General features: G+C 43.3%; 1 protein-coding gene across 3 annotated transcripts; it reads right to left on the reverse strand.

Annotated features, from left to right (window-relative positions):
* Window positions 1-8,381: 8,381 nt before the first annotated feature.
* On the reverse strand, window positions 8,382-85,668 carry CadN2 (Cadherin-N2). 3 transcript variants are annotated; one of them, XM_043213687.2, is made up of 14 exons: window positions 85,653-85,668; window positions 74,959-75,680; window positions 33,254-33,397; window positions 28,800-28,915; window positions 26,999-27,163; window positions 24,301-24,438; window positions 21,640-22,060; window positions 20,465-21,373; window positions 16,501-18,826; window positions 16,154-16,324; window positions 14,360-14,601; window positions 10,318-10,539; window positions 10,082-10,255; window positions 8,382-9,935 (listed from the first exon to the last, which is right to left on the reverse strand). In XM_043213687.2, the coding sequence occupies exons 2-14, from the start codon at window positions 75,011-75,013 to the stop codon at window positions 9,625-9,627; spliced, it is 5,394 nt and encodes a 1,797-aa protein (XP_043069622.1). In that variant the 5' UTR covers window positions 75,014-75,680; window positions 85,653-85,668; the 3' UTR covers window positions 8,382-9,624. The 3 variants fall into 3 exon arrangements, with proteins under 3 accessions (XP_043069622.1, XP_070133520.1, XP_017107112.2); XM_070277419.1 differs by lacking the exon at window positions 33,254-33,397; XM_017251623.3 differs by lacking the exons at window positions 74,959-75,680; window positions 85,653-85,668 and adding an exon at window positions 39,771-40,415.
* Between the last annotated feature and the right edge of the window lie 58,511 nt (window positions 85,669-144,179).

Below are 144,179 nucleotides of genomic sequence, written 5' to 3' on the forward strand. Positions count from 1 at the left end.
AAATATATTGGCTTTTATATAGGGATGAGCTTATGGGCGATGTTTAAAGATCTACTTTCAGAGCATGCCAACGAGAAAACAGAAACAACTCATAAAGCCACGAAATGCAGCACGTGGTAAACGCTTTTAACAGGTAACACTCATTTGGGTCCATGATGATAAGGTCCACGAAGAGAAAAAAATGAGGGGCATTTCATTAAAGTGTAGTTGCCCCAAATACAATTACAAGAGAGGGGAACAAGGCCAATGCCGATGATAAAACCATCTACATGAGAGGGTAAGCACTGCTGAGTGATTAATATTTCAGATAAAAGTAATAAAGTATTTCCTTCAGATTCAGTAACAACATCGCAGACAGCAGTACAAACATTTAAAACCGCAAACACCAACCAACTTGGCAGCAACATAGGAGACCGCAGCAACAATGCCACGCTTCGCAAAGTGCTCCCAAGTTGCCGCTGCCACTTCCACGCCGCCTCTTGCCGTCGTGCCTTCGAAATCCCATACTTAATGTGAATGAGAGCCGTTTAGAATCGCGGTTATGAGGAGCCTCCGATGGCGTCGGGGAGTGGAGCTTGAGGGACAGTTAATAAACTTCTGGCAGGGCCCGAAACTTGGTCTAAAACCAAGGCGAGAAAGTTGAGAAGCGCAGAGAAATTAGTTGGCAAGACGTGCGTAAGGTGTGTTACGGACAGTTCCGCTTCAGACCGTAAACCAGAGGGATCCAATGTGGTTCGGTCCCGGGAATCTTGTCAGTCAGTCACTTGGACCGTTTTGGGGCCATGCACAGAGAGAAACTTATATGAATTAGCTTATATATATTGTTTGATTTATTTATTTATAGTCCATTAATGTATTTTATTGTAGATTATTTTTGGTTCTCTGATACGGATTCACATGAGAGGACACTTTCCAGTGCTGTTCTGTTCGCCATTCATTAAAACGGACGCTTCCTCTTCCAAACAAAACTTTTGTCACAAAACAGCCAACAAAAAATGTATGAAGGGAAAAACTGAAAGAAAAGCCAAACTCGGGCCAAGCCGAGGCTTACATGCCCTAGATTTCGATGAAGGTTTCTACTGGTTCAGTGTTAGCTAGATATAGCTAGAAGATTCTTAAAAATAGACAATGAATCAGGGTTTCAATCTCTTCCGATCTTAATTAAAATATGGGCAACAAAAAATAAATAATATTTTTGGAATAAAACATGATATTTGAAACATAAACCCTTTGAAAAATTGCGAAAAATAGGTCAAATTTAGAGGGGACGGGTTTTGATTAAGAAAAAAGTTACTCAAAACTCCAAGTTCGGGAAGGTATGTATAACATTCATTGAGTGAGTTAAATGAATTATATTAGCTGAGTGAAACACATTTTACTTTTGAATGAAAAAAAAGGGAATAATTTTAACATCTATTTTGATTTGCTAGAATGAATCTCAGATTCACGTTTTAGAAAATATATTAACTTATTTACTCCACTATAATTAAGCAAATACCATTTATGAATCAGGGCTTCAATGTCTGTGTCTTTTTAAAGCCCCTTGTCTTCGAGTTGACTTGGCCAATTGCATTAAAAGTATATTAGAAAATCTGACGATGCACACTTTTGGGAAAAACAAAAAAACCCGTTGCAAGGGTATACAATTTTAAATGGTTTTGCCTGCATTTTGGCCACGAGCACGATAAAAGTGTCAGTTGCAAAAGTTTTTGGCCAACGCAGGAGCATCTGGCCAACAACAGCAAGAATTAAAAGGGTATTTGGTAGTGGCGAGGAGAGGTAGAAGAAGGCAGGTCCCGGGTATCCTTCATTTCCGAGACAAATGGCCAAAAGTAGAAAGAGGTCAACCAAGGAGGTTTGATTGGCTAAAAGTTGGAAAAACTAGGTGAAAATATTGAACAGTATCCACTTAGTTTGTCGTATGAGCTGGGAAGATAGAAATGTTATTCCTAGAATTTTCCTGAAAATGTTGGTAGCTCAAAGGGCTATAATTGAAGACTTTAAAACGCCGTCCATTGAAAATATTAAATGGCGGCTTGGCTCAAAGCACAAACGTCAAGCGAAAACGGCAACTGGCAACCAGCGTGGCGGTCATTTGCCAAAGGTCAACGACAAGCAGAAATGGCTAAAACACTTTATCCAGAACGAAGCCCGGCCAAAACCGTGGCGAACGGCCCCACCACAGCCTCCGCTTTGCGGCAGTTCATTATTGATTTTTGGGCCTAGACGGGCATGAAGCTGAAAAAATGTGTTGAAATTTATTAAAATTAACTGCAAACATCATTTTTTTGCCTCCTGCTTGTTAGTGCTGTCTATTTTAATAACTAAAAAATTGTGCGTTGATGAAAAACATCATTAATTAAATATGTATCGCGACATATGCCCGTTGGCAGTAAATTCTCATTCTCGTTTTTTGGCCTGAAACTAACGCAGTTTTTCATTTTTCATTAAAATCGAAATCAACAGTTTTAAGCAGGAAAGGGAAGAGTTTATTAAAAACAAGAAAGGAATGCTAACTTCGGGCGGAGCCGAAGTTTATATACCCTTGCAGTTAAAACCGGATATATATCGCAAACATCGGATATAGTTGGCCGATCCTTATGGGAATAGGAATATATAATCCAATTTATTACAATACAAAATCTAAAAAAAGTCCAAACTTCTATCTTCGAAAATAAGAAAGTTGATATTTCTACCAAGTACCATTTCCGATCGTTCAGTTATATGGCAGCTATAGGATATAGTCGGCCGATCCTAATGAAATTTGGTAGGTTGGATCAACTGGCCAAAAATAGAATCTGTATTAAGTTTCAGCTTTTTATCTTCAAAAACACGAAAGTTGGGTCATTTCCGATCGTTCAGTTATATGGCAGCTATAAGATATAGTCGGCCGATCCTAATGAAATTTGGCATGTCGTATTATTTTGCCAAAAATAGCTCTCATGTCAAATTTGAACTATCTAACTCTAAAAACACCAAAGTTATACCATTTCCGATCAATCAGTTATATGGCAGCTATATGATATAGTCGGCCGATCCGGGCCGTTCCGACTTATTTACTGCGTGCAAAGGAAAGAAGGGTGTGTGCAAAGTTTCAAGTCGATAGCTTTAAAACTGAGAGACTAGTTTGCGTAGAAACAGACAGACGGACAGACAGACGGACAGACGGACATGCTTATATCAACTCAGGAGGTGATCCTGATCAAGAATATATATACTTTATAGGGTCGGAGATGTCTCCTTCACTGCGTTGCACACTTTTGACCAAAATTATAATACCCTCTGCAAGGGTATAAAAATCTGTAACGTTATTATAATTAAGAACTATACAGCATTTAAATAATAATAGGTTTTATTAAAAAACAAGAAAGGAAAGCTAACTTCGGGCGGAGCCGAAGTTTATATACCCTTGCAGTTAAAACCGGATATATATCGCAAACATCGGATATAGTTGGCCGATCCTTATGGAAATAGGAAAATATAATCCAATTTATTACAATACAAAATCTAAAAAGAGTCCCAAACTTCTATCTTCAAAAATACGAAAGTTGATATTTCTACCAAATACCATTTCCGATCGTTCAGTTATATGGCAGCTATGGGATATAGTCGGCCGATCCTAATGAAATTTGGTAGGTTGGGTCAACTGACCAAAAATAGAATCTGTATTAAATTCCAGCTTTCTATCTTCAAAAACACGAAAGTTGGGTCATTTCCGATCGTTCAGTTATATGGCAGCTATAGGATATAGTCGTCCGATCCTTATGAAATTTGGCATGTCGTAATGTTTTGCTAAAAATAGCTCTCGTGTTAAATTTGAACTCTCTAACTCTAAAAACACCAAAGTTATACCATTTCCGATCAATCAGTTATATGGCAGCTATAGGATATAGTCGGCCGATCCCGGTCGTTCCGACTTATATACTGCGTGCAAAGGAAAGAAGGGTGTGTGCAAAGTTTCAAGTCGATAGCTTTAAAACTGAGAGACTAGTTTGCGTAGAAACAGACAGACGGACAGACGGACAGACGGACAGACGGACATGCTCATATCAACTCAGGAGGTGATCCTGATCAAGAATATATATACTTTATAGGGTCGGAGATGTCTCCTTCACTGCGTTGCACACTTTTGGACAAAATTATAATACCCTCTGCAAGGGTATAAAAACCAGGAAAGTGTAAATCTTGTTCGGATATCCTAATATTTTTAGCCATGATAGTTTTAAAAATTCCTGCTGTCAACGCTAGTGACATTAACTAATTTAAATTGATTTATTCATCTGGAAATACAGCAATAATGAGCTAACAACATCTCGCTGTCAATCTGGTTCGTCTTCTTCTCACTCAGCAGTTGGCCAAAACTCTCTGGGCCAAGCTAATTAAATTTAATTTCCCATTGATTAAACGTATTTATTTCGATGTTTTCGGGTTTTCTGGTAGTTTGGACAGCTCCGCCAGGCATTTCTTACGTCTCCTACCTGGCACGTTGAATTATTAATTGTATGATTGATTGTTGTGCCCACCGTGTGGTCCATCTCCGGTCCCCTCCTGCTCCCAAGCGCCCCCGCCAGCCGCTCTTCGTTTGTTTCGCATTAGCAGCTAGTGGCTTGGAGGGCAGCTCCACGGGGAGCTAACTACTCGATCCGAATCCGGAGCTTTTTATTTGTCGGCCTGTTGGGGCGTGAGAATGGCTTTTTTCTCGCATTTTTCTCGCTTCTTTAACAATTGTTTTGTTGAATGAAGTGGCTTGATTAGCATTTGGCGGCTGGTGTGTCAAAGTTAATGTAATATGTCGATTTTTTAAAAATGTGGGTCAGCATTGGAAATATAAGCTTTTTTCTTATCGTTTCAAAATAAATTCATACTAACTTTTAATTATTTATATTAATTTTTGTAAATTCTAAAACTGCCTCTTTTATACAAAATAACGATACATTTAAAACTAAAGTTTTTTCAGGGGTGTGTACACACTTCCTGGCACGTAAGTTCCTTACATGTTATGTAGATGGCGCATTTTGAATATAGCACCACTAATAGATGGCGCCACAAACGTTTTGCGCCATCTAGTGATGTTGCCTGAAGAATGTATAAAATATTAAATGTTAAATTATACACTTTATATACAAATTATTACACTTTATATATTTATTTTTAAAAACTTATTAAATTTTGGCAGAATTGTGTATCCTTTCCCACAGTATTGGCGACCTTTTACCTTTGTAATAGAAACATCCAAACACGTAATTGAGCTTGATGGTAATGCGATAATTTATTCAAAATTTCGGCCAATTTAGTCCGGGAGGTTAATTATAATGTTTTTCTCGTTTTTGCCTGTCATTTTCGCTGGTCATTTGCCTTTAGTGCATTTTCTCAAACTCCAAACACCCGAAAATGGACTTAAAAACAATAGCACATCCCTGCTAATACCGCTTATTTGCGCTAAGTAATGGTCTCCGAATGGAAATTAAAATTTCAGAGCCATGTAACGCGAATCCGACGGTGCGTGGAACCCAACGCAAAGCTAATCCATAAACATTAGGCTAAAAATACAGCGAAACAAATTGCGGGCAAAATAATTAAACAAATTGCATGACTTTTAATAATTTATCTCGCAGGACAAAGCAGGTTGTGTGGAGAAAAGCGGGCTGGGCCACCAAATCGGGTGAGAATCAATGTAATTAGCATAAAATCTGGATGGTCTGCCCTGAACGGAATGCGAGCGGTCTCCAAATATTGCATCTGCATTTCCGTCTCGTTACGCTATGCCAATATTTGCATATTTATGGAAAACATTGAATTAATTCATGGATGCCATGAGATTTAAAAAACAGATACTGTAATTTCGGCCACTTTATGGAAATTTATTTATTGCAACCCGGTTATTAATCTAATGTGGGTTTATTAATTTACTTTCTGGACCGACTTGGGAGGGCTTTTGTGCTTGACTCGGCTTGCCCTGAAGCCATAATATTACCCATACGCCTCGTTGCCTATAATTTGTGTTTACATCTAAGCCAACTTGTATTTATGTCTGGAAACTGGATGGGTTGCCTCCCGGTGCTCTGGGCAACTTTGAGAATCTCCGTGTTAATGCCACTAATTAGCTACTTGGCAGGTTGTTGGCTTGTCTTGCAAACTATTCAATACTGATTGGGGTTTCGAGGAAAGCTGGTAAACTATTGATTCCAGCGAAGTGCAATATTTTAATTATGTTTGGGATTGAACAGAGTTTCTGAAGCTGTAGGAATTTACACGACTTTCAACTTACCTACGAGTGTACTCACTCCTTCTCTAAAATAAAACCATAAATTCCGCGTCCCGAGAAGCTGGGAGGATAAATTGATGGCTGGTGACTATCGGTAGCTCAAAGCAGTCTGGTTTATTATGCGCGGGAGAAAAAGACAGGAGTGGGGGCTAAACAACCTAAACCGAAAAATTTCAAAGGTCACTGCTCAGGATTTTTCACGGCCTAGAAAAAACGTGGCCACCAATCGCCCATCTACAGTGCCGACAGATTCTGGCTTGCGTAAGAGGCAATGCATGTTGGCCTGTCAAACGCTCCGTTGAATTCCAGGCTGCCTGGCTGCCTGACTGCCAGGCTGTTAGCTGCCAGGACGCTCCGTTTCACCACTAACCATACAGCATATAGACAACCCATTTCATACAACGAAAATGGACGCGAAAATTTCTTGCTACAGGCCCCAGCAGGCCCCAGAGCGGATTTCTTACGCTCTCTTACGCTCATCGTTCGTTCATCTTACGCTCATTCTCGCATTAAATGTTTTCTGTTTCTCAGTCTCTAAACGGAGCGCGATGAAGAAGGTTGGCCTGCGCTTCGGTTGATCTTTGTATGTATGCGTGTCACACATTCACATACATGGGTGTATGTGTGCGTGCGATTTCGTTTCGAAGCCAGCGCACAAAATTTTGATTTTTCTTACTTTTAAGGCTTGCTACCCTAACAAAATTCGGGTATTCGTTATTTGATGAAATGACGAAAGAAATTATATTATTTTGTATATTATATTTTTTTATTATTTCAGCATACATTTTTAATTTATTTAGGAATAAGATTAAGTGTTAGTAGTAAAATGTTTTCTGTATATATATTTTTACGAATCATTAAAAATCAATATACTGAGAAAGTGTCAGAGTATATTTCGGTCGGAGTCACTTAAAGCGCCGTTTGCTTTTAAGTTTTTGTTGTTCTGCAAGAGGCTTGTGCATGCCTACTCTAACGATGGAATGATTTTTAGGGGAGGGTGAAGACGGGTGAAGAATTAAATTACTTTTTAAAGTTATTATATATAAGGAAATATATATAAGGAAATTATTAAATTAACGACAATAATTTAATTAAATCTCACAATAACCCAAAATATAATAACAAGTGCCTGAAAAATTGTAAACAAAAAAGGTAAACAAGTCCATCAGCTGTTTTCGTGTCTTCACCCTCCCCTAAAAATCATTCCATCGTTAGAGTAGGCATGCACAAGCCTCTTGCAGAACAACAAAAACTTAAAAGCAATCGGCGCTTTAAGTGACTCCGACCGAAATATACTCTGACACTTTCTCAGTATATTGATTTTTAATGATTCGTAAAAATATATATACAGAAAACATTTTACTACTAACACTTAATCTTATTCCTAAATAAATTAAAAATGTATGCTGAAATAATAAAAAAAAATAAAATAAAAAATAATATAATTTCTTTCGTCATTTCATCAAATAACGAATACCCGAATTTTGTTAGGGTAGCAAGCCTTAAAAGTAAGAAAAATCAAAATTTTGTGCGCTGGCTTCGAAACGAAATCGCACGCACACATACACCCATGTATGTGAATGTGTGACACGCATACATACAAAGATCAACCGAAGCGCAGGCCAACCTTCTTCATCGCGCTCCGTTTAGAGACTGAGAAACAGAAAACATTTATTGCGAGAATGAGCGTAAGATGAACGAACGATGAGCGTAAGAGAGCGTAAGAAATCCGCTCTGGGGCCTGCTGGGGCCTGTCGCAAGAAATTTTCGCGTCCATTTTCGTTGTATGAAATGGGTTGTCTATATGCTGTATGGTTAGTGGTTTCACTTAGCAGGAGGCGCTCAAAGTGGCCTCCCTGCTGCGGCTGCCACTCGGACACCTTTGTCGGGTCTTAACGGCGCGTTTACGGCTCCAAACGCCGGAGTGTCTGGCCGGAAGGTGGTCGGGGGCAATGGGAGCGGAGCAAGGATCATTAGGCAGTGTCAACAAGCGGATTGCCGGATTGGCAGCCACCCAGAAATCGTAAAAAATATGCTATGCGGGTATTTGCATGGAAATGCGTTTCTCCCAAAAACCGCTTTAGTTTTTGTTTTTTTTTTTTTTTGTATGGGCTTTATTGATTTTTAAAAAAGTATGCTTAGACGCTAACTACTAACAAATTGTCCTTTAACTAACGTAAATGTAATAACCCTTCGTGTATGACTCATAATACAGTTTTAATATTAATATTTCATTTTCTGTACTGGTTGTGTAGTTGCTAGTAAATGCAGAAATATGAATTTGGTTTGATCAACACTCGTATTTGGTTTCGATTTCGTTTTCATTATCGGTTTCGGTATAGGTTTAGATTTACGCAATTAGTCTATTAGTTGGTTTCAATGGTTTTTTTCTTTTTTTCGGTTTCGGTTTGGCTTCACTTTAATGGTGAAGAGCAATCATTAAATTACAGAATTTATTATTTACAAAATTATGTTACAGTTGAGTTTGCCGTTTCCGCCGTTCCATTCCGCTCCGTCCGTTTAGTTTTAAATTTCACCAAAGTTAGTTATGATTTTTTCCTCTTATTAAATTTCTACTTTGCTCTGCAAACTTTTGCGGCAGCGTGGCAGCGGGTTCGGTGGCAGCTCTCAGCCTCGGTTTCTAGGTGCCACCTGGTCGGTGGCAATCGGACACGGACACGTTCCCCTGTCGGTGCCGCCGTACAAAAGTTGCAACGTTCAACATTTTCGGTCCCCGCGTTTTCGAGGAGCGGTGACTGGGGTCTGGGGTTTGGGGAAAATTTCGGTTTAGTTGCGTAGAACTTACGTGCTAGAGAGTTAATGCCGTATTTATACAGGGTCTTTAACTAGTATGTAGCAAGTTTTATAAACTCTTTTTCCATTTTGGAATGCCTAATGTAATTTATAATATATCTATTCTTTATTCAAAGATTTATTTATTGATTTCTCAGTTGGTTCAGTTTAATATTCAATAATTTCCAAAGATAGGGAAGGGCTTAAAGAAAAGTTTTAGTTAGAAGTCTGGGAAACTATATTTTTTAACATTTTATATTAATTTTTTGATAATTTTTTTTTGAAAAGAAACTGAAATGGTACAGAATTAGTGTCCTTTAACAGGAAGCTGTGGATTATTACTTCGAGAACCCATTCGTATTTGAAACACTCCAATATCTTATATGTGAGAGAACACCTAAAACCTTAAACATTAAGTCTTAAATTCCACAGATAGCCACATGTACACACAATTAACCCTAACCAGACACACGCCGCTTCGGGCGTGGGGGCGTCTGAAAATTCGGCATGTGCCATCGAGCTTACAGCTGAAACATCATTTTTAACTACATCTTAACTATTTATTTTTATAATACAACTTTTCCGACATCAGGCGGCGACATTATCCCACTGACACCGCCACCGCCAGGACCTGCCCCACTGCCGGTGGCCACAACCGCCAGGACACTGCCACTGCCGTCCACCGAATTCACTCCTCCGGCACCTCCGACTCCGACTCCTCCGAGAGGCGGCGACGATGATGATGTTCCAGCTCCTCCGCCGTCCGATGGGAGCTGCTTTGCTTTCGCCTTATCGTGCACGTACATGGCGGCCAGGGCATTGAAACGTGGACCCCAGTTCTGTAGATAGTTAAAGTCTTGATTCTCATCATCAGTGCCTGGAATGAAAAGGAAAGAATACGATTAGATGATTATCCGAGTAGAGAATAAGTATTGATACTTCTATAGATAACTGTGTAATAAGAATAATACATTTTTCTATAAAAATTAAAACATTTTTTTGTAATTTAATTGAAACACCCACCGGATGCCAGCGAACTAAGCGACTCGGCGATGCTGCCACTGCCCTCGAAGGTGAAGTTGCGCAGGTCGTCGAAGGGCGGGGCGTTGGGATCCTTGTCGATGCGCTGCTTGCGCTCCTCCATCAGGTAGGCCACGTTCAGCTCCTGGCCAGGTGGCAGCAGCGTCATCACGGGATCTGGGGGCAAACAGGCGCCAATTACTTGGCCAAGCTCTGGCACTCGCCGGTTGTTTACTCACAGATTATGGGCATCTTGCAGGCGGCGATGTCCGGAGGTCCTCCCTGGGCGCTGATTGGTATTTGCAGTGGCGTAATGTCAAAGGCCGTCATATCGTCCTCTCCGCCGCCCTCGTCCTCGTAGCTGATGACCGTCTCGCGGACATCCTTTTCGGGTCCGGAGCGCTTCTTCTTTTTGGTTGTCTTGCGTTTCCGGCTGTATAGCACAAAAATCAGGGCTAGTACTGAAAGAGTCACAATCAGACATTAAATTAGTTGGCTTTTTAATGGGGTTATGTTTGTTTAAATTCTTTCCAGCCAGGACTCATTATCCTGGTGTACTTTTTCTACTGAAAAGAGGGCAGAAATTCCGAAACAAATTTGCAGTAAAGCGGCAATGGAGTGTCTTGTCTGTTAACTGTCAAAGCCATAACAACAACTCCATTTACGTTTAATGAAGGTAATTAAATGTAGGAAAAATGTTTTTCTCTTCCTACTTCCAGTTTCCACTCTCTTCTTGTACGAAGGAAAAAAGCGCCAATACTGACACAGTGGAAAATGGAATACATTTTTTTGAAAAATAAAGTTGAAATATTGAAAATCCAACCCAGAGAAATCGTTCAAATACCATGTCCCATTACATACTTTCACTTAGAAGCTAAAAAACGGGTTTGTAAATCTGGTGGATTCTTTATAAATGACCTTTTTTCGTTGTCCTTGGGAGAGCCAGTTGGCAGTTATTGCAACTAATGAATCCGCTTAGCCCAGAAGAAGTGCTGCTGCATTAAAAACCAACCAGAGAAGTGGCTGGAAGTCCCGAAGAAACATTCTTGGCGGGCTTGTCATTTTGGAAAAGCCAAGACAGAGTTTTAATTATTTTTACTTAGCTGTTTGCTTAACCCCACAGTCCCGAGCCAAGTTAATATTCCTGTCAACTGGAGCGCAGATGATAAAATGCAAGTCTGCGCCCAAGTCCTACTCGAGTAGTCCTGCGAGTAGTTTTCCGTTTTGTTTTTTCTGGACGGAGGGGTCATGTTTACACGACAAACAGAACCGAAGAATTTGCCCAGAATATGTTGCAAGTGGCTGAGTGGAGAGAAACTTATTAATAACTTTATGCTACTTAAGCAAACTAAAGTAAAATGGCAAACGCAGAAACGCAGAAGGAGACGGAGCTTAACAAGTCCTCGTGGCAGGACGACTTGGAGACAGTTGAAATGTGCATTTGGGATGCGAATGTTTTTGGCCTGCTCGTAATCCGCTTAGTTCCCAAATGACTATGACTCTCAATGTTGAAAGCGCACTATCCGGCCTGCACTCGGAAAAAATCCAAGCCTGGACTGGCAAGAATTCGGCTTTTTAAACTTTTGTTGTCTTTTCAGGGCAGATGCTTTTCCCAGTGAAGCTTGCAGTTGGTCTTCGCTCGGGAGCTACAAAGTTTAATGCAACAATTACAGCATAAAGTTGCAACAGAAGACACAAACCCAAAACCCGCAACCGAACCGAAAATAGTTCATTGCCAGCTCCTGGCGATGGCAAGAACTGCATTAAATTTGTCTCTCTCCGCAGAAAGGAGCTCCAAAGTTTCTAAATTATCTTGCCGCACAAGTTTTCCTATTAATGGACAATCCCCACCCAGGTCCAGAGCCGCCCAACAGCAATCTCCGATAATTCGCCTAAAAAGCCAAATCTGTTTCCCAACTTTTATCAGTAATAAAGTATAGAAAAAATTATGAAATAGTTTTAATCCCAGAGTTTGCAGAACTAAAAGGATAAATAATTTGCCCTTAATTACATTTGTTCCTAAAATTAAGACAATTTAATTTTAAAGTTAAAGTCGGCTATTCGAAGCCAAAAATTTAGTTAGCCGAGACGTGACTTAAAAACGAAAATAAAAATCACCAGTCTGGGAAAAGTTATTGCAAACAATTTTTGGCTTTACGTGCCCAAAAGTCCAGCCAACCACAAAGCTAGTTATTGGCTTAAAAAATCAGAAATTTGTTGTAATTTGCATTTAAAATGCTCAGATTGCCAGAGCTCTGCCGGGCAGATAGATGTTAAAGGCTTACTTACGTCAGGGATAAACTGAACAATATTTTGCCAAGCCGGTCAGGGCCATCTGTTCATTCATCAACCTTTAATCAACATTACCTCCGCCTAGGAAAATAAACCAAGCCCAAGTCCAAGTCCAAAAACAGAAAAACAGGGGAGAGGCTGGGGCAAAATCTAGTAACCTACATAAAAACTTGCTAAAACAAAGGCAAAAATATCCTGTAAGATGGACAAAAGCTGAACCGAAAGCTCTTTAACGGCCTTTGTTTGCACTTAACTATACAGGCAAGGACCCGAGCAATATCTTGTTGCCGGCCAGGACCTGCTGACCAGGTCAGCTCATCAAGGGGTGCAGCTAGAGGAGGCAGTGGAGGTCCTCTTTAGTTGCTCCACTTGAAACTTTATGCTAAAGTACAGTTCAGCGATTCACAGATTACACAGGACGAGCACCAGGACCAAGACAAGACATGAAAAAGCGTCGACTGTAAATAATGTTAGATAATTATTTAGTTTTTGTTGCCATTGCCGTTGTCGTTGTAGTGGTCGTTGTCCTTGCTGCCACTTTAAGGCAAATCAACACGAAAGGAAAACAAGCCGTCGGGAATCTGGCTGGCGTTGTCAGATTTTATGTTTCGGTTCCTGTAGATATTTTCACATCATAAAAAAGGACGACAATGATGAAAGTACTCTTGTGCGCGGCAGCTCGCCGTTTATTTATTGCGCCTATTTTGCGGTTTAGCGGTTTTATGGCCACTTCCAGGCGCTGTTCCTCGGCGTGTCCGCCCCGCGGCCAACTGCGTAATTATCTGCCTCAGCAGCGACTAATTAGCTCAAGGATCCTTTAGAACAACAGAGGCCTCTGTTCTCCCCAGACTCAAGGACTCGTTAAAGTCGCCCCCGAAACCAAAATTCAAAGGCTGGATAAATCAGCGTCACTTTTAAATATGGCCTAAAATAAATTGGCGATTGAAAGGAGCGGCTGGGGCAGTCGAGGGCAATCTGCCAAAGCCCAGGAATGTATGTAAAATAAATCTGAACAGAAGCGAAAATGTTACGCTAATTGAAAATCCTTTCAAATCCCAGACGAGCCCGGCGAATCGAAAATAGATTGTCGCGCACAGTGCGTGAGAGTGAAAACGCATTTGCATCGGTTGGCTGGGAGGACGGTTGATGGGAAGGCTAAATAACCAAATGGCCAAAGCCACTTAACACTCGTAACGAAAATCCATTAAGTGCCCAGAATTTTGCCCAAATTTTATTCCATTTTCAACGATTTTTTTCCAAAGCCATAAAAGTGGCCCAAATTGGCTTAGGCATCGAATTAAAATGCCTTTCGTTTAAAACAGGCTGCAAATATGTGAGTATTTCAGAGGAGAGTTTATTAATTGAAAAACGTTTTTAATTTACTCAACCGATGTCCTATTTTTATTTACCAAAACTTTCAGGGCTGCAAGTAATCCTTTTTAAACTTTTTCTTCAAAGGTCAGATTTAACATAAAATTGTAACGAAGCTGCAATATGTTTCCAAAATAAACTAGGATTTGAGTCTCCCACGCTAAGGAAATTTATTCATTTTTTCCCCCCACTCTCCTAGTTTAATTAGCCTCAATGTAAATGTTGTTTTCCCACTTTTTTGTCCGGATAATCCAACAAATTGCCCCTGACTGGGCACAAAAAAGTGTTGTAAAAAAACGACGAATACAAGATTTGTTGCCGCTTTATGTTGCTGAAAATGCACGGGTCTCCCACGTTGACCCTTCGTTCCGGCTTGTTTTATTTTTTTCGCAGCCCCACACACTCGCTACTGTCCAAACAGATGTCAGGGGCGTCGTTTTCGAGGGGCTGCTCCTCCCAGAAAATTGCATTAATGTGGAAAAACAGAGTCCGGGCAAAAACTTCGGGCGGAATGGAAAGGGAAGCATGTTGCCGCTTAAGCCGCTTAATTGTCACACATGAATGGGGCATTCTTTGGGGCAGCTTAGAGGGGCCGGCCGCGTGGCATTCGGTACTTACTCAGTATGATAATCAGGCAGACGAATATGGCGCCCAGAGCGCCCATGCTCAGCTTGAGGCGTTGCCCCTCCTGGACCAGCTCGCAGTTCTCGCCCCAATAGCCCTCCGGGCAGATGCACCGATACCGGAGCCTCGGCTCCAGATTGATGCAGGTGGCCCCGTTCAGGCAGGGCAGGTCCAAGCACTCGTTCCGGTCCACACAGCCCTTCGTGTCCGAGGACATGATCCGACCCTCGCTGCAACTGCAATGAAATTAGAAATTCAGAGGCGATTATGTCAGGACCAAAAATGTGTATTCTGCCAAAAATATTTTGTGGTTACGCTTGAAAGAATACCAAAAAATTCGAAACAGAAAAATATAAACGTTTTCATATATTTTGCATTTTAAGAATTATGAGCTTTAGACCGTGATTAAAATGCTTTAAAAATAATAACAAAGATCCTAAAACAACACCATCATAATGTTCTGTTTAAACTTTTTATTAAAAGGGAATTTTAATTTGAAAATGCATTCTATGATAAGTGTAGTTATGTTTCCTGGCAAAGCCATAAACTTTTTTTTTTCTACTTCTAGAAAGTTTTATAAACAAGGGATAGGATAGGGATAATTCCCCCATGAATCTCCCCCAAGCTGCGAGGGCGTGAAGTTGCGGCGAGATGGATCTATATCCCTGGATACCCGAACGGTGTGAAAATTAAAGCTTTAACTTGGAGCACGGGGGAGCTCGTCTTCGCCACAAGTTACACATTTAAATTGAAGTCATTTCGTATTCCAATTGAGGACAGCTCCTCCTCCGCGTGCAGGATCTTAGTGTCCTGGCTGAGTGACACAAATTCTACACGCGGCCGGCACACTGCGTTAACTGCTGCCCACAACTGGCAGCGAAATTGAGGCTAAAGTAAGCATAATTTATGACACGTCGCCACCTGAAGGCGAAACGTGTGCCACTATTTAAATTTATTTAAAGAGCCGGAAGAAGAAAGCCGGGCCGAGAGCAAAGAGACCGCAAGGAGGCCAGCCAGGCGAACACGTGTTAGAAAGCAGCAGGCCCAGATGTTTCTGTTCCCGAAAGCAAATGGAGCGAGAAGCTCACAGCTGGGGGTGCTTAGTTTTCCTGCGAGTTCCTAGGACGAGATGGGGGAAATGCGAGAAAAAGTAGACATGATGCAGTGCCGGATTGGGTGTCCTTGCTGGCTGTTGGGTGCTGGGTGGCTGTCGTCGCTTCTCCGAATGGAGTCACTCCGCAAAAACTAATGATGTGGAAAATGTGCTCTGCTCTCGGGCGATGGAACGGCAACCCATCATCGATGAGGTGTTGCAGAAGCTCTAGGATCAGGAGTCGTGCCCCAGATTCTGGGCTATGCAAATGTATATGTTACTACATAGAGGCACTGACAGAAAAGGTCATCCTCCATCCGAAGGGAACACTCGATTGGGAGGGATACTGGTTCTAGAGTTTCTCCGAGTGCAGTGTCTGGTTTTGCATGAGCGAGGGGAGACAGGCCATGACAATTGATATTATTTGTTTTGCATTCGGAGTCAATTTGCTGTTTGGCTTTGTCTGTGTGCTTGCATCTGGAAAATGTCAGGGGAGTATTTCGCAGAAAAATGTGTGTCAAACCACGCTCGTTGGCTTCTGTCCTAATGGCACTGGCGCTGAAAGGATACCGGAACTCGATATGGCAAAATTTCAACCACCTTTCACATGCAAATTTAATATTTCTTGCATGAGGCCTTTACCGGCAAACAAGTAATTAGTTAGAAATGAAAAAGGCACTTTTTGGATTACTTACGTGCACTCGTACTCGTTCCACAAGTCGACGCAGTCAAAGGGATCCGGGCAGATGACGTTCGAACAGGGCCTGTTCGAGGGGCAGTTGCGCTCCAGGTTGCGGGCCATCGTGGCCTGGCCCCACTGGGTTCCGTTCATCGAGGGGGGCAGCGGGAGGTGCTTGCCATCGAGCCTGCAACCGGAAAAGGGAAAATCAGGAATTATGCATGACTGTCAACAATCGAAGAGCTAGCAAAGAGGTGTCCTTAGGAGGGAATATATGGGTAAGGATGGCAGAGTGTAGAGTCCTCTTTGCTAGTGAATAAAATGACACTTTTCAAGCCACCCTTGAAGGAGAAAACACCTCACCTGATATCGTCCAAGCAGCTCCGCTGGAAGTCGGACTGCACCTCAAAGGTCTTGACGCCCGTATATTCGGCCTTGCCGCCAGCATACACGCCCTCCTGCTTGTCGATGCTCAGCCACTGGTGGCCGGTGTAGTGGAAGGACTCGTTGTACCGCCTGGACTCCCCGCCGTCGAGCTCCATGAGGGCGGCCGAGCCGTAGCGGCTGATGCGAATCACATGCCACTGGCCGTCGTTCACGGCTACGGCGGTCAGGCCCAGGACCTGCTCCTCGTTACGCAGCGAGTTCAGATTGTAGCGGAACTGGAGATGGCCTCGACGCAGCTCCAGGATGGCGTACTCCCGGTGGTGCTGATCGCTGACCCGGAACAGCTCCCCGCCCTGCTCCCGGGTGCGGAATCTCAGCTGCAGTTGGGTGGAGAAGCGGTCAGGCTCGAAGCTGAGGGCGAACTTTACGTAGCTCTGGGCCTTGAAGGTGGTGGGAATGGTGGGCAGGTTGCACCCGGGGCCCATCCAGCCCGGCTGGCAGTGGCACTTGGCCTGCACCAGGCTGGCCACGCAGTTCCCGTGCTCCCAGCACCGGGCCGTGTGCTCTGTTTTCAGGCACACCTCGTCCGTTTGTGGGCAGGCTGGGAAACTGTTCCGGGCCAGGGCCGGAAAGGCTAGGTCGTAATGCTCGGAGTTGTGGATCACATTGCGAATGCAGCCGTCAAAGCCCTTGGAGCTGAAAGCGTACTGCCAGTTGTAGAGGGTTTGGTCGAAGTGCTGTCGGTAGAGGCCTCCCAGTTGGAGCGGCTGGTTCAGATTCAGGGACTCGGCGAAGGGCGGGATCTGCCCGCGAGCCTGGCAGGCGTTGTCATCGAACTCTGGCGGAGTTCCGTCCTCCAATTCGGAAACCACGGCAGTGCGACAGAAGTCCACCACCATCCGCACGTTCTCCGAGTCCCAGAATATGTCCAGCCTGTGCCACACGCCGTCGTCCAGGGTCTTCTTGGTCTTCACCCGCAGCTCCAGCGTTCCAGATCCGAAATCTATCAGGAGTCTCGGGTATCCCTGTTCCATTTCGAGGGCTATGAAGTCACTAATTACCGTCTCTCCTGGTTTTGGTGGCACAATCGGGCCGTTGTAAAGGATCAGGCCATCTGCCTCTCGAGTAATGAACTCCAGACTGAGATGGGACTCCTGGCAGAGCTGCAGGGGAGGGTACCAGGCCCAGCCGTTGCCGCGGAAGCTACGAGTGGATTGCTGGCAGCGGGGTCCGTTGTAGCCCACCGGACAGGCCACACACTTGGGACCGTTTCGGGTCTCCACGCACCGGCCGCCATTGTAGCAGAGGTGGGTCCTGCAGTTGTGGTCCTGGCCGGTGAAGTTTCTGGCCCGGCACATGCACTCAGCGCTTATCTCCAGCCGAACGCCCACCAGGGCTGTCCTATTCACACTGACTGTGTACGGCTTCTTGCCCAGCTCCACCCGCGATGTGCAGGATCCAGCGCCGCACTTTCCGCGGCCCTCGATCAGACACTCGTTGATGTTCACCATGGTGATGTTGAGGCCCACCTCCTGTTCGATCTCCTCGCGGTGCATCTGCACCACGCCGTTCAGCCGGACGGCCTTGAAGTAGGGCTGCTGGGTGGCGGATCGCGCCGCGAAGTGGACATCCGTGAGGGGATAGGGAGAGTCCGCGCGTAGCTGGACGCTAAAGACGTCTACGTTGTCTCGGTCCGTGTATAGCAGCTCAGCCAGCTTGTTTCGGAATCGCTCCAGCTTGGATGGCTCCACCTGGTTCTTGACCGGGTTCCAGGTCCTCACAAAGTCTTCGTCGGTGATGTGGGCCAGCCGCATGGAGCCGGCCTGCTGGACCGCCTCCGCCGTTATGTCGCGCACTGTCACGCTCAGGTTTGAGGGAATATCCTCCTGGCCATGCTCTCGATCGTAAACCTTGAACTTGAGTGAGTAGCGTCCTCGCCTAGTTCCCGCTTTCATTGTCAGCATTCCCGTGTCTGTGTCCAGCTTGAACCTCTGATGCTCCTGCACCTCCCAGTAGTACTTCTTGTCCGGCACGTCCCAGTCGTCCGGGTCGTTGACGTAGACCCTGCCAATCGGTGTGTCCTGCGACTGGCCCTGGTAGTTGTAGACCAGCATGGACTTGCTGCCCGGCTGCATCTTGTTGTCGTTCACGTCGCCAATGGTCACTGTGAGAGTGCTGGTTCCCGTCATGGCCGGAGCTCCGTTGTCCTTGATCTCGATGGGAATGGCATAGGACTTCTTTACTTCGCGATCAAAGGGGCGCAGAGAGGAAACTATAGCCACTCCATTGCCATTGTCGCCTCCTGGAATTGAAGTTATAACGTGTGAGTATAAAAGGAATATTCTTAGAAATACACTGAATAAAGCCAGAAATTAAATGCCAATGTCCATTCGATTGGCAGGCTTCAAATTCAAAATTGATTAACTTTTCCATTTTAAAAGGGCTGCACTCCGTATGGAAATTGTGGGAAAGGAAAAGCCTTCCATTAGCCGAAAATTCCCTCAACTGCATTTGCACATCTAAACAGAAATCGCTGAAATCAAACAATTCGAAAACCGAAACCGAAGTTTCGCCCGGATCTGCTTCACTCCGACCAATTTAGTTCGTTCGTTCAAGGCAATCGCCACACAATCAAAGTCGAAATCAAACGCTAAACCAAACTCTGTTTGCATAGTAATGGTGATTGAATTATGTTTCAGACAATCAGCATCATCAGCATTGTTTGTGCCACAGTGCCACAAAGTTGGCAACCGACACAAAAAAGTGTAGTGTAAAACCAACTGTGGGTGGCAGAGATAGAGAAACTGGCCAGTGGAGGCCATGAATGGCGGAGAATCTGATGCCTGGAGGCATCATCGCAGTTGATGGAGTTGACCATGTCTGGACGTCTTTTGTTTTCTTTGCGATTTGGTGTTTTCCTTTAATGGTTTCCCTCGAGGACTCGAAACAGCACTCGAAAAAACCCAGACCCTTTCTTTTTTATGAAATGAAACTTTAGCTACTTTGCCCCATTGAATATCTCTCAGTGCACAATTCTGCGTCCTCTGCTTGGAAAATGGAAATTTTTGTGAAGCCCTTGTTGGGAGTTATTTGAAACAAAAACCCCGAACAAAAAGATAAAAAAGTTTGGAGAGCAACCCAATAAAATCGATCAAATGAAAGAAAATTTGAGGTGACACTTGAATGCTGTTGCTGACATTGACAGCGAGTTTTTTCAATTTTCTCGACCAGCTCCTCTGTTTTTCTGCTTTTCCAGTTTGCCAGTTTGAATTTCAGGGCAATTTTTCCCGATTCTCGTTTGTACTTGGGCATCCCTCTGTCTCTGTTTAGGGTCCAACCGACCTCATTGATGTGCTTTTATCAATGCCTCCCCCGCTCCCTTTTTTCCTTGCAATCGCTTTGCTGACCTGGCACGTGTTTAAGTGTCAGGTGTCTGGAATCTGGATGAATCGTACCATCGGCATTTGGCTCCCAAAATAAATAATTGATTTTGAAACGCCGAATTAATTATTCGGCTGTAAACAATTGTTGAGTCCGTATGCCTAAATAAATAAAGAATTAAGTCGGCTATTCGCATACTATTAATTTGCATAATTACTTAAATGAGATGCGTAATTAGTATAAATTGGTGTCCCATATCTCATTGAATGCATTTTTAATCAAACTAATGCATTAAAAATGCTTCATTGCGAATGGTCCCAAAGAGTTGCCGATTACTCCTCATTAGCCATTTTTTATGCCCAGCCTCCATGACAGATGTTCGGGTTAACTAAGCGTTTACTATTTTTCCATAATTAATTATGCAAAGCGATTTGCTCTAACCTTGCACGCAGCTTTTAATATTTAATATGCATTTTTTGCGGTTAGAAGCCTAGCATCAATATTTAATAGGCTTTACTTTTTTCTGGCACCTGTTTAGTTTTAAATTTTAAACACTTACTGCGATCGTATTCCACCTTGAACCCGGCTCTGATTTCGTCACTGGCCAATGGATCCAGGCGGAAGGTGAAAGGACCACCGTTGCCCCTCAGCCGGTCGTCCGCGTCCTTGGCGGTTATCTCCACAATTTTCCTGCCAGACACATTTTCCGGCAGCACGGGCCTGTAGTCCTGGGCAAACTCCGGGGCATTGTCGTTCACGTCCTTCACAATTACCATCAGCGTGGCAGTAGCAGTGCGGGCAGGAGTCCCGTCGTCGACGGCCAGGACCTGGATGTGATGCCTGTCGGCGGTCTCCCTGTCCAGGGGCCTCTGGATGCTGACCGCCCCCTTGTCGCTAATCGCGAACTGGCGGCGGCGGTTGGTGGCGCGGACTATTTTGTAGGTGACCCTGGAGTGGCCCCCCTGATCGGCGTCCGTGGCCCGAAACTGCTCCAGGACGGTGCCCACCTTGGTGTCCTCGTAGATGGAGACCTCGATGTGCTCCCGATCGAACTTGGGCACGTTGTCGTTGATGTCTCGCAGCTTCACCACCACCCAGGAGTAAGCCACATGGTACTTGTCGCTGCCGGTGGCCACGTCCTCGCCCTTGTCGTTCACCTGGATGCGAAACCGGAAGCCGCTGCTCTGCAGAGGGTCCTCGTAGTCCAGTGGCTGGATGATTTTCAGGGATCCTGTCCCGTCCGCGTTCCGCACCATGGCAAACTTATCCGCGCCGAAGCCACTGTTCGGCACCACCTTGTATTGAAACGTGTTGGTCTCGTCCTCGTCCTGCACTGTCACGGTGAGGATGGGGGTCTCTGGGATGTAGGTGCCGTTCGTTTCGTCCACCTCGGTGAACCATTCGTCCTTGGTGAACTGCGGCGGCATGTCGTTAAGGTCCTTGACGCGAATCGAGGCGGTGCCGGTTCCTGTGATAAACAAAACGGCGTCAATTACAGACAGATACAGTGAGAGAAACGGGGGACATTATAAATATTTGCCAAGCCCCTAACCCATGATTTTGCAATGAAATGAATAACAAGCCACAACAGGGCCGACAATCTGACAGCCCCGAAGAAAAGCGATTGCCATGGCGCCTCATATTTCTTGGAAAACTCCCTCGAGGGTCAAAGGTTGACAAACAATCTGCCTGATTGAATCGCAGCCCTGACTGGACCGGTTCGGTTTCACTCACCCTTGAGGCCTCCGCCGTCCATGGCCACCACCTGGATGGAGTAGTCGGGGGTGCGCTCCCTGTCCAGACAGCAGACGGCCGTTTTGATGAGACCCGTCTCCGGCTCGATTTCGAAGATGGGCGCCCCCGTCTCCTCCTCGATGACATTCTTCTCAATCGAGTAGATTAGCTTGGCGTTAGTGCTCTCGTTGGGATCGTCGTAGTCCACGGCGGACATGGTCATCACGGGGCTGCCGGCGGTGCCGTTCTCGGTGACGTTGCCGAAGTAGATGCCCTGTGGGAATTGCGGCGCATTGTCGTTGATGTCCTTCAGGTTCACCTGGATGTCGGCATAGCCCACCAGGCCCTCGCCGCCCTCGTCCTGGGCGAACACAGTGAAGCGCCATTGTGGCCGACCATTGGGCTGATCTCGATCCAGGGGCTGTAAATGAAAGGGTTATTAATCTCTGCTCTTGTCAGTGTATTTATCTATTATCTTTGTGGTAAATGGCTTACAGACCACTGTTTTATTAGATTTCTCATTAAACGAGTTATCCAAACAAAATTGCGTTGCCAAATCAGAAACAAAGACCACCTATTGAATTGAAATGTCCTGCCAGTTACACATGTTTGTCTACCTTGCTTTTGGTCCTGGGCGTCTTTCTATTCAAATTGTCTTGGACACTGCTTGCTCAGCTAATACGAAGGGACTACACCTAAACGAAATATATTCAGTGTGTTTGTGGTTGATTCTGGCCTGAAGTATAATTTGCTTTTACGATGAATTAATTCCGTAGTCTTATTGAAGTAAACGAAGGCTTTACTCCGAAATGGCCCAAGAATTGGCCCAAGATTTATTTTATCTAACAGAATACTTGAGTGTTTGCAAAAGAGGCTAGCCTTTTGAATGTGTCTGGCTTTAAGAACCATCTCTGTAAATGTATAAACTTTTAATAGTTTACCTCCACAAGATAAACTCATTCTGTCCAATTGGATGAATTCTAACCAGGCTACCATCTAAAATCACTCACTTGTTGGCAAATAAACTTTGAAGTCCCGGTTCGCTCAATTAAAGTCGGGAAAAAATTGGATTGCCGGCCACGTGACACGCGATGCAATTACAAATTAAATTCGTTCGACAACCGACATCCTTCTGCCGATCCCGACCTAAAAAAAACACTCTTAGCTCTCAACTATTTTTATTTTTTTTTTTTCATTTTCCACACATTACCCGGTAGGTTTTCCATTCCCGACTTTCCCGATTTTACACTCAATTTTATGCGAGCAACCGCGCACCAATAACGAACGACGAACGTCATTTACATGCGGTCGGTTGTAGAGCGTCAAAACCACAAATGCCACATGCTGTCCCAGCCACGCCCCCTTGGGTACCACCATTCCAGGCCAAGCCGCAGCTCCAGCCACTTTTATCCCTATCGCATCAGCGACATCAACGAAAATGCCCTATCCGGCAACAATAAAACAAATAAAGCAAACCGCCAGGAGCAACATTTGAACATTTCATGCAGAACCCAGATCGGATTGGGGGACTTTTGAGGTTGGTAGTTTGTTAGTATGGGGACCAACTATTCATTAGAGCTGGCAAATGATTTTCAAAAATATTTACGATGTTCCTATTTTTATTTTGTACATTTTTTTCATCATAACAATATCAGAACCATATGTTAAAATATTTATTGGCTTGAAAAACTGTCTTTTAAGAATTAAATTGTAGTTTTCATTAACTAATGGTGCATATTTTTTATCAGTACGTTTTTACAATATTTGATATCCTATATTTTTGCCAGCACTAGCCCTCATTCACTCCGTTCCGCCACTTTGAGTCATTTGTTTTTATGGACTTTGTCTGAAATTAATTGTAGTCTATGTATCTGACAACCGACGGTGGCACTTTTTTGCATCTAAATGTCATTGTTTTTTTCGGTGAGTGGCCATAAGCGAGTGGGCATGGGTGTTTGTGTACGGGCTGTGTGATTGTGCGGTTTGACACAGTTTTAAATTAATCATACGCCACCGAACCGCGTGGAAAGCTCTACAATTTGCAGAAGTCGCGATGGTGCTGCCGACAAAAAGTGTTAAATATTGAACATGTTTCCGAGTACTCCCGTTTAAAAAAGTGTGAACCTTGTTAAGGTAGACTGGCACTTAATTAGGCATAACAGGCTTTTTTTCATCAATAATTTGTTTTATTAGGATTTATGGCCTTGTCCTTGGAGCATGAAATATATTCAAGTACCCGAGACTCGCATAAATCCAGGGTAGACCCCCAAGAGTCCCGCGTTTTTGCTTTTTCGACTTTTCACTAGTCACACAATATAAACTGCGCCATTGTGCGTACATAAACGGTGGCTCAATTGCAGCGGCCAAAGCCGAATTCCCCTCAAACGGACCCCTGGGGCTTATGGAGAGTACCCCCGGTTGAAACTCAAACGAAAAGTTATTTTCCTGTTTTTGCTATTTCTTTTTTTTAGCCATTGCACGCCATTTGCACGCTTTGCTGTCGGAAAATTCCAGAGGGGCGGCATTCTGTCACTGTGGCCCGAACATTTTTAACTGGCTTTCATTACTAGGGGACTCTTTTTACGAGGGGACTCGGTCGCGCAGCGGAATTGGAACCTGTTTAAGCGTTCCAAAGGTTGAAAGGTGGACGCGAGCACTTACCTTCAGCACGAAAATGTCGCCCGTGGTGCGATTTATATCGAATTTACTATTCGCTGGATTATCCGGGTCGATGCCCTGGCCAGTCAGGAAATATACAATATTTATTGGTCTATCTACATCGCCATCGGTGGCTGTGACCTGTAAAGAAACGAAAGGAGAGGAGAGTCAAATGCGGTTGCTAACAAAAAGTGCATTATACTGCTAAGGACTCGCAATCAGATCCTGATTCAGAGTCAGGTGGGGCGTGGGTCGTGGGATAGGGGGAAAAATAAACGGGAGGAGGTTAAGCGATTTTTGTGGCCCGCGTTGGACGCTGCTTACAATATTGGAGACGATAAATCAAATATGCAAATGAGCCAAATGCTTTAAATGTCCAATAAAGGGCAACGTGGACGCTGAAATGGGAAAAATAATGCAGGGCCTGGCAGCGGGGGGATGGACTGAAAAATCTGGACAGGGGGCGTGGCTGGTCTTTGCCTGCCAGATTGCTTGTAAATTTATGCTTCGATTTTTTGCCCGACTATTTTTTTGCACATTTTATTTTGTTTCGCCTCGAATGCCACAAAATATTGTTAGGCGGTTGGCCGCAAAAAATGGATTCCAGAGGAATGCTAATATTACAGAGATTTATGTAATTATTCAATCGGATTAGGGCTTTCCTTTTGTCTTACTGTTTTATTTTTATTTCTTTGTTGTGGGGCCAGTGGACAGTAAATAAAATCAGCATTTAGAAGCTTTCCTTGGAATATTTGATCACAGAAAATTGTTATCGGGTTCGATTGGGCCAAATGAGAGTCTGGGCAATTGAATAAAATCAAATAAATTGGAGAAAATTGAGCAGATTTGTTTAATCCGAGGCAACTTAGAGGCAAATTGGGCAGAGAAGTAAGTTTTGGGAAGTTCTTGAGAAAATATTTGAATATTTTTAATGCATTTAGATGGATTCCTTGAGCTATAGTTGTTCTATAAATTACACGGAAATGGACTTGTAGGTGATTAGCACTTGTAAACGACTTTCAACAACATGAACAACATCAGACTTGGCTAAAAAACAGGGCCATCAAAGCAGTTGTCCTGCCAATTAAAAGCAATAAGTGTCTGGTTCTATGTCGTTTTCTCTCCACTCTTCAGGGAGAAGTATCCTTCTTTGTATCCTTTCTGCTTGTTACAAAGTTGGATATGCAAAACAATACACGCATAATTCCTACATGCGTGTCTAAGCATTGTGAGGTATTGAAAAAATGGGGTATGCTGCCGACAATTGCAGGCAAACTTGTAGCAATATCCTTTGGGTCCTTTGTCCATTAAATCATCGTCACGTGTTAAGTGCCTGCCATCCCACAGCCCCCTTTCACGCCGCTCCTTCCGCCTCCCCGCCACGTCTTCACATGCACAATGCGACAATTTACGTTAAATGTTGATATGACAAAAGAGTTGTCTACGTGCCGGCGCTGTCCCCATTATTACTGCCCGCCCACTCCGAGGCGGAAGCCCGCTCCCTCCCAGCCATTGTGTCATCGGCTCCTGGGGAATAATTTAAATGCCTCCGCCGCCCACACTCGCCCCAGTACTCTTTCGCAAGTGCAACGTTTCGTTGCAATATTTGCATTTAATTTTCCAAGCTCCGAAATCAATTTGCGACCAAAAGGTATTGGCGACAGCAGACGCATTCCGCTTGACTTGTATCTCCGTGAATGCGATACAAAAAATATCGTTAATTATGGCGGAGCGCCATTAAAAGGGCTTCTCCAGAGGCACCCTGCCCCGCCATAAATGTGTAATTAAAAATTTGCTTTAACCATTTTGTGTTTTTTCGGTTATTGGTTGGGGCTGCCAGGTCTCCATTTTAATTTTTATTTAATGATCGGGGAAAAAAGTTACAGCCATATACTCTATGGGTTATACAGAAAAAAGAGTAATATTCGTCAATCTACGCAATAAGCTTATCTCAGAGCCTGGCAAAAACTGAAATTGATTTCCGGAAAATAGAATTTTTATACTGATTATGAAACCATTTTATTTTATACTAGTTCATCGTTCCATCTGAATAAATGGCATTTTCCTTAATGCATCTACTAAAGAGTATTCAAATTTTTATGCGCCCGTAAAGTTCTCAGAGCTGGTAAATTATGACTTAAATAAAAGTCGCTTGTACCGAGATACGAGCGTACACATTCAACGGGGCGTATGCGTGTTCTTTCTTTTTGTACATGTATGCGCATTTCAGTATGCGAACTCATAAAGCTGATGAATGTATTTATGTGTGTGTGTGCGCTTACCACCATTGCGCAACTATCACGTTATTATTAATGAATGAGTATTTATTTGTGTTTACGGCTGAATCGGTCCACGCGAGCGGATAACTTTCTCGGCCTCATCACCATTCTCTTCCTCATATTTTCCGATTTCCCACTTCCCAGCCCCATTCTGGATGCTATCCACTTGCCACTTGAGTTGCCCAGCCTGCTGTTTGCTTTCGGCCTCCCGTTCAGTTTTTATTGTTCAGTTTTTGGCTTTTTATGCAAATTACGGGTAGGCCATTGTGTGTATTGTTCTCCGCCCATGTTTCTTATTTTTTATTTGCCCGGCTGTTGTTCATGTCGCTGTTGATGTCAATATTTAAATTGTGTGGAGCCAATAAGGCGATAAAGTGCTGCCCACAAAAGTAGGCAACGCTTTCGATCCGAAAAAAACATACCTGCAGGATGCGCTTGGGCAAGTTGCGATCGTCTTCCTCAGTGATTTGTGTGCGATATGTTTGACGATCGAACACCGGTGGATTATCGTTGACATCGCGAACGTTGATCACAACCGTGGTGTAGTTGTTCTTGCGATTTCGTGTCGCCTCCAAGCGAAGTTCATACTGCAAAGAAAAGAGTAAATAAATGTATTCCAATTTTTTTACTATTAATGGCCAAGTCATTCAAGAAAAATTGGGAATGTATAAGATATGTTCCACCATGATGTCTATATCTCATCCAACTTCCATCCGATTCCTATTTATTTCCTATTTATCTGCATCGAAACCTCAAAAGTAAAATAAATTTTTAGATTTTTTAGATTGAAAAATAGAAAATGTGTAGAAGGGCCTAGAGCGGTGATTATATCTTTCCCAATTCTCATCCGATTCTAAAGCGGAGTACCTTAAACGATTTCTGGATTGATTTCCGACCATTATGCATCAAAATCCTGAGACAAAATATTTTGTAGATATTTTGTCCATTTTTCTTGATGGGATCCCTTGAAATGGGGTTTTCCCCTATATGGCCCACAGTGTTGGCTATATCTTTTCCAATTCTTACCCGATTCTCAAGCGGAGTACCTTAAACGATTTCTGGATCGATTCTCCATCATTCTGCATCAAAATTCTGAGATAAAATATTTGTTAGATTTTGTGTCCATTTTTCGTGATGGGAAAAGGGAAAACCTTATTTTCAAGGGATAAATAAGGTTTTCCCTTATAGGGTCCACTGTAATGGCTATATCTTCCCCCATCCTGATCCGATTCTTAAGCGGGGTACCTTAAACGATTTCTGGATTGATTCGCCACCATTCTACATCAAAATCCTGAGACAAAATATTTTGTAGATTTTTTGTCCATTTTTCCTAACAATCTGCGTTGATATTTTTTCCAAAGGTTTTTCGTACTTTTTTTCTGATGGGTCTCTCTAGAAACAAGAAGTTTGGAATAGTTTTTTCCACTACTAATGTGGGCTCGAACAATTTTTTCGTTTAAATGGATTGTTTTGAACACTCTGCTGCAAAAGTATAAAAACAATAGAAAAGAAAAAGCGAACACCAAATACGAAATTGGCAACACATGTTCGAGGGGCTGCGGCTTGTTGTTTTGCTGCCGCTGGTTGTGGCACGGCATGGCTTGTTGCATGGCTGGGTATTGACAGCTACACGGATTTCCAGTCCTGTGGGGGTGCCAAAACAAGTTGCGTATAGGTGATGACGACGGCGAGCTACGCAGGATACAACAGGACGCGACAGGACGCTGGCAGGCGAACTCGTATGTCTACGCTGGATTGGTGCGTCGGCAATCACGTTAAAAATGCGCATTGGGAAATGTAACGACAGCTGTAGCTGTCTGTCCCCCGATCCCACTACTTTCCTGCTCTGAGAATGCTTTCAGCGTGTAAGCGAGTTTTCCCTTTTTTTGGGATTAATTTTTTTTCATACGCCTCGCCTCGCCATGTCAAAAGTTTGGCTTCTCCCTCCGAAAGTTTGCATAGTTTTGCATATTTTTTTTTTATTTTTTCTTAACGAAATCACAAAAATATATAAATTATGCATGCAACAGAAAGTTAGGCCCCAGACGAGAAAATAGGACAAAGAAAAATGTGCATCAATTTCGAGACTAGGACTAGCACTGAGAGAATAACTTAAAGGAAAGGTAACTTCATATTCATCAGACTAACTATATCATTTTTAAAATGATCCATATTGAATACCCATTTTTTTAAAGATCCCACTAGACGTGTGGAAGTACTTACCCTTGGCCTCGTTTCGTAGTCGAGTGGACTTGCCACATAAATGACGCCGGTGGTGTTTTGCACGGCAAAGGCATTGCCTATGTTACCGCCTGTGATCTGGTATCGAATATTCGTCGCTGTAAAAAAAAGGAAAAACTCCAGGTCATTAAAAAGATTTATTTTAATACGTCATCCAGATGGGATAATTAAATTGCGCGTCACCCTCTGTGTACACGCAATAAAAATTAAATTAAAGTCAAAATAATCCAAACAGAGGCTTTAATTCCGAGGGAGATACCACGACTCATTATTTAATAAAAATGCCAAAAGTTTCGGGATACTTTGCGCCATTAAATTTGAAAAAGAACCCACTCACATATCCGAATATGTTCTCGTTTTTCCGCCCAAAGAAACTCCTCTGAAGATCAAAAAGAAAGGACGAAAGTCAAGTATGAGAACGGAGGTAGGAAGCTGAAATAATTAAGTTCATTAAAAAACATTTTGCACCCACGGGAGCGAGAGGGAGCGGCGAAGGACATGTTGGCAGGGCCCTAATGTTTTAACAGGAGGCCTGCAACAACATGATGCCATATAATTTACTTATTTTGTGTTTAAACAGCCCGCGAAGTGCTGTCTTCTCCGGCAAAATATGGAAATGCTCTCACATGTGACAACCAGCCAGCCAGCCAGGCAGCCTGAACACGTGATGGAAAGCTGGAAAAGCCGGGAAGAGCGGAAATGGCAGGACAAACTGGGGTCCTATGTGTTGCCACATTGTCTGTGCATTTATGCGGAAATGTGAAAGACAAACATTAGCGTAAATTAGCGACGCGTAAATCGCTTAACCTGCTCAGCCAGCTGAAGATGAACAGATTGCCATGAAGCCAGAGTTGTGAGCCATTACTGCTTGGCCACATTCGCCTTTGACTCCGTCTCTTTTGACACTAACAGCTTGGGGCACAATTAAGGAATTAGCCGGAAAGAGGCCAAAAAAGTTATGTATTTCAATGCAGAATAACAAACATTTATTTAAGGCAACAAATACAACAATTAAATTTTTTTTCTACTTTAAATAACTAGAACACTGTCCCCTTTCCCGGTACATCTGGTCGTGAATAAATTTGACAAACACATCATACTGCTCAGCCATCTTCCGAGTGAGCAGCTGCTCATATTCTTCCTTGACACTGTTTTCCCTTTTTTCGATCATGTTAACGCACATCGATTGGAGTTGTTTGAAGGTAAATAGGTTTACTTTCTCAGAGACCTTACCTCTGAGTGCCGAGTTGTTGGTGGAGGTCGGCAAATAATCAGGAACCTTCTCCGATTGGACGGGATTCGGCTTCGGTTCCGCTGGAGTGTTATTTATATTAGCTTCCCACCGACTTCGTTTTAAGGGAATGATTTCCTCTGAGTCACTCAATTCCGAGTTCAAGAACTCTTGGATATAATCAGGTACCTTCTCCGATCGCATGAGGTTCGACTGCGGTTCCGCTGGAGTGTTATTTACCTTAGTTACTACGCGTTTTCGTTTCAGGGAAATAATTTGAGCGAAATTCTCCTCCAAAGAATGGGGCAGTTGCACCAGGGACTCTTGGATAAATTCAGGTATTTTCTCCGATCGGATGGGGTTCGACTGCGGTTTCGCTGGAGTGTTATTTATAGGAAAGTCCAAACGTCTTCGTTTTTGGGGAGTTATTTCAGAAAAATCCTCCTCCAAAGAAGAGGGGCGCTTCAGCGTTAGGCACGACATTATATGATATTTCGAATATAAATATATTAAGTGATGTTAGCAGTTAGAACTCGGATATGAAAGTGAGTGTCGACCCGTCACTGACAAGCTTATTGTAATTTCCAGGCATACTAGATGATCTGCCCCTTAATTCATGAGCAGCCCTCGCACAAGCAATTCACTTTATATTTTTTTGCCACTTAAATTTACGGCTCATCGTTTGAAGGCAACCTATAAAATGCTCTCTAGTTTAAACATGTAGGGGCTCTTGTTTTTGTCACTTTTTTTATCGCCTCGCAATAACAACAACAGGGACATTAAAAGTAGCTCAGGCAAGTCCTGTTAAGTAGTCCCCAGTCCCCAGTCCTAGACAATGACGTTTACAATTTACGACGCCAAGACGCCATTTTAAATCACTGATAATGATAATAAATTAATATACAGACACCAGGGACTCCAGAGACACATGGGAGCAGCCAAGGCAGTTAGAGCCTTGCCCACCAGCCTCAACTCCCCCATGTTGTCTGTGTACTTATTTAGCATGAAAAGTCATTTTAAAAAGTGGAGGAAAAGCATTGTGGGCTTTTGGCTCTTGTTTTGATCTTTCTAGGTTTTCATCTAAATGTTTTCCTTGTTTTGTGGGAGGGTTGAGGGCGGCAGCTAAGTGTTTTTATGGCACACACGAAAAAAAGGTGAGGTTTCTTATTCAAAAGTGACTGCATAAAGCTCGGGGCTTTAAGAGATTTGTGAACATGGAAATAAATGAGCATCGTTTGCATTGAGTTTGAAAGTTCTTCGAACTGGCAAACTGGTATCTGGCAACTGGCTCGAATGTGACAACATTTGGCCAACACATGGCAACCACTTCGGAACACCCAGCCAAATAAATAATCTTTCGCTCATAAATTTGGAATGGGACACGAAACGGCACAAACTTCTGCTGCTCCACGCGGCATGCTCGGATTCCCTGGTAGACAAAAAACATGGCAACGCAAGAAATCACATAAAAGATTCGTCCTGACCCTGTTTCTCAACTCGCAGCCTTCAATTCATATTCTATGCGATTCGCATGGAGAATTGAAAGCTTTTCCGTCTGCTAGTAGTTCAAAATTTTCGTGTGCACATTTATTTTTCCGTCCTTTGGAGCTCTCAACGTTGTTTCCATTTCTCTAGGAGATTACACTGATGAGCAGGGTAAAAATAAAAGTTTCTCAGTATCTGACTCGTGCTTAAGTTACCTTTAAGGTTAATTTTTATAATTATATTAAAATTCTAAATATATATATTTATATCATATCTTTTGTTAAAAGTTGAAACCATCTCTTGTTGACTTGTGTATTGTCCTTCCGAGGACTATTCTCCTTTTTTCCAATTCGGGTTAATGCTTTTTTCGCAGTCGTCGCGTCGGCGACAACAAGGATACGGATTCAGTCTCAGACCACTTCCTCTGCCTGGCATGTCCTTTGTCCTTTGTGAGCTGTTGCTGTTGTGGAAACCGCGCCAAAGGAAAGACAAAGTTCTACCCACAAGTTCGCACTGCTCCTCGGTTCTGGGGGAAAGTTGTTAAACGCTTTCAATGAGATTTTGAATGTTTTTCGTGCTGCAAATTGTGTCTGCCACAGAGACAGAGCCGCGGTCGGAGTCGCAGAACTTTCCCCCACCCGAGGGTGTGTGTATTAACAATAATAATTTCCGCATGGGAATCAATACACAAATATACAAATTCGCATATGAGATGCTCGCTTGCCTTCCATTTGTGTTTGTCTTTCTATTTTATGGATTTATGCATGGCTCTGAGCTGTATCTGCTGCTCGGTATCTGTTTCTTGGCCAACAATGAGCCTTTATTTGTTAATATTTCGTAAATATTTGCGGTACATGGCCATTGCCTAATAATATTTGACAATGGCTGCACACCCACGCACCCACATGGCGGAATATTAAAATAAATAAATGTTGCAAATGTCTATTATGAGCTCGTGGAATGGCAAGAGATACTTCTCAAGCGACGCTTTAATATTTATGCATAAATTTGTGGCTCCATGAGGGAAATTGCCAAATTGGTTTTTTCTAAATGTTTATGGCCCTCCTATACCCCGATGTATGAATTCTCGTATAATTTTTGTGCTTTATGGAAGGAAGTCGTAGAATTCATGGCTCAAACTGACTGAAAATGTCGCTGTCGCATGATTTGGCAAAAATCATGTAAGCAATTGTTCTCCGATGACTTTGTTATGGTCTTCTTACGCAAGTCGAGCTGATGGCAATTCAATCCCAGGGAGGAAGGCACTAAATCATTTTCCGATTAAATGATCGGTTTGTTTTTGTACACTATTTTATGTCATTTTCCATCAAACTTAAATTAAACTTTCCACGCCACAACAAAAGTTTTTGAATAAATGATTGCATTGAGTTAACTTAATTGCTTGGAAATTGCATGCATTAATTTGTACGAGTTCACTGACATAATCCGGGAGTCAGTGAGGCGGCTGACTGCCGCTCCGTATCCTTCAGAAGGATACAAAGCACATCAGCACCCGAGACAATTACAATTAAAGACACACTTAATTAAATAAATTGAGAATTTATGCAATACATTCTTTCGCCCAAGCGATTCAGTTCGAATGGTAGACTTATACGCTTGAGTTCAAATCCAATCTAAGACAAAAGGCAAAATCACATTAAATTAGAAATAGTAAGGCTTTTATTGTTTATGTCTTGTCCCTCTCCGGGGGTCTACTCACACTCATTGTGATCCTTGGCGTTGACAGTGAGGACTGTGCTCTGCAAGTCGGCATTTTCATCGATTTCAGTCTCGTACAGAAATCTATCGAAATATGGCGGCGAGTCGTTTTTGTCGGCAATACCAATGCGTACAAATTTTGTAACTGCAAATAAGAAAAAAGGAAGGCAAGCGATGATATAGACACACATACTGTATATAGATGGTCTGTGTTGGATGTGGTTAGTGTATGAAATGCCAATAAGCAGCATTAATTATCGCAAATTTATTGATTGACAAATTGTGCGCGTGCCTTCTTTGCGGTCGAGGAAGTCGTAAACTCGTCGGTTTATGCCCGAAACGTGGCAGGCATAAAAAGGAAGAGTTCCCCTGACTCATACACTAGAAATAATAAGGGAAATACGAAAATAAACATTAATTTGGCCTCCAAGCATTAGAAACAAATAATAAGCAAAACGCTCGCCGAGTGTAGATGCCACTTCAAAGGAACCTGGCTAAGTAAATTGTTAACAAGTTAGGCTGTTGTTAGTGCAGATAGAGGGCCTTCACCCAAATCAACCCGACTGTTTTCGGGGTGTCCTGGTTCTGCTGCCAAACTAGAGGCGAACAAAAATCACAAAACAATCTCTCAAAGTGAAAAGTTTGTCCCCTAGTCGAGTGAAAAGCGAAATAAGTTTTCACAAAGTGCACAGCGGATTGAAGGTTTTCCGCCTCGCCCCCTGCAGTTGCATGCAACGTTTGCTTGCTTCGCTTTATTTGCTTATTTCCTGCTAATGTCTTGCCAAACAAAACTTTCTGAATAGTTCTGAATGGTGTAGTTTAGTTTTCGGAGGGAACGTGCGTTAATGAGTTTTATTCGAGCGGCAGGGCTGCTCAGGGCTAAAACACGGCAACTGCACGCTCCACAAATAAGCGTGGATTTTTGAAATCCCCTCGAAGAAGTTTATAAGCACAAGTTTTGCAAACTTGCCACTTGTTTTTTCGCAAAAGTAAAATATGAAATCCTTCGAAAGTCCCTGAATAAGCGAAGCAAACCTTTCAAGCTCTTAAGTGTCCCTAAATAATTAAGTTTTATTCCATTTGCATGCCCTAGTGTTTTTAAACGCATCCTCCGCCCTTTGTCGGCCCAACTAACAGAATTTCTTTGAAACGTTCAATTTTCCCAAGAGCCTGGGGATAACTTAAAAGGTCCTTCGCCTTCTGTCTGAATTGTTTCCCACACGAGGAAGCAATAATCTGTTTCCACAATTTTGTGAAAGAAACACAACCTTCCACAGCCCGGGCATAAATGTATGTATTCTGAAAAGTATATTTTCTACAAAAATAAATGTTCTTTGGCAGCCTGGCAGGAACACATCATAAAAGAATCATGCAGAGAGTGAGCAACGAAGAATTAATATGGCCGAAGGGCGGAAATGCCTGGCGTACGCTGCGTATACGTAATGTTGAAAGGGACGACAGTTTCTGGGGCAATCCTTTGGCAGCAAAAGCATTTTGTTAAATGCACTTTGTGCTTTAATAAGTTCTCGAGCGGTTTAAAAGTTTCCCAATTTAACGAATGTGAAATTTTGTTAAACTTCAATTTATTTATCGTTTATGTAAGCAGAAATGTCAGGGCGCTGTCTTTGTTGGTCTTTATACTTTGTAATTACAAGACAGCACAGATCGGAAGCCAAGCGAAGTGTTGCTCAAACTTTCAATGTTTGACTTGCCAAATGCACCGATGAAGCTGTCGAATAGTTTAGTCTTTCGGCCTTGTTTGCCTTTGTGCGGCCTAATTGAATTTTGTGAAAACTGGCCGGTCAAGCCTCTCCTGAGCACAAGGTTCAAAAACTAATTAAACATGCAAAAATACGCCAGGGCCTCAAAGCCTCTTAAATTTCCCCCACGTCAAGTACAACTCCAGCTCACACATCATTCATTTATTCGAGGGCAGCACAAAAACTCTCAAGTCTCCAACTTGAGCAGCCTTTTCATGAAGAAATTAAATGGAATAAAAAATAAATAAAGCAGTGAATGGACTCCCAGCAGGCTTCCATTCAAAAGTGTGCTGTAAGCATGGGCCAAGACAAATAGAATCTAATTTAGAATTTAGCCTTTGCTTTATTTTGTTTGGAGGTAAGTCTAGCACGTAATATGGTCCAGGGTCCCTCTTCCTGGCCCACAAAATGAAAGAAAATGAGAAATGAGCAAAATAAATATCCAAACACACAAGCTCGCAAAAACACATAGGCCACTCGTTTTCGGAGGCAGCTCAAGCGCAAATCTCGTATAAATAAGACCCCAAAGAAGGGAAAGCGAGTCGAGTAGAAAGCGTTTAGGAAGTCATTCCACAGAAAATCTTCGTAGAGTGTAGTGTGTGTGTGTATGTAGCTACAATATACTGAATAAATACAAATATACCTCTATACATAAGCATCCATACACACACTCACCGTGAGCAAACAGCGCTGCCAGTCGAAATTGCATTTTGTTTCGTTTTTTCTTTTGGCTCTTAGGTATCTTGACTTAATTTTTTGGCACTCTGACATTATGGCAGGTAAACTTGAGTCCTTGGCAAGGATTGGACTAAAGGATACTGACTAAAGCTGTGGATAAACTTTGGAAAATAGAAAACTTGAAGTCATGCTTGGGAAACCACCCTCTTACTGGCCACAAAACTATATATCCTTGGCAGTTCCTATCTCTATTTTTATTCCTGTAGTTAAATATTAAATCTACCCCTTTTAGTTAAAAAATCTCCTTAAAAATCCTTTCCATACCCTGTACAGAAATTCGGTTATACCAACCCCCTGCTGGCCTTATTGTTGGTGTTAAATTGAGCAGCAAAGTGAACTGCGCCCAAGTCATCAGACAGGCAGTCAGTCAGCCAGTCAGCGTGCTCTCGCTTTCCAGCACCGACCAGGGGCTCCAGCGCCCCCACAGCACCCGACCATAATGCCCGACCCCCACTCCGCAGCCACTGTCTTGGCACGGCAGTCAAAAGGGCTCACTTTAAACTATTAACGTGTGCAGGTGAAAGCCGGGCTGGGCAGTGGCGGGGGCAGGCTGGTAGGTGAACAGGTGAGGAGCCGTCAGCTATTTATGGCCGCATAACTGGCACACTAACAAGCCAGCCACGCCCCGCTGCGCCCCTGCTGGGGAGCCATATGTCAGTCCATGAATGACTGGCAGCTGGCACTAGTTTCTCTGTTTTTTTTTTCGTCCCCCCCGTAAACATTTCTCTATTTTATATGCTGCTTTAGAATTCGTTTTTGTTGTTGCCTCTCAGTGCCTGTTTTTTATCCATCAGAAAAGCAGAATAAATATAAAAAATATAAAAGGAGGAAATGGGAGGAGTGGAAAAGGGAAAAATGTGTGCAAAGTGGCGTCAAATGTCAGAGCTGTTCAAATCAGCCATGGCAAACACAGATACAGACCCACACATCGGCAGCGCCCCAGCCTCAGATAGTCAAAGTAGTTTTGTGGGACTCGGCGGCACTACCAATGGCGCTGGCGAAAGCAAAGCAAACGCCAGGGCAGAGCAGGGAAACAGCAGGGAGGAAGCAACATTTTCAAAAAGGCAACAAAGCGCATCACATTAAAACTGACAGGATGGAAGGGCTGACACTGGGAGGGGACTAGCTTTGACATCCACTAGCTGTATGGGTTTCCAAGGGTTTGTCTATGCTGTCACTGGGCTTTTGGCTTATACCAGTTTGGGTGGCTCTTTGGACGCTTCTGGTTCTTAGTCCTTAGTCCTCACTCCTTAGTCATAATATTTAATGTGCGCCTTTCGATGGATAAGATATAGTGCTTAGCTTACAAATGAAAAGTTTGCTTTGCTGGCTAGAAAATATTTGCCTCTTAAAAGGGCATTTGAAATTCAAGAGTGGCGCATTGAAATTTATTTATTTGATTGGCTTTGGAAAGCTTGAACGTTCTCATTAAAACCGTTACTCCAATTAAGATTTCAATCGATTCAAAGGCAAAAGAAAGAAAACCAGAATTATCTCATTGCAAACCTCAGGCATTAATTCGCCCTTCGGCTTAATTCTGTTGCGGCAAGTCTAGTTATGTAAACGCCTTCAAAGTTGCCGCAAATAAATAAATTACAAGTTTTAATTTACTAATTAGTCTTCAGGCCGGCGCTTGACAACAAGACAAATAAACAGATAAATAAACAAGGATACAGATATGTATGCGAAACAAAGTAAATGTTTTTCTGGACTGTGGAAGTGATTTAAGCCCCCGGGCGTTTAACGCAGCTTAGTGTACACAGGCAGCGACACACACTCGCCCACCCTTTGAGCTATAAATTCTCACAAGTTTATGATAATCTCGTGTTGTGTTTACTCATGTATTTCGGATTAAGTTTTCGCCTTTAGTTTTCTGTTCGACATGCAAAAAAGTTTGCCCTGCCAAAGTAAAACAAATATTGACGGAGATCGATGGGGAGGGAGCTATTATTAGTTTAATGCGCCACGTGTCAGCAAGAGGACGGGACGGCGGACCACAGTGCGTATGCGTAATATGTCATGTGGCAAAAGTTTAAACTGCCTGACAGTGTGTCCCAACCCAACCCCGTTGCTGAAAAATTACTGATGCCAGGGGTCCTGTTGTGTTGGGCGGGATTTGCCAGTCGGAGCACTGGCATAATGGCAGCTCATTTGACTTTTGGCATAAATGATTGAGGTGAGCCATGTGTCCGTGTGTTTTATAATTAGTTTTTCCATTAATTTATTACTGCGGTTGACGCGCTTTGATCTTGCCAACAACTGCTGATGACACTTGACATTCGATACGGCCACTTTCTACAAATGACATCGAGGCCAGCCAGGTAATTACAACCAGCACTCATTCGGCACTTGATTTTGGCCATCGAGTGATTTATGTGCCTAGATTGCACAACTAGCTTATGTCGGTCATGATATCATATTCCATCTACAGGTTAGAACACTCATTTAAATTTATTTATACAGGATAACAACCCGATTACAAGGAAGTGATTTATGACCTCGTTTTTCCAACACTCGGCCTTTGCTGATTTGCAAAAAGGACCCATCCCCTCAAAGAAGTACAATTAAATCCGTTTAATGAACTCGTTGAACCCTTCGAAATCCAAATAATACCCTTTGGGTTCACTCCACGTATTCATTTCTCATTTTTTTATGTACCGTGCAGCTCATTAACTTTGATGATGGCCAGCTCGAATTTTTTGGGGCCCTTGGAACAGAGGCTCGTTCTGAAATTTCAATTAAGCCCCGGCCCGGTCCGAGTGCGCGGATTATTTGTATTCATTAGCCAGTCAGCCAATGATGATGATCATCGTTACCAACATCCGATGCCGGAAGTGACCTGCACTTCAACTTTATCCCAGCTGCCCTACCCCCACTTACCACTCACCACACGGCTTTTGAGCGAGTTAACCAACAAAGAACAAAAAATTGTTAATTAAACTTATGAAATGTTTAGAAGGGGATTTTGTTTCTGTGTTTTTTTATTCTTGTTTATTACGCGCATTGCGAGGAGCATTAAAATTCCTGTTAGTTTCCTTTCGGCCCGGCTAATTAAAAAGTGTCCGCGGACAGTGAAGGGCGGCCAGCAGCCAACAGCCACCATCCAACAACAAAACAAAATAATCCGGAATAAAAAAAGGAGGCGAGACAGTATGGTGGCCCGGTAGCCCGGTATAAAAAACACGAAAATATGGCGCTATTCTCTCGACGGCAGTGGCGTTGATGAGTTGACAAATATTTTGTCAGTCATAATGAGTTCGGGCAAGACAAGGTGAAGCGGAGACCTTGTTTATGGGCCTCGTTCTCATTAACAACAGGCAGCCGAGAGCCGACGGTCCGCTGGCGTGTTAATTACGACCTACATCCGCCACGGGGGCGGTCGGTCAAAGGGGTTGAGAGTGGTTGAGGATGGTGGCCACCCCAGACCGAAAGCCGCAATTAAAAAGCTTGTTCACGTGGAAATTGCGCTTTTATCAGTTCAGCCATGTTGCGTATACGCCATGTGTGCAGTGACAGGGAAGCAGAAGCGGAGAGTCATGCTAATCAGAAATTAATTTAAAGTTGCTGCGAATAAAAACTGAAGTAATTAAGGAAAATCTAAAGTTTAGTCAAAGCAAAATAGGAGTGTACATTTTTCTACGACGCAACTGATTTATTTATCCTGTACTTTTTCATTATTTCACTAGGAAGACCTGGGAAATATGATTGCATATTTAAAATGCAGGATGAGAAGAAGAAAAACCACGCGCGGAGGACTACACAGTCCCCGAGGCGTCGTTAGTTAAGATCCCTCACGTACACACGTGCAGGCTCTGATTCTCCAGGACCCTTACCTTAGCTTTTCCTTTCAGCCAGTCCCCATGCCACGAATTACACTTCATGAAATTTTCACAAGACCATTACATAAACATAAAGACGCTGTGGAGGGAAGGTAAATAATCATATGCACATCCAGCCAGCTAGTTCATTACAGCACGCACACTCACAATATAGGGTACACAAATGGCCGTACACACTTACCCAAATAGGTGCTATTTGTCAAAACCCAAAAGATTTTTAATGGATCGACCATAACTACGCAGGCGGAAGCTAAGCGAGGCGGTGAGTATGAGTTTTAGTTCGAGTTTGAGCTTCTCTTTCAGCGGAAAGACTGTTCCGTTCCAGCGGCAGAAAAAGAACAAACTTTGACTGCAAGTCGAGTTCGTAGTCCAGATTGTCCGCGACACCTCGCTGCTATTTCCGGCTCCCGTGTTTGCCGCTGAGTGATTAAAATGATAAGTTGGACCGATTCCACTGCCAGCTGCTGGGCTTGCCGTTGCCGTTGCCTTTGTTGATTTGCACTATTTTAAATGAGTTGGTGGTGCGGCGGCTCCTGCTGCCTTCGCCCTTGAGGTATTTTTGCAATTTGCGCTGCTGCTGTGCACTTTTGTGGCGTTTGCATAAATCACAGCACAGCGAGCTTCTCATAGTAGATGGCATTAATTTTCGCGCACAACTCAAGCTATCATTTTGCACTAAAAATATACGGTTTTTGAATTCATTTTTCACTTTCCGCGCCAAACAACCTTGAACAAAAACGCGAATAAATAAATTTTCACTTTCAGTTTGTGTTTGAGTTTTTAATTATTTTTAAGCGGGTTTTGCGAAGCTTTTGCTTGGTAATTTAACTTTTTGTTCTTGTCTTGGGGCTGGGTAATCACAATTTTCAGTTTATTTATGTCAGCAACAATGTCGAACACACACTCATAGTTTCTGGCACATTATTCCCGTTGCTAGCGTAATCTGTGGCTATTAAAAACTTATGGCATTGTCGAAAACTCTAAGCATGCTTTTCCCATTTTGGCCACTTAATTTGGTTTTGTTAAACAAAATTTAGTTTCCACTTAATGTGCTTGAGCAACTTTATAATGATTGACATGATTGGATCACCTACGAACAAATGGAGTTATGCTTTCCCACAGAATATTTTTGGTTGTCGGGTAGGAAGTTCATCCCAAACCTGAGACTTTCTCACAGTGCCCCAAACCCATTTGTTATGCAGATACAGCCAAGGCTCTGCTCTAGTTTTGAGTGAGCCCCCGGCAAGGTGGGCCCAAATCTTGGCAATTAGATGCCGAAATCGCCTCGGAAATTCTCAACCGTTGGACAAACAGCTTGGACCGTTTGCATCGGAGCCGGCCAAACAAAGGCCCGTCGCAGGCGGGCCAATTAACGCAGCTAAGCCGAAGGAAAACCCGCCCAGGGATATCCCTTCGTCCTGGCCACAGCCTTGACCTTTATCCGCGGGCGTGGACAGGCCCTAAATATTTAATTGTTTATGCTCGAAGGGGTAAGGGGTAATGGCAGCTCCGCCCCTCTAAATTTACTTTAACAATTTGGCCCTCTTGGGAAGAGACTTTTAATGGACAGCTGGCTCGAAGGAGGCGGCTGGGTGGGGCGGGCACTTTGCGTTACCAAGGCGATTAAAGCCAAGAGAAAGTAATTAGTGACTCAATCGCTTGGCTCTGGCGCTGAGTGCCGCATACAAATGGCCTGCTTTGGACTTTGATGGGTTATTGGTGGTTTTGTCATAAACCCGTAAGCTGGCACAAGATGGCCAAATCAATTGCCAGCCAACTGGGCTCCTTAAATATGAATAAAAAGTAAGTACACACTGAAAGTAACTTTTGTTGAAAAAGGGAGGAGTCGTTGAGACTTCAAAAGGACTAAAAGAATGATAATTTATTTATGATTATGGAATGACTATTTACTATTTAAGTGAGTGTTCTAGTATTTTCTTCCAGTGACTTTCCAGAAAGAAGATTCGTTTCGAGGTCAGGGAAATTAGCGTCAGGCTGGCCCGCCTTTAAGTCATTTTGCCAGCTCTATAATCCTCGTTTACGCAATTTATGCAAATTTATGCAAGTCCCTGTTCAAACGGCAGCTGCTGCCTTGCATCGAGTAACTTGGGGCAATGGATGGGAAATTTAAGTCGGCAAACAAGGATTTTTTGCTGTTTTCGGGCTGTCTGTCTCTCGCTCCTTTGCCTGCCAAAAAGTTAAACATGCTCATTTCTTAACTTTACTTTGAGGTTGCCACAAAAAAATAGCAAAAAAGAAGCTCCAAGAAAAGCCTCAATGCAGCACAAATTTTGAAATTGCACTTTTCCGGCCCGAGATGAAGTCGGACGCGGGAGGAGGCAGAAAAACGAGTAGGAGGAAGTGGGTGGGAGGAAAACTGTTGCCCAGGCCCGCCGGAAATACAAAAGCATAAACTTTCCGGCCAAAACTAACCGCAGCGGATGAGGGGGAGTGGCGCGGTGTCGAGTGTCCCGGGCCGACATTTGAAAGCGCCAAAATATAAAGCGCAAAATGTGGCGGAAGTTTAATGAATATAAACTTGGCCGATCCTGCCCACGAGTTGGCTCAAAGGCAAGGCAGTGGGAAGAAGAAACCAGCCAAGTAAATTAGCCGGGCTTACTTGCAAGAAAGTGGCAGGGAGGCGAAAGAAAGAAATGTGATATCTACAAATGGAACTGGAATGACAAGTTTATGAGAGCCACAGGAAATCAACTCGTTTATTTATGGAAGGACTCTCCACTTGCAGGACCACCTGTGGTGAGCAATGGAGTGGCTGACAGGAGAGCTTGAGCTCTCCAGCTCAAGCTACTGATTCTGGTTTTCTTTCTGGGAGTTTCAGTGGATAGAGGGAAGTGCCACTCCTTGTTTCAATTGAAAACTTTCGCATACAATTAAGTATATCTATGCGGCGCTCTGGGATGATCTGAGGAATCAGCAGATAAAACTCAAGTCCCTAAGCGCCCTGCGTTCTGGGAATCCTCTTGTTGTAGCTGCCTGTGTTTGTTTTTTATGCTTCTTGTGTTTTTTAACAACTGTTAGTTGTTCCTGTTGTTGTTGAATGCCGTGTTGGCTGTTGCCCGAACAAATGGCAAAAGTTTTCGCTTTGTTTTCACAATTGTTGACGTGCAATTCAAATGAGTTAACAACGCAAAAAGTGAGTGACCCACATAGCCGGCCAAAGCCAACATCTGGCGAACCAAACACGAAATAATAAAAAACATAAAAGGCTCTATAAAAAATAGAGAGAGAAAAAATCTATATGAGAAACATGAAAACTTCAAGTTGTAAAAACAGGGAAGCCAGGAACAAGCAGGCAACATATGCATGTCCTTACTGCTGTTGTTGCTGTTGTTCACAGTTGCAGAACAACAAAGTGGATAAAGGCGCCGCCACGGCGGGCCGGGGAGTGGGCGGAGGGGAAACAATTATAGCCAGCATTTCCGGAAAACCAAGCAGATTGCCTGTTGCCTGTTCCAGACAAGCAGGAGCTGCCTTCCACTCAGCACTGCAGCGCGAAATGTTTGCAGGCTTCCAGTTAAATCTTCAACAAAATTGCATCCTAAGAGCAACTTAGCAAACGCATCAAAAGCGCTTAACAATTCAATTAGCGAGACATTGTAGGACGGATGAGCAGGAGTGAGATCCAGGGAGACCAAGATCTCGGACGGAGTGGGAAAACTACGTGCCTGGTTACGTGAAAAGTCTCCAGTTTTCCGACTTTGGATTACAGCACGAAGATGGAACTTGAGCTCAAGTTCCCGCGGTTGCCAAACAAATGAAGCGCCAAATATGCGCTCCCGAAATAATCAATCGTGCCTCAGGAAACTTTTCACTTGAACTCAAGTGCAATTAATTACGGAATAGTTGGTGTTTTTTTTCGTTGGCCAAAGTTTCAAGCTATAAGTTATTTGGACAGAGTTGGAACAGTGGGGCTGACTTAATTGGGCAATTTGCAGTGAAACTTTTACTAAAAAGTCAATGAGAATGTTTTTTGACTTGGAAAGTGAATTAGAACAAAATATAATTATTTTAATATCCTTTAAATCTAGCTTGTATTTTGGGCAGCACTGTCTGGCATTCATTTGAGATTTTGGGATGCAGCTGAAGACATCCGACCGCAGGGAACAGGCACCAGAAACTCTTGTTGAAATTGTTCTTCTGCTGACGGCAAGAAGGCTGTGAGGATGGCAGGCTGGAAGCAGTTGCCATAAACAATTCTCGGGCTTAAAAGATTTGGCCCCCTTGCCTTCGTCAGAGGATCCTTGCTGAAAGCCCCAAATTGCAACAGAGTCGAGAGCTTACCTTGTTAATTTCTCTTAAACTCTTGTGGCAAGTCGATAGTAAATGAGTTTTGAAATTTGATCTTTTTGCCAAGACACTTTAATAAATTGGCAGTTTGGCACAACCAAACAACATACCAGCCCCCTTTAAGGTTAATTTAAAATGGCCCTAATGCGCAATCCAAGGATTTCCAAGGAAACATACGGCGGCGACTGGGTATTGTGTTGCAATTGCTATAGTGACCCATAATCGTCTTATTATATAGATACTGGGATACACTATTGCGGCAGACGTGTCAATTTGCCATGGAGACACAACAATCGACAGACGGGATTGCGGCACATTTACTAATAAAATAAAATACTGAAAAGGCACCAATACAGCTCTATATGTATTTCAGAAGGGCAAAGGAGGACGGGTGGGCGTGGCACTTGAACGACCAAACAACTAACCGCAAGTGGAAGCCACAGACAAATAGAAAAGGAACAGAAACAGGACACTCGAAGGGCCGGAGGACCCCAGCTGCAAAGCTGGAAGTGAGAAAATAACATTTTAGCTTTTGTTGGCTCGTGACAGGCTCACAAGATTCTCCTCCACTGCTGGGCCACTTTCATCTGCCTGTCCGATGTCAGTCAGCAGGACTCTTGTTGCTCCTGTCGGGGACTCGCACACTTTTATATAAATATATATTCCCTTTCTGGAGGAATGCGACGTGCTTTTCGGCGTCGAGTATTTATCGTGCTTTTATTATGTCAACATTTCGTTTTTGGCCAAATGAAAATAAATTCAAATGATTTATTTACGAGCATTTGATTTATTTGATTTTCAGCATTTGCTTTTTTCCTGAGCCGATTTGGGCCGCACTGCCGTACTGTCGTACTAACGTACTGCAGTGTCGACCTCGGATCGCCTCCTCGCACATGAAAATTGTATTGTATTTGTTCGGACTCGATTTCGGTGGCGCTGTTTGATGTGGCCCCGAATTTATTTTATGCGGAATGTTTATTTGATTTCCCGCTTTTATATTTTCTTTTTCGGCGGCAGTCAATAAAAATTTCTGTGTACCCCGCACTGTTTCCCCGTTTCGTCGTTTTGATTTGGGCCAATGCAGGAAAAATTGCTAAAAAAGTATGGAGTTTCTGGCGGTATTAGAGCGACGGCAGCAATGAAACTTATGCATAGACATGGAAAATTCAAAACAGGATTAAACGCATACCAAAAACTCGCCGCTGAATGCATTTATGCCATGCCATGGAATATTAGAAAAAATATTTCCCTGCACGAAGATTGAAAGTAAACCCGATGAAAAATTCAAATAGAGGTACATTTTTTTCATCAAAACTTTATTTTCTCTATTTTAAGAATGTCTATTTTTTGTTAAACTTCCCATTTCGCAAAGTTTCAAGGCCGGCGTGTCAGGAAAGTTTCAATAAAAAATCCCATCAATTTTCAAGGCATTTATTGGCTCTATTTATTTGGCTTACTTTGCTTTGCTGAGGTCCCCCGGAAAAACGAGGCGAAAACTTGAGTCGACTCGACTGGAAAACTGACACAAGGCAAACGTTGGGGAAAAGTTTCTGTTTCTGTTTGCCCAGGCCCCGAGAGCGGCAATTCTATTTGGTATTATTTATCTAATGGCATTTGTCGTGGGGCATAAAAATAAATAAATATATCTGGCCAGACCAGACGCGCGCCCTCCTCCCGAGTGTTTATGATATTTTGATTTTATTTCATATGAAAGTTTTTGGGGAAAAAGTTTTGGCCACACTCTTCGCTCATCCTCTCAACAGCCTGCATTGATAATAATGACGCGCCCCCTATAAGGACATGCCAGGACATTTTGTCATGTGACATAAACATTTTGTTCTCACGACTTTCGTTAGTTGCCGCAATATTCTCGGCGATGGGGCGATGGGGCGCTGCGGCGCTGAGCCTCGGCAATAAAAACGCCTCGACTGGCACTTTTGTCCAAAAACTTTCTTTTATTAAGATTAAAAATGACAAAGGCGCAATATTAGGGCGAGTTCACGCACTTTGGCGGCCGGCTGATAAGCGTCAAAGGCACTCGACTCGACTCGACTCGGCGCGACTTCCCCCAAAGACTTGGCCCAAACTCATTCTCGCATTGGCATTCGCATTCGCATTCAAGTGGGTGTCACGCATAAATTTCATAAATATAAGCCTCATTATTTCTGCTGGCTGCCGTTTTTGCGGCCTCAGCCATCAGCCACGCCCCCTTTGAGCGCCCAGCCCTTTGTCACGTGCCGGAAAAGTTTTGTATGAGTAGTGTAACCTCGCACACGCACCGGCTCTGGAGGGGATCTGGAACTCATCTAAATGGCGGCAATTGTGCGGGTCTCGTGTGGAATTATTATTTTCCACTTGGAGATGGCAATGGAAAGGCGCCAAATGGCACAGAAAATCGGTTATGCAAGGGGTGTACTCTATACTCTAAAAATATCCTGGCCCTACTTCTTAATTAACAAAGATAAAGTACAAAAGAAATTAGAATAATTACTTCAAATGGTGTTGCTTAGCTGGACTAATATTTAACTTTTAGCCAATATCTGGGCCGCGGCAAGGACTCTTGTGAAACCAATTTTCAGCCGCCCATCACTCAATTCCAAGATCGCACTCCTTGAAGGTCCTCGACATGCCCCGGCATCGGCATCGCGAGATGGCCCGACAGCTAAAACGACATCAATCAATGCGCCCAGCCACGCCCCTAATGCGTTCACAAACACACTCAAGCACTCCGGCACACACACTGACACGATATCCCGTTATCAGCAACCGAGCATGTAATGCCGTTGCCAGAGCGCGTTTGCTGTTGTTTGCTCGTTATTTCAGCGCTTGAACTTGGACTGGAGCTGGAGCTGAAGCTCTACGTGGCGGGACCACGTGGCGTATGAGTGCTGGCTGGGTGGCTGGCAGGCAACGTCAATTGATTGACGACATGAACCCCGTCACAAAAATATATCTATACACGAAATTCCTGCGAAGCTAAAGCACTGCAGGGGTCTGGGGCGGAGCAAGTCCTGAAAAGTAAATCAATTATGGTGGAACAAAAGTTTCGCATTATATTGCCCTGACAAATTGCTGTTTGTTACCCGAGCAATCGAGCATTTGGATCATTAAAAAGTAAAAAGTTGCCGAGCCACAAAGGATTGTTGTGATATCGTGCTTGGCAAGGAAAACACAATAAATTCCACTTGGCTTTCTGCACACTCTCAGCGCGTAATCTGCGCTGGAACATCAAATTGTTGTCGCAATGTAAACAAATTTTTTAATATATTCCCCGATAGGCAGAGATCAATAAGCCAGATACTCGACTACTTGGTGGGCCCACTCGCTCTCAGCCGCCGAAAGCCTTTTTACGACCGGACCTTATTTTGCATTATGGCCCGCAGATTTATTTGCCTCGATTCTCGCTTTACAAAACTGTCCCATAAATATGCAAATTTAGCTCCCTCGGAAAGAAATACACAAATAATTCTCGCAAATACAAAAAGGAGTGGCGACTGTCAAAAGTATGGGGATAAATAAAAACTGAAAACTCATAAAACTGCATTATTGGACACTTGAGAGAGATGAAGAGAAAGAGGCCAAGTGGGATGGAGTGGGGTCTTTGGATGAATCACTGCGAGGTCCTTCCAGGCGAGGTGAGGCGAAAAGCAGGGCAACTAAACCGGACCGCAAATCACTTAAACTTGAGCGGAAACTCATTAGTTTCACTTGCAACTTTCCTTCTTATTCTCGCTGAATTTGCCGGCCAGAACCGCCAGAAAATGATTCAACTTAATGCACAACCATCTGGGCCAAGACGGATTCCCACTGTAACTGGTCTGAGGGCACAGAACTTTTCCAGCCAGTTGCCAGTTGGCCACTCGAAGACTCTCAAATCGATGGAAAATTAATCAGTTGGCAGCTGGACTACATTAAAGGCAGTCCTGGTAGCTGTACCCTCATACCAGAAGCAGTTTACTCGGAATTCTGTGCAATCTGTGTTCATGGAAAGCCAATTAATAGCCGTTTTATAGCCCAGAGATACAAGCTGTTGGCACTGAGGTGTTGTTATTGTCCTCGCCTTTAACTAAACTCACTTTTATTATTTTATTGAGGCAGCTCGCTTTCCGTTTTCCGTTTTCCTCGTTTTATGGAGCAACTACAAGAACGTGCTTTCAGTTGCCAGCCTTCAGCTCTCAGCGGCTTGCCAAGGCTAATATAACAAAGAATTTGTCTTGAGGACATGCCATCATTTGGGCCAATGATTACATTATGCGATAATGTAGCTCCATAAAAGGCTGCAGGGCGACAAACAGATAGTTCGGAGGGGTGCCCGGCGGGGCGTGGCCATTCAGCTTGCCATAATAAGCTGTAAAAGTGACACATACAGTTGACCTGATTTTGCTAGCACATTCCTTTCCCAGCGCATCCTTGTTGCTCCTGCTTCTGCTCCTGGAGCGGCCCTCGCCTTTGCTTAATCCAACTTTAAAATTATACACTAACGATTCTCACATACAGTTGGGAAATCGGTCGGGTAGGGCGGTTGGGTCGGGTCGGGTCGGGAATAAGGGCGCCAACAGAGCAAGGATTAAGTTTGAAGCACTGAACCGTGCGGGCAACTAATGCAGGATCCTGTGCACTCGTCCTTGCATTGGCTACAGTCACACATTCCCCGCTCACAGACACCAGCTAAAAACGCAGCAACTAAACTGTGAAAAATTACTCCAAAAAAAAAGACAATTCTTTGAAATAAGACAACTTTGCAGAAAAAAAACTATGTCATTATTGTGACGAAAATAAATGAACTTTCAAGTTTCAAAGCAGTTTTCTAATTTTACTTCTAATGTTCTTAATTTTTGTTCAGTGTTTATTCCTTGTTTGGCTGAATGCGTTTTTTTTTCGCCTCTCAGCCCAGTCCACAGTTTATTTTCATGGCATTTTCTACGGGGCAGATGTGTGTGTTTGGTTTTTGGAGGGAAAGTCCATTCCGGTCTTACGCCTTAGTTGGCTGCCCAAAAACAGCGCATCCAGGGTACAAAAAAAATCCCAATTAAAGGCAGAAAAAGTTTGGAAAGGTAAACGCAGTTGACATCCACTTATTTGTACCGAGTTCCTTACCAGATTAGCGAAAATAAATAATCTCCAGACACCCTGTCATGTCCTGCGAGCTTTCGGGAGAGTGACAGTATTTATTGGAATTTTTTTAATTATTCGCGAGTCTCGCGTCTTGGAGTGAAACAAAAAATGCGGCCGGCATTTGTCAGCCAGTTTATGAAATCGCCCAAGGGCTGAGCATGCAGTGCTAATTAAATTTATAAGAATTAATTTTCCAGCAATTTGCGTAGCGAGATGAAAGTGCCAAACCGTTGCCCGTTGGCAACAACCAGCGAAAAAAAGCTGAAATAATGAAAATAGAAAAACAAAGGGAGGGAACGACTGTGATGCCAGTAATAAAGTATGGCAGAAACTGACTTAATTAGCCGAGAGCCGCGTTCGGGGTCCTGTTCCGGCCGTCCCCCAAGTACATTTTTGCATCCTCCGCCCTCGAAAAGTTGCAGAGTTTGCAGTTTTAAAGAGCGGGGAGTCCAACAAGTTGGACCCAGAGCTGTGACAATAATTTGAACATGTCTCAAGTTGATCATTAGCATATTTCATAGGCTGGCACACTGGCAGGGAGGCTGGGAGGGGGCTCACGCCTAAACAGGGCTAACGGCACAGTTTCCCCAGCTGGCTTTTCCTTTTGCCGGTTTTTGCCTTTTTCCCTGTCAAGTCGGTGGAAACCTCCTTTCAGCTGCCCCTGCCGCACTTCGACATCTTTGACGCGCCAAAAATGCACTCAGCCGCATGACCCATTTCCCAGCTTTCCCACCTAGCCCCACGTCGATCCGCTTTCCCCCCTCCGGCTTTTCTGAGTCCACAAAAATGAGCCGTTGTTGCACTGCCGCATTTTCTCTCCTGCTACTTTTCATATTTCCCGAGGATGCATTTTTAGTTTGGGTGCCCTGGTCGGGCCTCGCTAGGATAACAGAATCTGCTCCGTAGTTGCCGTAAAATGATTTGATGAACGAGTCCTGGGCACCGTTTGAGATTGCCTCAAGGCGGTGTACTTTGGGGTAGCGGAGTGTGTTTGAAAAACTTCCCCTCCAAGTCATACTCCTACTCGTAAGCTTGGAAATTTAATTTCCAGCAGGTTTAAAGGAAGCCTTCAGCTTTTCAGCTTCGGGAAACAGGGAACTTGCAAAGAATGGGCCCGTAAGTACACAAGATTATTGGTAAGAAGTTGGTCAAAGTTGAAAGGGCCACTGGGGCAGCCGGAGTTAAAGAGCGGAAAAGCTTAAAGACGTCAGAAACAATTGAAAACTGTTAGCAGCTTAGGGGATTTGAAATTATTAAGCCCGAATTTTTGTGATTAACTTTTGAAATACTTATCAATCATTTGCCAGTTAGGAGATTTTCAGCTCTCTACTAAGATACTTATTAAGCTTTAAGAAGTTACTAACGAAAATATCTCCCACTGACTGACTTTCTCTCAATTAACATTCGATGAAATCTCGTCACGTTTTATTTTGCTTATGAAACATAACAAAGCCCGTCACGTTTTATTTGTCCTTCGCTGCGGTCTCAGTAAGGATATGCAGTCGTACAGGACGCATAATATTTTCTTTATTTGCCGTGTTAATAAACTTGAACTAAAGTGCTGGATGGTGAATGTTCTCGACTCTTCGGATCCTGTTTACCACGCCCTCAATGCACATGCACGGCGTCCAGTCGGACCAGTTGACCCAGCGGGGCAGCTGTGTGTGTCCAGTCCAGGACCTTTTACGTCTGAATGCTTGGCTCACCTCTCGCATTCGCTATTCACTCCGTGTTTGCCCGCCCCCCGGCCTGGTAACATACCAATTAATTTTTATTTATTTTAATGCCGCCCCGCCTCCCCTGCCTCATGTTTCCTGTTATCCTGGAAGGCACACTACGGCCCGCTTTTCAGCAACGAGTTCCAGTCTGGCTGCTTCTGTTACAAATTTATGCATTACTTGCATTTTATTGACCCAGTTCCCCCGTTTCCTCTTTAGTTCTCTCCTACTTGGGTTGCACGACAACAACGAGCGAAATGCTGAAATTAAATTTTATTTTGGCAACTTTATTTTTAGGGTTCGCCGGAAAACAAAGTAAGCAATTTCTGCCATGGCATTATACACGTTGTAGGTTACACCGAAAAAGTTTCATTTGCCTTCCTGCTTGATTTTTTGCGAATATTTGCCGTGGCTGTTTGAGCAAAGTTCAGTGGCAAAGTTTCAACAACAACGAAAAGTTAAGCAACTTTTAAAATCTTTAAGCTTATCCCTTTTTTGCGCCCAAGTATTACGATTTGAATAGCTTAAAATCGAGCTATGAAAATTGAACAGATCTGGTTGCCAGGCTTGGCTTTCCCTTTCACCCTTTCCCCGTTCCTGTGGCTTGGTTAGTTAATTACAAATTCATTTTAAACGTTGCTGTTGGTAACAGTCAGGGCGGGACAGACAGGTGGTAACTGATTGGCGGACAGGTAGTGGGGGACGATGGTTTGGCTGGCATTCGGCATCTTCAAACGGGGATGGGGCGAAATCATTTACCGAAAATGCATGCCCCGGCCAGGCAGACTCCGATATTCACAGCAAAGTTGCAAATTTCGGAGGGAGTACCAGGACCAGGGCCTTGCCCGGCAGGTGCTTCGAGCCAAAGCAAAGCGTTCGAGTGGCAAAAAATAAGTTGGCTGAAGTTATAAAGTTTACACATTCTCTGGCGGTTCAGTGGGCGGAAACACCCACAAGGCAGGCGGAGGCGTTGAAAATTTGGGCGTGACGTGGCGGATGTTTTACGCTTGAAGAGTACTCGAAGCGGGCGTGGTTATTTAATTAGACTGTTCTTGTCGCTGCCACAGTGGGTTTCATTAAACTGTTGACACGGAGCCGCCGGAGCTCATTTATTTGCTCGACTTAAGCATTTCTGTATAAATTAGCTTTTTCCGAGAGAAAAGTAAACTTTTCAGAAAACACGCACATGTCTAATGGAAGAACAAAATGAAAATTTCTAAAGACCGCAATTTTATTGTTTTTATGAAAATGTACCCAACTAGAAAACCTTTCCAAGGATATGCACATTTAATGACTCCCAAATTATACTAAAAGATGGCTATTAGACGTTCTTGTGGCGACTTTCAAGTCCCTTTATGTTCTTTGACAACAAAGATGCTACTTTTCTTTCCTTTATTTAAAGTGCTTTAATTATCACGCACTTTCTAACTTTCCTTAAATAAAAACCGATTTATTTGAACTGTAGTCCAAGAGCTGCAATTATTATTCATTAATTTGCAAATTAGTGACACACCTCCAGAATAAATAGCAGCATACAAAATAGATGTGTGTTTTTGACGAATTTATGGACTTTCAATGTCCGTGTGTTGAAATTTGATAAAGACAAACGGGTTTCGGTTTGTGCCAAATGCCCATTGAAATTGGTTCTAATGAACCGTGGCCACCGACCACTTCAGTTTGAATTGATTGGCGCCACCGGATCGAAACCACCGACCGCAAAATATATGGCATTCGATTGCCATTCCCGGCTGGACATTTTGGCATCCGCCATTCGCCACGAATCTGCTGAGGTGTGAAGCCCCCAAATGTTATTGGGGCACGTTCGCGGATCGACTCGTGAGCAATTAGATGCAATAAATCACGCCGCTTATCTGGCTGCGAGCTGCGGGACCCTGATTCGATTCCTTTGACTCTGATTTGGGGTCCGGGTCCTGGTCCTGGCCCGATCCTAGGCCTCCTTAGAGGCGCTGGCACAAATTGCTCACATGGATGCCTTTTGAACAAACAGGGAGAAAACGCCCACACATTGTGGTATATAGCAGACAGACATTCGGCGGAATTGCAGGCCCGCGGCTTTTGGCTGTGTAATGGCATGGTGGCTGCCACATCCCCAGGATATATGGCCAATTGTTGGCACAGCAGTGAGAGTTGCAACTATTTTATCTGTCGCACAGACAGCGCCGGCGAATATAATAATTTTATTTTATGGCTGCACACTTCTGGGAAGCCGGAGACATAAATTGAGTTGGCGGAATGACTTGTTAAGGAAAAGTATCACTTTAAGTTTCTTCCAAGAAACTACTCTGCTCATCCTGATTGGGAGAGCAACGTCAAATATTATTTCAATGCGAATACAATTCGGGGAAGGGATTGTCTCAATCAGAGGGATTTATTGCTCTTCACTTTGGATTACAGTATGATTCTGCTGAAGACGAATTTTGTGCTCAAATTGCTTTCTTAACCTGGCTTAACATTCTGGGCCCGACTTCGATTCCATTACCATTGCCCATTATCCAGACAATGCTGACACACGTACCCTAATCATAATGCCAGGCATCGCTTTTTATGTGATGGCATGTAAGGCTCAACCTCAACCTCGGCCCGGGGGCCACAAAAAGTAATGATACCACAACGGAGACACAGTGAGTGTGTTGTGTTTGGCGTGTCTGGTGCGGAGTGAAGACTCACTTACGGCAAATGAACCCCAGATGATAAATTAAGAGCGGCAAGCATTTGGCTGCACAGGGCCAGTGGAGCGGAAGTGAAAGTTCGAGTGAAAACTTAGGTGTGAAACTACCGGATTCGGTGTCACTCCGAAGTCCCCCTTGTGGAGTTTATTGCGAATTAAACGTGGCATATGTAAGGCCGTTTAATTATGCAGAGCAAATGCAAAAATCGTGTCTACCCGCTCGGAACAGCTCAAATCAATTAGCCGGGCCAGGAAATGGGCGCCGAGCCAGAGGCAGGGACCATCCGGTTTACGGCCTGATTTATGCAACTAATTAGCAAAATCATAATTTTCGGCCCCCAAACAAGTGAGTATTATTATTTTATTAAGTCACATATTATGCGATATGTGTGATTAGGGCAACCGGATAATTATAATGACGACAAGAGCTCAGGCTCACAACCAGTGGCTCAGTCAGTGGCACACTAATTATGCCATTGCATAAATCATATTGTCTCTGTAAGCAGTCCATCCCAACCCTAGTCCCGTCCTGCCCCATATATTTATGTACGTATGCCTGTAGTTTAGGGTTAGCTGGGTTTAAGCCATCAGCCATAAATGTCAATTAGGGCTCAGTTTTAGAGATGCGACCCAGTTGAGGCACACTTTGGCACAAGTGTTGATTGATAAATTGATTGATTGATGCCTAGTTTGATCGTTAGCCCCAGTTTTTTTTTCTGCTCTGATTTGGCCCACCCCTGCTGATGTCATAAATTGAGATTAATCATGTTTTTGATAGACGCTATTGTTGTTTTTTTCGAGAATGGCACTTAAGCCGCTTAGCGTTTTCGGTTTTGTGGGCCAAGCGCGACATTGTTGCTGCATTGTCGGTAATTGTTTGCATTTTGCGCACAATTTGTTTTCTGTTTACTCATCTGCAGTCATTTGAACGTGTTTGGTTACGGCCCGAGGCCAATATGTTTGTCTTTCACAGTTCATTGTGCGATACTGTCAGGTGAGTCCATTCTGCGGTGCAGAAACTTGATTCATTGGCCACCAAAGTCACTCTGACACAATTATGAAATAAATTTTCAAACGAATGATCAATTAAACGAGTTAGGCAGAACACGTTTTCGAAGAATCTTTTATAGCTTTAATTTTATTTATTTTCAAAAGGGGTAAACCTCATTGTGCATTTCAAAAAGATAAATTAATTTAACGGATTAAAGATAATCCAACACTATTCGCTGATTTTAGCAAAATAATTGTATTAATTTTATATTCGATTTAAAACTTCTGTGTTTCAGCCAAAAATGCGATAAATTTTTGTTTAATTGGTTTTACTGAATCTACAACTTTTAATTAAATTCTTTTTAAAGCACAAATTCAATTCCACACGAGTGCGCCACATTAGTTTTGCATTGCCAAGGGTATTACTTGGCGCATTCCTTGTCGAAACTTTTCACACCTTTTTGCAGCCAACCGGGCTTAATTAATTCACTGACATGCGTTTTTCTGTTGCGTGAACATTCTATGGATAGTTTGTCACCATTCGATGGCCATTTGGCAGTTAATTGATTACATATTCCATTATATTCCATTAATCATTGCGAGGGAGCGCGAACGCGAGTGCGTGTGCGGATTGGTTGAATATTAATTAAACTGGTATTTAAACGGCGACACATTCTCAAACATCCTGGATATTTCAATTTAATTCCTTGCATTATTTATTTCGACTAAAATGATGGCCATGCAAATTTGTGCGTTATCAGCGGTGCGAATAAATTCTCGGCTATCATATCACATTAAAATAATTTATCTCCTTCATTTGTTGTTGCAGCTGTTGTAGCTGTTGAGCGGCACAAGAGCCACTCGATGTTCGGCCCACATGCTCATCCTCACCCTCACCATCACCAGCATTTACATTTACATTTACACTCGGGTGTAATTTTTCATGCACTCTGCCGCTCGGTAGACACACACATATGCCCAATGTGGCACTCTGGCACTCTCGAATGCCGAAAAACGCGCACTCCGCCGTCGACAACTGAAAATGTACTGACTGGGCCCGTCGATGGCTGCGATTCCATCGGGATGCTGGGCTGTACAGTGGAGTCTCCTCTGTACAGCAGCCAGCACTCATCGGTAGCACTTACAGTGGCACTTACTGCTAACCCTAATGTGATAACTGGCCAGGACTCACTAGGTTAGTAGGTTGCCTGTTAGCCGGCTTTCCCGAGGGAAATTCTCTCTTCGTGCCTGCTTGCCGGTAACTGTTAACAGTTAACAGGAATGTTCTAAGCCTGTGAGGCAGCCATTATCCTGTTAGCTCAACAAGTCAGAAAAATGGCTGAGTGCCCCGATAAGTAGGCAATGTTTTTTAAACAACGAGTTTGAAGCGATTTTTTTAAGAAAAATAAGATTTTTATTAAATAGCTAAACAAACTTAATTACTTACTGGAAGAGAAAAAATGTATCTATAAATGTTAATGTACATATTTATATTATAAATTACAATACATGTTAGTTTGTGTTTTAATATAAAAGATAGGAAAAAAAACTTAAAAAAAACTATTTACATAGCGCTATTAAAACATGTTTAAGTCAAGTTTACATTTAAGATACTCTTGTTTCTCTTAAATGTCCTTTTCCTAGAAATTCAACATCCTTAAAGTCCTATTCTCATCTGTCACTGTTAAGTTCTATGAGCCTTAAACTCTCTTCTGCTGTTAAGCTTTGGACTTAAAGTCTGTTAAACTTGGGCTAAGCTAAACAAACATAAATCCAAAGACCGAAAAAGTTAATTTAATTATTTATGTCTGACCTAAGCATATTGAAAAATGATCGCAAATTGTGAAGAATTTTCAATTAATGCTGCAGCTGACATTATTTACCGGAATGCGGGTCAAATCCGGCCGTTAAAGCCTTAAAGGTTTCCTCGACTTGGAAAATGTCCCCATAACTCATCACGTCGGTACGGGTACTATGTGTGTGGCAGTGTGAACGTGTGTGTAACGATTGTTGCATAATTTAAGTGCCGCCCAGAAAAAATAAAACACCACGAACAGAAAAACAACAAACAAACAAAAAAGTGGAAAGTTGGAAAATGATTTAAGCCGTTCCGGAGTCACTGGGCTTATATGTATGTATGAATCTGTGTGGATGCCAGAGGGCTGCCGGGTGCCCATGTGTGAGTGCGTGTCCTTAAATGGGTGGCTGTGGCCATTACTTTGTATTTAATATAACAATGTTGTTGACGCCAGGACCGGAGTGTTCCGTTCGCTGCCTGTCACAGGAATTATCCCCTGGCCTGGCCATCGCTCGTTGAAAATTGAACCTCACTTTGCCGCTTTCCGGGAAAGTCAAAAGATTTCCCAATTGGTAGGCTACGCACTAAAGAGGCCTAAAGCTTATTTGTATAAAATAAATAATATTTTTATTTGCTTATAATACAATTTATTGTGTTACTCACGGTTGAATAAATATGACTGACTGATTTTTCGCACTTACCTGTAAAAAAAGAAAAAAAACAAATACATTTTTAGGTTATTTGCATATTTATGAAGAAAAATAAACTAATGTGTTTAATATTTACACCTCACTGCATTTGAAACAAACAGTCCATTCGACTTTTTGAATTCATTTTAAAAGCTTTGTACTATTCTTTTTATGAAACATAATTGAGTTGTTCAATTTCGTTTCACATCAATAGACCATTAATAGGCGTTATGACTCAAATTGTGTTTTGTTGGCATCCAGATGCCTCTGGAGACAAACCGCCTTCGGAATTAAACGGGTTTTCCTGGGGCAGCTACTCAACTTAATGCAGATCTGATGCCTGCTCTGTATAGCGCCAAAATCTGAACGCTTCCAGCGCAGCCATTAGAACCCAGCACAGACAATCATTTTGGGTATCCCGACCAGCAAGCTGCCCGACTTGGCAGGCGAAACTATATGAAATACATTTTCGCCCGGCCGGGATTTGCGGCCACATCAGGTTTGGCCTGGAAGTATGCAAAATATGCCTGTCTGCATATACTGCTGCCAGGCTAAACATCTTGAGTTACTCAAGACGCAGCAAAGACCCCGTCACACCCGGTTAGCCTTGTCCCAGGCTAAACCGCACAAATGCATTACGCCTCGAAAATTCTGGGAAGCTGTGCTTGTGGATGCTGACTAAATTCGCAGAAGAGAGCTGGCTAATATCAAACGGAAGTGCCAAACACAAGCGCATACAAAGATCCCGCCTCCAGCTCCAGTACCTCGCTCCGGGCATCCTTTCTAGGTTGGCAGCATCGCTTGCCCTGCACTTGGCTTTGGTTTCCGTACACATTTGAGAAATGCATGTGGAAAATGCCAGCCACTGACTGCATTTGTAACTGTTACCAGTTAGAGACTGCCACCTTCGGACGGGCTTACTACACTCGAAGGATATACTTCAGAATGGTCTGGCTCTTGCAAGTTGTCAGCTTACTTTGGTGCGGGCTTTTTTTTCAGTGCACTAGCAACGTGCGTGTGCATCTGTGTCAGTGTGTTTGGCTAAGCGGCGCATTTCCTGGCCTGAGCCATCAACTAAATAGCATTCATTTACGTTGATTTATGCCGACTGAGAAAAGGAGAATGCCGAGCAGAGCAGCCGGAGTCTGATTCGGAGAAAGGATATTTCTCCGATGTCTTTTTGCGGCGAGATTTATGCCCCAAAATGACACTTTAAAGTTGCAATAAAAACTGTGTCGTCCTTTTAGCAACACCGCTCTCGTTATTTATAGTTGGCAGTCAGCGATGTAATTACTTTTTCAACACGCACATTATTATGGCAGGGACTTCGGGTCAAATGCCAATGGCTGCATTAGTCCTCGTGGGTCGGGATTCGTGGTCCATGGTTCGTCGTTGTCAATTGCCAACTGCCAACTGCAATTGATAAATTGGCACTGGAGAAGGTTGCCCCCATTTTCCTCTTATTTTCCCAGCAACTTATTCTTTGGGAGCTGGCTGGTGCTGCTTCCCCTGTCATTGACAGTTCAATGTGCGCACTGATGCGCAAATATCAACTCCAATACACACTCCTGGCCACCCACGCCCACTCCCATCTCGCCACTACCCGATCCGGACCGCACTCTCCTTTGATTCCAGTTTTTGCCATTTTCACTGCGCTTTTTATGGCAGTTCGTGACCGAGTTGCAGTCTCTTTAAACTATTTTCCTCGTATACATCTATTTTTCCCACCCGGATTTGCTCGATTTTTTCTTCTTTGCCGCGAGTTCCTTGAAATTGAATTAGTGGCATTGGCAGTTGGGTTTCCTAATCTTCGAATGGTTTCAGGGAGTTGCCAAGTAATGGATGTGATAATTTGTTAAGGGTGCCTTTTCCAAGATCTCTCGCAGTTCCTGGCTCCCAATTCGTTTTCAGATCAGCTAACTCCGTGTGGCAGTTAATGCGGGAAAGTTAAGCTCTATGAGTGGCACTCACTTTTGATGACAATCATGTATTAATACATGGATTTTCAATCAACTTCTAATGGATAGGAAGTACTGAAAAATATAACAAAAATCCAAGCTACTTGGATTTGGCTACTTTTCGAAGCATTTATTTAGATTAATATAAGGCCCTTTTCATTCTCGAGAATTTACCGACTCGGCTTGACTTGTTAGTTGCAAATAAATTAGATAGAAAAAAAAATGTTTATTTAGAAGGCAATATACTGGACAAAGCAGGACCTGCATGGAAACTAAAACTGAAGCCACAAAAGTGCGCATATAAAAATCTCATAAATTGAAATAAATAAGGAAAATAACAATTTCAGCCACACAGACACTCGCACTCCGGGCTCATAAAAATGGGGGGCCAGCATACACTGTTCTCGGCAGACCTTGCTGTAATATTCATAACTCTTTTCAAATGTGGTCAAGTGCTACGATGGGTGTGTGTGTGGGTAATGTCCTGCCCTTTTAGCTGGCTGTGGCCAGGATTCGACAGCTCCGATATTGCCTCGGTGTGGGAATCTGCACAGAAGCAGAACAGCAATAACTACAGTTGAGTGAGCTCAGCTCGGTTCTGAGTCTAAGCCGGCTGGACCAAGTCGACCTGACTTGAGTTGAGCTTGGCACATTTTATTAAAAACGAGATGGACGACGGGCGATGGAATGGAGTCCGAAAATTGCCACAACAAGATGCAGTCGTTCCCCGGCTCCCAACCGCTGCCCCTTAGCAATTCTCGTGCCAGAAACTGCACAGAAATGGAGTCCAACATGTTTGGCACATTGGATGCCATGGCCGTTTGCTTTGTGACTCGTATTTTTATTACTTTCCACCCGCAGCTGCCCCACCACTCCTCCGTGCCACGTCTGTTGCATTGTCTGGCGATTTATGGATTTTATTTGGCCACTTTTTACTTTCGTTGTTGGCATTTGTCGCCTTTTGTATGTTTGTTGGCTTATTGCAGACACTCAGTGACGTTATGTCCTGCAGGCGCTCTTTTGTACTCCGACACGCTCCCTCCGACAGTGTCCATTTTCATATAGTTGTGGCAGAATAATTGTGAAAGGACTCGGAAAACCTTTGCTTTCGATGTTTATCAAATAGTGAGGTGGAGATAAAATATTTTTATGGCCATTGTATAGGGTTAAATTAACTTTTCAGGTCTCCAATCGACTGGCATCCATTTTTGTGAGTGTATATTTATTTATTCGAACAAAAGTGTCTGCCATATTTTCGCACTTGGCAGCACATGGAGTCTCGCTTGTTTATTGGCCATGAAATGGAGACATTATGGTCACCTCGCCGTAAGCTTCTTGACTCCGGGCAGCCCTTTTCCGATTCCCGGAATCCAGCCAAGCCCTTCGAATGGTATTAACCCACTTCAGAAGCTGTCGGCATGGCTCTGCCCGGCCAGATCCGGCCTCAGTTAAATTCTAATTAAATTCCCAGTTAACCAACCCCAAAAAGCATTCCACACACTTGTTCTCTGACCGTCTGGGTCAGCCATTTTGTGGGCCACCGCAAACGGAAACAGTAAAGGAGAATCCTTTAAATGAACCGCACACGGTCGGCCACAGTTTTAGTTTTCACATAAAAACCGACACAGAACAACTATAAACCGAGGATAACAGACAATGATAAGATGCTCAGAAGTAATTACAACGCATATTAAGTATTTATGAAACAATAAAACGTTTAGGCTAACGAGGCCTGCGAAATCCTTGGATGGCTGGCTTGGCTGAGGCTTAGAAGGCCAAGAAACAATCATTTTCAAATTCAGATGGGGGGGATTGTTTAAAAAACTTTTAGGCTTGCTGTGCGAGGCCACATAAAACACGAAACAGAAAAGGGAACACTCCGAAGTGTAAGCGGAAATAAAACGTTACAAAATAATAAAATGTTGTCTTGGCCGGTCCTCGTAAAAAGGCCAAGACATAAACAAGGCAAACGAACAGTGGGGAGTTCCTCGGGTTGAGTCGCGCCACAAGAAAAACAAAAGAAAAATTTTCACTTACTGCATCGGGGGCCAAAAATAATTTTCAGACGGAAGAGCCGGCTCAAAAAAAGAGGGAAAGGGGCACAACTTGTATTGTATTTTGTGACCAACTACACCTAAAAAGTTGTCTACTTTCGCAGGACCTCTGCGCTGCTGTGTGTGTGTCAAACGATTAGTGTAGGACTTTTGAAAGTTTCTGCGGCTTAGTTGGAGGAAAGGACACTTGAGGCTTCAGTGTCCCTCCTTTTAACGACGCCGCGAAGAGGAAACTTTTGTGCAAATAGTTTATGGTTATTGCAGTTGGAATACACGAGCATGTGCGGGCGGTTGGCAAATACTCGGGCTAAGTGGGCTCGACTGGTTTAAATGATTTTAATTGTTATTGTCAACATTAATTGGAGTCGGCCCAAAGTTTTAATGGCCCCAAGATAATGCTGCATTTGTCTAACTTATCAAAGTCCTCGGAAAACATAAAGCTCCCATAGAAACCGATATGAATTCAGGGATGGCTTTCACCTGATTCCGCGCTAATCTTGTAAAAGGGACCCTTTCTAATTAGCTTCAAAGCACCCATTACCAGCATATGAATGAACGCGAACGCATCTCTGTTCACGAAATTAATAAAAAGCCATTGCTTTTTAGGGCCAAATATGTTTTCAGAAAACATACAAAGGATCCGCCCCACGGGAAAAAATATTTGAAATACTCAAAGAGGATTTCGCGAAAAGACTGAGCAGACAATTCGGCATAATGAGAGGCATCCATAGGGGAGGCCGGGAAGTCCCCCAAGACACCCCCCGGTGAAATACGATAATTATGCGACATTTAGCAGTTTAGCAGGCAGCGGAAAAAAACAAGGATCGACGCATTCAAAGGACCTAATGTCTGCGAGAAGGTTGCGCCCCGTGTGGAATGAAAGCGAAAGTAAAAAAGGGTTAACAACATTGGCGGAACGACGGGACGGAGTACGGCGTACGGCAATGTCGAAAAAAATAAAACACACACAGCGGAAATTACAAGAGCCGCCAGTTGGCGACGGTTCCGAAATAACAAAAAATACTCGAATCCCACGAAAAAAAAAAAACAGCGACAAGGGCCACAAATGCAAAATGAAATCGAATGCGCAAAAGGGTAAATGTGTCAAGGGGTGGCATGGGTTAACATTAATGTGGGGCGGGTGGGGCCGCCAACGTGTGCGTGGAAATGCGTCGCTCGGCTGGTGGGTTAAAGTTTTAAAACTCGTTAGTATGCGCAACGAAACGAAAAATCAACAATTTCTATTTTGATTATATTTCTACCACTGTGCCCGAGTAGTTTCGGGCCCGTAGTCCGCCAGCCGCTGGCCATTAAATGGTATATTGGTTTCTTTTCTTTTGGTTTTGGTTTTAACGGAATCCGAAACACAATCAAGAGCTTCGCTTTAACCATTAATGGTCTTAAATACCAATAGAAAGTCCAACCAACGCTGGTAATAATAATATTATGAATAATATTTATTTCCATACAAGGTATCCTTATTCGAGCTCCTTTTCCAGCTATTCCTTAATATCCTTACCCAAAAACCTAACCAGGCATATTTAATAAGCATTTAAATGAGCAAACTTTTGAGCCCAAAAAATGGTTGTTTACCCGGCGTATGCGTGATTTCCTTCCCCTGAAAAAACTTTCAATGGCCGATAGTTATACTTTCACCTTCAGGCAAATGAGTCGGCCATAAAATTAAAAGCGCTCGACCCCAAAAAATGTTACATGTGGCGTATGCGAATCATCGTAAACATGTCTTTCGTGCACACACATATATAGACCCCATTTACAAATGTATATATAGAGAGATATGACGGACAAATTTCTGTTAATGGCCATGGCCATAAAATGGATTTAAAGCAATTTTTTGTGGTCTCCTAAAAATCTGCTGACCAGGCCACCGACCTCAAAGCCAAATTAATGACAAAGCTTAAGTCCTGCCCCAAACCCACCGCAAATTGCTCACCATTTTTCAGAAAGTATTCCCTTTTCATTCATTTCTCGGATCCAGTAATTTCAAAATCTGGGAATTAATTCTCGGGCCAGCCTCAAACGGATAAAATGCAAATTCAATAAGCAACGTCAGCTTAAAACTGGACATTAAAATGCCTTAGTTTCGTTGATTTCAATGAATTATTAAAATCGCTTTGTCCGTCCACCTTTGGGGCCCTTTCGGCCTTTTTGGCCGAAGAGTCGGCATGCATGTAGGTCAAATTGGACCCGCCTGGCTGCCTCCTGAAATTTCAGCCATTTTGCAAGTCAACTATGCGGCAAAAGAAAGTCTCAGAGCACAGTCACTCGCAGGAAGGTACGCAGGAAGGAAGGAAGCTGCTAGATGGCTAGATGCCTAGATGGAAGGTGGCTTTCACTTTCACCAGCCCGTATCGTTAACCAGTTTGTACCGAAGAGCGGGCCTCTCCTTTTTGGCCTTTGTTTGCAAACGAGCCACAAAAATAATTGCCAGGGCAACCATTTTTCGTCTAACTACCAGAAGAGTTTATTGTTTCAAGCCAAAGTTGCAAATTGTTGTGGTTGGATTTTGGCAACAGTTTCGGGTAGTACACTTCCCGTAGCCTGGCATGATAATAACATAATAAGCCATCATCTCCCATAATCGGAAATTACCAGAATTTGAACTCCATCTTACTTAAGGCAACCGCAACAAGGTGAAAGTTTTCAAGCCTAAATTAGTTTACCGAAAAGTTAATTACTCCATAAAGTAAATTATAATGTTATGATATCAATACTGAAAGAAAATTACCAATCAAAAGTTTTTGGAGAACCAACTTTGCGTATGAGTAATATGGTTTCACAACCATCTCTGTTACTGACATGAAAAGCATTTTAAATGCTTGTTTTGGTGAAAAATGTAGGAAAAATAAAAATGTGAATAAAGTTAATACAAATTATAATTGTAAGGCAAAAAAACTACATTGTATGGTATTTTAGTAGCTAGAAAAAAACTGCGTATGAGTAATAATATTGTTATGTTGCTCATCCGCAATGCTGATTGCATTTTGTTTTCATTTAAATAGGTTTAATGCTAAATTAAAGACACAAAACATAATTTATTTTATTACTAGTGAACGCACAATGTAAACTTTTTAAAATTATCCCAATCAACGAAAAAGAAAGAACATTGCGCTTAAACAATAAACTTGTAGTAACTCATCCGCAATGTTGGTTTTCTTTTTTGCGAAAAGATAAAATAATGGTGGCTACTGAGGAAAGAAATCAGTTTTCTTATATTATTAATTCATGCACTTTGCTGGATGCACTGCCCCGGGAGAGCTTTCTTGCGATTCTTTGCTGTCACTCGCACAGGATTCGCCTGCTCGGGAATTCGGGGCTTACCTGTAAGTTGGCTCTGTAGCCTGCTGTAACGGAGCGCCCTTACATGCATATGCATAAGTCAGAGGGTCTGCCAGAGTGACATGGCCAAAGTCTCATTACTCTGGTGCTGGTACTGATGCCAGCAGCAATACGGTGCGTATGCGCAATCTGCTAAGCAAGTCTTTGGGTTTTCAGGTAATTCCACGTAAGCGCATTAGCCGCACAAGCTGTGACTCCTGCCATTAACCCACCAGCATTGCAAATAATTTAATATCTTATTAATGCGACGATGCACACACTGAGTGACTTAATTCGGAGATCCCCCCTGGAGCCGGGAATAATTGATGACAGCGGGATCCGAGTCCCAAGCCCGATAATTCCACTGAATGCGTTGGCTTGAGTGCCTTCAATTAGAATGCGGAAAGTTTTGCTGGCATTTGATGACAGCCCTCTGTAGGATATTTTGGTTAGGACTTTGGGACGTCGCTGGGTGAAGTTTCATAACCGCAACGCCAGCAGCCGCAGGAGATTTTAATATATTACAAAATTTATTGAGCTTCCAAGTTGGCAGTTGTGACACAACCGAATGAATGCCAATTACTCACGTCAATTGGCTGGGAATGTCTTTCATCAAAGTGCCAGATTTCTGGTCAATATCTGGTCAGACGTATATGGCAAATGGCAATAATCACTTTACCTACTTCGTGCGGAGCTGGTAGCTTTAAAATCCTTAGCCATTAAGCAATACATATTTTTCTTGCAACAAAATGGAAGGAAAAACAAAAAGAGAAGCCCAGAAATTGCATTTACGCGGTTCGTTAGACCAACAAACAGAGAAAAGAAGCGAGCCAAACGGCTCAAAGGCCAAACCAAGTTGGTCCAAAGGCAAATCCGGGTCGAAACGGGTCGTGTTGGGTTGCTCTTGGCCAAAAGCACAAAATTGCAGCCAAACATTTTCGAGTGGCGGCTGCAGCAGCAGTTCCAGAATTATGCTACAAATTTATGAGACGACATAAATTTTGCAATGTTTGTTTTGGCTACACACACATCGCCCCCTTCTCTCTGAGTTCTTTTGGCTGGAGGGGTGTGTGTGTGAGTGTGTGGAAAAACAAACCAAATATCTAAAGCACACACATGCAGAGAGAAGAGGGAGAATGCGGTGGCAGGCAGCCTTAACCCGTCCCACACAGCTGGGGGTCGCAATGGCCCAGCTCTATGATGAATGTCATGCGGTGAAATTTTAAGCCAGCACCACCAGAAAAAGCACCAACGACCGAGCCGGGAGCCGGGAGCTGGGAGCTGGGATGAAGGGAAAATGGGAAAAATGTGGGCGTATAAACCATCGCCTCGTCATTCTAAAATTGAAAAATGCATGCAACTGTTTTGAAGGTTTCCTGTGCATCGGCAATGGGCGTCTTCTTTCTGGCGAACTTTACATGTCCAATTTTTTTCGCCCCATCCTGGTGCCTCCCCTTTATGTGCCTCTCCCCGCACATCCATCCATCTTTCTCACCAGTGTCCTGACAGGCTGCGACCTCCAAGCGCCGGCAAATAGACAGGCATGTAAATTACTGGCACATGTGCGTTGGAGGCAGCTGCCACGCCCATCGGCATTATCCCACTGACCCCAAAAAATTCTAAAATTTATATGTGTTTGCTCGATCTACATGTCCTGCAATGATGCAGTCCTGTTCCGAGTGGTTTACTGGTTAATACAAGTGGTAAAGTGTGAGTCTTCGTAAAGTGGAAGGAAATAAAAGAGTTTTGGGGGGCAGCTGGTGCCTTTAAAGGTGAGTCAGTTCATTAAGAATTATACCCATAGAGCCCCCGTAGAGTCCTTGTAGCCATTTTGACAACCGCTTCGCCTAGAATTCAAAGTGTCAGTTGCATTTTGCAGCTTGATTTTTTGTGTGGCCGCCAATGACAGGAAAATCTCCGATGTAGCCCAAAAGCTTTGCTTCCGTTGTTCTCCCGATCCGGGCTCTTCCTGATTTTCCCTTTTCACTCTGCCAAATTGCTGGCGTGTCGAGGCGAGCAACACGTCACATGCATAAATGCAATTTTTATCCCTCAGCATGCCCCAAAAATCTGCACCACCCGACTGCTCGAACCACCTATGAATGTCATACCGAAACAACAGCAGCAAAGACAGTGCAACAGTTTATGTTGTTGCTACTGATGCTGCTGCTGGCGTTGCTGCTGCAGATGCAGTTTTTGTTGGGATGGCTGCTGGAGTTACTGTCATGTCAGGTCTGGCAGAGTAGAACGATATTTTAGCTGCATGTGTGTGCCATGCGGGGAGGTTGGGGGTTTGGCAGACACATAGCTTTTATGTCTATAATTTCTGCAACGAGGCATGTATGCACTTCGTTGTTATTGTTGTCAACATGTTGTCCACCAACAAGAGGACACTACCAAACCGAAAACAGGACACAGGAACAGAGCCAGGCAGAACAGAGCCAGCTACACAGAAAGCAGTTGGTATGGTAATGGGCCGGGCTGCGATCACTTAGTGTACACTTAACGAAAAGCCAGCTATCCGAAATATTTATTTTTAGGCATTTTTAGTTTTAGTCATTACTCATACGCCCTGTATGCGTAGGTCCTTCGATTCCTATCAGAGTTTCTTGAAAGACTACCCTCCTATTTCTCGCAGTGACCCACTAACAGAGCCAGCGACAACCCTGTCAACGATTACTGGCAACATAAAGCACATTTAACATGCTATAAACTCATTGCAAGCCATGGCTGGCAAACATTAAAATCAGCCATGGGCTAGGGCCTCACGCTGCACTGCATTCGGTTCGACTCGGTCGAGGCACTGACATAATTGAAAAGTTAATTTCGAGAGCTCTAAATTTCAATTAACTTTGACAGAAGTGGGAGGGGCAGAAATATGATGGGAAAAATGTTTAGAGCTTGGACACACAAGCCTTCGGGCCGTCATTAAGAAGACACAGACATGCAATGCACATTTCAAATTCCAATGCGGTTTGTTAACTAAAAAGACAGTTTGCCTATTTGAGAGCACTGTATCGATTAGCCAGGGATGTGGTCAGAAGGCGAATGGAAGACATTCCCAGGTAATCTGTTCTGGGCATTACCATTCAAAGCTCCTGAATGTCATGCTCAGCACTAACCAGCCTCAGAAGTCGACTTGATGGTGGCCCACAAAAATAAGTCGAAACAATGGCCAGATGGCAACGAAGATAAATGCCAATGGCATCGTCTAACATATGAATGATGGCCGGGTACAGTGCCATGCAAAGTGCACTCGTCCAGGATAGCCAGGGCTGGCAGAGTGACACACTAACTGCATGAGTGAGTGCGTTGAATAAATGCACTCGGTTCCCCACAGCACTGAAAGAAACAGAATTTCAACAAATATAAGAAGTCTTAAACTTTTAAATAAAATTATTTTGGCAGTGTAGCTTTTTCTCATTTATTCTTTTCTTTACAAATGAATTGTTGTTTATTCGCGTCCTGCACACGCACGTCCTGACAAATGGCAGTTCCCCGGTTCATGCAACAGCGAATTGAAATAAAGGACTCTGCCCGCATGGACATGAGCTCCTCATCTCCGGGTGCACTGAACTCTGGAAGCTCACAAAGGAGAGCGGCAATGTGGCAATTTGGGCAGCTTAAAGCCTAATCCGCCGGAGATGAAATTCGATTTGCCATCACAGTTGCCAAAGCTCGAATCAGCCAGTTGACACACGCTCGTCAAGGCAAATAACTTGGCAGCCGGCGCTTTGTGACGTCGTTTGCATGCCGAACATGAATCTCAAAGATTCTGCCACCGCAGCTGACACTCGTTAGCGGCCTTGAAGAGGTCGCAGTTGGGGCTGGGGACAGGCTGGGGCTCTCCGCCCGGGAAACGTGACAAATTGCAGGAAAAACTGTCTCCATTCGCACTCCCCTGGCTCGAGCTATAATAATGATGGTAGGTGTATAAATGAGGTGCATAAATTGTGACAGGCCAAGGCTGTGTAAATTGCATTATCTATTAAAGTAAAAATCAAATGGACCGCCTAATCGGAAATCTGGGGCCTGTGGCACAAAGAACGCTTTGTGAAAATGCAAATTTCTGCAGCAACATGCAGTATGTGCGGCATGATGGAATTTGTAAAATATTTATGCTAATATCCTGGCGGAGAAGCATGAGTCCTGCATAAATGTTCCACCAAAAATTAACCCGCAACATGACGGTTTTTTGACAATGAAATTTATCGGCCTGATGGATGACACATGCTCGCATTATTCTGGGCTAAAACAAAAAGGATCTCTAATTAATTAGATCAAGGCTAAACAGAGCGGAGCAAATGTCAGATTTGTAAATAGGAAGGACCCGTAATTGAGTTGAATATTGAATAACCAGCAATCTCATAATCAGGGCCAATAATTTTCGCATTTATTCCTGGCTAAACAACTTGTTGACCCCCGAAACAGAATTCAATTATGCAAGCAGGATGAAAACTTGGCAGGCCACAGGGATGTTCCTCCCTCGTCAGGAAGCTCCTCGAGGGGATGGGAGCACAAAGCCACCGACTCGTGTCAAAGGAAGCCAGCCCTGCCAACAAACACAACTTGGCTCGCTGGAATTTCTAATACGCAGGAAACTGTTTGGCTTTGCAGCTGCAGACAGTTTAACTTTAACTTTTGCTAAACAAAAGCGGGCAAACTTTCCAGGAGGCATCAACTTTATATGAAAATTAAATAAGTGCCAGCTTAAGCGACCCTAGGGCAAGTGGGGCTGAATGGGATCCAGGTAAGGGGGTACAGGTTGATAGAAAAGCTTCTTTAATATGGATTATTTTTACAGAGCTGAAAAGGCTTCTAATTTTTCGCCGTGCAGCCACAATTGCGTCAAGAAGGACACTCAAGTTGTACAAAAGGTTTCAACAAACAATGCGAAAGACGCCGGGGAGCAGGAGGACTCAGGACGCAGAACGAGGTCCGGCCAGAGGAAGTCATCGCCCACTTCCGTCACAAATGACAACCAGGTATGAGAGCTCCGCCACATCCTGTGGGTCCTGCAAGTCCTGAAGACACTGGCAATAAAGTCCCGCACTGTTTCTTTGACAGCTGCTACTTGTCATTTTGCGATTTGATTTGGGCCCATGCATAAATATTTATTTAATTTGAACTCACTCGGCCATCGGCCGCCGGATATTTTGATATCAAAGACAAATGTTGCCGCCCGGACACCAAAAGCCAAGTTAATTCACAGTTTCTATGCCTCTGCACGCAGCTGCCCAAAAATAGAGAAGATGAAGATCTTAATCAGAAACTACTTTCGGGGTCCTGACAAATTCGTGTCGCCTGCCTGGACATTTATCATCGTTTAAGGGTCGTCGGACTATATATATATATATATGGAGGGTGGGTGGGCTACTGGGGCAAGCGTGTGCCTTGTCACAATCAAAAACTCTTGCAATCATTACGGGTTATTCCAACAAATCTCGGAGTCTCCTCGGTTTTTGCAACTTCATTTTCATTCAGGGGAGTCAGCAAGTTGCCGGCAACTTTTGCTTCCGCTTCGCTTCCCCAGCTGCAACTTTTCTCTGGCAGTTTGCTTTTGTCTCCACTTCTCGATTTGTGTCTCCGTGGGTCTTGCCACTACCCGGCCGGGGAAGCTCTTGTTCTCGGCGTCTTTGTGGCAGCTGCAAATTGTGGCATTAAAGTTTTTATCCGCTGCACTTTGGCACTTCTCTCGGCAAGTCGATTCATTTCAATTTAATGCCACCGCAAATTATGCCTTTGTCGCCAGAATTTGAATTTTGGGCTACGCTGCGTAATCGAATTAATCTGTCCACTGACAGCTCGACGTTTGAACTCGTTTCGGACTTTCAAGTGCGTTCCCTATTCGAAAATAGCAATAACCCTGACACTTGTTTCCCCTACTCGTAAAGTCAAAAACCCCTAAAGTTAAGCTGCCAAGTGCAGAATATAAAGCACTTTAATTAACTTGCGGACGCGAGGCATTCGGAAAAGTTTCCAGGCATCAACTTTGAACCACAAGGTAGTTTATTTCGCCGGGATTGCGGTCGGGCGCTCGCAGCTTTTGTTCCAAGCCAGCCAGAATGGAATGCACTTGCCCACTTGCCACTTACCACATTATATGGCCAATAAGGATACACAGACACAGGTATGTGCCCTTGCCCTGAAACCTGGTCGCCCCTCCCCGGCGTAATTAATTTCTTTGAGCATATTTTGGCAGAACCCAAATCCAGCTTATTTGCGGAATTTTCGGGTTTGGGTTTGACTTTTGCTTTGCGACCTGAGTTATTTACGTGGTTAATTCGGAAAATTTAGAAGCAGTTTAATTAAGTTGCGGGCTGGCAGCTATGGAATGGGGTGACGGCAGATCCTCCCCCGGGGCGGGATCCCCAAGAAAATATTGTCCCCAATCTCGAAAACGAGGAGTCCATAATGCATGGACAAACAATCAAATATGAGATACTGAGCTGACTTGCTGGCAACAAAGTATGCAAACAATTTTTATCAAAACAGAAACTTAAATAAAGCAAACAAATTGATGTGACCCATTCTTTGGCATAACAAGACGCTCGACAGGACGCCTCACCCCCAGCAGGACTGAAAAAATTCTCCAGTATCTTTGGCCCGAAGCACAATTTATTGGCCTGGCATTCATTCATCAGCAGGACGAACTCATCAGACTGTAATAATTTGCTATCAGAGAGTGTCACGACCAGTGGGGGTCAGTGGGGCGGTGCTTTTATGGGCGTTCGTCGAGGGCAGGGGGCTCAAGTAGTGGCAACTAAACGGCTGGTGGGCGTGGGAAGTGGGGCGTGGGGCTTAGCAGTCAAAGTAAAATTGAATAAAGGCACGAACGACACTAAAGCTTGGCCGGGCTTGGCGCTCCTATCCAAATAAACCATCTAAGGCCTGGGGGAAGTTAGTGGGGAAATACCCTGGCAAAGGATTTTCGGATCCTAATGGGTATTGGGAATCACTGGCCATAACCTAGATAGTTTCAAGGCTTGATATAAATTATTAAAACACGTTCACTTTGTGTATTTTCTATGACTTTTCCCTCTCCCAAGCTGTTCTAAATAACCAGCGCAAGAAGTGCCATAAAAAATAATATTCAGCATTCAATGAAAGAGGAGCAATTAAAAATAAACCAATTAAAAATGTCTCAATTAATGTGATTATGTTTGCAGCTTCTGTTCGCAACCCGTTTTCCATATAACCTTGCCTGCTACCCTTGCGGAAAATCTAGAGGCGAACGGAAGGAAAAAGTGGGGCGCTCTGGGCGCACGGGGCGGATGGGTGATGGCAGTGTAATGTCAAGTGTGCGGAAGCATAAAACAAACTCCTAACGGGGCTAGCTGGCAACTCTTTTTTCACTTTCTCTCTTTCTCTTGGCCGTACGTGAGTGTGAGTGTGAGTGTGTGCGAGTGTGTCAGAGTTGTGTATTTGTCTATGTCAAGTGTCAACATTTACTTCGTGACAACACAAATTGTGGCTGTGGCCATTTTAGCACCCGCCTGTGTGTGTGTGTTCCAGTGTGGCAGTGTGTGTGAAAAAGCCACAAGTGTTGTCCTTTCTTGGAATCGCAACTTGCCTGTTTTTCCTAATATTTTGTTGCCCTGTGTAGCGCTTGCTCTGTGCTTCAGTGTGCGTGTGCTCGAGATTTTTCATTTTAGATGCGGTCGCTAACTTGCCACGCATTTGTTTCCCTCTCACTCGCACCCCCTCTTTCCCTCTCTTTTCCTCTCACTCTTGCCCTTGCCCTCCCCCTTCCCAGTCACTTTGTGCATTGCAAATGAAGCCACAATAATAAAAGCCCCAGACTCTTAAATGTGTACACTGAGAAAGTACTCTCATCAACAAAATACTACCAGATTTCGAGTTAAAGCCCTCAAAAATTATACTTCTTGTTAGCCACCCTATTTTCTTCCAGTGCAGCTTGTAAACATGTGTGCGTTTGTGGCTTAGTCAGACTGCAACAACCTACAAATTATAGTTTTAAGCTGGTTTTCCCCTCTGGATTGTAGTTTGCTTTCCCAGTTGTGTGTAGTTGTAGCTGCTCTTATCTTCGGTGCTAACATTCTCGATGGTTTTTGCGGGTTAGTTGGCCTGGCTTAGTCGTCTGCCCCCAGCCCTGCTCCTCGCCTTCTTTCGCAGCCTCTTCCACGGCTGTCAACTGTGTCGCATCGTAATTTCTAATTTGTTTGCATTATTGCCGCAGTTCTCGGCTTTTGAGTTTGTCTCTATTACGGATGACGTTTCTGATGGCTAAATTGAATAATGCTGTTTAAGAGGAGTGGGCCAGGATGGGATCCATTTACAATTGCGCTGTCTCGGCTTAGTGCTGGAGTTGTTTTGTCAAGAAAGTGTCACATTACAAGGGAAATTAATTTAATATTAACTCCACACATTCTGCTCAATGCTTGGCTTGGAGTTCAAATACTCTCTTAAAGGTTTTGTATAACAGTTTTTGTTTTGTGTTTCCTATAAAAGGGTTTTTACTTAAACATAAATTTTAAGAATACTGGGACCATATCCTTTAATATCGAATAAAAGTTTCCAAGGCAAAGGGTCTTATACTTTCGAGATTAAATATATTTCTCTTGGTTTTGCGAAAGTTAATCGAAAATAGAAGTATAAAGAAAAATTTGTTTAGGATGTGCTTATATTTTTGTTTATCTTATACCACTACTACTATTATAGCTCGACTGCAAGCTTTGGAAAATATCCTTATTCGTATATCCTTATTTCGTATGCAACGAAAAGCTCTTCGAAAAGTCTTCTTTATAGAAACAAGCTTTCTATAAACAGGCTGTAAGAATATCCTTCGTCGAGTTGTACCATAAAGCTTTTTTTTGGAGAGTCCTGCAATTGAAATTGATTTGCCAAACAACAGAGTTTATTAACCAGCCCACAGAAACTTTATTTCACTCAGAGTTTATAACTTTCATTGTAGTCCAAAATAAATGCCAGTTTTGGAAACTCGCCGAAAGTTGTACCCAAATTATTACAAAGTTAACCACACGTCTGGGCCACAAAGGGCCTGTTCCACCACAGATCTTGGTCAGAATGCTCACTTCAGTAACTCGGGAACACACCTAGAAGCATCCAAGCCTAGACCAAGTCAAAGTCCAAGTTGTTTGCGCCATTTGCAGGGATTTTGTTTTGGCAATTGCCGGAAAACCGTCATACATTATAAAGCAGTTTGGTCTGCCAGTTTGCGGAGCTCAAAGTTTAATTGTTGAGGTTTCTGTTTGTGCCTGACATTTGTGTTGTCGACCCTGCCACACCCACACCTCCTGCCTTTTGCTCCTCTTCCACCGCCGAACTTCACTTGCATATATATGGGGATTTTTATGAGCCACTCATTAAGTATTTGGCGCAAAAGTTTTAGCAGCTTTATTTTTATTCCGCTCCTGCTCCGCCAACCCTTTTAGTTTTTATTTTATATTTTTTTTAGCCTGTGTGTGGTCAGCCAAAGTAAGTCTTAAGTGCAGTTGACTTTTAATTGGGGCTGGGATCGGATGGGAGAGCGTAATTATGCGAAGGAATGTGCGGCGAGATTACCATTTTTTCAGGGCAGGGTATTCAGGACAGGCAGTTCTTTAGAATGCGCACTTCGGTGCTATTGCAAGGATGACACAGCCCAAGACTGGCTTATCCAGGGGGCATAAGAGTGAGATAAAGAGAATGTCTTGGATGTCTGCTGGAAGCGGTTGCAATTTATAAAAACTTATCGATGTCATCAATCACTTTAACGCACATGAGCTGCCGCTTCACCTCCGGCTGCACTCGACTCCGAGTCTGGTCTAGATAAATAACTTTATTAAGTGCAGCAAGATTCCATGTCAAAGTCTCAAAGTTGCTACGGAAAACTCCCCCGAGACAGGAGGGAATCGCTTTCCCCGAAGTTGCAATGGAAGAAGGATGCGGGCCGCAAATTGAAATCGAACTCAAAACGATTTCGAGGCGCTTTGTGCTCGATATTAATCAAAGTTGATTGCCTGTTAATACGGCGACGCAATCCATCGGCAAATTGCCCCTAAAAGTTTCCCTCTAACCTGAGAGCCTTTCAAGTGCATCAAATTAATTTGGATGCCTTTCTTCCTTTGCTAATTTCCGAATAGGTAATTGAAAAAACACTGAACTGCAAGTACGAATATGAGCCCAGTGGCAAAAATTAAAATTTGATTTAAAAGAGATCCCCCAAGTTGAGGCGGAAGTGCCTTTTCTACTAGCTTCTGTTTTCCATTAAACTCGGGCGGGGAAAAAAAACAAATTAACTAAACGCCCGCAGATTCGCGCCAGGATGCGGCTTCATAATTAAAAAGCTCTCAGTTTGCCATGGAGTGGAGTCTATTCCCTGGATAAACCCTCAAGAACTTTAACTCGGAAGAAAGTAGGTGAAAGTACTGTTTGAGCCAGCTATGCTGAAATGTTGAATGGGTGAGGCAAAAAGTATAAATTTCACTCTGGGGAAGTTAAATGTAAAAAAACACAAACAAAACAGAAAACAAGAACCGAAACTTCACCCCTTTCTTGCAAGCTCTTCCTTTTTATTATTTTTTTTAATCTAGCGCTATAATTTTTGGCATAAATGAGTCTCGAATCTGGCAGTGGCGAGGTAACCCACTTTTCTGGCCATAACTCTGGCCTGATGTGAAGAAAGTGCTGAAAGGCTGGCTAAGTTTTCGCTTTCATCAAGCATAAAATAACACGGACTGGCACTTACCAATTAACAAAAGTTTCCAAATATGCATTTGAATGTCGAATGCTGCTGAGTCCATTCAAATTAGAAGCAGACGTTTTAAAAAGCCCCGCCACTCGCCAGCGTGCTTTTCCCTTTCTCCTCGCAGGCTCTCTGTCTCTGTCGCTGTCGCAGTCGCAGTCGAAGGATCCTTCCGGCTTCCGCTTGGCGACTTTCCGTTGGCCTTCTCGGGGTCTTAGGCTCGCAAAAGTTGTCGATGGATGCGCTCAGCAGTGGGGATTTGTTGTTGCCGCGGCGTAGGCAGCAGCATCTTGTCCAAAACTTTTTGATTTTAATTGTTGCATTCGGTCCGACTTGTGTTTTTCCTTGTGCCTTGTGCTTTTTGGGAAGGACTTCACTGGGAGTGGCAACAACTGAGAGGCAATTAAAGTTTCGGCTGGCAATCGTACAGTAAATGGCTGACCCCGTTCGTACTCGTCCTGGCCGCGTCCTTTAATCCCGTCGCTTGATTATCGTATCTCTTTATGCCTTTTCCACTTCCTGTCCTGTCTCGGTTGCCTGCAGTTGTGTGCAACTTTCTGGGGCAATATCAAATTCTCTTCTAGCTCTTCGTGGCCACTGGTCCTGGCTGTATTTTGTACCCTTTTCGGCTGTACTGGGGCTCTCCTAGGACTCTCCTTTCTTTGAAAGCGACAATATTTAACTGCGTTTAGCAATTATTTTGATTTTGTGTATTCCATTGAGCTCTGAAAGAGAAACAGAGAATTCATGATGATTAGATTTGGTTTCTTGGAGAGTAGAAAGTCTAAAATCTACAACATTTCAGCTTTAACAAAGGGATTAACTTAGTTTCCAGTTTTTATTAAAAATCAAAAACATGTATTTAAAAACCTGACACGAAACGTATTCCCTGTAATGCTACATTAACTTGATGGTATTTGCATTCCCCTGCAATTCCATTGATTAATTACAAAGTCAGTCAAAGGTGGGCGTCGCACAAATTGTTGTCATAATAAATATTGAACAGAAGAAAATAATAAAATGCCGAGCCAGACACGAGCGCGACAAACTGAAAAATTAAGTGCGATTAAAAATGTAATAAATGCAGGCGCAGAAAAAAGCCAAATTGAATAATTGTGTGACGCATTTTTTCCCATATTTAATATATATTGTGTGCATATTTGCCGAGCAAACTGGCAAAAGAGCAAATGAGTTAAACAGAAGCCCGGCATAATTAATATATTAAATAAAGCTGGCAAATTTGCGCACGAAATACCGAAGTCAGACCAATAAAGGCCCAGAGCATGTTTTTTATTTATCATTGTCATAACGGCTTTACTTTATGGCCACAAACACGGCCCTTGTGGGGCGACCTCCGGAGGCGCCATAAATTTCCGGTCCGATTTGAACCGACATTTCGGGGGTTGCCCCAAAATTTTAAGACACCAGATGAGCTGCAATTATGGCTGAGTAAACAGCCTTCTTAACGATAACATGGAAATTCATTTTTATTTTGGTTATTTTCAGATGATTAATGAAGAAAATCTCTTGATCTAGATCTAGTCTATGTTCTCAGATATATGATGCCCGATACTTTTTAAAAACTCCTATTCTCTGTTGCTCTTTACTTCATGACTACCTTTTCTTGAGCTCAAGTAGGAACTCACTATTGTCTCGAAGAAATCACTCTTTAATGTATGGATTTGGGATTATGTCTTAGCAGCCAGGGGAGAGATGACTGTGAAGCATTACTGGAAATCCTTGTCACATTACAATAGTCTGAGAGCGTCGGCTCTGGGGGCTTGTCTAGTCTCTTTTCGCGGCCCGTCTCCTTTGTGCCATGAATTACTTTTCTTGCCGTTTTGTTTTCTAACAACCGCACAAGACAATGCACACACAGCCCACTCTGTTTGCATATATGCCAGTACACACTGTGGCCCGAAGAGCGCCTGCTATTTAATTTATGAAGTAGAGCGCGTAAAAATTGTGCATTGTGGCGTCTCCACAATGAGCAGAGTGCGAAGGGGAGTGGGTAGGACAGGGACTTATCTCGGACCCAAGCACACTCCTCGCATTTTTCGAGTTTTTTTGTGTTTTTGCACAACAAAGGACAGTTTAGGAATCACTGGAGGGACGGGGACCGGCGTAATGTATCTTCCAGGACCGGATCCCTCTAATCAACATGCAACACAACTCTTCTAATGAGTTTCTTTAAATATGGCTCGTATGCACAAGTCTCGCTAATTTATCCCCCAATCACACAGACCATTTATTAAATACTTTTCCCATCCTTGCAAATTAGACGTTAGACCTTCCTTCCAGCCAATGCAGAAACTTTCATCGAACGGAGAGCAATTTAACACCACTTTATCCACTAGGAGCAGCTCTTAGTTGTAGAGAAGGGGCTGTGGTGGGAAAAAGTTAATCTGCCGCGATAAATCACAAGTTATTAATGCGCAACGTGTTCGACGTGGCGCTCAATTTCCCAGCTGCCGCGGCTGCCTCATCATCGTCATAATCGGGTGAGGCAACCTTATTGGCGTGTCATCATTACGGGTACTATTTAGTCTCTCCAATTAGCGGGAGGCCCTGCCTATCCAAGTCGCAGACACTAAGTGTAGTTGGGAAACTTTGCATGCAACAAAACTTGTTGAAAGGTTACTGGGTGGAATGGGTTCATCCATGGATGTCCCAAAACATATATGAGCTTACCCAGAGCTCACTCATAGAGCTCATCAACAATTGGGGAAATCAATGCCATTGCCAACCCCCCGCGTGTCGAGTGTCTCAAATTTTCACATGGAGCAAACTTGCACTTCATTCGGACAATTGACATGACCACTGACACGTGTAAGCCATGGCACGCGCTCCTCACATTTCGCATTCCATCTCCATGCATACAGTGCGGTAGGTACATATAAAGAGTACATGGGGATCGACAGCAGTCGCAAAAAAATGGCGACTAGACCGACTAGAAAGGAGTGCCATCTCATGCTTCTGGCAAAGACATGGCGTTGTCATTGTCATTGGCCAGGACCGGGCCAGAACTCCAGCGTCACGTCACGTCAACGAAACCAGCGCCAAACCAAAGCTGAAATGCGAGTTCAGATTATAAATGGGAGGGGCAGGGCGCTGGCGGGCGTAGATAAGGGGGCGTCGCGGGCCACTAGACAGATTTTGGGGAACAGGAGGACAAAGCATGAGTTATGGCTTGATATGACGACTATGTTCAACAATTTCTCTCCATGATTCTTTATGATTGTGGCACTGCTGGGTTGCCAAATCCTGGGGAGGAGCTCTCGTGTCCATTCATGGTATGGGTGTTTTTTTGCTAGCTGGCCCATTTTAGGCTACCTCATAACCCAATTTAAAGCAATTTTCAAGTAGAGAAGAGTCGTTAAAGCCATGTTTTCCTTTTTAATTTTCTTACATCACTTTTTACAACTGTCGTCAGAAATTCTTCTCTCAGACAGCAGCTGCTGATTTCTTTGTGGCATGTGCTTAATCCAATTTCCAATGCAATTGTCGCCACTGAGATATGCCAGACCAAAGGGGGCCAGCCATGCAACATGCAACTTGCCCCGAAAACCCATGTAACCCGCCTGACTCCCATGTGTGCGGTTTCCCAGTGTCAGGGCAAACTTTTTATGCTCCAGCCAGGGCAATGTATCCCTAGAATACGCCCCAACTATTTTGAAACGGCAACGGGTGGTACTTGATGGGATCTCCATCCGAGTGATAGACAATCCAGAGACTCTGCGCTCTGCGGTTGTCCCTGTAATTGTCGAATATGTCAAACCGATGTGCTGGCAACGCACATGAATGAGCACAAGTCACAGGGATAATTATGACCGGGAAGGGAATGTACGGAAAACAAATGAAAGCATCCGCGGGCAGGTGTTTGATTAGAGTGGGCGGGGCTCTAGATAGTAAACTCCTCTGGTGCGCACTGCACACTGTATTAATCAAATCCGGGACTCGTATAACGAGAGACTATTTTCGGATTGTTTGTATCGTCTGTGACTATTATTCCGGGTTGTTATTGGCACTTGAAAAAATCTGGTATAATTATTATTATGATATCATAGTTCTACTATGTTTGCGTTTAGACTTTCCTTCTTAAGATCCAACCCTCTTTCTCTTGATTGTTGCGACTTGTGCTCTAGGAGAATGCGACCTTTCCCCCAGTGTATAATCAGCCAGAGCCAACTGTACCAACCCGACCCACTGAGGGCTGGCCAACAAATTGAAAGCTCAATCATGTTGCAGCAGCTGTTCGTGCGAGTGGCCAAAATGCTGAAATGTCGAAACGCGTGTTCCCATGTTTTGGGTTTTCGCTAGCAACCCCTTCCCCGACTGAACCCCTCTACTGGCCGCACTCACACATGGCCAAATTATGTAAATGACATTAATCCTTATGGCGCACAATAGTTTAACGGTTCGGCGCTTTATTGTCACGTCCCAGCACAGAGCCAGCATCAACAATGCCCAACTCCGGCAGTCCGAGTCCGATTGCGACCGGACTGTGTTGTCCGGACTCTGGAGTTTTTATGCCCACGTGCTGGAACTGGAACTGAAACTGGGGGATTGCGTGTATCCCGCCGCATGTTCCCCTCCAATGACAGCTAACTTTTCCTTGTTAATTGCGAAATCAGTTGGTGGAACAGAAACGGGACCTTCCCTTTCATAGTTCCACGGCCCACTCGCACAGCTTACATAATCAATTACGTGATCAACGTGATGACCTTCCTTTTGATTTGATTTATGTACTGGTACTTGTATCTTACCCGCCATGTGGGTGTCGGATGTTTGGCAAGAAGTGGCTCTTAAAGGCTTCGATTTAATTGGAATCAGTAACATACTTTCATTATTTTTTCCTCTTAAATATGGTTGGGTAATATATCACCCTGATTGCATGTTGACTCAAGTAATGACATCCGAATGGAGTGGAAATGCATCGCCTCGTGTCCGACAATTAAACGGCTGGTTATTAAAAATTAAGTGCCTGGCGTGGCCAGGCAAAGGAGTTGCACTGCAGCTGGTTGATTGTTATTGAAACACTTCCGATTCCATTAGCAGCCACCGTGGAGGCATTAAGGGTCAAATAAAAACCGCAATAAGCAGAATTGCAGCGATTACCTGCGGGGCAGAGAACAGCGAGGAAGAAAATCAGCGGGTGGTGTTAATGTTTGAACATTTTCCGAAGTGCTTTTCCCGGAACCGAGTCCCGGCTGGATGGCTTACCACACTTCATTGGGTTTTTTGGCTACACGATTAATTTGTCCGTTGCCTAATTAGAATAATACAACTAATGCGCCAGGATCGTGTGGCAGGACCTTCTCCATTGGCATGCACATAATTAGTCGTAGCACTTTTTGCTCTCTGCCACTTCTCCTCTCCATATCATTAACTTGCGAGTCGCATAAATTCATGATGTATCAGAAGGAAAAGGAGCGGAAGCCGGGAAGGAAGCGGCAAAATCACAGTTTGGTTTTATGTACACGCACTAATGTGCCAGCCAGTGGGCGAGTGGCTACTAGCCAGGGATGCCCTTGGGAGTCCGTCGGATGAGTGCTCCTGGATGGCCGTGTACTTCTGGTTTATTAATTCGCTGGCAACATGCAATCGACTTGTTTGCGGAAAACCTCATGTTGATATTGGCCACGACTGCCAAACGCCCGGCGTCCAAATTCCGCCAGAGTACTAACAGGATGACGTCCTTTGGTGCTAGTTTAGCGAGCATTACAGAACCAGAACTTAAATTCTTTAAGAGAAAGCACTGAGAGAAAGCAACATTGCCACAAAATTAAAATATTTTATAATAACTTTTTCAAAGTCCTCCACTTAATCCAGAAAAGCAACATGCACTAGGTTGTTTGCTGTTATATTGCCACTCGAGTGCCCTGGCTGGGGACTCCTGGCAGACACCACTTATGCCCTTTCACGCTGAGGATATCCCTTAAATATTTAAAGAGCTAAGGCCCTCTTTTCCAGGATCTCAATCAGTGCTTAAGAGGCACAAGAGCGAGGAATTAAACATGCAGCTCGTTCATTTTTGGGTCACTCAATTAAATGAGTGCATCTCGAAGAGCCCTCAACAAGGTGAGTTCAGCAGCTCCTGTAGGACCTAGGACCTGGTCCTTGCTTTCCACTTTCCTGCGCCTCTGCCCATCCTCGAGCCAAATCGATGGCAGTTCGATCCTGAATGCTCCTTGTGGCAGTGCTTGTCGATGGGATGTCTTTGTTGTTGGCCCGTCCCGGGCCGGTCAAGTTGCCTTTTGATTAAAAGGACATTGGGAAATAAAGTAGAGCAAAGTATGTGCTAAACTTTTTCCCTTCTCGACGGGAATTAGAGGAGAAGCGAAATGAAAAAGAATTCCCCTGCCCCACGAACAACGTACTCAGGAGGTATGTAATTGTTAAGTGCTCATTAGAAATGCCCCAGACAGAGGCAGGCGAGGCAGACGAGCCAGATGAGGCGGATGAGGCAGCCGAGGCATACACAGGCCCCATCTGGTTGGGTGCTTCAAGTGCTCAAGTGCATTTTCAATTAGGGAGAGGAAAATATTTGGCTGCACTTTGGCCAAAGGAGCCAATAAACTGTTGAATTTACGGCAGGTCCTAATAGCTTTTCGCTCATTTATCCATTCCGCCTTCGGTTTATTCCACAACAGCTCAACACCCGCCCGGAAAGGCGCATTTGGAATTCAGTTGAAACATTTCAGAGATCCGATTGCCATTTCAATTTTCCCATAATGGATTCGCTTTTCAGAACAGCGATGCAGGTATTGGTTACCAATATTAATTATTTCGTAATACCTTACGAGTTGTATGATGCCTGATTTATTGGACGGCCAATAGCTTGTTTAAGCCACTCAATCCCATTTAAAAATAATAAACAATTGAGATCATAATTGCGCATATCTCTGTGCTTCTACAGGCTCTAAAGAAACTTAAAGTTTCCAGGCCGTGCCACCTCCAAGCTGTTGCTGCATCGGAGCTTACGTTTATGAACAAATTGAATTGCTATTAGGCACTCTGGCTAACAACAGAGGCATGTGGGGCAAGTGATGTGTGGCAACCGCATTAGGGCATCTTCCAGTCAGCAACTGTTCCTGTTTCCTTCTGCCTTCCTTCATCCTGCTCCTGCTGTGGGTCTTGGTCCTGCCACCAGTCCGACAGCTCCTACTGCTCATTTTTGCATTCACAGTTGGATGGCGTTGGCAGAGAACTTTTGCCACTCGAGTACATTTTGTTTTTGCAGCCGATTAACAGTGAAAGGAGGCCAGCTGCCCCCGAATCCTAAGGAGTTGCTACCGGCGGCTTTCTTTTTCTGCACTTAGAAGAACTAGTATATTAATAAATTTGAGGAAAATAGTAGATCCAAATCTAGCTGCACACATCTTGAAATATATATTTTATATGAGCATTATTTTAAAAAAGAATAGTTTACATTTAAAAGATACACATTATTTATTTCAGTGCCTTTGCTTTTCTTCTTGTTTTGTGGTATATCTCCCCCATGCAAAGCTGGCTGCTTGAGAAATGCAGCAGCCAGGCGCATATTGACTTTAGTGTTAGCCAGATTGTTTCGGCCTGGCAGGGCAAATGTTATCCTCATGGCCCTCGCCCCAAGCCGCCCTCCGCTGGCTGTGTGTCTATAAAATTTGATTTTTACTATCACTTGGCATTGTTGTGCGGTGGTGCCTTGGCCTCTGGGAACTCGAAGGAGATTACAATGAGCGTCAGCATAATGTGTGCTCTGCGAAATTGAATTGATTTTTTCAACCATTTCCCTGGGTGTGTGGCATTAAATTGTTCATTTGCTCCGCTGTTAGTTGTTAACCTACTTTGGCCACAAGTTGGCTGGCAAAACTTAACAACAGGAAGCAGCTGATAGCAGAAAATAACACACACACTTCGACAACACCACACACATGCCGGTATCAAACTGCCAACAAACAGTTTTGAGTTACAGCGGAAGGTGCAGAGGTTCAAAGCTCTGGGAGAAAGATTGCAGGGCATTAAAAAGGCTAAAAAGGAAGGGGAACTAGGCGGGGCGAACGAGGACTTTGGGGGGAAACGAGTACGGAAAAAGGATGGTAACTGCTTGGCTTGAGAGCCTGGCAAAAACTTGCAACTTATGCCTGCATTTTGCACATTTTCATTATAAATATTATGCATGTGTGTGGCTAAAATAAAAATTGCAGCGTGCCCAGGACTAGAGGGTGAAGTTGCAAATACCCTTTCAAAGTTGCTCAAAATGGGGTCACCTAAACATTGTTCACAGGAGCTAATAGTTTGTTAACTTCAATACTTTTCTCTCGACATGAATTAGATTTTTTTAACAGAATCCTTGACTTACTTGCTTTGAAGGATTAGGTGTTTAAGTAATGGATATTCCTAGCTGGATCTGCTAGTTTTTAATGAGTTTGTATGTGACAAACATAGATGGAACTGCAGAGGCACTAGCCGAGAACTTTTGCATTGCATAGTGATAGGCGCCTGACGGAAGAGCTTAAGGAATTCTCCACGCATACATGTATGTCTGTGGGGGCGTTTGTCGAACACAAGTTTGGAAAACAAAAAGAAAATAACTTTGGTGGGGAAATCGTCTTCGTGTTGACGTGAAAGTAATTTTCTGCAGATGACAAGTTATGCAAAGAACGAGATGAGTTTGTCTTTGAAACAGGATATGCTTTTCTGCAAATAAAGAATTTCTCGTTTTCCGCTCGACCCACAGACATTTAAAAGTTCCCTGTATCCAATTATGTTGAACCGCACAAAGTACATAAATCAGTTAAATTAACTAAATAATTGGCCGGACAGCCACGGCCGGAGACATGGCCAACTTTTGCAAAGTCACAAAGTTTCACGTCTTCCCCAGAATCCGACACACACGTGTAAAAAATAGAATTCCCATGAAGCCTGTGCTGAAGAATTCGAAAAGTTTCCAAGTCCGACGTGCAACGTTACATAAATTGGAATAGTTGCGTTGACAAGTCTCGAAATGCGATGCAAGACTTGCCACAGTTGACAATTTTCCTCCTTATACTTCAGTTTTTATTTTTTTTTTTAGCAGTTTTAATTAAACTAAACTTACATGCACAAGTTATTGTTTCGCACACATTCGTAGCCTTCTTGGCAGGACGAAGAGTAAGCAAAAGTCATTTAAAACTTTCGTATGCTTGGTCAGCCATGACTTAGCATGCATATCTCATACTCAGACTCTGACTCGGACTCCGAACCCTTTTCCCAACAAAAACTTTTTCGATATTTCAAATGCAGCGACTACAAGCGAGAGGGGCTGCAAAAAATAAAAACGATGCTGGGATGGGGATGGGCAGGACTTGTAGACAATAACTTTGCAAAATCCAATTACGAGAGCTGAATGTGTTTGGTATGCCTTTATTTTACTTTTCGGTAGGTTTTTCTCCAGCCTGCATATTAAATTAGCCCGTAAATTGAGTATGCTCTGCAGCCTCTGACCTTTTCTTTCTTCCATTCACCGGATGGGCGTATTTGCCTTCCTGTGATCCGAATTCTGAGGTTTGTGCTGCCAATTTGAAATCAAATTTTCCTTATCACTGGCCGGTAGGTGGCTAAGTCCTAGGTCGGAGGCTGTACGAGACAGGTCTTTACTAATAAACAAGCCAACAATGCAGGGGAGGTCAGGTATCATCGGTTGCAGACGTTGCGTATACGCAATGTGGTACGTGTGCGTGCGGAGGGGAATAAAGTCATTTCCTTGTTCATCCGCTTGTCTCTTTTCGTCCTGGGCTCGACTCCGCCCTGGGATAATTTCATTTGTCAATATGAAAGCGAAAAAGTGATTTACTTAAGTGTAAACTCATTTTCCACTCAACAGCAGAACAATAACACAGCAAAGGCGGCACAATTCATTGCACTTTGTTTGTTTGGCATTGCCGGGCCATTGCCGTAGCTGTTGGTGTTGCAAGTGTCGCAATATTGCTGCCACTGTGCCAGCAACAGTGGCAACAACAATGTCACTGCGCTTTTCACCTTAACAGCATAATGGCAATCAACTGATGGAAATGACGCAGCCACAGTTTCCAGGAAGGATTCGAGTGGGTTTTCTCCTGGCCTGGGAATTGAAATTGGCTGGCTTGTGGGCGGCCAGATCAAAATGGAGCAGGAAGGCTGGCGGTTGGAAGTGGGTAACGAGTGCCTGCCATTATTCATTTAAACCTGGGGATTGAGCAAAAAGTGTTGCATTGCCGCACAATCGACAAATAAGCCCTCGGCAATGTGTATTCTTTTTCAACAACCTCCTCTTCCCCTTCCGATTTACCAGCCTTGGCTTTTCTTTAGCTCCATCTGCAATTGAGATATTCATCCACTCACACAGTCTGCGGCTTTCGATTTGTTTGCGATTTAGAAATACAAATTGTGTGCCTGCCGAAGGTCGGTTCGGGGTTTTGTGTTCGCCCGTACTTCTCGGAAATTTGTAAGTAAAACAAAATTGCTTTCCGTAGACAAACATTCAGGGGGCATGTGAGTGTGTTTTGCTTTGGATTGCGTCTTTATTTTTTATTAAATTGCCCAGATTTGCACTGAGATAACAATCAGCCGGGCCAATGGCAATTTCTCAAGGTATTTATGGGTGCTCCATTTGAATGGCCTGATGTAAGAGCCACTTAATGGAACAACAAAGACGGCTATACCTCGTTTCATAAATAAATTAAAACAGTACTTACCATTCACATGTCCTTGTGGCAGAATCTCTCTTCGTAATCTGAGGCGTATCGATCTGCAAAGAAATGCAAAATTCAAAGCCTATTATTAGTAATTTTTGTGTAATTACATTGCAAGTTCATGTTGCAACATAAATAATAAGTGTGTGTCTATTATTTTGTATTCTCGCTGACTGCTTCCCTTTAAAAGCCAAGTTTGCAGCATTTGGCTAATGAAATTCCGGCCAATGCTTCCTCCAAATCTTAAATTTTAATGTCAAAACACATTTTCTCGTTTTTGCCACTGCCACTGCTCTGGCGGTAGTTGCTGTTGTTGGTGGCAGTTACAACATGATTGCCAGACATTGTTGTTGTTGCGCTGATGTCGGAGCTCTACCATTTCAGATTACGGCCAGAGTTTAGTTGGCACACAGAGCTTTTCCCTCCCAGGCTGACACATGCCTACAAGCTTATTTATAATAAAAAATCATACATGAGCGCACAGACAATGAGACAATAGACGAGAATTGTTGGTACAAGCGGAAAAGGGGGGTGGCTGCCATGTGGGCTGGGGTGGAGGTCCGGAAAAAAACAAACAACAACGAAAATGGCAGCACAAAAAATGGGTTTGGGGCATAAATGTGGAAATGAAAGGCGGCTCTGTCGGGGACTTGGGCTTTTGCCTGCCTGGGAATTTCCAGAGCCGTCATTAACTGTTGTGCCTGTGTATGTGTGTATTTCTATGTGGACTTATGTAACACACGGACGCATACAGACACACCTCATCTAACCATTCATTGACATCATTTGGCATGGTAGATAACATTCAGCCAAGTGCACACATCCCTACACTGGGAACTAGGTTGTTGCAAAGTTGAATAAAGAATGGGTCTTCCATTAAAGTCACATTTACAGAAAAATTTCCCATTCCTAGCTATTCCGGCTGAAAATCTTTAAAAACCAACCTCTGATTTTTCTCACAGTTCAGTCAATAATAGCTGGAGCTGTTGGAGGTCACCGAATCGTGCTGAAAGGGAAGGAAAAAGGAAGACTCCATCCTTGCCACCTTCGCCAGTTGCCCTGCACAACCGAACAATGTAATGAAATTTTCGAAATATCTATGATGATTTGCGGTTGCCATGATTGTCGGCCAGAAGCTGCTAGTCCTGCCACCCGTTCTTGGCTCTTCTCCCTGCTCTCAGCCCCCCCATGCATACGTATCCTTGTTTCGCACATTCTGGCTGCTGTAGGCCAGGATTCCATCGCATCCCAAAGCATCGCACGGCAGAGTTGCCCTTTGGTTTCCTGGCTGGCAGAGTCAAGTGACTTAAGTCACACTTTGGGCTGCCTTTTGCTGTCCTTTGAGTCCTTTGAGGCGGGCTAGTGAGCATGTGAGAGTTTGGATTAAATTTAATGTTCCTTTAGAAAAAAGATAAGTAGTGACTTTTAATTATAAAAATACCTACGTTAGAGAGGAAATCATACCATGATTATTGAATCATTACCGTCTAATGAAGGATATAAATTCAATCATGCCGCAACTTGTGCAATCTGAAACTCGTGTTTAATGGCATTTTGGCTCTATTTGTTCTTCGTTTTTAATATTTTCTCCACAGGACCCACTAGCCGAGTCCCGAAATGGGCGCAAATTCAAACTGGCAGCACGTAATAATTTTATTATTTATGGTGATGACGATGGCGAACAAGAATGGCAGCCATATACAGGGAGTACCTAGTGTGTGCATTGGGGAACACTCTCAGGCTCCCAGACCCTTTGCCAGCCTCCCGAAAAGTTGTAACGGAATTATTGTGAAATTTGTGGGAAATATAACGAATATGCGCATTCAGAATGCGATGAGTCCGGGGCATGAAAATGTCTGAGAGTTTTGTCGCATGCAAACATAAATTTTTGTGTGCCATGCAAAATAACGTAATAACATTAAATATGCAAATGCCTTTTGTCAGCCATTGCATTTACACACGACAAACATGGAGGGGTGCGCGGGGATCTCTATTTGAATTCATTCATGAAGATTGGAGGACTGAAAGTCGAGGAGCACCAAAGGGGAAATGTAGATGCGGCGGCGGATGCGGATGGGTGCGGACGGAGAGCCGTCGACTTCATCACACATTTTGCAATTTGCATAAAGTGAAAATGATGCACATTTCTGTTTTCCTACGACAATTTGCCTTTTATTGATTTTCTTCGATTTCTTTGATTTCCCTTACTGTGATCAGGCAGCCTCACGGCCTCAGACCCCACTCTTCCATCACTCCATCGAGAAGCCCTCTCCGAGGGTCCCCGACGATTCTACATGTGTTTTGAATGACGTTGAGTGCTGCTATGCAAACATTTTCTAACGAACACTTAGAGCAAATAGATTCGAGGGCTGCCAGCTCATGTGAAGTTTTCCATTTTCCACTCCTTGCATTGCACTCTTGCGCAGGCAGCTCCTCCATGCCAGGGTTTTCTTGGCCATTTTTTATCGCATGCCAATTACTTCTTATTTTATGTTGTAGCTGCATCAGCATGAAGTCTTTCAATTTCATTAAAATTCCAAACAATTACATTTAAGCTGACACTATGCAGTGTCTGGGATTTCATTTACATACTAGCCAGACCAGGACCAGGACCAGGACAGCCAATCAATTTATATGGTTTGTGCATTGAGAGAAAAAACTGAAAGCTGTCTGGATAACTTTTTGTTTGCCGACTCATTCAATGTGTAAACACTTTTTCACACAAAGACTCCAAAGTGTCATTAATATATTCAGTTTGTTTTTTGAACCGAGCTGTCTGTCACTGGGCATATTATGTTTCACTTTTCAAAGCTGTGCATTTTTAATAATCGCAGCCAATCGCTGCATTTGATCTTTTTTCCTGTGCAGATGCAAATATGGAAACGACACCGAACAGTGGCATATCTGAAGAGCTTAAGCTGCTAGTTAATCAGTCGACTTATCCAGTCAGACGACTTAATAACTTTGAAACCGCACAAAGCAATTAAAAAACGCCAACTCCATGCACTTGAAGCGTTTAAAGTTTGTCAGAACTCAGTCACTTCCGCTTGATTCCTCCGCTCTGCGAAAACTTGTCCCACTGGACTGGCCCTGGTCTGCCAGTGGCAAAGTTTGCGATATCACCAAGAGCCACATCAATTGCCTGCCTGCCCCACCAGCTGCCCGGATGCCGGCAGCTCCCTCCTCCACTGGCATGTGCAACACATATTGGTCAATAAAGTGCGCTCAAAATATTTGCCACAACTTGTGCACTTTACCTATCACACAACTTGAAGTTACTTCTGTTCCGTACCGACCCGTCCCGATCCCTTTGAGATTTGTTGTTAATTTTTGGGTCAATTTGCCAAAAATTTCTCCACTCTCCGATGCTGTGCCCCAACTTACTGCCGCATGCCTTCTGCACTTTGTGCTGGTGTTGCATACTTCTGTGGCAAACTTTTAATTGATTCAATCGCCTGTGCATATTTTCGGTTCAGTTCAGTTCTGTGGGGGTACAGTTGCAAAAATGTGATTTTCATTTAACGAAAGTGCCTTAAGAGCGGGAAACTCAATTTTGTAATTCTATTGTCTCTAATATCTTTAAAAAACGAGGACTTTTCTGTTTTTCCATTGTTAGTCTTAAATAAGTAAGCCCTTTTTGAGACTTTGCTCTTGTTTTCCAAGTGCCAAGGATGGCCACCACTACTAAATACCCAGCTGCCAGCCAGTTGTCGCTCCACAGATTGGTTTTTCGGAATGGGGAGGAGGAGGTCACTTTCAGAGCGGAGTGCGTGTGCGTGTGGCTCCCGGCGTGCTGGTGAAATTAGTTAGAGGATTAAATTTGTACTTTAATAGGATTTCTCATTAGGTGCCTGTTCACGATTGAACCGAAATATTTGTTCGATACCACACGCATGCCACATACAACACACCAGCCCCCATTCCCATCGGTTCTGAAATAGTTGGAGCCACAGAAACAGTAGAGTTCCCTGCCGGAGGAGTACCAGTTAAGTTCGGAAATGTATGCAAAGCAGCGTGTTTTGAGCTGCTGATTATTTGGGAGTTTCGCCAAATGGTCAGAACTTTGGGGAAAAGCTCGAATTACTACTTACAGTATGGGCAATGCTCAGAAACTAATTCTTGTAATTGAGTAATTAAATGATTACTCACATTTACCAAAGTACTTTCGACCTTACTTGAGAAGCACATTGTCACGTATTGCCATCATTTTGAGAAAAGTGCCTGAAAGGAAACTCCATTTAATGCAGAAATAAAGGTTATATTACAAATGCCACTTTTCCAGATGGCGCTCGCTAAAAATGCTAAAAATCCTTTTGCTATTTGGTTCTTGTGGTAAGATCCGGGTTAAATTTAAATAAAGAGGGCTAAATGATTTTATTACTAATACGTAGTTCGGCCTTTATGGTATGGTATTCACATCTTAGTCATTTTAATACGATCACACCTTTAAACATTTGTAGTTTGCCTGCACGAATCGCATTAAAACATTGAAACGAATTTTCGGGTAGATTTTTTGTCAATCGGACACTAGAATGTCCATATCGTTGCCAATAACAACCATATTCTCAGAGTACATTAAGGGACGTACTAAAGGATTAAAGGATCCACATTTTTTGAAATGTGGATCTCGTAGTGCATTATCAATATAACAGTATCAGTATTTAAACCACCTTGATCCTGTAAACATAGTTCTTTATTTTAGCTGCATTTCGAACTGAGGGAACTTTAAAATGACTTTCATAAACCGAATCATTCTGAGGCTTTCATTTTAACATTTTCTGAGATAATTGATATTACTTAAATATGGACTTCATGATGTGGTTTAATGAGAAGTGGTCTTGAGTGGTGGTAATTGGCAGGCACATCTATACTATAGTCATTCAGTTCTTACATGTATATTTCCTTGTTGTATGAATGCTGGATTATTTTATTGAGTGCCTGAGGCTTTCAACTGTACATCGCATCGTGTTCCTGCCAATCTTGAAGTCTTCGAGTAAGTTTATATCCAAATGGCTTGCATATGTATATCTAAGGTAGGGTTTTATTACAAAACTTAATATAAACTAAGAAACTCAATGAAATCCAACTACTGTCACTGTTCAATCACAAAACCATTTTGTTAATTTAGGACTGCTGGGAATATGGTTTTAAACTTTTCACAGGATTAGTGGGCCTTCGAATTTTCCTCTTTTCAATCACGACCCATTTCACTTAAAAGCCACCAGCGTATCCACATTTCAACGCCCAAGCCGCGAACTCGCATTCACAATTAACCACTTGGCGGGCCATAAATTTGACACACACACACTGGCACACACGCAGGGGGCAACCGCATTGGGGCACGCATACAGTCACAAGTTCGCCGGACCGGAAACCAAATCATTAGCTAGAAAAATTGACCGGGCCAACAGAGGGGAGGCGCGGGGCGATTGCAGGGCTTTTGGCTTTTATTGAATTTTTCGCTGCTCCCGAAAGTTGTCCAAGAGAAAGGAGACTTACTGCGGGGCGGAATAAATTTCCATCAACTGCATTTTGCACAGTTTTGGGCCGACAAAGTCAACGTGACCGAACGCAGTTAAGCGACCACATCCGCCAGAGTCCAAACCAAAATAATTATGTAACCAACAAAATATTACGGAGCATATGTAGCCCCAAACTGGTGGAACTGCTTTTCAGGGTTCCGGCCACACAATGCCAACACAAACCCGCCAGATTTTAATTCGTTATCTGTTTGTCCTAGTTCCTGTTGGTGTTTTGCATTTCCCCCTTTTTTTGTTATTTTGTTTTCTGATTTTAGCGGAATATTGTCACTGCCGTGATTTGAAATGCGCTTACAGCTTGTCGAAATTCCAAAACTGGCTTTGTGTTTTTAGCCAAACAAAAACATGCGACGGACTTTCACGAACACACGATTCAGCAAAATATTATCCTTGCTTCAGTGACCGTTGTTTATCTGGCCCGTGTATTGTTAATTAAGAATTTTCCCAACAAACTGAGGGGTTTATCATGTAGTAGGTCACAGGCTTTTGTCTAATTAAATTCGAGAAAGAAACGGTCTTTAATGTGGCAACTCAAAGGCTCTAAGCCTCTATAATGGAGTGCTCTGTCGATTAATAATGAGCCGGCCATAAAGCTGTCCGCATTCGAGAACTCTGCGAAGTGCGAATGCGATAATCAAGTGCAAGCGACCGGCAAAAACAACAGGCCCTGCATCTGACCGGCAATCAGCGATTTGGGTCTGATTAAAATCGCAACCATTTCGACTGCGACTCGACTGGGGGAGAAAATTAAAACCGACAATGCGAACGGGGCTCGGGCTACGGCCAAAGTACGGCCAAAGGGGGCAGAACGAGAGATGGCACGCGAGGGCCAAATGGCTAAGATAACTGAACACCAAGTCATGACCATATCATGGAGGCGGGCCCCATAGAAAACAATTGCAACTGCCGGGGGAAAGCGAGGCGAGTGCGAGTGCTGGACAATGGGCAGTGTGCAGTGGGCAGTGCGGGTGCTAAAAAGTGTTGTGCGGCACGAGGTGCATGTGGCAGGGGTGTAGGAGTGCAGGACTGTAGGGGCAAAAAGGAACAACCAGCATCGTTCCCATGTGGGCGCCGTTACACGCCGAATTTATGCTTTGTCCTGAAGCAGAAGCTGCCAGCGGGCACAGGCCCTTTTATCAGCTACACTGCCTCCCATAAGTATCGAACAAAAGCAAAGAAACTATGGAGGGGTGGCAGGGATTGTGGACATACCGGAAAAGGACAGTTTATATTGCAGCGATGACAGTTGCAAGCATTTTGCGCCACGTTCTCTTTGAGTGCTGTCGTTTGCCTTCAATACCAGGTACACATTAAGAAAATACCTCTTCTTAAAAAGAATAAAAATTTTATTGTTTTAATATAAATATTTTTTAATCCGTTTTGATTTGGAGATCCAACGCTTTGGAGTTTAAACTGTCATCTGGTAGTTATCCAAGTCTCTGACATTTTTCCTGTATATTTCTTACCTTTAGAAGCTTACCCAGAATTATAATAAAATATCAGCAGAAAGCTGCTGAAAATATTAAACCAATTCCTACCAGCCAGGCAGATAGTAGACTCTCCTCCATTCCGTTCCTTTATGCTGCATGAGTTATGTGTTGCGCAATTAACATTTGTAATGCTGGCGCACACAGAATTTTCCCGCATTCTATTATTTTTTCGTCTGTTCTTTGGCAGAGCACTTAAAATTAAAAATTACAATTACATTTTACTTGGCAGACAGAAGCGGAATTTTTTGAGCCCTGCGCCAGAGCCCTCCTTGAGCTCCGTGCCCCCGAAAGGGCCCTAAGAAGGGCTGGCGATATTTTATTTGCCACTTGGTTGGCTGAAAGTTTCCAGTTGGCAAAAGCCAAGAATGAAGACGACGAACAATACCGGCAGGACATAGGACACAGGTTTCCCATTTGCCGCCGCCGAATCTTCTCTTCAGTCCTTTTCATTTGGGTTTTATTTGTTTGTTTGTCCTGGCCTGGAAAAAATTCATTAAGTGGCAAATAGACGCATTATGTTTATTTGTTTTTGGCGACTTCCGCTTGCAAAAAGTTTCGAGTTACAGCGAAAATATTTAAAATGAAATGCATTTTTGCAGTTACACTGTTTTGCGGGCACTCGGTAGCCTAATGTGAGCCAATAAACCTCAATGGGGCATTCACCACAAACTTTTAATTGAATAAATTCACCCAATTTACATAAATTTTCATGCAGAAATGCCACGACAGCCGTGCTCTCTAGGAAACCAATCGAGGGAGAGGAAGCTGCATTTTGAAATGCCGGCGCTGTCATCGACAACAGAGGAAATTGAACTAATTATGTATTAGTTTGGCTCCCGGCTAAAAATTGCCATGCATTGCAGGCTAAATTGGCTTTCAAATGTCGCTCGCTGCCATCGCTCGATGGCTGAATATAAATCGAGGCTGCAACTGGCAGGCCAAATGGTGGATATAAAGATGGGCTTTTAAAATGCATTCCATTGAAAAACGGAATGAAAATCGATTGAAAGGATTTGATGTAGACGGAACCATTTTTCAGCTCGAATTAGCAATAGCTTCAATTAGGCGAAAATGTTGCCCATTGCTGTCTCCCTGCCTCCCTGGTGACCTCAATTTAGTCAGCCAATAATAAATAGCCATCGGGTTATTGTCCTGCTCCGGACAAAAGAGAGAAAAATCACATGAAAATTGCTGGCACTTGAGATATATAAACATACACTTCACATGAGATGGCCTTGGCATCATCGTGGGCAAACAAATCATTCAGAATCTGGAGCCAGAACGAGGACGAGCTGAAGGAGAAGGAGCCCTCAAGTTCATGAGGCCCCATAAAAATAAGCTATTCGCGTCTGGAGTGCATAAGTATATATGAATGAGTAGATCGTATATTATGAGTAGACGGCACATTTAGCACACATAAATAAAACCGCAAGAAACGTGCGACGAACAATGGCCGAAAAAATCCATGGAGGAGGAGGAGGAGAGGACACGGCCAGGATATAGCAAGGAATCGGAAGGGGCCGAGAAAAATCTTCGACACACGCAGACACTCCCGGCACCAACAATCACTCATCATAATGATGCTCAGACATCGGGCATGGAGCTCGGAATGGGGCAGGACTCGGCTGTGTGTCATGCGTGTGTGTGATCCGGAATTTTTGGCAGGAGTAAATTAATTGAATTCATTATAGCTGATAGATGCATGTGTATAAACGTATATGTTTCTAAGCATGTGCTAGAAACTGGCATTTAATCAAATTCCCGGAGTTTGTACACAAAACTGGGAAAAGTTGGAGCTGCCAAATGAACTGAATGAGCTGCCTCAGTTTGTGGCATTCAAATGAGTGGAAAACTAACTTGAGCAAATATAATGAGATTAAAGTTGGATTTCCAAAGTTCCATTTAATTATTGAATTTGATTTTAAACAATGATGATGGATTTCATTTGAACCTGTCCCAAAAATTGGGCTAAATTATGGACGTTGTTCTATTTTGTTCATGAAATCTAATATTGTAACGCGTAACTTAATTTGTTAAATCTAAAGTTTGAATCCATTTACATTTTCTTCTTGAGCTCAACTCCCCAAATTCCCACCGCAATTTTCCAAATCATTTTCAAACAATTACAGGATGTATTTTGATATTAATATTTGTTCAATCCGGCCGTTTAACCTTAATGGTGCTGGAGCAAACTCCGTCAATAAATTCTTTCCAGTCTTTTGGGGTTTCAGGCTGTATTTGCAATTCTGCCCACGACAGTTTGGTTTGTTGTTTCATATCAGTCGCGTATATCCCGTATTTGTATTTTATACGTACACGCGGCATGTTTCCACGAATATATGTATATATTCTATACGTATTCTCCCCAATATCCATTCAATTCGGAGGGCAGGTTTGCCAGATACGAGCGGCATTATTATTGTTGTTACAAAATGTTTTCAATGAATATTAAATGTGTGCGCAATATTAATTTGATTCGCCAGTCCTTTTATTTTTATGCCGTTCGCAATTTCGTTCTTTTTATCATTACAAACAAATTACAATAAATATTGTTTTTGAGGGCCAGAGGGTGTGAATGGAACCAGCGAGGTGAGCACTTTGTTCTTAATTAAGTGACAGCACGTAGATGGAATTCCTAAAATTTAACTTGGAGGCGTAAGGGTTTTAAGTATTCCGTGTCATACAGACTTTAATTGATTAATTTAAAAGATAGGGGAAAGAGTTTCTCATATTTTCCCGCCAATTGACATGTCTTCTGCTAATTATTCATCTTCGATCGTATTTTCCCGCAACACATGGATGAATATTAATCGAGTTAATTATCACGTTTTCGGCTTGAGGCTGATTATTGGCGTCCTCTGCCGAACCAATTGATTTCCATATTGTCTTGATTAATTGAAGAAAAATGGTCTCTGCTGAATTGCCTTCATTAAGGTGCGGAAATGAGATTAAGCGGTGAGCTGGAGGTCGGTCGAGGGATCTTTGCTTGACTTTTCAATTGGCTTTCAGCTTGTGAAGGCACAGGCTGCTTAACCTGTTAAGAAAGACCTTACCAACTTATGTGGGTCGTCCTGCTCTCAAGACACACATAATAAGTCACAAGAGCGGGCCTGGGTCGGATGCTCCTCCGCTTTTGGGCTTGGTGGCTGACGTGACAGCCTTTTAAACGACGGGAAGCCTGGTATTGTGCCGACATTAATGGGAGATGCTGCAGTACCACCGGCACTTCAATTAATTAATTGCAATTTGCACGACGCAGCAGACACCGTTGGCCATTAAATGCGTTTAGCAGGAGCCGCTGTCGCGCCACGTTCTCCTCCTTCGCTGCAGGTAACATTGTGTAAGATGCCACTGCGGCGTATACTTGATGTGTAGCATGGCTGCCTGGATGCCCGTGCCTCATTGCTCGCCCCGCACAGTTCCCACAGTTGACGTGTTATTAACACCGCGTGAATCCAGCAGATGTCGTCATGCCCATAATGCATCCATGCAACGCTGTGGCACGCATAAATAAATGATGATGATACGGCTGCTGATGCCTCAAATAAGATTCAGCAACATGCACGAGCAGATTGAACTGGCGTCGGTGGTTGAAGGTGTTTCTGGCAAGAGGATTATGCACCTGGCTGGGATTTGTGCTCCCCGGATATGCTTTCGTACGCAGATACTGATACTGCTACAATGCAAAGAGAGGGAGACGGGGAGGGGTCATTGCAATTCCCGGAGGAGCTAATCGATGCACTGATGCAACCTAATTAGACCCCAGGTGCGCTCTCCTCAACCTCGCTCCTCAAGAATTCGCGGGCATTAAGTTAATTATCCTGCTGACCTTATCAAGGCCTTAAAACTTGGCAAAAACTTGTATTCCATTGTTCCAAATACATATGTTTAAGTTTAATTTAACCCGAAGAGTTCAAACGACCATTAAATTTCACCCTAATTACCGCAAATCGCCCGCAACTAATTTAATAATAGCAACAAACCATAAGGGGCGGTCGGCGGATGGAAATGGTAAATGGGAGTGGCAGCTGCATAAACTGGCCTCAATGGCCATTAAAAACTTCTCGTAGTTGGTATATTTTCCAGCACCACCACCAGAACCAGCTCGGCACCACCTCGCCCCTGCTCTTTGCTCCATCCTATGTGTACGTATATTTGCGGCAAATTGACGGTTTCATTCTCGGGCAACAGAGAAAACTTTCTGCCCAGGCACTCAAAATGGCTCGAAAGTCTCGACAACAATTCGCCTGAAGGGGGTGGAGTGGGTACGAACGGTGGAGGCCACCCGAGACCAGGGGGGGAAACACTTTATAGAGACCACTCGTAACCTCAAAGCGCAGACGGCATAAAACAATTGAACGTGGAACGTTTGACGCTAAGTCAGGCCGGAGTATCATAAAAAAATTAAGTGACACTCAGCGTGGAGACACTCGGAGAAGCAGTGATTAATTGGCCCTTGAGTTCCCAGCCAGCGACCTTACCAGTATCATTAAAAGTTTCCCCCATCGGCCGGCTGCAGGCTGTCAATGTTGTCATCTTCATTTGGCATTATGATAATAATTGGGCCACGGACCAGGACATCCCGACACCAGGTCCTGTCAAGTGGCCAGGTCAGTGTGCGGACCCCGAGAAGTGCCAAAAGTTAGGCCCGCCTGTCAAGGCTCTGGGATACTGTCGGCCCGCCCTGTATTTTCGCAAATTGATGGCGTTAGTTGGCGCTCATGAATACGTCAGAGAACAAATACGCATAAAAAGGCCACTTGATTATTGGGGGCCCCTCGGAAAGTTTAATGAAATTTATATACAAAACAGACAGCATGATGAATGAAGTTGTCTTTAAGGATTGAGGCATTCTCGAGTCAGCTTTTCAGGCCAACAAATTTTACTGAAATTTGAAACACGTGCCACAGGAAAAGGGTTAAGAAAACGTCGCAACTGGATTGCGAGCTGAGAGTTGGTAGATAAAATGTTTGAAAAGGGTTTACCAAGGAACCATTTAAAGTATTTGCATTAAAACGTACTCACTCTTATTCCGCCTTAGGCCAATCCGATTAGGTGAACTGCAATACAAGAAATACAATAGGAAATTATACCTTATTGTAAGCTTTTGATATTAATTTCTTTTGAAATAATTCCAGTTAAATTAAATGACCGATTTGAGGCTTATCTTTCTGTGAATCAATCAGATTTTAGGTTTCCTCCATCGCATTACAAACAATTTTCCTCACAATCCATTATTCGCTCTCCACACCACCATTATTACGAGTACATGTCAAAAATCGAATAATAAATCACAGAGCAGCCTCGTCGTACTTATTGCATAATTTATTGTCTAAGCCTGATGCTCTTTTATTTTCCTCATACTTTGCATAAGTCCATTGCCTATTCTCTTTACGCGGAACATATTTTGCCAATTTGCAGCTTATTATAAGTTGGCCATTTTTTCCCCGATTGTTTCGATTTGCTTGTGCGCTTGATTAAATTTGCACTCAACTTTTCAAAGCTTCATTAATCATCTGTTTGAAAAGGAAATCGGTGGAATTGGAGGTGGGAGTCAGGCTGATAGGGCGGCGAAAAAAGCAGAAACTTTAGCCTGAAACTTTATTGTAGTTGCCGTGCAGTTGGCATTGCCAATAATAAAATTTACGCTGCTCTCCTGCTACCAGGAAGCGAAAGGGAAAAATTATGAGTTTTCCTCCCAGTGATTTGCCATTTTAGCAGTTCAGTGAAAATCCGTTTTCCCGCCCCCAAATCCCCTAATTCCAATGATTTTAGTCTGAAGGCGCAGCTGTCCGAGCTGAGTATTTATAGAGGGAAAGTTTCATGACTAATGACCGCGCCAGATCTAAAGTGCTAGGAATACACAGAATATATACAAATGAATGTCAGATTCATAGTCTAGCAGTTTTCAGCGCGGATTAAAGATTTAGAAAGTGAGGGCCAAAGCGTTTTAATTATTCCATTCGCTCAGAGAAGTGCATGTCGGGTAAATGAAAGTGGTAAATTCTCCTCGGCCACGTCCAAAAACACAAAGGCCTTCATTTATTCATCATCAAAATGGCGGTCGCGATGGCTAAGACAAAGGCCTCTGGTTCCTGGTTGCTTGATGCCCATCCCACTGCCTCAGATCCTTTGCCTTCTTTTTCTCTATATATCTCCGAGTCATTTGTATCGCTAAGGCGGCGAAAGGATTCCCACAGACTACACTGTAAAATGTGTGTTCGATTTAAAAGCAAATATAACTTGCCGACCTCGCTTGTATAACAAACCTAGAGTCTCTATTTTAATTAAAATTTACTGTACTTACTACTTACTGTAGAAATATTCCAAAAGTATTTGCTATATTTGGAAATAAATTTCTTCCTGTTTGGGGAAGAAAAACAACAACGACCGCAGTGACCGACAACCGCAAAGCCTCGCAGGCAGAGCTCCGGCTTGAGGGGGAAAAGTCGAGAGTTGGGAAAGTGGGAAAAGCATAGAATGAGCTTCCCTTGTTCATTTAGCAGTCAAACGGAGTTTGCCAGTGTGGAGACATGCCTGTCTCCGCTGGGTTTCCGCTTCCTGTGCCATCTGCAAATTTCATGGCAATATATTTTTGCAGTTTGTGCGAAGAAAAGCCAAGAGACACCGAAGGAGTGAAGGGGCACTGAAAGGAGGGGGGCAGGGAACGGCAACTTCGCCTGGCCATCATCAGTCATTTTGTCTAAAAGAATATATTGCAATTAAAACCAGAAAATATGCTTTTACACTGGCCAACAGAGCTATAAGTTTGCCGCTCGTCCAACAACAGTCTCTCCTCTGGTTTCGGCCCTCTTTATTTATGAAGCGCAACACTTTTGGGCCCACCCACTGCATTTTGACTGCAGAAACTTGGACGGGAGTCGGGGGGGTCCTCCTCCCTCCTTTTCGGCTCATCTTCATCTTGCTGCTACTGTTTCTGGTGTTGCTGCTGGTCCGCTGATGTTTTACTATCCAGCCAAGAGCAGCAAATTAAAATTGCTTCATTCTGGCCCTCCAAGCACGCTGTAAGTCACGCCTTGTTATGGCCGCAGCCGGACCTTCAATGGATAAATGGACGGATTTGTTGGTTGGTTGGACGGGTGGTTGGAAAGTGCTGAGGCTACTGCCTCGGTGGGCAGTTTTCCGCTCGACACTTTATAAATTATGTGGCTGCTAGTGGCGTGGGCTTTAATGAAATTTCCATCTTCCATCTGGGATAAAATTAATTCTCAACCAAGATGGGTAAATATTTTCGACTACCTCTTCAGGATACTTTTTTTTAAGTAATCAACTTTTAAGACCCAAACTCTAAGCTTTAAAAATGTCCTCTGCAGGCACTACAATGAAAACCTTTCTAGGAAACACCAAGAACTGCAGACCCAATTATTAAAAAGTCCTTTCGAAAGAAAATGAAAACTTTCCATAAACGCCGCTCGTTAGAAAATGGAACTACAGACCTAATTAAATAAGTTGGCGCATTCCCATTCAACTTTCTACTATATTATCGCCCTGGGGCCACCTTTATATATGTTGCTGTTTAGCAAAATGTCACCTTCACAACTTATTCACCTTCGAGTTCAGTGAAAACTTGGCGCAACCTTTTCACGAGTCTGCAAACTGGCGACAAGAATTTGATTACTTTTCATCTCGCAATTCGAGCCAGTTTGTGAAGCTTAAGCCATCTGCATCCAGTTTTTAGGGAGTTGTTTTCGAATAAACCATTCCCGCTGCCGTTTCTCAGTTATCTGGTCACTCCTTCGCCGACAGCTGCCAGCTGGCAGTTGCATTTCCATAAGCAAAACTTTAAGTGAGCATTAGTTGGGCTCTTGCTCCGGCCGAGTTGGGGACGGCAGTTGAATTTTTCATTAGAAAACTTTTCGTGCACTGCCAGAAAACACCTGACGGAAGAGCGGGAAAATCCGGAGCCGGCACAAAAGGAAATGGAGGCTTGAAAGTCATTTGCCGCTCAAGAGAAATGTGTAACGAATGTTTAAAAGGCGTTTTCGAGGGAGCTGGGTGAACAAAAGACCGCGACTGAAATGTGTGTGGGTGCTTTGGCAATTTTATAAAAGCTTTGCCAGTTATGCCTGAAATTTTAGAAGCCTACTCACCCCCAGAACTTAGAGACCAGAACCCACATCCCGTTCCCTCGTGTCATGTCATTTGCCACACTTTTCACTCAAGACAATGAGTGTCATCACGGAGGCATCAAGTTTTCATAAGACCACGCATGTTGAATTTCTGGTGAGTTCTTCGCCCAAGAGCAACCCTTCCAAAAAAAAAACAAGAAATGCCGTCTTCTTATGAAAATTTTATTTATACGGCGCAGCTTTATGAGGCGTGCAAAATTTTGTCGGACAAAAAACGCTCTTAATAGAAAAATTTATTTGTCGAAATGCGAAAGTTTGGGCTCGCTTTTAATGAGATAGTCCGAAAGTTTGCTCAAGCTGAATGAAAAGTTTTTATTCTTGGCCCATCATTTGTGTTTTCGATTAAAGTGTTCGAATAAATTTCTTGCGATAAGGAGCTTTCCCTAATGGAGAAGTTGGTGGACAGGATCTTATATCAATCACTGGGTTCGGTTCGGGTTGCAGCTGTTTGTTTTAAGTGGAGAAACAATTTGAACAAACAAGGAAAATTACTTTTAAAGCTCCGAAACACAGGGACACATGTAGCACTTACTTCGTGTAATCCCCCCTTAGGAAGTCAGAGAAGGAGCTCTCAAGGAGACTTTAAAGACAATCTGACACATGGGGTTTGGTTGGGGACAGTGCTGACTCACTCTAGAGGGTCAGAAAAAGCTGGAAAATGTAAAAATAATCTATAAATAATTTAATGCAATTTTAGATGCTGCCTTTTCATATTTAGAATTTTATATTTTTCTCAAAATAGTCCTTAAAAAATCCGCCAACTTGGCAGCCTTGTTGCCTTATTGTGAGCTAAACAAATCACATCAAAACAAATAAAATTCAGCCGGGGAGCCGAGGCACAAAGGCAACCGCCAACAAATAGACAGACGCACACAATGTGTGTGCTCTGACATGGCCGTTAAGTAATTCCATATTTTATTTGCCTTGCCAACAGCCAACAGCGAAATAGAAAGGATTCGCAGGAAAGGACTTCCCACACACGCGCACAGTCTCAAGTGTTTGAGGGAAAAGTCTCACATTTGTTTGCCGATTTCTCACGTGGAGGCGTCCAACCAACAACGGCATCAGTAGAAGAATAATGCCAACAAAATTTTTTGGGGGAGCTCCGAAAACTTGTTTAAAGGGATTGCAATAAAGTGCCTGGCATATTGGGATTTGTCCCTTTTCCGTCTTCTATTCGTTACCTGCAAATATTTGGCATTTCCCAAATGAAAAGATTTTTTGCCACATGCCAATGATGGCCTTAACCCTTCTTCCCCTGTCATCCGTCAGGCGTTTTATGTGCAATTCCCTCAAGTGCTTTATTTGGCCAAAAAAGGAGCGAATCTCACAAAAAAAATCGTTCGGGGACCCGCTCACAATATCGTTAACTCTTTGGCTTTGTGCTCGGCCCTTTTTAAACTGTTGCATATAATTTATTGTAACTAAAGGTTAGAGAAATAAAAGAAAGGGATTGCTTTCTTCTGCCGTCGGACTTTGTGGGTCTCTGGTGTGCAATTTCATTGAGCTCCTCCTTGTTTATTTTTTCACTGAGCTTAAGATTTCCTTTTGGAAAACATTCCTCTGTCATCGGTGACTTTGGTCGGGATTAGAAGCTACATTAAGCCGTGATTAGTAGACGACATTAAATTTGAGTTTTCTGCATCATTATTTGTTTGATTCCTCAGATGTCTGACAAACTGCTTCTGAATCAGAAGTCATTTGAACGGGTTAAGCCTCTTGAATCCATCGTATTACTACCAAGCAACCAGGAAAATATTAGCTGTAAAAAATATTTAACGAACTGGGAACGCCGAAAAGCCTCCGACTTACGTACAATTAAAATATCTAATTAGAAGTAATCACATTAAAGCGGCAGACAGTAAAAAATATGGTGGAAAGGCGATGGCGAACGGGAACGGAATTTCCAAGGAATCATAATGAGAGCGTCGACTTGCCGCAATGGCAAAATTGTTGACATTAATTAAAATGTCATTTAAATGAAATATATAACAGTGCGGAATTTCAGTCTATTAGGGCGGTACGATGTCAACAGCCTCCTTCATTTTTTCCGCCCAACTCCGGGCACTGGGGAGCGAGGGAACGGGACGAAAAGGACACAAGAGTAACGAACCGAAGGACAACATCTCGAGGAAGGCGGCGCACAAAGAGCAAAAAGGGCCAAAGGGATACCGAATGTGAAGGTCTGGGAAAATAGGGATATTAAGAAGGAGAATGCATGGGAAAAACGCTCCATTAGGGTAATGAACAAGTTAACAGGCGCATATTTCTCATTTCTTTCCTTTCTCTTTATTGTCGTCGTGGGAAGAAAGGCGGCTCGAAAGCAATTTCCATGTCCCCGTGCTCTCGACTTTAAATTTTTAATTTCAATTGTTCGTGTTCTCGGAACCTACGCGGTAGGTCAGCGTCAAAGTCAATATGAAAATGTCGGCAAATAATTATAAGTAAATTAATGAAAATTGAACAAGCTGGAGAGCAAGGCCGTCGAATGGCTGGGGAGCAAAAGAAAAGCGGCCAGAGTCAATGGAGTGTGCAAAATTGTTGGCAATTTGTTGTTGAGCAAATAGCTTCATGGTCATTATGCTGGCGACTCATTTGCAAATGGCCGAGAGTCTGCTGTTGGCCTTTGCCCGAATGACTTGGCATCAAATTGGTTACTTTGTTTATCCTTCCCGCCCATCCTGGCTTGGGACGAGGGCAAAGCTCTTTGAGCTGATTCAGCGCAAAAAGATTAATGAATCCGCATCGGATCCGCCGCTCTCTGGTAAACATCTTTCACTTCCTCTGCCTTCCCCGTTGGCCGACTGTCTGGACTTTCGTCGCCTTTGACTTTTATCCAATAAAATGAAATTAAATAAATTTTTGAGCCAAATCTTATTTGCGTATTGTCGGCTTTGTCATCGTCCCGAGTCCTTCTTGTTGTTCGATACTCTATTTATGTGGCCCTCCCCACCAGCCGCCAAAAAGTGACTTTTATTTATGGCAATTGTTGGCCAACATTTTCTGAGCCATTTACCCTTGGACTTTATGTTCGTTTGGTTAGCCGTTTTATCGAGTGGATTATCAAGTTTACTCTCTTTTGTTGAATATTTAAAGGGTACTGCCATTCGCGCTTTAAAGCGTCGGGTCCCTGGCTGGATATAAAAATTTAAAAATCCAATTTCTGGCAGACGAGGAAACCCTTGATTTTTTTATAAGCACACCCAGCGGGCAACGAGTGGCACGAAAACAAATTTTAACTAAAAATATCAAAAAATCAATCCCAGACCTGATGAATATCCCATAGAAAAATCATCCGCCCTTAGTCGCTGCCAAACTTTACAAGCTCCTATACATCTAAATACTTGGGAAACAAATAAATCTATAGATATATTGCCAAAAATTTTCAACAACCGCCGGCGCTGGTGGGCTTTGTAAGAGAATTAGGGCGTGGCGGAAACAAAAATTCATACGCCGTGTGAAACATCGAAAATATTTTTCACCAGATTGATGAGAGGGGGTTGTTTCAAATGGGCTTTGAGCGGATGGGGATAGGATGCCATTGAGATTGGGGATTTCGGGCTTTCAGCTGAAGCAAGCACACGTGAAAGCAGTCCAAATATTTCCGTTCCCGGCCCAAAGTGAATGTGGTCTAAAAATTCTCACTATCTCTCACTAAATGTATGTGTAAATAGTCCATTAATTTGTAAAAATAGGCTTAAAAATAATACATTTTTAAATATGTAAAATCTAAACGTTGGTGGCCTTAAAACTTTAGCATAGGTGCTTTAAAACTGCCTAATTTGAGAAAAATGCTTTTAATTGTAAATTTAAAGATCGAGCCCTTAGTTTAATGAAAGCTATGAAAAGGAAACAAAACTAAGACCTACTGTAACCACTTTTCATGTGCAAGCTCCATCTTACTTAGGAAAACTGTCAATATTTCGAACTGGAAACCCGCTCATGTGAAAAGCCCACACAAATCCTGTCACTTTAATTGAATTCTAATTTTTTTGGCTCCGATTTTCGGGTAACCGCAAAGAGTGGGAGCGGAAAAGGAAAAGCCTGGAAAGTCTGCACTTGATGTGCCGCAAGAAGAGAAGGAGGAAACCGCAATCACCACGCCCTCCAGCCGGTGGCTCATCCCTACTAGCAGTGTCCCTGCCCCCGTGCGGTGGTAATACAAACGACAATTACAACTTGCCTTCAGTCGACGTACAAACAGACGAACCACAATCGCAATTCGAGGAGGAACGGAGATTCGAAAGCGTACTAAAAGCAAATCTGTGCGGTTAAACGCAAGTGTCAGCTGTCATTTTTGTGGAAAGAATTCCGGCTGCAAAAAATGCAAAGAAATGCAAGAGGAGCATACGTACACATGGCGAACTGTGCCACTGAGTGGAATATGCAAAGGCAATAATTCTTGCAGCAAGTGTAACAAGAAAATAAGGGCAATGGCAACGGCCATGGCAGTCATGGTAGTCATGGCAGGGACAGACGTAATGAAAGCAGAGCTGCAGCCAAGAGATGTCAGCATATGCAGTGAGGATCTATAAAAAAGTCCTGTACTTTAGTAATGGACCAAGGAGGAGCCCTCTGGTAAAAAACACAAAGCCGAGCGAAGGAGGAATGGAGTACAAAAGGAATGCGTGCGGCTGGGGAGGCGGAAAACGGATTTCCATAAGGCCGGAAGATGGATGGCATTGGCTTGCTCCTTTTTTCGGTCTACCTTAGATTAGTTGGTTCGATAAGGGGCGACGAGGAGGAGTTGATGGCCGAAATGCAGGCGAGGAGGGCCAACAAAAAGCCAGAAGACAAAGCTGCAGTAACAAGTAACAATCTTGTATAAGCGCATTGAGAGATTGCTTAAGCAAATTGAAGAAAACTTTTTACGATCCTACTGTATGGAAGTAGAAATCTAAAGTAATGGGAATATATTTTTACTTTTTTGAATGTTTTAACAAATAGCTTTTATATGCATTGAGAAGAGTTATGCTACTCTATTCTCTATAATTATTCTGCTTTATATGATTCGAGATAACAACTCTCCAACAACCCTCACCGCCTGAAGTGAAACAACCGACGGAGACATTTCCAGGAGCATTAGGAGCAAATCCACTGGCCGGCAAATGATCAACTATAGACAAAAGCTGACGTACAACAGCTGGATATATCCCGTACGGCCCGTCTCTCCGAACCTCTCCATCTCTAATGCCTGCAAATCGCCTGATTATGGGCTTAAAGCCATGCAGCCACATATATCGCCATCTAGCCATCTGGACCAGCTTGACCAGCTCTCCCAGCTCGTCCAGCTGGACAAGCAAGCCAGTTGTTGATGGGAGAACGGAAAATAGGGACAGAACACGAGTGGCTCCGGCTCCATCCATGGCCGTCATGTTGAGTTGTGTTGCCCAGCAGGATTTGCATGGCATTGCAGAGTCCTTTGGCGTCTTTGCTTTTTTATTTATTTTTTTTTTTGTTGCCGAAGGACTCCTTGTTGCGACTTGGCGCTGGACTGTGCAGGCATCTGTGAGTACACTGGGAGAGTTGGAGCGACATGTGTTGCATATATCTTCAACTCACTAACCTAGTAGTTCGCAGTGTACTGCCCAAGTCTGCTAGTGGGATGTTGTGTTTGTGTGAGCTTACTAAAATCATAGTCATGTCCATGAATATCCCTAACTGATTACATGCAGAAAAGCTTATAAAAACAAGAGCACAGCCTGGCGACAATGGCATAACAGCTGCTCGAAATGCAGGCTAATGTTTCTGGCCTGGAGCTCTGATTTTTGATGCCTTGAGAGGTTCGGCTGCAGGACTTGCCTAGGGCGGATGCTTTCACAAACAAGTGTGGTTTTATGGTGAAGGATATTGGCAAGAAGTATGGTTACGGTTTGAATGTGACTACTGAATTCCGTTGATAGACTCCTTTAGCTCCCTTCGAGTTTAATCAAGGCAATTAATTTGAATGTCAAGAACAATAACAATTATTTATTTGAAAGCATTTACATTGGGCCAATTAAACCCAGCTTGAAACTTGCGGCTGCAGCGCAGACTCGCTCGTCTCGTGTTGAAGCACAACCACCGAGTGTGGGCACTCTAGGGCGAAACCACTTCAGCCACAATTACGCGGACTTAATGAACGCCAATTGGGTGGCGGTGACCACAACAAGTTGAAAATTATGCTCGGGGATGGCCGATGACAGCGATGAATGAATGCCATTGACAGGTGGCTGGTAACTGGTGGTCTGGCAGCGCGAGTCCCGCTGCTCCAGATCCTCTCCAGCCCGGGCTCATCTCGTTTCATCACTTTAAATTGCAGGCGAAATTTTTGCACTCCACGGAGTAGTCTGGGTCCTCAGCCGGGACTTTTGAGCCTGTCTCTGAGTGCCATAATGCAGCCAATTAATTATTTGGCCGGCTTTTGCCGCAGGCGTATTGACTGACAGCTGGCCGAGCTATTATTGTTCCCAGAGTGCGGCATATGTCCTGCATCCTGTATATTCGCCGGCATCCTTGGCGCATTGCGTGATTTATATTTTTAATATGGATTGCTTTCATTATGCATTTTTCACAATTTTCTCCCTCAGACACTACTGGTAGAGCCATTGCCATTGCCACTGCGGCTGCGTTTCGTTGTTTTTCGCTTTGGCGCGGTCAGTAATTGTAATTTCTGTTGTTTAAAAATTTATGACCATCAATGGTCGCCCGAAGCTCTACACTGCATCCATATCCTCTGGCAGGGCGGGCAGCGTGAAGTGGGTGCCAAAGTAGCGCAAAAATAATTGCATTCCCCTTCCTTGAGTTTTTCGCAGTGCGAGAAAATTGAAATTGCATATGGGCTGGGGATGTCAGGAAAGGAAGAGCAAGGAGAGTAAGGAGCCCGTGAAGTAAAGGAAAATATATGTACATTAAGTGCAGCTCCGTGCAGGACAGTTCATTGCGTAGCGAGTCCTGCCCCCCTCTTCCAGCTGGCTCTTCTCGCAATTTTCGGGCAGAGAAAATTGTTGATTTCAGCACATGGCTGATATTAATTAAGAAGAGACCCCAGAGATGAGCCGAGCTGAGCTGGGGTTTTTGGCCCGCAAAGGAAAACGAGGCCAACGGGAACTTAATCCACCTCGAGCAGTAGCGGTGCCGAAAAGTAGTGGAGCTTCCTGTTCATGGCAACGATCCAATGCGGCTCCTTCCTCCTCCTGTCAAAGTTATTAAGTCCTGAGCCGATTCGCTCGCCGGATAAGCCGTCAGCAGTTAACATCATTAGACGTTTGCCGGGGCTGCAGGACTAAGGGGCTACAGGACTACAGGGCCGAAAACTTTCTCCAGGGCAAAATCAAAATAAATAAAATCGCATAATAAAAATTGAAGTGCGCAAAGTTTGCGACGTGATAACTATGTGTGCCGGGAATTCCCACCTCAACGCCGGAAATAGTAGGGCACTCTGGAAAAGTAGTGGAGGGAAAGCCGTATCGCCAGAGGTAACTACGTGCGACAGGTGAGAATCGAAGAGGAAAAACAAAAATCTCAATAAATTGGCAGTAAGCACTAAGCAGACAATTACTTGGGGATTAGCGTCATACTTAGGGAAAACTTGTTAGGGATCCACGAACGAGAGTCCAAAGTGGATGTGTCCATTTAGGGCGAGGAATTATTGGGGATAAAAAAGCGAATCGAAAATAATGATTGGGAAGGGTCATTCAGGAATACAAACAGACTTTAATATTGTCTTAATGGGGAAATATATATATTCAGTTTTATCCATGAAAGCCACGCTGTGAAGTGATCAAAAATTTGCTTATGCGTTTAGCTCCGAAAACCTTTCAAAGATAATTCAATTATATTCGGGGATAGACTGAACTTGACCATTATAAATGCATTCGTGTCTGCGTCAAACAAAATCCCAGCCCCTTGAGACCATCCTGGCCAGCTTCCCGGCCCGCACTTACTTATACTTCCAGTTTTTGTGAGTGGAAGACTATTCTCGCTCTTTATCTTGGCCATGACATGATTTATATGCAGCTATTTTATCTACTATGCACACACAGAGTGCCGGGCGAGGAATATCTGTTCGAAAGGAGCTCAGCTTCGGGTCCTGCAGTCTAGAGCCGAGCCAGAAACACAATGCCTGCCGGCGAGTCACCTACACGGACACGGACAGAACACCGACCGACTCTAAACTTGGTGGCTTGCTCTACGGTCGCATAAACTTTTCGTATGCACAAAAGTCCCTATTATTTAAAATATTCATAAATTGGACTTTAAAATTTTTCCCAAAGCCAAACAAGTACCTGCGGCCATTGCAGGTTGGATGCATTTTCTCTACCCTATATGGTATATCTCTATATTTTATACATATTTATTTCAGTAGAGAAGGGGTTTCTGTTATAGAATCATGTTATAGCCTGGGGCAAAACATTTGTTGTCGTTTACACACAAATAGTGACTATAGAAAAATTTGTATTATAGAGTAGCATAAAAATCCTTGAGACCAAGTCCTTTGAGACTCTAACGTCAAACTTCTTAAAGCCATCCTCTAACAATTACTCTTTGCGTTGCGCAACTTAAAATTCTCTTCGGTAATTTAACAGGGAAAGTTTATTAATTCTTTTGTCATTCCTTTTTGCGATGTCAATTTTTTGCAGGTAAATTTAAGCTGTAACTTTTGTGTTTTTTTGCCTACTTGCCACCTGTCTCTGCAGTCACGTGCTTTTGCGTTCAGGCGCGAAAAAAGGAAAGTTGCAAAGCGCCCATACAGCGAACGTGTAATGTGAGATTCGGGCATAACTTTTTTTTGGAAGCAAACACACTGATAAACAAATAGGAGGGCCCAAAGGACTGCAGTGTTCAAAAAGTGGAGTTTGGATATTTTTGTTTCCCTTTTGCTCAAGAGATTTTGTCGTTTATGTGTGTGGCATGCAGCATGCGGCATAAGGCACATGGCATGTGGCAGATGCCATATGGCATATAGCTGTGTATATATGACAACGCAAACTTTATGGCAGGTGGGCCGCGGTGGGTGGCGGCAACATTCTCGGGTGTATGGCTTAACGGGAATAACAAAAGTTTCCTTTGCTCGCTAATCCATTTGCTTGCCCCTCACGCATTAAATGCATTAAGTTTTCCGCTGAAACTTTTCTTCTCTGAATGCCCCAGTGTTCTTTTCTGCTCTGGCTCTGGATTTGCCTTCTTTTTTTTATAATTGAATTGTATGGCAGCTGGGTGCTGAGGGCGTGGCAGCAGGCTCTTTGTTTACACTTGAAACTACTCGTATTTGCACACTACTTGGCGCCGACTGCCGTCTCTTTCGCCCTGCATCGTCTTTCTCTTTCGCCCTGTGTCTGCTTCATGTGGAAAAATCTAATTACATGGCTTGGTGTTTAACTAACTCCGGGAAGCGCCACCCAGACAGCTTCCGGTACGTGTGTGTTTCGTTTGTTTTTATTACTGGCGGACGTGGCGTATGCGTAATATATGGGTGCACGGAGGGCCTACGTGGCGTATGGGTAATGGGTGATAGGGGATAGGCGTTGGGCGTTCCCGGGTGATGCATTAAGTGCTTATAATTGGAACGCACGACGGATGCGCGAAAGCAACGTATGATGTTTACACATGACTTACAAATTGTTTACGTCGTTCGGTTTTTAGCGCCAGGCAACCGCAGTGGCAAGCTGCAACCTGCCACACAGATCCTGTGTGCTCGGTATTGGACAAATATGTATGTGGGACTGTTAATGGCCATGGTTTGGAACTGCTGCTTGTCTGCAGCTTCTGGCAGCATTTGCCTTTGCTTGGCTTACCTCACCATATTTGTCATGCACTTGAGCACGTCTCCGTTTGCGGCAAGAACGGGGCGGGAACTGGCAAGCGGATGCATTGGGTGGCGGGTGGCAAAAAGGCAGAGTGCTACAGCTGTGACTGTTAGTGCCATAAGCCGAGATTAGACAGATAATCTGGCAGGGAGAGAGCTTAAGCCGGATTCACTGCAAATTGATTTAGCATGTTGGGATTATTGATTTGAAATAAAGTGTGTGGCTTTGCATATCACAAATATTAAAAGTTTATGAAAATAATCATAGATAATATTTATAAGTAACCGTGGCAGCATCATTAATTCAAAGTCATAAAAAAGCCAGAAGTTGTTTTTTTTTGAGCGAGTGTGGGTGGAAATCCTTCGTAATATATCAAAACATTTTAAGCCAAATTTAAATTAATTATAGAGGAGTTTGGCTTTTTTCTGAGCTTGTCCTGGTTGCCGGGCGACCCGCGACAGCTCCGAGCTGGAAAATTAATTACATGCAATAGCAACAAAGTCCCCGACTGGGGCTGGGGAAGCCGGTTGCTGTTCCGGGCCCCTAAAATCAACACTCAAAGCAAACTTTGACAACCAAGACTGCCGGGGGAGGTGAATGCGAAAAAAGTGTTTGGAAAAATAAGGAAGAAAGTACTCGATGTAGGTGATAAGTGGGCTGAGTCTGGGGTGGAGCGAAATGTTAAGTAAAAGTTGTCAAGTGTTCTGTTTACTTTACTTTCATCAACATTAGAAATCAATTAATTTCGTTTGATGCCAAAAGGGAAATCAATAAACATTACATCAAATGTGACTGAGTCCGCTTCCGCCGGAGACATTTTTATTGTTGCTCCACCGAATCATTTCAGCTCCAATGGGTTTCAGAATCAATGAATAATTTACCAGGCTCGTGGAAGGCAGAAGAAAGCTAGGACTTTATATTAGTTTAGATTTACAGCACAAGTTTTTGTCTGGCTGGGAAAAGTTTATATACCAGAGGACAGACTGGTTAAAACTCAATAGAGACACTGATTGGATCTGAGCCCGCAGGCCTTTATGCAACTTTCATGGCTTTATGGTCAATTAGTTTCTACAAAAAACTGCATTTATTTGTTTAAACTGATTTTGTTTTCAAACGCTTTGCACTTGTTTTTTAGTCAACATATATAATTGAAATTACTCGGTGTCTAAACTCACCAATCGAACTGTTTTTCCGCGTATTCCCAGTGGTAATCCGAGCTGGCTGGCCGATTGTTTATGACGGGAGTTTAATTAAAGAATTTATATCACCTCCACTGACACACTGATATTTATGTAAACATAAATGGGCAAACACTTTTTGCGAGCACTACCTTTAAATGTTGCAAAAGCTCGAATTATGCAAGCCTTTATTTATTTTTTATGACGAGATTAATTTATACTTGGCTGTTATTTTAATGCATGCCCAATTAAGCGGCGCCAGCTCTGCGAGATACGATTTTGTGTTTACATGAGCACTGAAACGCGCAATAGAGCACACTTTTATGCATTTAAATAGCCAATTTATTGCTGTTCGGTTTCAAATTCGCCATTTGCTATTTATTGCATTTTATATGCACTCGCCATTTTGTTGTCAATAAAGTCGCCTTCGCTTTTTGCCGTTTGCGTCCAGATCGAACGCGATTTTTTCCCGATTAACATGGATTTAGGTCAAATGGAGCGACCGCTGTGATTCTCTATTAAATATATAGTCCTTTTTAAGCTGATTTAATAAGCATATGCTTTTTTTTATCTAATTGGAATTAATTTGAATCAGTTGTTCGCTAATAAAATCGATTCATGAATTATGCACAATTATATTAAAATTAGTTTGGTCACTTTGACTTTTTCCACGAACTCTTCGATGCAAAATTGTAATTTATTTTTTGATTCTTTGGGGAGATATTGTTACGGCGCTTTTTTTTTATTTAGTGCGAAATATTTTGTGGCTGTTTGTATGGTAATTTATTGGACACCATTTATGCATTTATTCTTTGTAGACTTGAAAAAGTGCTATGTTTTCCTGTGAAATATTTGTATTTGTTTTTTGATTCTGGGGCTCAACTTGATTGTTTCTTATCGCGTTTATGCACTGGCTATATATATACTTTTGATTAACTCGGTTTGGCTTTCAGTTTTTATTTATAATCTCATTCGATTAAACTTTGATTGGCATTTATCCACTGGACACTGATTTTGATTTAAAATGAACTGTGATTTAAGCTCGAGTACCGCCTGGAAATTGATTTGATTTATTGGTCACACCTCTGGGTCTTCCGCCCAGAGCTAATTAGCAGCTGACTCAGCTCCTCCGCCGCTTTTTTTCCCTGCCAGTTTGGCACAAAACACACCCGGCCTGGCCAGTCGATTGGGCCGCAATTTGATTTCGATTGCGACTGACAGACCGTCAATTATGGACACTCGACTTAACACCAATTGCGGGGAAAGCAAACAGACCGGGAAACGGTGCTCAGGAGTGCCGGTAAATCACGACGAATTCACGCGATTTGGTGCGAAGGATAGCGCCTGAGGGAGGACGAGGTCCCAAGTCGAGGATCGTGTGTGTTGTGCTCGGTAACAGCAACGCCGCTTGACTGACTGTCTGCTGGGATGCTGTCTTCGCTGGCCATCCCAAACAATTTCTTGGTCAATGTTAACTCTGGCAGCCGAAGTTCGAATTGTTTGTGGATCGTATCTGGGAGTGCGCATGTCCTCTCTCTTCGTCCTGTTCGGCTGACACACTTTTCGCATTCATATTGTTGTAGGTTAGTGCCTCAACACAAGTGAACTGAAGTCGAGGCGCCTTAAAGCCATGGAATCGAAGGCAAAGGGCTTGTGTTACTTAATATGCCTGACACCTTTGGCCGTGCTCGTTTCATTCTCCTGCCGACTGTGCTGACTTTGGCGACTCTGGACTTAGCATAGCATTAATGATTTATATCGTGTTGCCGCAAGTTTTCATTCATCTTTAATTCAGGTCTGAGGTCCGTGCCCCCATGCCCCTTTGCCCCTGTACCCCTGCCCCCGTGCCCCCAATGCACATACTCACGTCTCGCCACATTAAACTGCAGGTCAGTGTGATTTGGCCATTTGTCTGGGCGCTCGCATTTCGGGGGCAAGGGTTAGGGCTTGGGGTTTCCTTTGGACAGCTGCAAATTCATTTATGTTAATTTCGCTTGGTTAGACTTCTCGGCCGCAAAAACCCGAGTCGACTTGGGTGGCAGACACATTAACCGAGGCTTCTGTTTACCATGCTTTATGTACTCCCTCATCCTGTCAACACACAACGTTGCGTATGCGTTATTTTAATGAGGTTTTTCTTGCGCCCAGAGGATTAGTTTTATGATTGGGCATATTAGTCAGGAGCCTTTCTCCTCTGACCATGAAGGGCTGTGTGTGTGTGTTTCTTTGGTCATCAAATGCTTAATTATGCGTACAACGTAATTCCTCTCAACATAAAATATTAAGCACAGACGATTGAGCCTTGACATATTGCAAAAGTCAGAGGCGAAGATGGCTTTTTGGTATTAATTGCGAATCCTCTCAAATTCGCACTTTAATAAAAAACCAGGGAGGAATAATTGATTCTATTTGGGGACAGTATGGACCCTTTTTTGGGCTCCGACTTTAAGAACTCACCTTTGCCCATTCCGAGCAAAATCCGTTCTAATCCAGCCCGCAGTCGGGCTCACAGCGTTTCGCTGAAATGCGCATTCATAACTCAAAATGGCAAACTAATTTACGCCAGACTTATTATCTCTCCGCTGGCAACATGTTGCCTAGTCCACCCGAGGACCTCTCACAATGCCAGGACCCGCGGGAGGCATTGAAACGGTTGGCAACGGCCACTTGGGCGGGGGCGCAAATACATTAACAATCCGGTGCACGTCGAGACTCCGGAGGGGCGAGTCAGTCAGTGAGGCGTGGCAGAGGAGCCGTGCCGGAGGACTGTATAGCACGTGTGCGCCAAATACATCCACCTGGCGATGGTACAGACAGTCACAAAGACAGACAGTCGCCGACACCCAGACTTGCAGTATTTCAGATTTGGGATACAGATACAGGAACAATGCAGTACAGATACACTGGAGAAGAGTGTGTCACAGCTTATTTATACAGAATGGGTGGATGTTAGCCTATGTATGTGTAGAAGGGGCGTGGCAGACTGCCAAAAACGCGAAAAGTTAAAGAGTTTCAAGATATGCCTTCAAAGTATGATTTCAATCTTGGGAGTGTAGGAATACTTTTTTATAAAAAGGCCCCCTAAAGCTGAAAGCGCAGGAACCTCTCATATGTAAGGGCATTCTTGGAGGATTTATTTTTCTGCCCCCCAACTTGGGGCATCCAAACAAAAATAGTTGTTGCAGTCGCGCATCCACCTGCCCCACTTGCGAGCGCCGCGTGGGTGTTTTGTCATTTTAGCGCCGCAGATGCCACTTGGGCGAGCTTTAAAGGGGAAAAAATAATGCCCGGCTGGGCTCATCCCACATCAGCCCACCCCTAGACCTGGCTCTTGGCTTTATTTACACTTGAGCGAATTGTTGCGCATTTGCGATGCGACGGCGTCGAGGACACGGACTCGCAGCCAGGCAAATGAGTGTCCTGGGCTGTCTGGGAGCAACAATGACGACGCCAAAAACGAGGCACAACAACGGAGGCAGTGCCCGGGACTGCGTTGTCTTGATGAAAAGGTAAAAACATCTGGGGCTGCATACCATGAGTTGCCATTTGATTTTCAATGGCATGTGTCTGCCTCTAAGTCTGTGACGTGTCGCGTGATTTGAATTCAAGATGCTATCGCAAATGTGCATTAATTTGTCAGGCCTTTGGCAAATGTGCATGCTAAACCCGAATTTGTCAGCGGCGTGAATAATGAGAGAGTTGGGGGGAATTGGCAGGGTGATAAGCGGGATACACATGGAATTTCAGCCAGATTTGATGAGAAATGGAAGGATTGTCGGGGATTTAACAAGCTTCCATTAAACAAGTATTGAAAGGAAACTAAGCTGGCAGGTGCAGAGGGAAACAAACACGCGCTTCCATTATGAAGAGCATCTCTTCCACTCTCCTGGTATTATTTAGCTTTTTACCGAACTCTGCATATCATTATCAGCAGCATTACGTACTAAAATTGCGGGTTTATGACCTGTAAAAGTTCTATCATGTCTCCCTCTTTTCCCATTATCTACTTTTTTATTTTCAATTTTTGCTCTGCTCTTTAATTTGGAATATTCCCCTTTTGTACTTTGGCAGGCAATAAAAATATTTTAATGCAACTCGGGTGCGGGTGCGGGTGCTGGAGGAGCCCACTTGAGTCCTGTTCTCGGTTTACGTTATGGGTTGCGCCCATTAAAAGGGCTAGAAAGTACGTGGGCGGGAATAAGGACAACAGCGAACAAAACCCGCACAATATATCAAAAAGGTAAAACAAAACGACGGCCAAGCCATGTCGAATTTTTCCCAAATTTTCCGCCACTGAAGTTTTCAGTTTGACCAGCCGGGGTGTCCGGCAAACGTAAATGGCCACCGTGAACGCGAACGTGGCCATAAACTAATTGAATATTTTGGGGCATTATCTATGCCATTTATTGTTTGAGTTTCGCCTGGCTGAGTTTCATTTGCAGCTGTGCGCTGGGCGCTTTCCAGAGGGAGAGTCCTGGCGGAAAAGGACGAGCTGTGCCCCGTAACGAAATCAGCGCCGGCTCCTGATTTTATTTATTTATTTATTCGCCGACTCCCTCTTTTTACTACTTTGGGCCCGCTTTAGTTCCGCTCCAAGCTGGTAATCTGTTTGTGTTTTGTTACTTCTCGTGTATAATTTTTTCCGGCATACATCTTCTCTGGCCCCGCCTCCGGGGGCACCTCCTGTGCTGTGGCGCCACCCACCATCCGCTTTCCTTTTCCGTTTTCCTTGGCCGCTTTCATCTATTATGCTTTCATCATCTGGTAAAGGGACTTTTTCGGGGATGCAGGGATGTGCCTCTTCCCAGAGTTGAGCTTGTGCTCACTGGTATAATTCCGCTTGATTTGATTAGGTTAGTTATACGGCCTGAAATGAAAGGAAATGTTATTATTTCATAGGCTGGCATGAGTCTGAGGTCTAGAAGTTTTCTTGCTGTGTACAAACTGATACTTTAATACCACTATTACCATCACCCACTTCTACCACCAAAAAAAAAAGAGAAACCCCAAATGTAAACAAGAAATCATTTAAAGCGATTTCAGTTAACTGCTTGCTGGCAGCTGCCAGCGGAAAAAAGTGGCCAAATGACATTGCAAAAGGCTCAAAGCCCCTGCACCCGGGGAGATACGGCCACGCAAAGGACAAATGTTGCTGCAACTTTGCGTGGAATGATAAAAATGGCAAAGGCTGCCGTTCGGGCCAAGAGTGGCAGAGGCTGGAAAAAAATTGGCCAACCCAGAACAGGCATCAGGCGCAAAAATCAGTGGCCGGGGCCACCAAGAGGGAGCAAGTTTCCCAAAAAGCAGCGCCAAAAATTGTGCTGCAAAAATTGCATTTAAGGTATGCAATAAAATGCCATGCATACATTTTGCTCTTGTTGCACTTTTTTGCCCTCGCCGGCGAACAAAGGGCTGGCCAAAGGCGGAGGAAAAACTCCATTGAGGCACAAAATAAGATTATTAACATTGTTAAAGCGAACGAGAGCGTCCTGGGAGGGATAACACAGCTGCGCCCGGGCGTGTGGACTTGCAGGGTCTTTTGGGAGTTTGGCATTTGGTGCCCGAATAGGCGAATCCTAGCCGAAGCCTCTGTTGATTGGCTTTGGGCAGGACAACAGCCGGATGCTTCTCTTTTTTACTAGCAGGTTGAGGTTGAGACCGAAGCCACTGCCGCCTGCTCTCCAAAATGCGGAAACTGTAAACTACAAAAAATTTATTTAAGGAAGCTTTCAACAGCCACTGAAGACACCCAGCAACATCAACAACCACTGAACTGGCCAAGGGAAAATGGTAAACAATTTAAGAAAACCATTTGTTGGCTAAGCCCTGAGGGTGGCCTGAAGTAACAAAATAAAAAATGCAAGGAAGTACGGCGAACTTTTAATGGCCTTAACAGCGTAATGGGTCTGAACTTGAAGCAACTTTCATATTATTATTTTAAATTCATGAGATGTGTTGTATTTTAATTATATATTTTTTTAAATTTTTGGTAAAGCATTTTGGCCAAGTTAATGTACCTTTATTCAGAGAAGAGACAACCAACAAGCCTGCAATGAAATTGCAAAGAGTGTGGCAACAAAATGACAAACTAACAACATTTTGGGGCAACACCCAGGGCTGACTTTTGGTCCTGGTCTTGGCTTGGCTCCTCCATAAGACTAAGTCTTATGGCTCTGGAGCCTGAGCCGGGGCAACTGATAACTTCCGGCCAACAACAACATCATAAACAGCCACTTGGCACAATGAAATAGCTTCTCCTTCCTTCTTCAGAAGCGCCTTCTCGCTTCACCCTTTATCCTGCATCCTCTTGGCTCCTTCCGCAGGCCTCGGCTTGGTCGGTGTATGCAAAAGCTGCCAAGATGATGGATGGAGACCATGGGCTTGCGATGGCCAGTTTTGATGATACTTCGTTTGCTTCGCCTTTTGCAGCCATAAATTGTGCGGGAAAAGGGGGCGAAAGACATGTGTCTAAGTAGTATCATCTCTGTGCATGTACCTTTAAATCTGGGGTTTTACGCTCAATATGCTTGATCCCCAAGCTTCCAGCTCCCCACTCTCAGCCTCAGCTTTCCCATTTCCCTCTGCACTTTCCATTGTCATGCCCTCGAACAGGGTTCATTTGTTAGTGTCGCTGCTGCAGTTGGCTGTGGCTTCTCCGTACTTAGGCCAAGTCCTACACATCCTTTTAACAGGACACACACACACGGCCTGGTTGGCAGGGCCACATCATCTGTTCGCCTTAGGCCGTAACTGCTCAGTGATTTAGCCGGGCCGAGAGGGGCCGCTTAATTATTTGAGGCCGTTAGCTGTAATCTCGTCATTGGGTTGCTTGGCTACATGATATTGATTTTAAAATGGGATTAAGGTGATAGTCCTACAAATTTTAATATTTAGGATTAGGGAAAGCTCTTCCTCTTCTCTCGGTGATTTTGTTCATTTATATAGTCTTTGAATGAAATGCCTTTATTAAATTATTATTTTAATAATCATAAATGGGCGACTATGTATTTATTTAAAATGAATTATTCAACTCCTCAAAAAAAAGTTTTTAAATTAAAATCCAATTTATAAAATGTGGTGAAGTAAATATTTAAACGTGTATAAACACATGAAGATATAGAACAAGTGTTGCAAGTACTTTTAATTATTTCTTTAAATATTAATGGACAAGTTCCTTGTCTTTGCCTACTATAATAAATCTTTGGGAGTATAGAGAGTACCATAATGTAGCCATCCAATATTTTTGTTGACTGTAATTTTGGCAACTGCTATTTGCAAAGCCGATCTCCTCCTTGGCTTCAAGTGCTTTGAGCGTTCCTTTGAGCCTTTGAAGGAGCGTTGGCTCCAGCTCATATAACCAATTTATACCGAATGTATCTGCTGGTTACACACTGAAATCCAATTAATGTAAATAAATACAAGAAACAGGCACCCGGAAAAAGGGAAATTAAGCAAACAGGCGAGTGCGTGGTTTCTTTTATTTTAAATTTGTTCTTGATGTCAAAGGAGAGAGGGGTCTCCACATGTGTGCCCTCAATGCAATTAAAATGGCTTTTGTGCGGCGTCCACTTTTGAAGCGAAGTCTTCCCAGCCCTCCGCTCCCTGTATCATGGCCCTTGTTTGCTAATGTTTAAGCCAAGTAAAGCACGTTAATCTGTTGCAATGTGGCCTGGACCCGCACACTCACACTAACGCCATTTGCTTGGCCATTTCACTCGCCATTTTTTCCTGCTTTCTTGCTGTTTTCTCCGTTTTTTTCGCTGCCAACGAATGGCAGTGGAAAACGGCAGCCGTTAAGCAGTTTCGCCTCGTTTTTCATGGAAGCCCAAGATTTGTTTGTTTCTCTATCCTCAGACATCTGGATGTGTACCCATGTGCGTGCATTTTTTCCTAAATACACTTAATTTTAACACTTTGAAAAGTTAACTTTCCTAGTTCTTGAAGAGCCGACTATGAATCGCAGGATAATAAAAAAAGGTTTGAACTTTTAACAATGTTGTGGGGCTTGAAACTTAGTTAATGAAAAGGTTATACTGGGGTACATCATATATGAAAAATTATTCAAATTCTTTTAATACCAATACTAGGGTTATATGAGTATGATAAGAGCATTCTGAAGCCGCATTCCTTCACCGATTTTCCGCCATTTTCTTTGATTCCTGTTTCCATGTTTTGTTTCCCCGCCTGGCGAGTGAAATTGCTAACGGAATTAGCACACCAACAGCCATGCAACCTCGCTCCTGTTACTCTTCGGTAGCCAGGGCTCTGATTCAGATTCGTATCCTGATTCCACTCCAGCTGGACCTGGAGTCTTCTGTCTCTGTTTGTGCTCCTCCAGCTGCCAGCGCTGTACTTTTGGCCCGGTCTAATGCTTTCGCTTTTGTTTTTTTGGTCCTGTTTATTTGTTTGGTTCACGTTGGTCGCCGCTATCCTTTACAATTTCATTTGGGGCCCGGCTATACGTTATCTCTCTCTTTTTAGAGCCACGCTCAATCCGAGGTCTTGGCGGTACTTTAAAGCCTTCATGCATATTTAAATATTATGTGGCCATTGGCCAATGTGCTTTTCCGGGAGCCCCAATGTTATGTGCAGATGGCATAATTGATTAGATGTGAAGTGCTTATAAGCGATGTGGCTGCTTTGTGGCGGAATAGGGATTGGGAGTAATGTGTTTTTCAGCGTGTTCCGCGGCAATTGTTGAGGGTTCTGGGGGATTACAAGGAGCTTCCAGCAGCCACTCACCATCTGACAGGATGACTGGCGCGGGATCCCGTTTGCAAAGAGAATGACGCACATGAGAGGCTTCCATTAAACATTTTAAATTGTCCACATCAGTAATATTAATGTTTCCGTCTTCGTTCGTAGCGTATCATGTTGTCTTTTCCATCCCGAACTGACTTTGATTTCGGCTCCCCTTTATCTTTGAGCTTGAAATGAATTTCGCGAACTGTTCGTCATTTTGCAGTGGCATGACACAAGGACAGCGTCACCAAGGACATCGGAAATGGTTTCCCGGGCCCACGGATGCAGTGTCTCATCCCCCACCATGTGGCCCAAGTGAGCGACATGACATCGCCGCTCCTGGTCCTCGGTTTGGGACCATTCCACGACAGTCCAGCTTTAGTTTGAGCCTGCTTTGGGCTGCTTGTTATGCACGCGCTGATGAAAGACGGGTTGCGTTTTTTCTCCTGTTTCTCCGTTCCCACTGGCTTCCTATCCCGATGTGCCTGATGTTTTGTTTTGGGCCCAGCTCAGGCTTACAACAATGTTGGTTTGTAGTTCTGGGGGGCTGTCCTGTGCTGCCATTCGGCTCTTGTTGTTGGCAATCAAAAGCATGTTTGGCCAACAGCTGGCATGCGCCATTCATTCATTGTACGGAGCTGTACGGAGGACAGGCAGCCGACGGACAGACGAAAGGACGGGCCGACGGGCAGCCGAGTGCAATCATTTTTATTAATTTTACCCAAAAGGGAATTTATGTTGCTGGCCGCTTGTCCTTTCGGTCATTAGTTATGTGGCCAACCGGACAACTGGAGAACTCCTGGCAAGGCCGGCGGCCCTGCACATATATGCAGATCTCGCTGGGCACTAATTGGATATTTTAATTACATTGGGCAATAAACGCGTCGAAGCTTCCCCTGAAATTGCCAAATAATAACTGCACATGTACGCATAGGAAAAATAAAGAAAACATCCTGCAGATCTAGTGGAAAGACACTGCGAGAAACTCGGCACTCAACATCGAAGGATGGAGAATTTCCTAGAATTGGAACCTCTCGAGTACTTCCACCGAACCGCTTTAAATGCGAATGTATTTCGCGGAATTTTCCCTCAGTGAATTATCCGCCATGTAATTTGTTTGCATAATAACAGTTTGCCATCATCCGCTGTTGCCGGGTTTGCCACTTTTGCGGCGATGGCTGTTGCTGCCTCATCTGTCTGCATATTTCAAGAGCTGTTCAGCTGCTCGAATTCACAGGACTCCGCCAGAGAGCCTCGTAGGAAAAAAGGAAAAATGGCATTGAAGCTAAGGCAAGCCGAAGATTGATTGCCTTATGAATGCGAATGGATACGCATACGAAATGAAATCTAGAATTATTACGTCAGAATATTTCATGACTTGATTGTACCCGCCCCAAATCCCAGCCAGAAATCTGTTTATTTTTTATTCCCGTCTGGTGCCGAAATATTCAAAAATGTCAACATACCCGCGATCTGCGAGTTTTCATAAGCGACAAAGGCAAAAGGAAGACAACAATGTGATGGCGTCTCGTAGTGTGACGTTTTGTAATGCTGAAATGTTCAAAATAGCACCACCCAGCCACCCAAACCACCAAAGCCAGGCCCGGCGACAGGGAATGCACATTAAAAAGCAACAATAACGAGCTGGTTGGACACAAAATAAAAAAATATTCCACAGAAAAAACACGAAAGGCAAAGATATGCCAAGCCAGAAGCATATTCTTTGTTGTTGGGAGGGAAAAAAATTCCGGGGAACATAGTCGTTAAAACCAAATGTGCTGATTTCCTTAGTGCTCTTCGGTCCCTCTAGTCCCCTTCCACGGCCCCACTGTCTCTCCAGGCGGAGTCCTTCCCCAGGAACAGACAGAAGCGATAAACTTTTTGTATGAGAATTAATTTGCGCTTTCTTCCCTTGTATTTTGTTATGCTTTTAGTCTTAATGGCCATAAGTGGGCATATTTTGTATATGATCTGCAGCAGGTCTGACTAAATAAAATTACATAGTGCTTAGTAACACTTTTGAGCTTTAATCCGAAGATCCTGAGGAATCCAATGAATACCCAATGTAACATACTTTTTAAAGAGCTTCCTTAGAGATCTCAATTTCAAATCAATGCCCATAAATTGCCCTGAATTATGTCGGCACTAAACTAAAACTCGGGCAAAATATATTGGCGATGGCCGAAGTTGCTGACTAGCTCAGTTGCTATCTTCTTTGTAATTGCCAATAAGTTAATCTATGGACTCTACGGTCCACATCTGTGGAGAAAGTAAAGAAAGCGAATTAAGCTTATCGCCTCAATCTCCAACCCAAGAAGAACACTCAAAAACACGCCAAATTACACACAGCAGAGAGCTACAAAGGACGAACAGCGACAAAATGTCATTTAAGTGCCATAAAAGCAAAGTAAATAAGTAAATCAAGAGCCTGGCTCGCCGAGAGTCGACCAAAAATTATCTGCAGCTTAAATAAATTTGGCAGAAAAATACATACAAAAGCGGGGAATGCAAAGTTAAATGAAGAAGCAAACACCTGAGAGAGAAATGGCCAAAGTTCCTTGGCAGCCCATCTTTCAAATTTAATGTCTAATTTAAATGTTGTAAATACCAGCTCCTGTTGTGTGTGCGTTCGTCGGGGAATGTACTGCGAGGGGGCATACTTTGTGGGGTTGTTAGGAGTGGCCACTGGACTTTGTTATGCAAATGACTTGCTCTGCCCCGACGCCAGGAAATTCACACAGTTAACACCAGGGTCGACGGGGGCGATGTGGGCTGTGTGGGCGTGACAAGAACGGAAGCATCTCTGGTCAAAGGCCGAAGCGAAGTCTGCCGTTCCACTTTGGAGCTCAACACTCGCCTCGCACAGCCGCCGCTGTAAATATCATTAACGTGATTTTAAAGCCGGCTCATAAAACAGGAGGAGCGGGATAGCCTCAGCCTGGTGCGAAAGAGATAGACGGGCGGAGGCCCGGCTCGAGTGTCGGAAATTTGCTTTTAATTTTGCAGCAGGCATGGGCGTGGCAGCCATTTCTAAATGGTTTTTTGGTTAATGCAGCATCCTTGTTTTTTTTTCTGTATCGCTACGCACCTGCCATTTATTCCCAGCCAGAACTGAAATTATGCCAGAACAAAGGATGCTCTTTGTTGGCATATTCCCTCATTGTTCGCTTCGGGAATTTAAACTGACTAGGATAATAAGCATGCCTTTACAAGTTTCACGGACACAAGGATGCCTTTACAAGTTCCTCGGACACAATAATTTTGATTGTAATAATCATTACTCAGCTATTTTAAAGGTATGCCTTCAATTTGAACTATTTCCAGAGAGAATGCGTCAATAAATTACTTGAAAATTCCTGTAGACTCGTAACAGATAAAGACAAAATAAGACTACTTTGACCTTCAAAGCAAAGCTCATCTCATTACAAATTTATTGATTTACAGCATCAAAAAAGTGCTTCTCAAAGAGCGAATAAAAATAGGAAATGTTCCCACTCGACAGAAAAAATCAAATTATTTTCGGAGATCAAATTCACAAGCAATATCAAAGTAGTCCGAATTTGGTCGTGACATTTCCGTAATGGCTGCGAAGAGGGCGTGCCAGAAATTAGCTTAATTTTTAATGCGGAATGTCTCAGTCTCAGGGGTCTTTGGTGTCGCAGAAAAATCAGCGAAAAAGTAAAGTAAAGCGGGGAATTTATCCCCACACTCGTTCAAAGCATTTAGCGCACTTCATAATATAATTCAATTTAATGCGCGCTCCCACGAGCGTTAATTAGTTAGCACACAACAACCAAGGCTGTCTAAAATTGGCCTAAACAAGTTTGGCCAACTAAACTTCTTGGCAAATCGCGACATCAAAGCGTGTTTTTAACTGATATAAAGCATTTGGAGCGGCGCTGGAAACTTCCTGAATAATTAACCGAGAGCATCAAATTACATTACATTAAGTGCTGCCGGTGAAAGTGTTCCGCCAATCTTTCAACCGCCGCCCTGCCTCCATTGTGGACACGAATGAATATTCTCATTAAAATTACGCGCAGCTGTTGGTTGTTCCTGTTATTGTTGTAGTCTGGGACACAGAGCAGGACCTGACCAAAACCAGAACATAGCCCAGACCAGACCAGAACAGACCAGGAGAGGCCAGACAAACCGGGGACACCGGCTAGCCTTTAATTTAAGCAACAGCAAAACGATTTTACGCAATTGTAATGGCCACAAAATTTAACAGGCGGAAATGTTGTTGAAGTGTAAAACGTGACTCCACCCTCGTCCTCCAACCTTCCCCAAAATATTTAATGCCCCAAAATATAATGTCCCAGCAACACGAGCCAGGACCTGACCCGAGCATGGAAACGCTCAACTTGGCCCACTTACAGCATTACAGCATTTGAATGCAAACTTTTCGCATATTTCATTTGCTTCTAATTAACTTAATTTACTTGTTGGCCAAGGCAAACAAGATTCTTGTTGCTAGTCCACATGTGAGTGGATGGCCAAAAGCAGCAAAGTAACAAGTTTCGTCGTTTCAATTATGAAACGAGCAAAACAAACATGTCGTTAAGTTAATTACCCAAATATCAGAAAGGTGAATTATAATACGACAACGGATAGGAACATTTCCTGAAGGAAATAAACAAGTTTAAAATAGCATATATTCGAGGGCGCAGCTTGTTGATTCCCAGTATGTGACCATTTTGAGGTAATCCCCTCAGCTTTTCGAGTCGAACACCTCCAATCAGAGTGGCTCTTTTGCTGGCCAGATTCAGCCGCTTACATATGCCAGTGGATGTTGAAATTGATACCCCAATGAGGCAATGATATTCAATTTGGTTAATGCGCTTTCAGCTTAAACGCAATTATATTCAATTTGCCCGAAATATAACGTACAATCCGATAAAGCCAATGCAAAGTGACAAAAGGCCGGGCCACCGAATGGCCGGGTCAGGGGGTGAAAGCAGAGACAGCCAGAGGAAATGGATGAGCGACAGAAGAGGGAATCGTGACCTACATGAGGCCAACTTGTCAGGCCCCTCCCTCAGCTCTCCCTTTTGTCACTCTGCATTCCGCCGACTGCCACAATAAATAAACAATGGGAACAAAAGAAATCCAATAACAAATTTTTAAACAAGTGTTAACGCTACCTGAGCCCCGTCATCGTCACGATGGAAATGGGAAAAACAATAGCATAAACATACACAAGAACACTGCAAAAAATGGAAAAAGCAACAACTGCGAGGGAAATGCCGCGTTTTAAATGTGGAAATGGGAAAATGCAAGTACATAAAGTGCCAACCGAACTGACCAGGAAGCCAGGGATAAGCCTTCCCAGCCAGTCGGCGAGGGAGATGCAAGGGCGAGATCTGTTGAACCTGGGTATTGTGGTCGGCTCTGCGTTTCTCCCATGGCGTTAAGTGCTATGCCAAAAAATATGCAAACAAAAGCCTCTCTTGCCACATTCAGAGCCACATCCCGGTCCCCCCATACCCATATTCGGTGTCCCTCTGTCCGTGCGTGAGTCGAGTGCGTGGAAAAATATTTGACCACGCCACTCGGCCATAAATACTGTGTGTCGAAGTGCTAAAATATCGAGGTAAATAAACTGCTTGCCTGCTCACTCTGGCTGGGTAATAAAGAGGAATATTTTTAAAGAAAGGTCAAGGTTTAAAGTGGGTTTTCTAGTAACTAAAAGGTGAAAAAAAAAGTATTTCAATGTTCTTTCAACAAGATTTTATTTATTCTTTTAACGAAACCTATCTTTAATATTTTGGTTCCTCATTATAAACTGACCACCACATTAACGTATGAAACCACTTCTCAATCTGCACAGGTCCCTTTAAATATTCGCATTTCTGCAACATTTATTCCGTGAAATTCACAGTTGCCCGCATCCTTGTCGCTGAAATAATGAAAAAAATTTATGGCTTCATGATGCGTTCTTTTCCTTGAAACCTCCTCTCGCACTGTCCTTTCAATTTGGCCCCGTCCTTCGATTTTAAAAACCTTTTCAGATAATTAGTTGGTATCAGCTGCGACGGAAACTTGCGAAAGTTTCTTGCCCTTTTTCGGGGCAATAAGAACGGGAATTGTCGTCAGACACTTGCCACATCAGACATCGTAAAATTAATTTAGGTGACAAAAAGAAGAAGGACGTGGCAATAACAATTTGATTTAGGGGCCGGGAGCTGCCAAAGTCATTAAATTTAGAAAAAGATTGCCACACATAGTGCAAAAAGTTGGAGCAACAAAAATAATTGTGCCATTCCCAGCCAGCTATTCTCAGCCATAAAAAAAGCGAAACAAAACAACAAAAAATTAAAAACCAGGCGGGAAAAAAAATTGAAGGCGAAAACGCGCGAAATTTATGGGGCATCTTTGCGCAGTAACACGCACGCATATAACGAGCTATAACCAGTACACACACACATAGACAGCGGGAGAAAGTGCTTCTAACAGTACTTTGTTTTAGTTTAGGGCACAATGGCCGCCATTGCCATAGCAGGCCACACTTCAGTCAATAAAACGCAGGCAACAACATAAAATGAATGGAACAATGGCGCCGGCAGGAGCGAAATGATGACGAAGGGGCTTGGCACAATCGGAGGGGGCAGGGCAGGGTTTTCCTCATATCCTACCATAAGCCTAGGCTCTGTTAGAATAACCCCAGCCGAACCGCACTGCCCCGCCCCGATCCAAACGCAGCCCCCTTAAAGTTTGACCAAGAAACTTTTGTTCAGTTTTCCATCTGTGTCTGCACTTAGTTGCAGCTAATGGGTAAAGGGCGGTCGGTCAAAGGAGGGGCGAGCATGGGGGGCTTTGAGGCAGTGGGCAGGGCATTTGGCCAGAATCAATCATCAAGTTTAAACGCATTACACAGAGCGTTAAGCGATAAGCAGCTTTGTTGCATTTGCTGACCTGCTTCTTCCTGTTGCAAAGAGATATATCCCAAGACTTTGCAGCACACACACACAAAGCGTTTTGCTCCTCATCATCAACTAGAGCAATTTTATTGTCCTGCACTGAGATAAAATAAGATCACCAATCAGAGTTAAATAAATGAAGGAAATGAAAAGAAGGTAAGTAAGTTTGAGACTAGCAGAAGCATAACTTATGTATGACAATATCCTTTTAAAATTATTTGAACACTCAGAATGGTCTCAGTGTACAAAAAAGGATACCCCACCGAAAAAAGGATACTCCAAAGAAAAGTAAAGCAATAATACGCTTGCCTTGGCTCGTCTTGCCCTGAGTCGCTTATATTGTATAGCCGGTGATATATATACTATTTCTCTGGCAGGATTTACGATGCCAGTAGCAGGAGCAGGAAATCAGCAGAAATGCGGCAGCAGTGCTGTCTTTATTTTCGAGTTGCAGGAGAGTCGAAAAGTGCTCGATTGGAACAAATGGTTAGAGGTCGAGTTTAGTGGATTTTCTTTTCGGCATTACAGTTTGGACATGTGCAATGCCATTATGATCGGAAACATTGGGCTCTGTTTCAAAACAATGCTGCCCAGTAAGGCATATACTTCTTAATTGTAGCCCAAGGACCTTACTTCCAAAAATGTAGTGCCAATATCATCCGCTTACCATCTAATTGGGCATTGGGAATCCATAAAAACGAAAACTGGAGTGGTGTTGGTTCCACTCCGGTTTGTTGTTCCGCCTCTTCCTGTCTCTGTGTGGTAACAAAACTATTTATTTAGTTGGTCATTTTGTTGTTATTTGTACATGTAATAGACACACACACACACACTGGGGCATAAAGTTTAATATATACAGTATATACCGGCTACGGAGCTCGCTCCCCAACTATTTCTAAGCGCATTTCTCGTATCGCGCTGTTCTGTCACCAGAGAGACGCACATCCGGTCAGATCTATAAATTTCCTGTAACCATATCTGTGAGCTCTGCATGAGTGTGTGTGTGTGTGTGTGTCAGTGCCTCGGTGTGTGTGTGGGAATGTGCGAGTATTTATTTATTGTTGGCGCTAACTCGCCAGGCCAAAAAAGTGTGGGCCACAGCCAAAGCAAAACAATGAAAAAGAAATGCGAAAAATGAAATAAAAATGTTAGTGGGCCACGATACTGACAGCCGATAGACCTTTCCATGTGCGGAAAGTAATACACTTTGATAAATAAATGGCAATTCAATAAACAGTCATTCAAAAGTGTAATTTTACCTTAGGACTCTATAGCTTGAGGTTTTGATGGCACTCTGTAATATTTCTTTCATATTTCGAACTACTTTTGATTAGTATTTCTTTCAGTGCCTGTGGGCAAGTTTGGCCATAACGATTATTGAAAAAAGAAAAGAGCAAAATAAAAGCGATACAGGAGGAAACGGAGCCAAATGAACGAACGCAGCGCACAGCGGATATCAAAGTGCGATTTATTTTTATTAGTTCCGGATGTCAATGTGCGGGAAATTGAGAAATTAGAAAATATTATACAAGTCCTTGGCTTGTTAACGCTCACCTAACTGCCCCGCACACACACACACGCACAGTAAGATTTATGATTGTATTGGTATGTGTTTGGCCCCGCCCCTTTTCATTTTACGAGTGGCTTTTATTTGATTCCCGGCTGTGTGTCCTTAGTCGCCGTTACCCTAATCCCTGACCAGGTCACGCCTGTGTGATTAAGTCAAATATTCGGGAATGGGCCGACTAATTGAGATTCTGTTAATTGGCATAAATAATTGTGCATTTGTTTTGATTTTTTGCCTCACCTATAATTGAAAAATAATAAATTCGTTAATGGCAATGTTGCAGTTAATTAAATTAGTAATTACAAAAAAATACGCCTGTATTTGTTTATCAGACTGTTTAAATTATGATTGCTGATTTAAATATAAGGCATGTACATCGAAGCTCGAATACCCTTGCACATTCTATCAGATCGATGCAACTTTGCGAGTCTTCGTTCGATCGAATTGTCAATTTTTCCGATGGAACTCTTTGAGAAGAGGTGTGGGGAGTATACTTGGGCGGCCTCCATTATTCTATTCCTAATCGAAATACCTTAAACGTTTTTGGGTAGTTTTATTCCGTATCAATCTACATTAAATTCTTAAAACATTTGTCTGGCAAATCCCGAAAAAGATCGAGGGATACAAGGGTCGGCCAAACTAGGATATCCCTTTCCTCTCATTTTTCCCGATGAAAAATCGGAAGTAAAGTCCAAATTCGATCTTTAAGAAGGATATCTTTAAAGACTTCTAATTTTAAATCAATCTGTATTTTAAGGCTTTAACCTTTATACAAATTTGTGGACTGATTTGTGGTCAATTTCTCCTATGGAAATTCTGAGGAAGATTATGATTTCTGTCTAAATGACGCCCTAGAATGTCATATATTGGAAAATAATAACCTACTTCTCAAGCGGAATATCTAAAAACATTGGTAGTTCGATCCATTAAAAGCATTTTAGGGTAGATTTGTTGTCCATATTCATCCGATCCCTTAATGGGATACCTTAAATAACACATTTTTAGGTGGCTCAGTTCGGCGCTAATTTAAAAGTCATCTTAAAACCTCATACGAGGTTTTGAAACCTCCATTATTCAAAGTCATACGAATAATGAGAGAAAATATATACGTGATTAAGTAAGTGAACTTTTAGGCATGAGATACGGCAATAGATTGTGCAAATTAAATGTTTTTTGATTGCTATGTAATGAATTGATTTAACTGACTAGTTGTTCTGTTGCTTGTTACATGACTAGTAATTATTGATTACCTGCAGAAACTATTGAATGTTGGTAATGAAGTGCTTAAAAGTCCTTGATTCAATCGCAAGAATCCTTTTTCATACTTAATTCGGGCGGGCATTCCCGGGTGAGGGCGTATAAGCTGCATGTGGCATTCAAATTTATTCAAAACAATTTTGTACAAATCGCAAATAACTAATTCGAGGCACGTACGCCTGGTACAACACGCGTTTCCCAATAAAAAGCAACGTTTGACTCTCATTTTTCCTAGCGCTGTTACTGGGCCAGTAAATTTCATATGGGAGGTTGGGAGCTGGAAGTTGGGAGTGGGTGGATGTTTGGTTTATAGTTTGTTTAGTTTTTGCCAACGATTCACAATAGTCGCTCGATTTCTATGCAAAACTTAACGAGAATATATTCTGCTGCCCAGCAAATTATATCGGTTTTGCCACAGCATTGGTGTTTGCCCATTTGTGGGCGTATCAGAGCTGGTTTTTGCGAATATTTGTGTTTGTTGCTGGGCTTTCTCCCCACTCGGGGTATTGGCTGAGGGCACTTTGTTGTAATTATGTTTAATTTTATTACCCACCTTAGTACCCCTACTGTGATAACCAGATACATGTATTTTATGGCGATTATTTGGGCTTTTCGTTGGGGATTTCGGTTCGATAATTGCCAAGGGTCTTATATTTTTGTTTAATAATTCAATATTTTTGTTCTTAGTTTCTATTAAGAATAACAATTGTTGTTTCAATTGCAGTACGTCCAAAAATATTTTTGTTAATTAAGGCTGATATTTAATTAAATTATAAGCCAACTGCATGATGCGTAATATGTGAAATGGATAAAAAAAGAGCTAGGAGCTGGATAGCCGAAAGTGACCCTTACAATTGATATGTACATGTGGGATCTAAACGAGAAATGTGGGAATCTGCCAGTGGAATTCAAAACCCAGAAGCTCATGCCTGGTTCGGTCCACTAGCCAGAGTTGCCAAACAGCGCCAACATTTTTTTCGAACTCTTTCATTTTTTTTGGGCCTCTGCGGTAATTGCAGCAATAGAGGCTGCCACTCCCACTTGCACTCCCCAATGGGAAGCGCTATCAATATTGGGCCACGAACACTTTTTAAATGCCGCCAACAGATGCAGGAGGCCATGTGTGTGGTGTGTTTGTGAGCTCGTGCGAGCAGATACATGGCTGCCATTCTTTCTGTTTATCAATTTCCCCGGGAAACTGGTAGGCCTATCTAAACGACAGACCGCAGTCGAGAAATTCGCTGTCAAGTTGTCTCTGCGGCCCACAATTCAATACTGCCAAATTGAAAATCGATTCGATGCGATACCGCCGCGACTCCCGCAGATCCCGCTGATTGCAAACCGAACTGGACCGAAACTTATTTCCACCAATTAGCATGACAGGCCCAGAACAGAATCCCGATCTTACTTCATTAGCGGCCAAGAGAGGAATATTTTTGTTTTCGGGCTTTGTTTTCGATAACAATGAATAAATTGCGAGGCTCAAAACACACAAATAAGGAGCGCGTTAAAAAGCTTTTGCATTAAATATGCATGAGAGTTGAATAATTAAATTATGCAAAGGCTGCGGCCGCGTGCCAAAATTGGTAATGTTCTAATTACCATCTGGCAAGAGTTCAATAGGCGGAGAGTCCTAGAGAAACTTGGCTTTTATTGTAGATATATTTAGAAATGTACTCCCCTTTTCTGGGCTTTCCTTCAGTTTTTTATATATTGCTTTATCAAGGTATAATGCCTCCAAACTGCCTCCCAAACTAAAGCGTTTTTCACTTTGCATCACTTCCACCACTTAAAGTGGGACCCAAGAAAAAACTCAAAAACAGGGCCGAGAGCAAAGAAAAAAGTGGGTGAACGCAGGAATTATGACTTTCATAAAGGCAATGCGCCAAAGAGCCCGGTGCGGAGCATCGTAAGTCAAAGGACCTGACATCAATTCCGAGCTGCATGAATGAATGCACTAATAGCACTCGAAAGCGCCATGGGGAAATCCCAACTTGGCAGCCACTTGAACGAAATTGAAGAAAACTCAAATTACACGCGACACTTCAAAAATTTATGCCCGAAACTTGGCTCAATAATTTCAGTTGCCCACGTCCTTTCGAGACAGAACTCCCCGGGAGAGTTGGGAATTAAATTGCCAAAAAACAGAGGCGAGGCGAAATCATTTTATAGAGATAGCCTTGCTAATCCATTGTTTGCCCCATCCGGCACATTTGTCTCCACTGGCAGTGCAACTCCATTCGCAGCTTCATAGCTGGGGGAAGGCATTTGACAAGAAACCGAATGAAAATAAACAGAAGCCAAATGGCTACACTGGGGGAAGTGCATCTTAAAGTAAATAGGGGAAGTCTTTTTCTCCAGAAATTTAAATTATTGTAAGTTATTTCTAAAAAACCAGTTAAAGAATTCATATAACATGTATGTATGAAAACTTAAATAGGTTAAAAATTTATTCAAAGTGCACAAGAAATAATAGAAGGATTGGAATGGGGAGGCAAATGTTTCCAAATAAAATGGTCGCAATGTGCCGGAAGTAAGCCAACTCAACTTCGTCTCTGACTGTGACTCCGAGGGAACACACTCCGTCCGGGAAGCGTCGACGTCGAGTTCTCCGGGGAAATGCATTAAAGAAAGCACTGCTCCAAGATGTGCTATCTAATCTGAACGTGAACTGTCTGTTGCTTCTGTATTTGTATGCAATTTGCGTATCGCCGACGTCTTTTGTTTCGCTTTGCACTTTCAGCTCCCTGGCTGACACTATTTTTGCACTCTGAATGCATAATTCGCATAATCCTATCAAATGATAAGCAGGGAAATCGGAGAGACAGTACAAACTGCTGGCACCTTTTTATTTACACAGGAAAATGTTAAGCTGAAGATTGCTTATGAAGGATAATGAAATTAATCGTATTGAAGTCTTACAGGAGCTCTTTAGGCGCCTTAAGTCGTTAGTATTTAAGCCATTTCTATTTTGATCACTGGTTTGCCTTTAGCCTTTAAAGGATTTCTATTTTTAGTCCCTAATTCGGTTTTATTTTCCCACTTTTAAAGCAAACCTATTCGCTTAAAGCCACCCAAGCAAACTGCAAATGGAGCTAATTTAAAATCAATTGCGAACAATAGCCGGATTTCACCACAAAACACTCCCGCCCCCACACTTTCCTTCCACTAAATTGGTTAACCATTGTTTGGGCCATGTTCTGTGCCTTGGGCCTGGGGAAACATCTCAACATCTACAGCCAGTTGGGCGTCGGACGGGGGAGCGGAATGATTATGACTGACATAACACCGGAAAAGCCGGAAAACAGGCAAGAGTCTTGCTCTCTTTGTTTATGTAAAAACAATTTCTGGTGCAGGACCCCGGGGCCCTTAAGTGACGAAATATCAGAGCCCAAAAACGGGTTGTCAGGGCAAGGGAAGGACAACTCGTTTCACTGTCAGAAGGCAGATCTAATGAGAGAGCTGGGTAGTGGAGGGGGCCCTGGGTGTCGGGTCATTGAAATGGAGCCCATTCAACTGTCGCTTGCGTGAGCTGTACACTGGGGAAAAATATCCCTTAAAGGCGGAAATATTTGGGGATGAACATACTTTAATAAAAACTTGAATATAACTCTGATTCAGTTGGTTACAAAATCATTTCTATATAATATATGCTACACTAACTAATGAGTTAGTCTCCTATTTTTCCAGTGTACCTGCTACTGCTGCTGATAGACACTCGGGATGAGCTTCAAATCGAGCGTGAATTCTTTTTTGGCTCTTGCCTGTTGGCGGAGCTCTCTCCTCTCGAAACAAAGCGAGCGAAAATGTCAGATAAATTTTTCAAGGGGCGTATACTCGATATCCCCCACAGCTCTCGGCTGGCAGTCATTCAAACTTCAACAGCAGATCCGCTGCCAAGCACTATGTACTTATGTTCAATGATATATATGTGGGGGGCCCTTAATTAAGATGCCTGCACAAAACAAGTGTTGATGCATGCAATTAGACGTAGTTACAATTATGCAAACATCACAAAAGGCATTTGTCAGCTGCAAATAGCAGTTGCAATAAAATATGCAATTATTTTGGGGAATACTCGACTGAGAATGTGCAAACTAATTGTAGCCATAATTGTGTTCATGGCAATGCTAAATATGCTAAGAAAACACCACAAAACCATCCAAAAATCTCCGAGTTAGGCACTGTATTTTACATACAAATCCCAGGCAGCCACATGTCTCCAGCGTGTTGCCTTTAATTATATTTTATGGAAATGTGCTAACAATTCTAACAAGTCACCTGGACAAAAGCACACAAATAAGCTCTAAACTATTTTTTGTACAATTTCACATGACCAGGTGTTGGTTTGGCCAACTCGTTGCCAAATGCAAATTGCCAACATGAAAGCTGACACGTATTGCGATATGACTCCCCATTGGCTGTCCCAAAAACCAATATTTCTTTGGACTCTGGCCGGCCCATATGGTTCTCTATATTCTCCGCATGTCAATCTAACTAGAGGCTTAGTTTTTGTAATTTTGAGAGGTCCAGAAAAACGAAATCATTATTATTATTGCGCATAGAAAAGGTTTCTCCGGAATTTCTCTAGAAAATTAAAACAGGCTACAGCAAATTCGAGGCAAGCTTGTTTTCTAGGCCACTAGAACAAGAGATGTTTTAATAGAATAAATGGATATTTATGTAGGGGTAAATGGAGTTATTTTGCCATGGCCAACACAAAAGTTGATGCTCCACCAGATTTACCCAAAAACATGCTCCGGTTGTTGGCAACATTTTTTGTGCCAAAAGTTTTTCGATTTTCCGAATCGCACAGATTGCACATTTCATTTACCTTTGCGGCTTGCTGTTGGGAGTTGAAGCCAAAAACATTTTGTTATTTAGTTTTGAATGCATGGCTTCAAATGGAATTGCCAAATATTTGCATTTCATGACTTTCCTATAAAAAGTCATTTGTACAGGTATGGAAGAAGAGATAGTTGTTAATTGCAATTAATTTAAATAGTTCTAATACGAGTTATAGAGTTACAGGTGACTTTTCGTTCCTAAGTTTCTAACAATTGATCAAAAAGGGCAAAGATCGAACTGAAAGTAGCTAAAGTTCTTAGGATTCTTTCAAAGAAAGTCAAGTATTCTCAGAACTTTTCTTCGGGCCCTGGAGTGCGTGACATGATGCAAAAAGTTGTGACAGTTGCCAGGGATGCCACTGAATACCGTTAACGCCTCGACACTTTTGTCAAACGCAAACTGTCAGATAACGATGACGATGCCAATGATGGTGATGCCTTTTTCGGCGACACGGTGCGTGGCTGTTTAAAACGCTGTTTACGACTATCTGGATGTGGGTGGCTGCCATGGTAGGAGTTGCGGGTGTATCGGGAGTGAGTGTGTTAAATTGGATTCGAGTGACAATTGACAACGGGGGCGAAAAGTTTCGAGGCCCCCGAATCCCCCAATGCCGTGCCCTCGAAAGTTGTCAATCAGGGGCCAAACTTCAGAGCCTCCTCCGCGGCTCCACTGCTCCTCGCTCCTGCGAGGACTACAACAACATAATCAACACAGAGGAGTCTGGCTGAGCAGATTCTGTTGACAGTAGCGATAATGATGTCAAGCGTGTTGTACTTAACAAACGCCACTTAAACGTAACGTATCTGGGGCACCACATGCCACCACCGATTAACACCCGATTCGACTCGACTCGTCTCGATCCAAGGGAAATTGAGAGCGACCTTTTGCCCGCCATCGATGCTGAAAATTGCAATTTAAACGACACTTTTTCAGTGCCGAGTCACCGGGCTATGATTTATTATTTTTAACCTGTTGACTATTTTTGTTTGGCCGCCATTGTCGTGTTGCAAGCTGAGTCATCTGTTATGTGAGTTGATGGAAACTCGATACGGAAAATTAAAAGGATTTAATTAAATTGTAGGGTAGGAGAAGCTGAGTAACTTTCTTGTTTTCTTTTATTTCACAAACTAAAAGTTGTTAGAAGACCCTAAGATGCTAAAATCATATTTTTCTACTTCTCTGCATTCAGTTAGCAAGACATGCTCGGAGCAACTTTATAGACCTTTCGCCCTTTGCCCCTTCGGAAAGGTGAATAAAATCTCAGCAAATACATTCATGGATGGCATAAACACAAAAAGAATCCAAAGAAAATAAAATAACACGAACAAAGTGATAAACATTTGGCAGACATTATCAAACAGATGGTGCCACTCTGAGAGCAAAAAATATAAAGAACCCAGCCCCAAAGTGAAGACGTGCCTGTCGAGTCCCCGATGATTACCTGAACCTGAAACGAAATAAAACAGACCGAGGCCGAGACACCAAAGACCTGACAGCATAAAAAGCCAAGTCAAAAGTATGCCAAGAACCCACCCAGAATTGGCAGCATATGTGGCTGAAAGCACCCAGCCATTTATTGACACAAGATTGTCAAAAGCTACCTGAACGGGCCAGAACAGAGTTCGGGAACACGTTCGCTTCTCAAGGCCCCAAACCGACATCAATTCAATTAAAATGGAGCACTTAATTTTATGCCAAGTTCGCCGCACTCAAAACTCAACCCTCGGTGGCGGGTCGATGGCAAATCAAAATGGAAACCCGGGAACAGCTTGTTCGCCGTGCGACGGGATGTCCTGGTGTCCTGGAGTGCCGGTGTCTTGGTGTCCCGGTATCCTCGAGGAGTTGGCGTGAGCTTGTGCTGTGCATGCGATATGAGTCAATAATATTGTAACAGCTGTCTGTTTTCTCCCCGCCACGCAACTGCTGCCAATTGGAAATGGAAATTTAAAGGTACCCGGAGCCGGGCAGGAGGGACCCTCCCAAGGGGTTGGGGGGCTATGCAAATGGCTGATAATCAAAACTACCATTTACCATTTGACAGTTGATTCTGTGGCCAGAGAATGCATCGCCAGAGAACTAGTTTTGTTGGAAGCTGCCACACTTTAAAGTGACAACAGGGCGAATACTTATTCTATATAAAGAAGCGTCTATATAAACTTATATTTTGCAGGACAATAAATATAATACCAACCATTTAAATAAGTTATGAAAGCATCATTTAAACACTGCCAGCATGGCGTATACTTAATTTTTATCCAAAAGCCAAACGCATTATATTTATCATAAAAACCCTGTGCATCGGTTTATTATTTATCTCATGTGTTGTGTGTCCTGTAATCAGGCAAAAAATGAGCATGTAAATAGGTTTATTAAATACTTTAATTATTTTCGCATTTGCAACCAAACTCTCGCTTCGGTTTCCTGTGTCCGCTGGCAGACACCAAAAACCAAATGCCATTTTGTGGCACAAACAGCTAGATAAAGCCGGGGAGGGAGACGGAAGCAGTTGGATAGTATATGAAAAAACGATTTAACTTTGTGCACTCGCACACATAAAGCATAGACAAACACTCGCACATTGGCACTTGAACAAACAGACCCAGACAGAGCTCGCTTGACAAAATGCGAATTCGTGCCTTGGCCGCCAGCAATTTGTTGGCGTGGCACTACAAAGAGGTATATGCCACACCCGTATATAGTTGGATGCACTCGAAACTAACAGATAGCGAGTATTAATAACCCTAACTGGTCCATTTTTCACTTTAATCTGTTTCATTGGGTTGGCTAATTGCAGAATAATTTAGATTAGGGCGGGGAGTGATTTATAAATAGAAATAGGATTCAATAGAGCATCTTCAATTCGCTGCAAATATGACTTTCCATTCCCTGTTGCAATCTCCCTCCGTTTCCATATCGCCTTTGCCGCTTTTCTGTCTCTTCTCTAAGCTTCCGAGCTGCTGTTGCCGTCTGGTCCGGCGGTGTCACCTCAACCGCTCGGCCAGATGAGGAGGACTCTGTGAAAAATTCGTAGTTTCGCACAGCAATTATACGCTAAAAGAATCCCGCTTAAGATGGCAAAGAGCTACGGCAAGACAGGACAATTTGTTTTGTGTGTGCGTGTGCACATTTGCAGGATAAGGGAGATAGGGGCGGCCGGAGGACGCCAAGCATTTCCTTTTAATTGGCTCTAATTAAAATTAAAAGCTGCACGAAATTGAATATGAGCCGAACTTGCTCCCTGCCGCCCCCTGATTTAGCCGTCTAGCTGGGAAGCTGTTATTACTTGGATGCTGATGTGGCAGTATTTTCGCTCAACCTCCACTTGGCCGAAAGCATTTCGTAATTATTGCTGTTGCTGCTGCCGCTGTACTTGTATTTTTAATTGCTGTGTGTTGTGGCGTCCGTAAAGTTTTGTCGCTAATTTGTTGCGCCATTTGCACGCAGTGTGGCCCAGTGGCAGACATTCCCGCGCCGGAAATGAACTCCCAGACCCAGTATACAGTATACACCCACAATAAAATCTGTCCGCGTTTAGTGCCAAGAAATTGAATCGAATTGACGGCGGTCATGTGCATAAAAGTTGACTTTAGCCTGCTCTTTCACGGCCACACCCCGAAAAAGTTCAGAATACAAGTTTAATGACTTGGTCGGACTTATCGCCGCTGTCGAGACATGCGATTGTGGTGCAAAAGACGCCAGCGAAAGTGGCTCAGATAGTTGGCAGAGGAAGTGGGCCACTGATAGGCCATAGAAATGCGAAAATGTGCCAAGTGTTCAGGACTATCACGGATGGGAAAAGACCCAACAAGAGCCACAACTTTATTTTAAATGGAAATTGAAAACATTTTCACGAAATAGCTTGTTTGAACTCTGTTTTGACTTTAAACGAGTCGGAAGCAACTACACTCTTCGAATGTAATTTCCCTTTTCATTTTCACCTGTCAACTGGCATCAACAAACAATGCCAATACATGTTTGCAAATTAGAATTTACAATTATTCTGCAGTATCTTCTTCAGTGGGATAAAATGCAAGCAGACCAACGTTTCCGTTGGGATTTTATTTAATTTTTGGAATTATTTAGCTTTTAATCAGAATCCATCTAGACGTCTGCAACCTACGGCTGTTTGCTTTATTAAAAACGAGTGTAACGAGAACACAAATGAAAAGTTGAGCATACGAAGAGCTGAGCTTGGACGTCCGCCCGGTGGGAAACTTTAAGCTTAAGCTGTTTATATTGTTTTTCAATTTCCAGCACACACAACACACAAAAAAGGGTCAGACAAAGGCAAAGTTTAAAACAACGAGTGTATTGTCAATGCCAATCAGAATGTCAAAGTGCAGATTCTAAAACAGGAGCCAGAAAGAGGACGGCTCGACTGGGAGCGAAATGAAAAAAGCTAACCAAGCAGCAAATGCGGCAAATAGGATTAAAGCCAATCTCTTATACGGCACTCGCAGTCAGGGGATATAGGTATTAACAAATATGTAAGCTCCGGCAGGGGAGCAGGAGCCGGAGCAGGGGTTGGGCGCAAAAAAGGTGTGCGACCCAACGGAGAGAGACGGATGGACGGCCGACGAAAGAGACGGGGCGAAACAGTCAAACGTATGTTCCAGATCTGCCAGGAATTTACACTTAACGAAGCATGAAGCGGAGTTAGAGCGGTGCGGGGACAGCAACAAAGCAAAGCCCAGCAGTACGAAGCAGAGCAGGAGCCTCGCCAGATAAAGGAATTCAATCGAAGCTACCAAAGTTGACAGCGCCGAGCGTCGCAAATATTCAGAGAGAAAGTGGCCGGGGCCGGAGTCGGGGGGAGTCACGGAAAACCTAAACCCAATCGTAGACCAAAGTGCAAATATTGCCCGGGAAACGCTTTGCTGTTTGATTTTCACAGCCATGAGATTATCATCAGAAAACCATTAGAATTTTTATTGAATTCCGCACGCATAGAACGCCTACACCACCGCACAGATATCTTCTCCTTTTGTGAAACCGAAAAGAAACGATACGGCACAGGCTGTCACCATTACAGGATAGCGGTGGACACCATTTTAGTAACAATCCTTGAGGCCTTATTTTCACTGGGACGTTTATTTCCTTGCACTTTTATATCAGATATTACTTCTGACACAGCCCTGCAGTATTATATTCTTCAAGGATAAGCCGCGAAATAATTCCATTAACATGATTATCTTCAATCAGGACAAGGACATCCGCTCACGCACCCATCGCTATGGCAAATGTATACAAGCCAGGCCAACGCTTTCCATTTCCCTTCACCAATATTGACACACGCCAGGCAACAAACAGCCAGCCACCAAGCCGCATTGAATTATGTGCCTCGGGCTCGGGGAATGAAGTCAGACAGTCGAGGAGGATGAGAAGGAGGTGCCTGAGGTGCGGGAGCAGGACATTCCGGAGGATCCAACACTTTCACGCGCGTTTTCGTTAATCATTTGGGATTAGTGCCGAAAACAAACTTCCGCCCCGGCCACAGTATTGTTATTGGATTTGAATTGACTTTTGTGCCGGGCATTTCAATTAAATCCACATAGGGAGCTGGGAGCTGGGCTTCGTCTGGCTGTCAGACACCGTCTGGTTAATCTTTTATAATTAAACTGATTTAGCCCGGTCTGGTCCGGTCCGGCCAGGGGCTAGGGGATGGGCTTTGGTCGGACCTTTGACTTGTTAGCATAATTACGCATTAATATCGTACATTCTCATTCCCAGACTAATGCGAATAGATAGTCCACGTGGACACTTGCGCAATTTACTGTGCTTACATTTAAACCTAATTGAAATTTAGTTGTCCTCTGCCAGAGGACACCACCATGTCCTTTAGTATGTTCATTCTATTTAAATGAACCCGCAAATGCACTTGCGCAGCAATCGAGCTTATTGTGTGTCTCAATCCGGAATTGTGTCATTGATTAATTGCATTTTGTGTGGGTCGCAATCAGCAGAGGGATAGAAATTGGATATTGATAAGGAAACTATATTATATAGTGGGCCACTGTGGGTAGCTCCACTTTGGACTGTCTTCATTAGCTTCCAGATATAATATTGAAAGCGTAGCTCTTTAAGTAGCGTCTGCAATGAGAAATCATGTGTTAATAAACAAACAGAAGCCGGGCTGACAACTTTTGATGATTTAATTTATTAAAAGTCATCGCCCGACACGTCCTCTTTAAGTTGTCATAATTTCTGTGGCAAAAATATTTCTTGTTGCTAATGTCAGAATGCAAATTTCAATTACTTTTGTCTGAGGAAGACAATGGACTGTGAGACAGGCAGACGACAACAATGACTTTTATGTGCTTTAAATTTATGGAACTGTGGCTTGGCAGAAGCTCCGTCCTCCGCCCCAAGCTTCAAGTTCATTGACATCCCGAAAGCCAACACAGAAATGCAATAATTCTCCAAAATGCATGACTACACATCCATACAACAAGTACATTCCAGAGTCAAACAACAACTTCGAGGACTGGCTCTCAAAGAGCTCTCGAATTGGCAACAAAATTACCCAGACTAATTCAAGGGGCTTACCCCGAAAAAAGCAAAATGCAGAAAGGAAATGATAAAATTGCCAAAATGTAAGCAAAATATATATGCATAAAATTTAATCTAGTTCGAACCGGGGATAGAAAAAGAAAAAAAATGAAATAAAATTCAGAGTGCCATGGAAGCGGCACGCTTCAATAGAGCTTTCTCTGTTGCTTTTTCTCCGGCCCGGAAAATTTATTATCATACCGATATGCGTAATAACTTGGCAATAAAAATAAATCTCAGGCCAATGCTATAAATATAAAAACATCAGCACAAATGCCTTATAAATAATAATGCGTACGACAGAAATGTTTGGTTTTCAAATTCCTTTCGCCGGCACATCCTGGCGCAGAGAGTTCGACACCCCCGGAGTAAAAGTTAAAATAAACAAAAAGCTAAAAAAAATATTGGAAATAAAAGAGCGAGCAATCATCATGGACCAATGCCCAGGCCCATGTTTATTGAGCGAGAATCTCCAATTGAAGGCACAGAAATTTGCCGCTAATATGAATATTGTCGTGAACGGAAATGAACAAATGTTTTGACTACCCAGCCCAGTCCACGCCCACACCCACACCCACCCACCTCGTCGTCCGGCGCCCTCCGCACGCCATCAGCAATGAGGCATGCGAGATTTCATAAGAAAAGCGGTATAAAAAATGAAATGCCAAGTAAAAGACGGAGGACGATGGGGAAAATCGCATAGCGAACGCCGGGGTAAATGTATTTCTTGTTGATTGCCTTGGCTGACTCTCTCTTTTCGCTTTTACGCTAGGATATTGATAGCCCTGATCAGGGACGATGGCGAGGGCTGGAGGGAGGCGTGGCATTGGCGTTGGCAGGACCCAGGGCAGCGGAACTTCAATTTCATTTGATGCAGAAAAATTGCCGGCAATACGTAAGTGCTCAATGGTAAATGAAATAAATAAACGCTTCGATGCGTATTTTTGGATGCTCCGGTCCAGAATCCAGAATCGAGAATAGAGCTTGGAAAAGACATATTTCTCATTTTTTCCCATCTCGTTTATGCTCTGGGCTTTTGTTTTCATTTCGGCAATTTGTGAGAAAGATTGAAAAATTCATTCGCAACGAGAATACGTAAATTATTGATGGCCAGTTGGCGAGGTTAAGTGAAAACACAGACCTTCGATCATCGGGATTAGAGTGTGCAGTTCGGCATATCGGTTTCAAATTGAAAAGCCCCAGCAGAGCAAACAGATATGCCAGTCGTAACTAGCTAAACAAGATTCATTTAACTTGAGGTAAACAATTCTAATGGCGGCAGACGTACCACATCAGTAGAGTTATAATATAATGCACAATTTTTGGCCCATAACTAAGCTGTCAGGGGCTGCAGCTACAGCAGCAGCAACAAGGACCTTTCCAGACGCAAACACATGTCATCGCACGCACAGATTGAACAGATTTAACAAGCGACGACATAATGCCTGGACTCCTGCTCCACCGGCTTTCCATCTGCACATTTACAAAATATACACAAGTAAATATACAAGCAAAATATTGTTTGCTCAGCTAGTGTTTAGAAAAGGGAATAAACATACGTGTTTGTGTGTGTCTTCTCGTCGCATGTGCTGTTGAGCTCTTGAGAAATTAATTTCAAGTGGAAACATTATCCTCAGGATGGAGCCTGGATGAAGCGGGAAGAGAGCGGCTGGGCGGAGGGGGGTGCGACTGGGTGAGCAAACAAATATTCAAAATACGGGCACAGAAGTCTTAAGTCCCCGGCCGACAGCTGTGGACCCTGATAAGCCCCCGACATCAAGATGACGTGACTGGCATTAGCCCAATATATGTGTGATATGGCCGGAGACACACAGGATGTCGGGGGACGTGGCAGGTAAGACTTGAACTGTTGAAAGCCATAATTGAAATGTATTTCAACAATTATTAAGCAGCAGCTTAATTGAAGTATGCGGTCGGTCAGCAACCTGTTTATTTTTCTTACTGCCCAGCAAGAATCACATTAATTAGGCTCTCGAAACACCTCACTCTAGTGGTTATTTTTTTTTTGCCACTAAATCCGAGTCATTTGTCAAGCCATACATACATCCGCACTTCATTTAATGCATATATATTTGATATGGCCCCAAAGGTGTTTATTATTAGCGACACGGGAATAATGGGCGTATGAGTAATTTCCGGCCGCATTCCTCCTCATTACTCATACGCCGCGTGGGCCACCAAACACTTTGGCATCTTAAGAGGCCACTAAAAGGCAAAAGTCATAAAAGCAAAAAGAATCTGAAAATATATACGTTGTACGCATAAAGCATAGCAGAAAATAAGGAGAAGCAAATCGCGGCTCGAGGAAATAAGTGAAAATGCTGCCGAGTGCCAGACAAATGAAATAAACTACAGGCAACACGGCGTAAAAGGTGCAACTGGAGGGGGTGCACCGCCCAAGAGGCGCGCGGTGGCTGAGTGGGTGGGCTAAGTAAAGCAACAATTATGCCTAAGAGACTGACAGTCGACGGTCGACAGTC

The sequence above is a fragment of the Drosophila bipectinata genome, chromosome 2L (assembly GCF_030179905.1).
Source record: "Drosophila bipectinata strain 14024-0381.07 chromosome 2L, DbipHiC1v2, whole genome shotgun sequence".
Lineage (NCBI taxonomy): Eukaryota > Metazoa > Arthropoda > Insecta > Diptera > Drosophilidae > Drosophila > Drosophila bipectinata.

Bases quoted from the DNA above. Each gene is read 5' to 3' on its own strand.
- CadN2 (XM_043213687.2), bottom strand. From the start codon at position 75,013: ATGGACTCAGCAGCATTCGACATTCAAATGCATATTTGGAAACTTTTG. The intron at 33,398-74,958 runs GTAAGTGCCAGT...TCTTATTTGCAG, and splicing joins TTGGAAACTTTTGTTAATTG to TTACAAAATTTGTACGCATT. The intron at 9,936-10,081 runs GTGGGTGTTTCA...TTTTCATTCCAG, and splicing joins GCTTAGTTCGCTGGCATCCG to GCACTGATGATGAGAATCAA.